General features: G+C 37.1%; 2 protein-coding genes across 4 annotated transcripts in view; one reads left to right on the top strand and one right to left on the bottom strand.

Annotated features, from left to right (window-relative positions):
- Positions 1 to 22,998, top strand: part of LOC140150648 (uncharacterized) — a 25,681-nt gene extending 2,683 nt beyond the window's left edge. For both annotated transcript variants that reach the window (XM_072172715.1, XM_072172716.1), the window contains 6 exons: positions 4,729 to 4,953; positions 8,370 to 8,521; positions 14,031 to 14,143; positions 15,207 to 15,419; positions 18,628 to 18,802; positions 21,206 to 22,998. In XM_072172715.1, the coding sequence (XP_072028816.1) occupies positions 4,778 to 4,953; positions 8,370 to 8,521; positions 14,031 to 14,143; positions 15,207 to 15,419; positions 18,628 to 18,802; positions 21,206 to 21,450 (1,074 nt within the window). In that variant the 5' untranslated portion in view covers positions 4,729 to 4,777 and the 3' untranslated portion in view covers positions 21,451 to 22,998. The remainder of the gene's footprint in view (positions 1 to 4,728; positions 4,954 to 8,369; positions 8,522 to 14,030; positions 14,144 to 15,206; positions 15,420 to 18,627; positions 18,803 to 21,205) is intronic.
- Positions 22,999 to 32,596: 9,598 nt separating this feature from the next.
- On the bottom strand, positions 32,597 to 122,396 carry LOC140150647 (galectin-3-binding protein B-like). Of its 2 annotated transcripts, XR_011858828.1 has the most exons (6): positions 122,254 to 122,396; positions 87,459 to 87,570; positions 84,548 to 84,676; positions 39,953 to 40,258; positions 33,020 to 34,051; positions 32,597 to 32,974 (listed from the first exon to the last, which is right to left on the bottom strand). XR_011858828.1 is itself a non-coding variant. In XM_072172714.1 (5 exons), exons 1-5 carry the CDS (start codon positions 122,254 to 122,256, stop codon positions 34,029 to 34,031), a joined length of 573 nt encoding a protein of 190 aa, XP_072028815.1. In that variant the 5' UTR covers positions 122,257 to 122,396; the 3' UTR covers positions 32,597 to 34,028. The 2 variants fall into 2 exon arrangements, 1 of the variants encoding a protein (XP_072028815.1); XM_072172714.1 differs by having other exon boundaries at positions 32,597 to 34,051.
- Between the last annotated feature and the right edge of the window lie 21,783 nt (positions 122,397 to 144,179).

Below are 144,179 nucleotides of genomic sequence, written 5' to 3'. Positions count from 1 at the left end.
AAAATAAACTGGAAAACGATTGAAGACAGTGTATTTAAAACTATCGGTTCTAGCATAAGAATGGGAGAACTTAAGAGAATTACTATGACGAGTATTGATGGAAATATACTCCAAAGGATCAATATCATGCTTGCAGTAAAAACACTTGGCAATAAAGGAAATAGCAAGATAATTGTATCTATTGCACACAGACATCAGACCTAGTTTTTCCAGGCGGACACCATACTCAAGCTCTCCCCTGGGTGCTGGAATACAGGCACGTGCCAGACGTCCCTGTATTTTTTCCAAGGATTTTAAGTGTCCACTTTGATGTGGAAGCCAGGCTGGGATACCATATTCAAGAATTGGACGGCAGAGGGAGGTATATAATTTGACCAAAATATCTGGATCATTACAGCGGACCAGTCGCCTAATAAATCCCAAAAGTCGCGAGGTTCTTGAAGTGACTGATTTAACATGGTCCCCCCCATTTCAGATTTGAAGAAATCATAATGCCGAGATATTTATAACTATGAACTACACCTAAGGGTTTGTTAAGTAAGGTGTACTATGGAGTGGATCTATTAACACCAACTCTCCTGGACAATCTCATAACCTTGCACTTGTCTGGATTTAAAGACATTTTGTTAATATTGCACCAGTTAACTATATTGTCAAGATCATTTTGGACAGTGTTGATGTCATCTTCCGCCTGGATGGGTCTGTACAGGAGCGTGTCATCAGCATATTGGGGGAGCGATGAGCTAACAAAATTTGGCAAGTCCAAAACAAAGAGATTAAACAACAGAGGCCCCAGGACAGAACCCTGAGGGACCCCGGACTCAACAGAAACCCAATTTGACGATGCCCCTCGGAATTTAACACACTGTACTGTGAGCGACCTAAAAGAAATGAGGAAATCCAGTGCCAGAGAGGACCACAAATACCATAACGATGAAGCTTGGCTAAGAGCAAAGAGTGGCTGACTTTATCAAAAGCCTTGCTCCAGTCCAGGAAGATGACATCAACATCTGGTGGAGATCTAAATAATCTCCCATAATCTAAACACCAACCAAAAAATAATAACAGCCTTAAGGGTATACGATGTATTGTTGGTCGAAGCAGCCAAAACAAAAAGTAGTTCGCAGCATCTTGCGAATGGTAGTGAGCTTTAGCAAAACTTGCATTGCTCAATTCGTAGCGAGCGTGTAGAAATTATCACAGATATACTTTTGTAGATCCCGTGGTTCTTGAGTTATGTTGTAAAGATGACTGAAACAACAACACTTTTGTAAAACATACGTAACTCATTAACAACAATAAATTAAGCAAGTTTTCAAAGTATATGATTTGTAGAATGAACTTTTGCAAAACACCAAAGTGTTATTTGTCAATAATATATTGATTCAGATAATGAAAATCGATTTTTTTTTTTGGCTGCTTCGACCAACAATACCTCGTATACCCTTGGCTTTCTGGCTCTCAAGCCGCGATTTAATTTTTCGTATTTGAATTACCCAAACGTAATGGACCGGACATCTTAACCCCTGTAACTTGGGATCTGTTTGTGACACCTCCACAAAAGATGACTTCTATCGGTATATCTGCAAAAACTGGAAATTTATTGATGATATTCCTCGGGAAAGTTCAAAAGTCAGTATATTATAAAATAAGTTCTGTTCACAGATTTAAGTTCTGTTAAAAGAATATAGTACTCACTCGATTTCAGCTCCTATCAGGAACCTTGTTTACATTCTTGCTCAGGAGCGTAGCAAGCGGATGGACACTGGACAGGGTGGACGAAGACCAGGGCCCCTATAGCAAAAGCGAAATAAAATAAGGGCTGATAATGGAGCTGTTAAAATGACCACGCACTGCTCCTTGTCATTGGGCCCCGAAGCTCTTGTTAACCGTATCACGTAATTAACTGGGACGAAACCAAAATCATTGCTCAAGAGGCGGACACAACCACACGTTGCCTCGTCCCAGTTAATTTATACATTGTTGCTAACCATGTAATTAACTGGGACGAGGTCAAAATCATTGCTCAAGAGGCGGACACAACCAAACGTTGCCTCGTCCCAGTTAATTTATACATTGTTGCTAACCATGTAATTAACTGGGACGAGGTCAAAATCATTGCTCAAGAGGCGGACACAACCACATTTGGCTAAAAGAAGCCACTGACTAATTTGGGTCAATCAGGAGCAAGGCAAAAACACTAAAAATAATGTCGAGGGGGGGTCTAGGGGGCATACAATTTGGACAGAATTTCCGACCAGATCATTTCAAAGCGGCAACCTACAAAAGTGGCAACGTCATCGAATCCCAGCCACCAATAATACAGTCATTACAGAGTGAACAAGGTTCCTGATAGGAACTGAAATATATTGAGTGAGTGTAATATTCTTCAGGCACGAGATTTTTTAGCTGATCAGCTGAATTCAGCTCTTTTGGGGTGATGTGACATTACGAGTTATAGCAACAAACATAGGATATATACTCCGCAAATTTAGATTCCATCGGGAATTTAGATTCCATCTTTAAATTTCAGGTGATCAGCTTTTCATATTTCGATGACATTTTAGATCTTCATGTCACTGCCCTCGGATAGGTGATTCCCAGGGAGGTGATCTCTTAGTAAAGTTGTAGTTTAGACTGAAGAGGGGAGGAATATCCTTTCATATAATAATGAAGGCACCAAATTAAAATATTGTCCAATCGGAAACTTTAATCAAGTGTGATTGGTACTAAATGTTCTTAACCAATCACAAGCTTCCAAGTAGGTTCAGATATATTAACTTTAGACCAATCACAGAACTGGTATGATTCAGATCAGCAATGAACTGGGCGGTGTACATTGAGCTCATCATTTATTAGTTTTTCAAACAAAACATCATGTACAACCCAATTTTAGGCTTAAACAGCTAAAAGCGATATCATGCTAATGTCTCCTCTTTTACAAAATTATTCACTTTATAGCCCTTTTTTAAAAGTTTTTCGGATATAAAATGTATTTATTTATGAGAAAATTGGTGGCGCTATTTAGTTACTGAACATTACTCTCTCAAGCTTTTAATACAACCAATTTCTTTCATTATTTGATGAAATATGTTTATAAAATTTCTTTGCTGCTTTTTTACCGTTTCCATCTGTTTAAAAGGCAGTATTGATCACCTACCCCTTGCAAATTAAGAAATAATATGATTTAGGATAAATAGCGCCATCATTATTAACATTTAGTTAATAATGAAGCCAATTCTTTATACATCAAACAAACAACCGTGCGAAAAGGGAAGGTTTGGCCACACACCACTCTTCGCCATACATACATTCTCCCAGCCACATTTCCCTAACATAATATGAAATTAAAAAAAAAAAAAAAAAATTTGCAGAGGCGCCGGCGGGGTTCGAACCCACGATGCACTGAGCAGTACTATACAGTATTGACATAATACCAGCGCCTTTGACCGCTCGTCCATAAAGGCTTGATGGTGTCATGATGAAAATTTCAAAATATAATCGCAACTTCATTACTTCAACATACCACGTGACAAGCAAAGACAGAAAACGTACCATATTTTGGAATTTTATTTGTTTAAAAACATTAATGTGTATTAATAGCGCTCAATTGTTGATAACTGCGTGTTCTATATACAATAAATGAGCCTACGCACAATAGTTTTTTCATACATTATATCGATTTTGACTCGCACGTGCTCGCCGTATCGGTGTGGCGTGGCCTACCATTTTTCTTGTAGCTTCTTGTATACACGTCGATGTTTTCATCATTTATACAATAAATCTACATTCGGCCCCTAATTTTATTTCAGGAAATAAAACATTAGATTACAATAAAAACGAAACAGTAATCATTGGTTGGGTCTAATGTCATTCTTACATGGAATTTTCAAGGTTTTTTCTATCGCCATTCTCGCTCAATTAAAAAATATTTTGGCGTATATAAAATTGAAATAAAATTCTCTGCCTCATAAACGACATCAAATGTGCCACAATTGGGTATCACGAATCGTTATATATGATGTGCAGTTAATATTCATATTTTCTTTTATACAGAGGATGCTTCAGTTTTGACAGGAAAAATATTTTCTTGAAAACCCTCTCACTCGGTTATTTCCAAACGGTAACCACGCTTCCCTAGAATGTGCAATAAATTAGCATTAAAATTTTTCTTATTCTAACAGCAAGCGTTACTAAAATGCAGTATGGCGAAATGTGGTGTAGTTTGGCCAATGTAGGAGAACTAATTAATGAAATATTCTGATATGTTTAATGTTTAATATTTCCTTGGTCAAACCACATTCAAATTGATTATTATTATTTAGTCAGTTAGCTGTAAATCATGTTCAAATTGACCATTTCACGTTTCACCACTACACTAGGTTTCATTTGGACTGGCAACCAATCACATCTGACTGTTTCCTTTTATAGGCGACAGGGACCGCCACAGAGGGCGTGACGAGTTGTTTAAGGGGGCACGTGCCCTGGGCGCCACTTGGGGGAGGGAGGCACCGAATTGACCAATTCTGTACTGATTCTGCGCCCCCTCCAAGATATACAAATACAAAGTTTCCGATATTCAACTTCATTATAACCAAAGGCCCTATTTATGCAAATTTTCGCGCCATTGTTTCAAGAATGGAGGGTCAATCCAAAGTGAGCCCAATGTTTACATTTTCAAACGCTTATTTCTCTGACTTGATGTGCATTCTGTTACTCTTTTTACAGAGAACAAAATTAACATAGGTAACACTGACATCAGCAGGATTGATACACAATGGCTACTGCACAGATGCCTATCGCAGACATGACATTACCACCAATAACCTTAACACCCCTGAGCGACTTTATGGTTAACCCACCGCGACAATTTTTTCGTCGCACCCAGCAGGGTTTAGTCCCTATAAACCAAGCACAGATGAATTTTTACTTCACCGATACTTCTGATGGAACGTAAGTGGAACAAAAACATTTAACATTGATATTGTGTGTCTCGCCCAAAGAAATGATAATATCCCTGGTCTCGTCTCAAAAAGGACTTTATCGGGACAATTGGCGCGCATTGCACGATAAGTTGAGATTTTAGACTTTAGGTCCATAATCAAGGTGAAATTTGGTGTTGTTAAAACTATGCCAACAAGAAAGATGTACCGGGTAAATGGGCAGTAGATTTAGTCGGCCTGCCGCATAAAAGTCGTCTGGGTAGGACACTCTGTCCACCTTTCCCATGCACCTAATACGGTTGATGATTTGGCATTTCCAAGATTTTGCTAAAAAAATAATATTGTTGAAAAAACTACAGTACAGTACAGTAAAAAGTAACAATTACAATTTCGCTTTTAGAAAACAATCAAAGAGAACATAATTCAACAATTTTATATGTAGTGGAACCAGTAACCTCTTGGCTAACAGAAAACCTTACTTGGTTTCGCCGCTAGAGTTCGGGCTCAAACGCTATGCTCAATTACCCCCAGTTGAAATAAGGCACATTTTACTCAAAAGTTTTGCTGGCATATCTCCATTTATTTGTAATCCACTGACTTGGATTTCACTTCAGCTTATCCAATAAAATACGGACCCAAAGGGTACCGTTCCAATTCATCAAACTTGGCTTAACTTTTCAAGAGAAAACTTCTCAAGAGAAGTTTACATACATTTATTGAGTCAATCCTTTAATATAAAATCCTTAGAAAAGTGCATATACATTAATCCTACTTTCCTGAAGCCGCACTATTGCATGCACTATTTTTCAAATTTATTATTAACAACTTATTACTATTTGCAAACACTTATGCTGGTGATCCAAATTACAATGGTGATCCAATTATTTTCACATAATTGGATTCAGGATTAAATTGTGGCCCTGTCCTTTTTTTTTTTACTCCGCCACCATTTTGACCTAGATAGTATTTACTTTCCCCGTAAATACTGAGATCTCTTCCCGAGCCTGTTCTCATCCTGCTCCAAATAAATGGAGATATGCCAGCAAATCTTTTGAGTAAAATGTGCCTTATTTCATCTGGGGTTATTGAACATAGCGTTTGAGCGTTTTGTTAGCCAAGAGGTTACTGATTCCACTACATATAAAATTGTTGAATTATGTTCTCTCCATAAGTGTGGCCCAACTTCTCTTCTTGCAGAGAAGTTAACCCAAATTAATTTCTTGTAAGATAGGGGTTCTCCAGGGAATTCTCAAGCCCTTTCCACACTCGCAAAGTGTGGCCCAACTTCTTAAAAAGAATGTATTAACCGGCAAGCTACAGAGCCCCTTTTAAAGGGATTTCCTGAACCCCCAGATCTGACCCAAATGCGGCCAAACCTCTCCAAGAGAAGTTAAAAATGTGAACTTATTGAATCCACTCCTTTGGTCAGCTACCGCCCTCTTCCTGGTAATTTGCCCATGCCGAAGCTACCATTAAAAACGCAGATTGCAATACCCTTTAGGTCTATGTTCATCTATACCCCATTACCCCGTACGATATGGAAGCCTTCTACTACTCCCAAATAACTGTCTACAAAGCTATTGCATATTGGGATATGACCTAGAATTTTGGGTGTGGTGGGTGGGAAAAAGTTTCTTCAAATTGGAGATCAACCTACTCCTTCCATGACAGATAGCAGATGTGCCTACTTCCTGACCAACTGGGCAGTGTCAGAATGTTATTGACCACTTCATATTGGCTACTGCTAACAATAGACCCTAAACCTCACTGGCCCTTGCATAAAGCCATAACTAGGCAACCAATCAATAAATCAATCATATTGATTAATTCAAGCACTGGCTTTGGACCAGTCTATTCCACAGGAGGTAAATCTGTTTATTGTATATAGATACAATAAACTAAATGTAAATCGTCCAGAAAACAAGTTTGGCCACTTTTGACATTTTCGCGCATATAAGCTTGCATAGCGTAAAATTGACTCTCATAATTAGCAATTGAATACATGAATTCAAAACCCACCCAAGTCCATGGGAAGTGATTTGGACAAAAAAAAACATGTGTATCATTTTAATTCCTTCAGTTAGATTTACCTGGTCAGTATGGTAAGTTTAACGTGCAAATGAGTGGGTTAAACTGTATTGGGTATGACGATTAGTATTTCAGGGACTTCGTGGGGTTCATTTTTAATACTGGACTTGGGTGTTTTTTTAATCATATACAAAGACAATAATGTTGGAATGAGATTACCACTAGTAAGATAATACAAAATAAAGGACACAGGTATGTATAATGTTGATAAGCATTCTGCCATGTAATATAAACCACACACTTTCCTTGATTAAACCCATTTTTCCCCCAAAGTCACTCTCCAGCAATGAATCTGTTACTCAAATCATGGACTTGGGTGGTTCTTTCATACATGCTATTTTTCACATGCTCAATAGACACAGAGGATGAATTTGAGTTGTTCTTTCATACATATGAAGGAGCCTATGTATAGCAACAATTTCCAATGCTTAACTCAATTTGGCCAAGGTATGGACTTGGGTGGGTTTTGTATTCATATATTCAATTGCATTTTCGTTTTTCAGAAAAAATAAAAAGGGTCATGGCGTAAATGTGATATGCAGAAGAATCAGTAATTGGCGACAAAAAAAAACCTAGTTCAGGTTCAAACGCAATGCCCGATTTTACTTCATCGCCCGAGTTGGGCTACTTTTTCATTTTTTCGCAAGTATCAAGTTTGTACCACGTAAAATGCATTTTCATGCTTATCGTCAAAGATATTAGAACAAAAGCAAAGGTTTTTAATGTTTTACTTCACTCAATTGACATTAGCAAAAAATGATATAATTTTTAAAAATTGCCCATGGGCACCGTCCAGATGGTTAAAGATTCAGTCACTTTTGCTACAAAAAGACACGAAAGTGGCCCGAGCTATTTTAGGACTACTATCCACTATTGGATATATCTTCGCTTGTAGACCACCGATTTATTGAAACGAAGCTTATGTAGTAGCCAAGAAATTACGTTAATGACCAAGTAAAATTCAATACAATCAGTAAAAGATATGTTTGCCTAATAGGCCAATGAAATTAAATAATCACCCATCACTAATTGTAACAGAAACCAATTAATCACCATTCATTTCAGAAAAGTGTATTAAAGAACATATTAAAAGTCCAAGTGGTGGAACAGTGCCTAATTTGCATAAATCCAAAATGGCTGCTTATGCAGGGGTGCAATTTCAAATTTTGTCAATTGTTATTAAAAACCATACCAATTCAGAAAAAGTATAGTTTGACCTATCTCCGATATACATTTCTTGAGTTATGTCGGAAAAGGTAATGTCAAAATTGGGATCTACAGGGTGACAAAAATTGAAAAATACTCTGAGTTGATATTATGATACTCTATATATTTCAGTGTACTGACAGTAAACAGCGAAGAAGAGTTGGAAGACCTTTGCAACACAATTCTCAACTATCCTATCCTGTTTAATGTCAATTTTAAGAAAGAAGGGAAGACGGTAATTCCTTGCCCGTATGTTACTTACGTACAAACACTTTTTGTTAGAGGTAAGTAGAGTACAACATAATACATAATAGCGGCTATTACATAGCATAGGGCTTTACAATTCGCTGTAGAAGTACTGGCGATGTAACAGGATTAATTACCATGGCTATAGGTGAAAAAAACTTTTGAATGTGACTGAAGAGGTTCATCAGTCTGTTGATTAAACAGCTAATAAAAGTTCTTTGGCAAGACGAAAGGAAAAACTTGCGTTTTTCTGCTAACAGTTTCGCCAGAAACCTCCTAGCTTTCTCAAAGCGATTGATGTTGTTATTGATCCATCTGCTTGGAGCAGGAATCAGTATGGATTCGCAAGAGAAGAGACAACACCATGAGGGGACATTCTTTCTAAGCCACCTCTTTGATCCTCTGCTCAAGACCAACGTTGGAGACAGGAGTACTTCCGGTAAAACAATAACATCTGGCCGGGATTTCCACTCCAAGCAGTTTTTCCTTTGGTCTTGGCAAAGAACTTTTATTAGCTGGCAATAATTGAATGTATTGCCCCGCACTAGACGTACACGGTAACTCTGTATCAATATCGCACAATCTGATTAACAAAGAAAAGGCATAAAAACCTGGATCGTAGTCTATGGACATTTCTCATCAATGTACATTTCTCGAGTCACACCTGTACGATTAGTGTCTTTGAACCGAGCGGCATTGCATTCAATCTATAATGAATGCACACATACACAGAACATGACAGGTAATTTTTACCGGCGGCGTGACCTCTGCTGTTACGTAACACAATGTTGAAAATCAGGTCGCAAATACGGTTTTTCAGAAAACATCAAAAAAATGGAATACACGAGTCGTTTCTCCCTTCATTTCCATATTGAGCCCATAGATAAGATATGAAACATGAGTATAAGGCAAAGAATAACGTGTTAAAGTTGAATTATTGTGGATGGAAAAAATGAATGCTTTTGGTGCGCGAAGTAGCCTAAAAAATGAGAGAAAATGCATGTCACGATCACTAAAATGGTTATATCTACAGCTTTGAGGAAACGCCGGTCTAATACTTTTCTGTTATAATAAACATTAATTAACCAGAGCTTGTATTAAATTTTCAGCGAAAATGAGCGGTGGAATAACCTAGTCGTAGGTTGAAAAGTTGCGTTCTTTGAGTCCCCGTGTCGTAAGCGCACGTTGCAAGTGTCACGATGCTTCACGAAATGTATCCCAGCCGGCGCTGTCTATTATACATGTTATATTGATCAATATAGCAATTAAAACGTCTATTGTTATATATTTTATTAATGCAAAATACTCTATTGTGTAACAAAATATTGTAGTCGTCAAAGAAGGTAGTATCATCTCATTAACTGAAGTACAAGCAGTTTTGAAAAGATTGTTGCTGAGTGAGATACTTGAACATGTTGAACGAGAAATAAGATAGCAAAATTATACCCTTCGCAAGAACAAGATGCGATGGCTTAGTGGACAGAGCGACGGTATGCAGTGCGAAAGGTTGAGAGTTCGATTCCCATGTTATTCTTAGAATTTTTTAGTTCGTTTTCTTTCTTTTTTTCTCTCCCTTTTGTCTTTAATAATATAAGCCTAATGAATGTCAGCTTGAAGGCCCACTTTTTCATGATTTATTTCTTGTTGCTAAGTATTTCATATTTAGGCCTAATCCTACATTCGATTTGATATCTTTTTTAAAAATTCCATTTAAGTTCAGTAGCTTTCAATATGAAATCATTTCAAATAAAGCATGTCAAACTTAAGTAATTTTTAAAAGTTCAAGATTATATATAGGCCTATCAAATAAAGGAACGTCAACACAGATTTTCACGATTTTTTAATTGGACTAGACCCCTCCCCTATCGGCAACATATTTTATGAGCTTTTATGCATACATATTAAATCACGAGATGCACGAATTTCAAACCTAATATTTTGGCATATTTGTCATTTTTACACAATGTCCAACTTACATCTCGGATTACACCTAAATTGGAATCAGCCAAGTTCGTTTTCTTGGTAGAGCAACTAACTTTGATGTCTTATTTAATCCCCCATTCAAGATATTAGGTGTTTTCTTTCATAATATCTCGCTACTTCTGCTTCAAATGTAATGTGAAAACCTTCCTGACAGTTATTTATTAATATTATTTTGTAAATTAAATCTAATACTGGAACTAATTTGCAACTCACTTTGCTACGTTGCGTCCGAAAACATCGGACTTCGTCAGGCATCTGATTGAAGATGTTGTGATGACGTCAGATATTGTGACGTCAGACGGCGAGGAATGTCTCGTAACGCCGGGTCCCATGCACGTGACAACTGGAAGCGGAGTCCCCCTTTTCTGTTAATGGCGGGCTCCTCCACTCTCTCCCATATGGATTCTCTGACTCCTCGCTCAAACCACTTCTCCTCCTTATCTAGAATAACCGCTTCCTCAGGGTAGAAGAAATGTTTAGTTTTCTTGTTGTAGTGGTTGTAAACCGCGGAGTTTTGGGCTTCGCTGGAGCTAGGGCGCCTGTGTTGGTTCAATCGCGCTCGTAGAGATTGTTTTGTCTCGCCTACATAGGAGTCACCACAGTCCGGGGCAGCACAGGTAATGCCATACACTAGATTGCACTGTTTATCTCTGGGGGGTTTGCCCTTAACATGCACGAGCTTCCCCCGTAGGATGTTGGTAGGTTTGAAGCACGTAGTAATGCCGAAGGACTTGAAAGAGTTCTTGAGCCTTTCAGATAATCCAGCGATGTATGGGATGGTTACCTGTGTGCGATTGTCATGGTTTACCTCTCCTGTGGTGGATTTAGTGGAGTCTTTTGTTTTGTTCGCTTTGGTAAACGCCCAACCGGGGTATCCACAATTTCCGAGGGCTTTCTGTAAGTGATCTTTCTCCTCCGGAATGTCCTCAGAATTGCTTATGACAGTGTCCGCACGGTATTGGAGGGTTCTGATCACGCCTAATTTGTGGATCAGCGGATGGTGTGAGTCAAATTGTATGCCAGGGCTTTCTATAAACCGTTGAGTTGAGGGTACCGTCACTGTTCAAATGAACCAAGCAGTCCAGAAAAGCTAACTTATTGTCCACACATTCCTCCTGTTAAAGAAGGACTCCGACTCGCTTTTGTCTATAATGATGAATGTGTCGTCAACAAAACGAAGCCACAATTTGGGCGGTTTACTACTCAGCACGTGTTGTTCAAATTTCTCCATGTAGAGATTAACCACAATTGGGGAAACGGCTGAGCCCATCGCGCACCCATATTGTTGGATGAAATACTTATTGTCATACGAGAAATAAGTTGTTTTGAGGCAGATGGTGACAAGTTCAACGATTTGTTCAACGGTTCAACGATTAATATTATAAATATTGTTATAATTTTTGGAATAACAAAAATTTGCCCGAAATCGTATATTATGGCTTTAATAAAAATATGAAAACTAGGATTTAAAAAAATGAGTTAAAATAAAATCAAAAATCAAAGAGAGGTGCTAGCGGGGTTCGTACCAAGACCGAACTTCCAAATATTAGGCCTAACCCCCGGTATTTACCACAAAGCCATACCAGTGAATTGATAGATCTATACGGTAATAATAGCAATGTTATTACCCACTCGTGTATTATATTTCTGGAATGAATTAACACCGTCCAAATAATGTAACACAAACCTTTATGCTGACTTTAAAATTGTTTGAACGTTGGGAGTATTATTTTCAAGGTAAATAACCAACAATGGACAATTGACAATGAAAGTTTCTTTCTCGGCCGTACAATATATCGCGTGACAGTAGTCACGCACAAAAATAAACATTTCAACATGTTCAATATACGACTAAGAATATACCCCAACCAAAATTCACGAAATTTTCAGGCAAGCTAACTTTAGTTATTCTATAACATGACACCCATTTTTGATTCCGGCGCTTTTTCTTGCTTGATGATATGAACATTTTTGGGTTCGTGACATGCAATTTTTCTCATTTTCCCAGCTACTTTGGACATGTTCAAGCTTCTTTATTTTCCATTTATTTCAACTTTTACAAGTTATTTGTTGCTTTACACAAATGTTTGATATCTTATCTGTGGTCAGGGTACATAAATGGAGCAATATACGACCCGTGTCTTCCATTTCTGGAGCTATTTTGATAAAACGTGTTTGCCGGCTAAAATTTCAACATTGTGTTACGTAACCCGTGTTCACCAACCCGTATAAATTTTCTGTCGAACAAAAGAGGTCACGAAGTTGCCGTCGAACTGAATATAGTGTGGGCAATACATAAATTGTTTTTACCTATTGCTATGGTAATTAATCCTGTTGCATTACTACTTCTACGGCGAATAGGCGCTGGAGAATTTGTTGAGATATCAACAAACTTACTCCCTCTGTAGATATCATCGTCGCTGTTCTGTCAAAACCTCGTAATTCCAGAAAACTAAATGTTGCAGGAGGAAGAAAAAACCCAAAATGAATACAAAGCTGGAGTTACGAAGTTTTGACAGAAGGTATGAATTGATAGTAAAGTTACATTGATAAAGAAATTGAATAAATACCATAGATTTCAATACCTATGAAATCGTGATGCACACTTGGCTGTGCACATGACACGTGGTCAACGTATGTTCAAAACCTCGTATATGTAGGTTTAAAAACAAACATACGAGGTTTTGTACTACATACTGCAGTTACTGTCCGTTTTCCTATACACAATACACAGTGCTCTTTCCCATTGACGCGTGACCTCTACAAATAGCCTACGTTAAAAGTATGGGGATATACCTAGTTAACGTCGCTGTGTGAAAAATAACCGGCCAATATTAAAAGTACTCTTCTAAAGTTCTAGAAAATATAGTTTTGTAACATGTCCTAAATTTTTAGCTAATAGATGTTTGGAAATATGCGTACTTTGGTGTTTTAGGAAGGATATGTAAACGACAGATAACACCAAAAAATATGAAGAAATTATTTCCAAACCGTGTTAAGTCTGCAAACCACCATGTTTCTTATTTTCAAGAACGCTGGTTAACAATAAGCATGTATTGTCTCATTTCGTAAACAAAGACCACACACAATTGTTCTCTAGCGCTCGCTTTATAATCGTTCACCCAACTGAAAGTATAATCCCAGCTCATTGCTCCATTGTACGTGTAAAGCAGACACATATGTTGTGTGTATTTAACCAGAGAAGATATGATTTAATCAGTTGAGCTGTTTTCAATGAGTGTTATCTTGGTTTAATAGCTTTTAAGGGGGTTTAAGTCCTGCAAAGGTCGAATTGAATTCTACTGTAGACATGACTGCATCATGAATAGCAAAAATTTCCTGCTTTCTGATTGGCTGATCCAAATAAAACATTAATATAATGTGCATATAATAACTGCAGCAACAAAAAAGTCATTTTCCAAAAAAAGTTGGCGTTACGAGGCTTTGACACAACAGCGTCGATATGAAATTATATTTTTCAGAAAAGAAGTGATGAAAAGAGTTAAACTGTATGTTCAAAATTTGAAAAAAAAACCCATATTTTAATGTTATTGTTTTTCACAGGAGAGTACGTTGTCACTGTATGGCCGCAACATCCAGTCATACAACCACAGCTTCTTGCTGCACTGAATACGGCTAGACAAGAAATGGCGGCCGGCAAAAGATTCGCCATCGATGTAAGATTTTATTATACATAGGCCTACATGTATGATATAGCGGGGGTATTGAAATGGGGTATTTGCACCCCGCAAACAGTTGGACATTTCTATCTAGCACATAATGTTCAATCAATCAATCAATCAATCAATCAATCAATCAATATTTATGTCATAACGCCAAATTAATTTCAAAATGTTCAACGGCGTTCCCCCGGGCGGCGTTCATTAAGTTCAAAAGCTACTGCTGATATGTATCCTGAAATAGGTGGCTCTTCAGGAGTTTCTTAAAAGTCTAACATCGTTGGCCAGGCCAACTGACCAGGTTTGTGCAGTAACCATGCTAACTAAATACCAGCACTTATTTAATGTTTATACTAGGATTTGGGCAGATAATCTTGTCCTTACATATTACAATGTTCTTTTGGACCTGTGCAAGTTGGACACATTTATTATCATCATGATCATGGATTATGTTTTGCCATAAAATGTTGAGCTTGTGTAACACTTTATGAATAAATCCAGATGGGTTGTTTAACTGTTCAAAAGTACAATTTTTGATTTGACCTGGAAATTTATTTCACAATCTTTTTATTTATTTCGACTTACAGTTAGTAGAATTCTTCTTTTTCAGCGATGTTGCAATACTTTTCCCTGGGGGGGGGGCACTCACATGTTAAGGTGGTACGGGTATGTGCGGCGGTCAAGGGTCCCTTTTTCAGGCTCTCCGGCAGTTCCTTAAGCCCCACATTTGAATCTAATCCAGTTCTTTGAGCCTCAAACTCTGACAATTGTAGCTCTTTAAGCTCAAATTTGGAAAAAATTTGGAAATTTTTAGCTCAACAGCCTATAATTTGGCCCAAATTTCAGTTCTTCAAGCCCCTATTTTGCCCAAAAATCAGTTCTCAGTTCCCAAAGTTCGGCGCTCCGCGCCGCACACCCCTACCAAAATTTAAGTTGAGTGCCCCCCCCGGGATACTTTTGTGTAGCGTGTGTATAAATAGTTTTTAATAAATAGTCAATTGATAGACTAATTCGTTTATTCATCCATACAGACCTAATTAAGTTGATTTCCTTTCAACAGTTGAGTTTCAGATCTGTTCTGAAAGACTGGTTTGAGAATGTCGTGGCCGATAAAGCAAATGGCTGTTGCACATGCCATTTCGGCAAAAAACTCCGCATATGCATCACAAACAAGAGTCAATACTTAAATATGTGTCGATGTGACTGCCCGGAAAACTGCGTGTGGTGGACGTTGTGCAGTCCATGTTGGCTAATTGGAAATCCGATATACACAGTAAGTTACGTATGACTAGCATATATCCCCACTTTCCACCCCACACCCACACAGTCACACCATGGAGGTATATAAATAAATGGAGAATGATCGCCATAATTCTAATCTCCTAAGTGGAGATTATCCCGTTACCTCTATTCAATGAGTCACCAAACTTGAATTGACCAGCCACTTCAGCCAAGCTATTGATCTCCACGATGGTTATGAGCCTCTACCATGGTTCATTGATTGTCACTCCCAAAATTTCCTCATAGGAATTGACCCTACATTGACCCGTACCGGAAGCCTTGTAAAAGAGACTGTATAATGACGTCAGCTAGTCAATCAGATGTTCAAAGTCACCAGTTTTGATAGCTTATAGTTTCAATGTATGATCGTGCGAAAACCCGAAGAAATTCGGATGTTCTGTTCTCAAGTTATGAAACTGTTTTCAACACTAATTGTGCCGTAACTTGACAAATATACTTAGTTTTCATGTTCATATATTAAGCTTTTAAGGGGGTCTGAGGGAGTTCAAATGTAGTGCAAATGAAAGCAAAACGTTTTTACCTTCCGATTGTGAAAAGATTATGTTGGGCCAATTTGGGCCATTTGAGTTACGAGCGAGCAAAATTTACCGGAAGTACTTCGGAATTCAAGCAAAAGTGATGATCAGACAATCTTTTCTAGAGAGAAATTGATATACGGAATTTATAGGCCCTACATACTTTGTTTAAACAGTTTCTCATAGTTTAGTGTATGATAACCGTGATTGTGGTTGAAGCTTCGGGTCAAATTGATTGAGTGCCATGACGGATATGTCATGTTATTGTTTTTAAACTTTTAATTCTGTATTGTCATGAAATCGTATAGGCCGCCTAAATCATCATCATTAAACTTCTCATTTTATAATAAATAATTATCAGTATTTAGGCCTAAATGATTATATTAAAATTATTAGGGGCTATCATTTTCTTTGGAGGAGGGGTTTCAAATATGGGGGGGGTCATAACTTTTTGGGGAAAAAAGTCATAATTCAATTTTTCATGACCAAAATGTAGGGAGTCACAAGATGACAACAGATAAGGTGTTTCTTTTTTTCAAAAAGACTGATTTCTTGATGCAATTTAACTGAGACTAGTATACCTAAACCTAGGTAGGCCTATAATAGTCTCAGAATTTAAGCACTCAATTTTTGGCGAAAATGAGATTTTGATATCAAAATTTTATGAAACATGAGCACTTTCCAATAAGTATAAACTTCATTTTACCCCATTGAAATCAATGGCCAGTGAAACAGACTTCACAATGTAATCAGCTTAGCATAATCAATATAAACCTGAAATTGCCTATTCAACAATAATTGGTCATAACCAACGTAGTACAAAAGAGGCTTGGCTGGATCATTCTCCATTTATTTATATACCTCCATGGTCACACTACTCGACCAACCACCGCACTCCACTAACCCCACATCGATCCAACCACAAACACAATACTGGCACAATACACAAACACAAACTCCCCCACCCTTAGTGTTTAGTTTTAGCTTAAAGGCCCTTTCAGTGATTTCACAGGAACATTAAAAAAAATGGAAATTTGTCAGAGTTGCTTAGAAATAAAGAATAAGTCTACAGAATTTCATTAAACCACTTTTTCCCTGAATACATCGACAAATTAGTCAAAAACAGAAGTTTTAGAAAGGTTTTCTACTTCAACTCAGATCGACTCGGGAAAATCGAGATTTTCGTACAGTGCGCCACCAATCGACTGGAAAAACTTCCTAGTCCAGTGTTTCTAACACGGGGAAGTAGAGTCTAAATTGATTTAAAACAGACGCTTAATTTTTGTAGTAGAAAACAAAATAAGCAATTAAACGTCACCGAGGCAAACTATGAAACTAACGGTCAATTCAAATATGAAAAACAGTTAAAATTGTGTATTTTGTTTAAAATAGTAGCTACTGATGTAATAAGTAGTAGAAACAATACGCAACGCGTGTTGGTATGGTGGAGAGTGAGCTTCTTTCGATCTCGAGTCGGACTTTTTGTACTGTCAGTATCAAAAGTCCAGATTCATGTAAATGCTTTATTTTGTTTAAAATACACGGCTTTCGACCGAACCACTAGCAGGCTATGTTAGCACATCTATGCCAATTACAAAGGTACCAAAATCTGAATTTTGATGATTTTTACGATCGTCCGGATGAGCAAATCACTGAATGGGCCTTTAATATCGGAATGGATATTTCAATCTATTCCGAAACATTTGCATATTTTACCATTGATTTGCATTTTCTAATCTGTGTTGTACTACCAGTGACAACGTTCTTTAGCATAATAAGGAGACTTGCCTGGCGTCTCATCTGCAACATCCCCGTTCCTAGGGATTTTGCCGCCCTAGGCAAAGCCTCTCCCTGCCGCCCCACCAAAGCATACCAAAAAAGTGTTAGGGGGGGTCACCCTATGAAAACTCATCAGTTTTGACTATTTGTATACTGCCCACGACCATTTTCATTCTTTATCCACCTTCATTTTTCTCCATTCCCGTTTTTTTTCTTTTTTCGCCCTTTTTTTCCGCCCCTCTGCGTTTGCCGCCCTAGGCTACCGCCTTACCTGGCCTAATGGTCGGAACGGCCCTGCATGTCCCATTGCAGATTTAGGAACATTATTGAGAGATACTGGTATTATACAGTATGGGCATGAGTTCCACAATCCCAGACTCTAATACAGCATTCTGGGTGTAGTCACACCAACGACTTATAGCAGGGGTATTGCACCCAGTACACGCAGTGAAGCTGTTGGTTCAGAATGGTGTGACTTATTTGAGTATCCCATTTCAGATCTTTGTTGTATTCTTTAGAGTGTTGCGTGTCTGTGAAGCATTTGTTACAGGTCGGACTGCATAGGCGTTCAACATCAGAGTTGTCGTGGACAGGACGATACATAACGCAATAAACGTGATGTCGTTTATACACGCTAAGAACAACAAACAGCGGACCGAAAACATTGCCTTGTGGAACGCAACGCTAGTGTTGGCCATTCATGACAACTCTCTCTTTAATAAAGGAAAAATTTAGAGACCCAAAACCAGTGACGCAAACGCTTGTGGGAATAGGCATACCCTAACAACTGCGCCACCACGCTCTCTCAGTGTCTGCAAAGTTTACATTCTAATTTCGTAGTATTCACTTTAAAAAATATAATACGTTAAATATATTACCTTTCAGATCAGCCGATATTGTGTATCAAAAGTGCTTGATTACGAGTTCGAAATAGAAGGCAGCGTTAAAACTTTGACACGAGTTCAAATCACGATTCGTGGTCAAAGGGAGACTATATACGTGATGAAAACAGAAGATGGTCGCCTTATTGAAGATATTCGATACAGGAACAGGCAACCAGGTAACACACGGAGTTATTAAAAATGCTTTCTGTCAGTGGGTGCACCAGATTTATTGCAGAGTGTGGGCAAAGTGAATTTCATGGGGGAAAATCAACAACTTTGGGCACAATTACCTCAAAAATGAAATGTAGCGCACAATTGCCACAAAAAGAGGTAATTGTACTCATTTTGTGTTTTTACTGAGGGGCAAGATTTTTGACTGAGGGATTCCCCCACCCTTTCGGTGGCTTTCTGTATGTTTTCAACTTTCTCAGATTATTAATGTTGCCTGACCTGGTATTGTAAAAGAAACCTTGTTGATGAGGTTCCCCTAAGCATACAGAGATAAAAAAGAATTATTGTTAATTTTGCACCTTCAAACATGCAAACCATCTCAAAAGTTAGGTCTTTATAGGGGGGAAACTTTCTTTTGTGAAGGCACCATGTCAGGAATGCCTAGAAAAGCTGCGTTTTGCCTCGTAAAAGTACGTACTTTTTCGCCATTTGCTGCTATTCCTTTTCTCCGATCAGCACCAGATAGATCGGTCTTCCTTGTACGCGCTATTAACCTGTGTTAACCAATCAAGGATCGTAATTGACTTAGGGATTCAATCATGTTTCACCGTTGTTCATCACCGTTTAACAACGATGTGGCCGCGTCGTCTGCGTGGTTTACTTCGCGAGGGCAGCTTTAGCTGCCCGAGCGAAGTAAACCACGCAGACGCGCCGGACGCGAGTTGTTAAACGGTGATGAACAACGGTGAAACATGATTGAATCCTTTCAACAACGAAAAGAAGCTAAAGATCGTATAATTCACATGATTATTTCATGAGGAATGTCAGTTAATCATTGCCACTCAGCCTTCCAAAAACTTCGACGATTTTTCTGCTAAAATCAGCAATACAACTGGGATAAAACTACAGAATAAAACTGCAATGTTTAGCCGCTGAAAAATACTGAATTTAATTAGTAAAGCTTGCATACGCACACAGGTTCCAAACATGACGAATTTTACGCGCTCTCGCGTAACGCGTAGTCTCGCTCGCATTCGCGTATACGCTATAGTAAAAGTATGGATTCATCACGGATTAACAACGGTTGGCTCCTGTACCAAGGTATAGGAGGAGTTGAAAGGGACATCAGACGCGATAAATTCTTTTTATCTCTGTCTTACAAGGGATTCCCAAATATGATTTTCACCAGAGACAAAATACAATATAGAAATAACAATTATGGTATTGATTCTTATAAGTCATTGAAGCAATTTCACATTGCGACCATACATTTTGGAGGCAACCAATAGAAATCGACGCGTTGTTCCAATAAACCGCGTTTTGCTTTGTAATGTCAGGAAATTATTTGGTGGTATGAGTAACCGCTGAAGTGGCGAGTAACGGCATGGAATGGCTAAAGGACCAAGCATGAAAGGATTATCTGTTCTTTCAACAACTCCTCCTATACCTTTGTACAGGAGCCAACCGTTGTTAATCCGTGATGAATCCACACTTTTACTATAGACCTTTTTCTGATGACGTCACCTAATCGATATTGGGGTCTGAGATGTAAACAAACAACACGTGCGTTTCTCATGTGTCCACGGTGTAAAAACACCAAATACTGCGTATTTTCTCCTCTGTTTTGTCATATTTCACTTTAGCTTCCATAAAACAATTGTTTAAACGGACTCTGTATACTATACCTTTGTTCCAGTTTGTTTTGATGCCATAAAATACAAAAGATACGGAAAAACCGCGATGCTATTTAAAATTCAATCTTTGTTTTTTGTTTACTTTTTACACCGTAGCGAACTAAACGCGTACTGCGAGCTGGCAATTCCGCGCAGGACGCCTAGCGTGGCGCAAAGTTGATCGCGTGCGCCGGCGCTGTATTTGTGTTTGGGTTTTGATGACTCGAATGCTGGACCCCAATATCGATTGATTGGTGACGTCTGAGAAAAAGGTCTATAGCGTATACGCGAACGCGAGCGAGACTACGCGTTACGCGAGAGCGCGTAAAATTCGTCATGTTTGGAACCTGTGTGCGTATTTTTTTTTTTTTATCGCAAAATCGGTGTAAAAAGATGGAAAAAGGAGGAGGCCCCTTTTTATTTGTTGTTCTGAGAGATAGGCCCCTCTAACTATCACAAAACCTTATAAAAGTGTGTCTCGTATATTAGCAAGGCTATAGAAAGCATCTCTACTTCCTAGACATATATTTTTTGAAAAGTTATAACTGAATTAAAAAAAATAAAAATAAAATTGAAGAAACCTCAAAAAAGGAAGCGGGAGGGGACGTGAAACATGTTTAGTTTTTTATTTGGCCTAATTATTTCAAAACTATAAATACTAATACGCATACTAATACTAATACTAATACTAATACTAATACTAATACTAATACTTGTTCCCACTTGCTCCTCTAGGTCGTGCCAATGTCACACAACAACCTAGGAGTACTCAGCCACCAAGAGCTACAGCACAGGGTGCTCCACAGGGTGCTGCAGCTGCCACGGATGGAAGCAGACCTGCTACAACTGCACCTCCTCCTGCAATCATGAATCCTTCCAGTACGGGTGCATATGATGTTGATCTGTATAGAGAAACCATGGAGGACAGCGCACCTCGAAGTGCTCGAACGACCTCGGACAAGGCCAATCTTGTTGTTTAAATCACAAAAAGTGATGGTGTATATTATACAGCGCGTTCCAAAAAACCCTGCAACATTTGGTTTACAGAGTTCGCAGATTGCATTTAAGACCAGGTTATTGCCGGGGGGGTCTAACTATGGTATTGGGCTATTCCAGTTGAAATCCACACCCCCCTGTGGAAGATTTTAGAAATATCTTCCACAGAGGGAGTATGTTTTTCAAATGTACTTGGTCAGAATTAATCATTTTGAAACCCATACTCCCACTGTATTATGGCTTTACCTATATCTTTCACAACTGGAGTGAGTATTTCAAATGGAAGCTACCCAATTGTCTATTCTATTCAAAACTCATACTCCCTCTGTGGAAGACTTTAGCTAAATCTTCCACAGGGGCAGTATGGATTTTAAATGGAATAGCCCATTGCGGCTGGGATTCCGAAATCAAACCCAGGGCCATCATACCAGGGACACTTCCCTGATCATACACAGCAAAGACAAAAGTTTCAGACATAATTCGCAACAGGGTAGAAAAGGTTGCCGGAAAACGTCTAAAATGTCATGTTACATAAAAGGTATAAAGGGTATGAAACATCTTCATATCATTCAAAAACATTTTTCAAAACTTAATGCAAAATATTTTAACATAATGTTATTTAAGTGTTGACAAAAAAATATGTTACTACAAAACGTTTTAAAACGTTTTAATGACCTTTATATAACCCGATATTTAATGTTATTAAAACTTTTTTACCAGAACCGTGATGGGACCAGGCTGAAACAAAATGTTCAAGCCAGTCTAAAAACCTATTTAAGCATACTGGCCTATATGGAAAGAGAAGTGAAAAACAGATTTGAAGACAAATGCTGGTTGCTGGGTAAAATAGAAAGAGCACAGTATCTTAAAATAGTCAATATCTACTCAGAATTGTTGTTTGGTGATATAAATCGGGACTTCAATATAAAATCGATACAGGTGTATGGCTGAGACATTTGTATATTATTACGGGTATTCAGTGAAAGAAAAAGTTCAACAATTTCTGGATAAGAGACGGCGTTTTGGACGCAAATTATAGACAACATTGGGCATGTTGGGTGATAGAACATGACTTTGAAAAAATAGGATATTTGGGTGAGACCGTGAGTGCCAAGAGCAATGTCAAGTATTCAAGTTTATTTATTAAAACCAACATATTGTGACCCGAAGGTCAAATTACATGTCAATGTACAGAATAAAAGCATTCATTAAAAATTGATATGAATACGAGTGAAAAAGTATAATATAAAATAACATAAATAGACCTGCCCTTTAAAGGACCAATGGTCCGAAACGTCTCTACAACTACAATACAGTACTACGCAGAACTTAAGATTTACTACTCTATGAATATTTTATTAAAGTCAATATTTAAGTGGAAGAGTTGAGCAACGTGATAGTGGACTTTAGAGATAGTTGAACCCGGGACCTCCGATTGCAGTCGGAAGTGTTTGTATTGATCGTCTAATTATCGTCTATACAAAAATGTCGGAGAAAGGGTAAAATACTTATTAAAATATCATGTACTTAAATGTGGCTTAAGCTTTTTATTATACCTAATACTCTTCATTTTTCTTGATCGACGTCAATAGTTGATATCATACACTGTAAAAAATAACAGTGAAATTTACAGTAAAATACTGTAAAAAAGGCTAATTATTTACAGTATTTGGCTGTAATTGATAAAAACAGGCAAATACTGTATTTTTTAGTTTAAATTATCTAGGCCTATCAAAGCTGAAATTAAAATTGGAGTTATAATTCAACGTTTAAGCAATATTAATATCATCACTACACTGTAAGAATGGTCACTTATACGATTAAGTACTAAATATCACGTGACTAAATTTTACAGTTAAAGTGTGTGCCAATCTGCCAACCAAAACCTGTAAAATTTACAGTATCCTGTAAAAAAGATGAATTTTACAGGTTTCAACTGTATTTTCTTGACAGGAAACTGTAAATTTTACAGTTAGGCGATGTAAAAAACCGTTCTATGGGAAGGGTGGACTTTTGAAGTCAGTCAGCATGTTTTATCCTAAACACATTCTCAAGCTCTAAAATAACTCGCCAAATATACCTATTTTACAGCATTTTGAGTGTGTTCATTTTTACAGGATACTGTAAATTTTACAGGGTTTTGTTGGCAGATTGGCTGCACACACTTTTACTGTAAAATTTACAAGATTTTTTTTACAGTGTAGGCACAATGACAATAGTGTCCGCGGCTATTCATCATATCACGAAGCTTTGGCTATTAGACTCGTTTCAGGACCAAATAGATCGAATTTGCAGAAACACCACGACTAGTTACGATGATGACGTAACTCCGAGAACTTTTCTAACTAGTCCACTGAGTCTTTGTACACGTCCGACACCGACACTATAGATTCTTTAAGGGGCACGTCAAGTCGCAGGAATGAATTACGTAAATATGTTATCTCTCAGGTACCATATCGAATGTGGCCCTATAGCGCTATCGGTACTCGGATAGGAACCGATGACTCTTTCTATCATACCCTGGTGATGTAATAATTTTATCATAATTATCATTTCCATTTTGTTAGCGTTTTCATTTGAATAAAAACGAAAGAACTATAGAGTACGGAAGTGATGACGTCACAGAAAACGTTTTTTTTTTTCATTTCAGCGTTTTGAATACCATGTATCGGTGGAGCATGATGAAAAAAATACACAGTCCAAATTTGGTGCGAATCGGATCATGAGGGCCTGAGATGAATACCTAATTAGCCCCACTGAAATCAGTGTAAATTGGCCTGGTTCCAAACAGTTATGAATCAGGCCAATTTACACTGATTTCAATGGGGCTAATTAGGTATTCATGCGGCCATATCTCGGGCCCTCATGATCCGATTGCCACCAAATTTGGACTGTGGATGTTTTTCATCATGTTCTACTGAAATATGGTCATGAAAATGCTGAAATGCAAAAAGAAAATTTTATGACGTCACACTTCGGTACTCTATTGAAATGTTCAGGGTACAACAGAAAGAGTCATCGGTACCTCTTCGGGCACCGATAGCGCTACCGGACCAAATAAAATGTGGTGCCTCAAAGGGGTAGGGGAAATCTCGGATGCACAAATTGGGCAGCCAGGTATTGGAAAAAATATTAGGTTTCTGATGTTACATGGTTAGGCCTATAACTGAGCATTCTGGTATGAAAAACCCAACAACATTAGTCTTTAAATTGGGCACCCGAGTATATTGGATATAGTTAACATTGACCTGAGGTTACACATCATTGGGCACTCGGGTATTGGATTTATAACATTAATCTCTGATGTTATGTTTCATTGATTGGGCACACATGTATCGTTAAGACAATATTAATCTCTGATGTTACGCATAATTGGGCACCCCGGTACTGGAAAGACAATATTGATCTTTCATTTTATATATAATTGGTAACCAGGTATTGGAAAGAAAATATTAATCTCTGGCATCGAGGTATTGGAAAGACAACTTTGCACATAGTTGCACATCCAGGTATTTAGTAAAACCAAAAAAAACCCCAAAAAAAACCCATTAATCTTTTATACGTATATAGTCAGTAATATTGTTTTTTATTGTATCTGTAAATGAAATGAGGAGGAGAATATAAGTGGACATTTTCAGAAAGAAAACGATGTAAGGAATCCAACTAGCATAACAGATTCTTGCAAAAATTAACAGTTTTTGAGAAAATCTCAAAATTTGATTTTACTTTACTGACTCAAGGAAGGTATACGGACTATACACGAATCCGACGGGAGCTATTTCTACTCCTCAACCGTGGGTGGCGCTGTTGCGCCATGCCGGCATAGACATACCACCTAGACCTATTACTGCCCATCCCTTACCACAGCGGGAGGTGAAGCCCCGTATCCAAGGTGATATTGACGGATTGACGGGGTTACTAGGCGCGGAGAAATATTGCGTACATTCTGACGCGCTCGTTTGCGTGGTTACTGCGCGGTTATCGCCCGCGTCAAATGCATCATGTTCCGTAGACGCGAACACGTCTGCTTATTTGCGTCTGGGTTGCGTCCTTGTCAAAATTGTTGCTATGTAGTGTTGACTTCACTACGCGAAGCAAAGTCATAGGTCTAGGTACTTGTTTGTCTGGGCATGCCGGGGGCCATTTCGCGCTTGATTCAAGTTCACGTGCACGCTGTATGTTCACCTTTCATCTGTTTTAAGCTATTTTAATCCCGATTTTAATCAGGTTAATACTACAATTTTTTCATGATTAGGTCTACCTTATTTTGAGGAGCTGTGGTCGGAACATTTTTGAGCATTTAGACCTACAATTATATTGATGCTCAACTTTAGGCCTGGTATGCTAGGCCTTGGGCCTGACTAGTCATTTATTTTTGGTTGGTAGGCCTACTCGGCATTGACACGGGTAGCCGACCCTAGCATAACTCGCCGGCTCTCACAACCGATATTGGCATGTTGGTAGTGTTATTTTAGACAATCCAAGGTTTAACTTCAAGTCAGGGATCGGGATCTAGAGGTGGGATTCATTCATGATTTATCAATAAACGATCGAAGCATATACTCGGGCCCATGGGCCTACAATAAAAAACGTAACACGTTTTGTGAGAGCAAAGCAGGGTTCGTATGGGTCATGGAATTTTGCTTTTTCATTTTCCAGACCTGCAAAGTCATGGAATTCAGAAAATCTCTTGAAAGTCATGGAAAGTCATGGAATTTCACAATTTGCTCCCACTAAAAAGTTTCTCTGATTAATAATATTATTTTAAACCATCAATGGTAATTAAATTAGCTTTTTCATTTAATACCCTTTTCCGATTTTTTAAAAATCCATTCCGATTGTTAGGCCTACTTTCTAAATCGGAAAGTAAAATCACGCATTTACCGGCCAGCACCTGCTGGATAAATTATGCACAGAAATTATGCCACTTGCCCACTATTCCGCCGTCTGAAGGTATATATTTAGTTAACTATTTAGCTATTTTGGTGCAAAATAATAGGCCTACAAGATGATTTCCGACATCGTTTTCGTTCCGACTTTCAGATCATGCATGAATGCACATTAATTTTTTTTATTTAATAGGCCTTATAGGCCCTACCTAAAAGATGATTTCCGAAATAATACTTCTGACTTGAGATGGTTCATGCACATTAATATTTTTTATTCAGTAGACCTATCTAGGGCCTAACTGCTATACACATGCTATGTCGTCTGAAGGTATATGGGCAATTCCGTATGAGAGAGAGCAAATTCCAATTGGTGAAAATAGTTAATATCTCCAAAAACACTGGTGCCACAATATTACAAATTTGGTATGAAATGAACAAGAACAATATCTTTAACTTGATGCGTATTGCAGTTATATTGAAATATGTTTACTACTCAGTACTGATTTTTTTCAAAAGACATGATTTTCTTCCCAAAATTTTGTTTTTGAAAATGTAAACATACATGTTACATTCCGTTACCGTGGAATTGCCCATTTAGTAAAACTAAATTTATTTAGCTCTATAATAGGCCTACAAGATGATATCCGACATCGTTTTCTTTCCGACTTTCGGATCATGCATGCACATTATTATTTTTTTTATTTAATAGACCTATAGAATGATCACCGATATAGTTAACGTCCGACTTTCAGATGGTTCATGCACATTCACATTAATATTTTATTAACTATCTAACTATTACACGTACATGCTTTGTTATCTGAAGGTATTTAGTTAACTATTTAGCTCTATTGGTGCAAAATAATAGGCCTAAGATGATTTCCGACATCGTTTTCGTTTCGACTTTCAGATCATGCACGCACTTTTTTTTATGTTTTTTTTATTTAACATGTATAGACCTACAAGATGATTTCCGAAATAATTTGTCACATGATCAAGGGGAATGAGTCGGATGTCGCTAATATGGTTTTTGAGATATTGGCAAAAACAATGTTCAAATTCTTTTGTTTTATCATTGTTTTTAGCCATTGATAAATTGCTCATAACTCGGTAACCAGACGTCCGATTTTGATGGAGTTTGCATCAAAATATAGTATTAATTTGTAAACAGCTAGAAAATGATGCAAAAACTTCTGATTGAAAATTGCCGACAAGTGACTCATCCCCCTGATGATGTCACATTTACTTCATCAGACTTTCAGATGGTTCATGCACATACTTTTTATTAATTATCTAACCCGGGCTATCTAACTGCTACACATGCTTTGTCGTCTGAAGGTATTTAGTTAGCTCTATATTGGTGCAAAGTAATAGGCCTACAAGATAATTTCCGACATTAATATTAACCATGCATAGACAACTGGTATACATGTACATATCCAGTAGAGTTTTCTAATTAACATTAGCACTAGGTTTTTTCTTTTTTTGTTGTTGAAAACATGCCCTAACAAAACCCGATGTTAGGCCTAAAGCTTCTGGTGGGTGGTCCACCTGAATCAATGAATTGTTAGTTTATGCATAGGTCATGTAGGCCTAATAAAGCCAGTGCAAAAGTTTTAAAAATGCTTCGTGCATAGTTGAATATGGGAACGTGGACATTTTAAAGTGTTGTAACTTGAAAATGGAGCTTCTTTGAAAATTGTTTTGAAAAAAATAAATGCCAATTGCTATTGTCATTTTTTCAAATGTGAAGGTGGTTGAATCAAAGCATATTTTGAAAGTAGAGTGCCCCTTAGCATGGTTAGGGTTTTGAAGTACACAAATAGTACAATTGTATGAAAATGGTTGGTGCATTATATACCAGAGAAAGTCATGGAATTCTTTAATTAAAGTCATGGGAAGTCATGGATGTTTTTGCTCATGAAGTGTAAGAACCCTGCAAAGATTTGTGCCGTCCGGACTTTTTCAAAAATCAGTGAGGGAGTCCCTTATTATTTGTTATTTATATGTTGTTTTTCTGTGTAAAATTGCACTTGCAAAGGCTTTGGCAACACATCATAAAAACGGGGAGGCCCCTAATATTTTTTGTTATTTCCCCAAAGCCCTAGGCCTACCCCTAGCTTGAAGAGAGTGTTTGCAATATACCGGTACATGTTTATAAATGGTAAGCAAGAACTTCTAAACATGTCTTTTCATTGCAACAATTTTAGAAACAAAGAAAGGGACCAAAGAAGAAAAATAACAAAAATATTTGAAAATCTTCAAAAATCGGGCGGGGACGTTATTTATTTTCAATTGGCCTCATCGGGAAGTAGGCCTATCGCATCGGACTTTCAATTCGTCGCCGAAGAAAATCGTCAGTCAAAGACCGATAATTTTCTTGTTCTTTTGTCGCTTCTTAATTAAAAGCATTCATCATTTGCATTTTTTTAAGTTTAAAACTCTACTTCTGATGAAAATTTTGCGATATTTTATACTACTTAAAAGTTAAAACTATTTTCAATACACCTGTAGGCCTATCCGGTTCTTTAAATCAGGGCTAAGCGACCGCTGCTTTTTAACACTTTTCATACGGATGAAATAAGCTTTTGTTTACAATATTTAGGCCTACGCTACGGCGAAAAAAGATGCATAAATTCACTTTTTTGACAAGTAAATTACCTTGAAATTCTTGTTTTGGCCAGTCTCGAACATCATCTGCCTAAGCAGCCATGGCAATTTGATGATGGTGACAGTGAAGTGAACTTAGAGAAGCATATCCAAAGTATTGTTGTTGTTTGCCTATGCTATGCTGCACAAATGGCCCCCGTAATGGCCCCCTGTAATGGCGGCGATGTAAGAGGGCGCCCTTTCGAGAGTGCGCCATAGACATACCAACCTAGACCTATGACTGCCCATCCCTGACCGTGGCAGTATAATTAAAGACAGAGATAAATGCAATTTATCGCGTCTGATGTCACTGTCAATTACGATCCTTGATTGGTTTACACAGGTTAATCAGCGCGTAAAAGGAAGGCCGATCTATCTGGTGCTGATCGGAGAAAAGGAATAGCAGCAAATGGCGAAAAATTTCGTACTTTTACAAGGCAAAAAGCAGCTTTTCTAGGCATTGTGGACATGGTGCATTCACCAAAGAAAGTTTCCTACTATAAAGACCTAACTTTTGAGATGGTTTGCATGTCGAAAGGTGCAAAATTAACAATATTATAAGCGTTCATGTCTGGAGAGAAAGACGCGCTCGTTTGCGTGATTGTTGCGCCATTATCGCTCGCGTCAAATGCAATATGTTCCATGGACGCGAACATATCTGCTTGCTTGCGTCCGGGTATGAGTCCTTGTCAAAGTCGTTGCTAAGCAGTGTCGGCTTCACTACGCGAACCAAAGTCATAGGTCTAGGTTCTTGTTTGTCTGGGGAGTGCGCGGTCGGATTCGTCTATAGTATGACTGGACACCCAGGTATTGGAAAGAAAACATTATTCTCTGATGCTACACATAATTGGGCAACCGGGTATTGGAAAAATAACATTAATCTCATGTTACAATTGCGCTCCGAGATTTCGGAAATACAACATTAATCTTTGATAGTATACATAATTGGGCACCCAGTTATTGGAATGTAGGGCCTAACACTAGACTCTTCTGTTATACATAAGGCTAATGAAAGTCAATTCCCAGTTTCCCGTTACATTATTTTTCATGACTGTGTAGGTGACCATTTCATTATTCATTATTCATTATTTTATACCATTTCATTATTGCATCTGTTACAGGTGTAAACCAATAACTACCCATGTATACATGTGATAAATCACAGTTTGTAGTTTACAGATGTAGTTTACAACCACATGAAGGTGATTGTACAACTATTATCAAAAGTTTCACAATATTTTTTACGGGATGAGATCAGAGCAGATCAAAAAGTGCAGGACAGAGAATTGAGTAGGTATTCATTAATAATTCATTATTAACCATATACCATGCTCCTATTGCAAAGAAAATCCCTGAAAATCAACAGAAAGAGATTTATGATATATTTAAAACCACAATTATTTATTTGTATGTTAAAGTTTGTTAGAAATCAACATTTTATTCAAAATAATGAATTATTTGGCCAGCAAATTGTTTTGAGCGGAGTAGGGTAACGGGAAACTGGGAATCAACTTTCATTAGCCTAATTGGGCACCCGGGTATTGGAAAGACAACATTAATCAACGATATTGGTATAAAATTGGATCGATTGAGCCCATATTTATTGGACGAACTATGAGTTTTAAAATATTTTAAAACTCATAGCGAGACCAATAAAAATTATCATTATTATGTTTTGGATCCAATATTTGGATCAATCAAAATATAACAATGCACATAATTGGGCAACCAGGTATTGTTACAATTGGGCACCCGGCTATTGGAAAGACACATGTCGCACATTATTGGCAAATGGGTATTTGCAAAATAACATTTATCTCTGATGTTCATGAAAGTTCATCTGTGTTGGTATAAATCATGATTTTGATTTAAACTTTTGATTAATTCCAGTTCAAACTCGCAGGAGTCTATGAGTCTGTTATCAGGTCAAAGGTCAAAAAGATCACGAACTGATATACAGTCACTCACTCGCTGATGAAAGATGGAGTTCCATCTGAAAATTCCGAGGTAGGAATTAATTCCTTGTGTTTGGATGAAAGGTTTATATCAAAATCATGATTTATCTCTGATGCTACACATAATCAGGAACCCAGGTATTGGAGAGACAACATTAATCTCTGATTTCATACATGATTGGGCATCCAGGTATTGGAAACACAACATTTGCCTCTGATATAACGCATAATTGGGCACCCGGCTGATGGAAAGACATAATTGGGCACCCGGGTATTGAAAAAACAACAATAATCTATTTTGTTACGTTTAATTGGGTGACCAGGTTTTGCAAAGTCAATATTTATCGTTGATGGTACGTTTAAGGGCTGGGGTATGAACGTTTGGACAGTATTTATTTTGGGACATTAGAGCACATCAGACATATCGAATTGCATTCTGAATACGAAGAATGTCATTCTGATATCAAATAATTTTGATTTTTGAAATTCGCAATTTAATACACATTTTATGGCAAATCATTAAAATTGATATTTTGATATTTAACAGTACTTGAGTAAACTTTAGAAATCTGATGATTTATACTTCAAGTGTATGTAGGTGGGATGAAAAGCCGACGATCAATTGAAAATTTTGACCTTTCGTATTGAAAATATGGATTTTTTTCCCAAAAAGACCAAAAAATTTTTTTGGTCTTTTTGGGAAAAAAATCCATATTTTCAATATGAAAGGTCAAAACTTTCAATTGACCGTCGGCTTTTCCTCCCTGCTACATACACTTTAAGAATATAACATTAGATTTATATAATTTACTTTGAGGACTGTTATATATCAAAATTTGAAAAATATCAAATTTTTATAATTTGTCATAAAATTTGTATTATATTGTGATTTTCAAAAATGAAAATTATTTGATATCAGAAAGACATGCTTCGTATTCAGAATGCAATTCGATAGGTCTGAGGTAGGCCTACTCTCATGTCCCACAAAAAATACTGTCGAAACGCAATAAACGCTCATTTTAGATCCCTATTGGGCACACACATTTGAAAAAACCCTCAATAAACAGTAGTCTCAGATGTCACACATTGTGCACCTACAATCTTGGAAAAAAGTACTTGGAACGCTTGGCACACTCTGCCGTAAATTCCGTCCAGAATTTCTTATGATCATGGAAATGACGTATATTGTGCTTGGGAACAAGCATGACTTCTACAACAATGATTTACCCTTCCCCTCCCCATCAATCAATGTTGGACACATTGGGAATCCGCTGAAGACATTGGCATTTCTCAACATTGCATGGGGGAAAGGGGGTAACAGTTTTCCGTTATTTACACGCAAGTGTTCTTTCCAAGATTGTAGGTATATGAGAAACACAACATTAGTCTCTGATGTTACAGAGAACTGGGCACCCGGGTGAGTGTCTGATGTTACACATAATGGGACACTCAGATATTGGAAAAACCAAATTTCCTGATGTTACACATAATTGGGGACTTGAGTGTTAAAAAAAAACATACGACATCTGTCTGTGATGTTACGTATAAATGGAATCAAGGTTTCATCAATCGTTTTGTCTGGTCCCTAAGAGCTGCAAACTGCACACAATTTAAATAAACAGGCTCCTGACGCATGATGGTTTCATATTCATAGTTTTAATTCTACAAGAATCTCTTATTTTTTCCAATGAATTTTAATGACTGAAACAGAGTGTAAGCTTTGTCTATTATTCATGAAGGGCTTAAACGCGTGACGAACAATCAAAGCCTTAATGTACGATCTTTTTTCAGAATATACCTTTATTTTTTTTCAAGACCGATTTTTTTGACATATTTGTAATACTTACACATGTTCCAACTTAAATCTATGAGCAAACTGTCAAATTCGCCCTATTTGTAGGAAAACGGGATGATTTTCTGTTGGTCCGACATATTATCATAATTTTTAGATTATGATAATATGTCGGAACGATCGTAAATCGTAGTCTCCTACGAAGCCAGTATGGTTACGCTCCCTCCACATGTGGAGGGAGCGTAACCAAACTGGCTGCGTTGGAGACTAACTATGAGGCCGCACTCGCCGTCCTAATCCAAATAGTGCGAGATATTTCGAGTGATAGAGGTGAATTTTATAATGTTTCTTTTCAAATTCCCAAAGTCCAAATGTATTGGGAACTTTCATAATGATTGCATTTCGGAAGAAAAAAAGAAAAATATAAAAATTTAAAAAGTTCGTACATTAAGGCTTTAAGTTGTGGTTTAATATGATTAGATTTCTGTCTGTATGCCCCGGTGTACGTGACCCTTAAATGGTCACATACAGGAATCGCACGTGTATGTATATAGTTCGGCTCTAAGAGGGTTTAAAGAATATACCATTCTGAAGTCATAAGCAAAAGGATCAGAGGTCAAACTTTTGGAGCATAGGGGTCAACAACTGAAAAAGTGTTCCGATTTCAACGAAACTGGTCTCAAATTGTTCGTCATATAAATATTATGTTAGAAAATGAATAGTTAGTACCGTCTGAAATATTACATTCACAAAGTAGGTCATGGTTGTATGGGGCTTGACCTATTTTGCCATATTTCCTCTGTAACGAAGTATTCTAGACAGTGCGAACTAATTTTGATCAAATTTTACATGGCGAACAATTTGAGATCAATTTGACTGAAATCGGCATTTTTTATTTTTTGACTCCTACAGGCCCTGGAATTTGATCTTTTTCTCATAACTTGAGAACGGTCGAACGTTGTAGACAGTTTAATCTATAATTTTTTTAATTCCTTAAGATCATGAGAGGAATACCTTGGTGTGGTTTTTAACCGAAATTTACCAACGTTGAAATTGGTTACCCTTTAAATCCAAAATCCGTCCAAAACACCCAAGACACCAGTTGTAAAACAAGCACCAACAATATTTGAAATCCTCATTTAATTTTGTTCAAGAAAAACCTTGGTGCCAATATTGCACCCAAAATTATAGTTCCAAGTGTACTAATAGGTTACTAAGAAAAACAGGTCCTACTCGTCGGACTAGTCCGTGGTTCTACCGTGACACGTCATTCCCCTCTACAGTATATGCTCCCCATCCTCTGCAATTTAAATATAATAGTAATATTGTATTATAATGAAAACTTATGAAGCGCCAATATCCACATTATAAAGATACTCATGGCGCTATAAAAATTAAGACGATCAATCAAAACATATTATATTGGATGGATAAAATATAACTATAAGGCCACACGTCACTGGGGAAAATGTCCAATGTTGGTAAAAACGGCAAAAGTTTGTTAACTTTTTATATATAAAGTAGGCCTAGTTGTTGAAAGATCGCTGCCTTAGGTTGTCAGGCACTATTATGCAAATCAAATTTCTGTATGTCAACTTTGTGGTCATAGCAAACATGGTGACGCTACACTGCAAAAAAAAAGTGTTCTGAATTAGAACACTAAAAATTGTAACACTTATTGAACATATAAAAGTGTACGGTACTGATTGTGAACACCAAGTGTTCCAGACTTTAACACAACAGTATAATTTGTGAACACGTGTGTTCACCTTTTGAACACTTGATGTTAACATATTGTCGTCATTTTGTGAACATGGTGTGTTCATGTTTTGAACACCTAATGTTAAAACTTTGAACACAAAGTGTTCCAAATCCTAACACATTTACATGTTCAATGCCATGTAACACTTTAAGAACACATTTACATGTTCAAAATCAAATGTGTTCAGCTTTAGAACACTTGTGATCTAATCATTTAGAACACTTGTGTTCTAATCTTTGAACACTGAGTTGTGTTCACAAATGTCATACACTTAGTGTTCAAGTCTGGAACATATGACACTTAGGCCTACATGTTCAATAAGTGTTACAAAAAGGGATGCAATACGCCTACACAAAGCAAAGTACAATGGGTCAATGTATAAATGTACACCTTTGTCCAAAATTTAATTGTAGGGTACCTGCAGGTAATATGGGACCATTAAGGACGTTTAGCTTATGTGCATAAAAACTACAGAAGATATGCCCAAAAGAGATTGTTATGATGAACAACCTGTCCTTTAAGATTAATAATACAGGCAATGTTATCTTGTTTTTATGTTTGTTTGGACGCTATGACGTCAAAATGACGTCATCGTCAAGTGTCCCATATTACCTGCATGTGCAGGTAATATAGGACACTGTGTTATCTCTATGGTGAAAATCAAAATGTTCAGAAAATCACTCTTTTGTTCTAAAAACATTTTTGTTACATGATTTTGAATGTTAAATTTTCTAAATAGTTTTGCTTTTCGCATTGACAATGCACACAATTTCCTATGTGTCCCATATTACCTGCACCCATTCAGTTGAAAATCAGAGAAAATAATCATTTATAAAAGGAAAGTGCCACTTTTCAGTGGAATTTTACCTGCTGATAAGCTTAACCCATCACCTAAAGATCATAAAAAGTGACAAATGCACCCTCAGTACCAGAGTATTTGGATACACGCTCATAAAATGTGGCGTCATTGATTTTATATCAGGCCAAAAAAACGACGTAAATTTTTGGGCAATTTCACTCTTTTTGGCATTGATTTCCAAGAGTTTGATACACAGACTCCAAAACTGCATTTCTAGAAGCACAATTGGTGTCTCTAAACACTTAACAAATCAACTTAAAGTGTGTACCTTCTCTAAGCTACTTTTGGTTAAAATGAAAACAGGTGTCCCATATTACCTGCTGTCCCATATTACCTGCAGCTACCCTAACAACAGACTCAGTAGTAAATTACAGCAAACCTAGGGCTAGGCCTATGCATGTTTGACTAGTGCAACATCGCAATTACATCTATTCCATCAGGCATGCCATGGCATGAAATCGACCCGCATACTGACACACTCGTCAGAGGTTTAGGCCTACAGTATAATTCACATTAGGCCTATATCAAATTGCAGATTTGCACACTGTCTGACCATGTGACTATTGCATGGTCATGATTGATAAGCTTACTGCGCATTCATTAAAATGCATATGCACTATATAAAACCACGCAATACAAAAACGATGAATTTACATGTTTAGTCTCGTTGTTCTATGATATGTGGAGAACACGTTCGATATATTTTTTTTTAAATAAAATGGTATTTTGTGGGTAAAATCTCACCTCCAAATCCCCGTCCAAATCGCGGTTTCTCACTCCGATGACATCGTCTGTTCTATTATACGGCGCAACGACGCATGCGTGGCCCAGCACGTGGTAAATATAGCCTACATGCATACAGTGTTCAAAACGAACACATTACATGTTCATTCAGTGTAAAAGTTGTGAACACCTTTATGGGCGTGCACCCAGAGTTATTTGGAGTGTACGGTATAGGCCTAAATTTCAATATTCGACGTAAGCCTACCCCTATAATAGGCCTATTTTCAGGTATTTTCTATAAACCGTAAAATGTTCAATGTTCTTTCATTCCGTGCAAGCTGCAGGCCTGTGTAAAATAAAATGAGAACAACTGATGATCTCCATGAATAATAGTAACCAATTATAAAAATGTTTTTACAATTAGGCGAGCATTTTATGCTATATGCCTATTAATAGTATTGTGAAAATTGTAGATTAAACATACAGTGTTCATTTTATGAACATTTAGTGAATGATCAAACACCATGTGTTTAAAAGTTTCCTCTGACGTTATGTTACGAACACTAAGCATTACAAAATTGAATGCAGTATGTCAAATAGGCCTATTTGTCGAATTTGAACAGGTGGTGTTCTAATGCTGAACATTTCAAACACTATGTGTTAAAAGTTTCCTCTGACATTATCTTACGAACACTAAGCATTCTAAAATTGAATACAGTATGTCAACATTTGAACAGGTGGTGTTCTAATGCTGAACACTTCAAACACTATGTGTTTAAAAGTTTCCTCTGACGTTATGTTACGAACACTAATAAGCATTATGGTTACGAACACCAAGCATTATGAAATTGAATACAGTGTGTCAAATTTTGCACAGGTGGTGTTCTACTGTTGAACACTTTTTTTTGCAGTGTACCTTTTGACGAATGGGAGTCATAGGACCAAAAAGGGTATGTATTTCCGTGAGACAGGCCCCAAACGAGGTCAAAATTTGAAGGAAAATAATGACATTTTGTGAATTTTAGAGAAATTTGTTCAAAATTATTGAAAAAGGTGAAGGGGTCTTTTGCTAACAGGAAAGCAAAAATGGGTGTCATTAGATGAGAGGGAGTTGAATGGAGGTAACGATCCGGCCAGCGGTGCTCGTTCTACTACTGCAGGCATGACACCGGCAGGAAGATCTACGCCGCAATCGTCCATCAAGCTCAAATTTGGAAAAATTTGAATATTTTTAGCTCCAAAGCCTATAATTTGGCTCAATTTTAGTTCACAGACCCCCAAAAATGTTTGAAATTTCAGTTCATCAAGCCCTATTTTGCCCCAAAATCAGTTCTTAGTTCTCAAAATTCGGCGCTTCGCGCCGCACACCCATATCAAAATTTAAGTTGAGTGCCCCCCCCGGGGGTGGAGACGGCGACGGAGGTGCACGAGAGCAAGTTGCCGGCACTAATTCATTCTCACCAAGCGAACAATACAATGCATCTGATATTTTCTGCTTTTTTGCATCATTTGGTCGACCAATATAAGTCCTGATGCTGGCTTCGTTTGTGTGTCCCGACACGTTGCAGATATCCCTTGCTGCGAACCCACATTCATCAAGCCTAGTGATGCAAGTCGCTCTTAAACTATGATTTGTGTAACGCCTCGAAAGACCTGCAGCTAATGAAATCTTAGACATGAAATTGCCTAGAGTTTTCTCACCTACTGGTGCATTTCTATACCATGGCTTTCCTCTACTTTCTGATCTAGACCGGACCGGTGCCTGGAATAATGTGTTGTTGTCTGGATGGAGCTGGATGCCACCGGACAACGTTCTGTTTTGGTTTCATACATTCTTCCACCATCAACGCGACTCTTCATGCTGTTACCTCGTATCTTTTAGTCATCTCATCCTTGCACTGATAGACGTAACGCTTGCCGTTGGCATCCGTAGCAATGGCAAAGTGGTCTTTTTCCAGCTTTCTCAGGTTCTCGCGTCCTCGGCGACAGATGAAAACATCAACTCAAACCATACTTTATTTTGCAACAATCCGGCGTGTCTATATCAAAACTCCCGATTCAGATTCATAAAGTTTTGTCATGTCATCTGCATCGATCGGTACGTAGTGTGTCGTGTCTCCTAGACCTTCCCTCTTCAACTTTGCTTGATTTGCCGCAAATGCCAGGTTTGCTTGAGCGAAAACTGGTTCAGATATAATATTAACTGCTAATCCTTTCATTTTGAGGTGTCGATTCAAGCCAGCTCGTATGTTTATCAAGCTCCCGGTTTTGTATTCCTTTCCATCAGCTCGCCGAACTTCGATATAAAACTTTCTCAATTGTATCTGCCAACTGCTGCTTGCTCCACTGCTCGAAATTCGTGTCGAGGTTTCTAGCCTGCAAATAATCCCTGAAAATGTTCACTTGACCAGCAGTGCTTCTCTGAGTGTTTTTGCTATCTTTCTGTTGGATTATATCGTTTAGTTCTTGGCTATTTACTTCAGGAAAGCGATCACACGCTTCGTCCTCCGTCGCCGCCTCCGCCATCTTTTTTTGCAGACGATTGATTGATCACAAATCTTTGCAAGTCGTCTCGATAAATTAGTCTCGTTTGCACAATTTATGGTCCCCATACGATCGGTTCTAAAAATACGTATATTGGCGCGAAATTTAAAATTTAAAACGTTCGCGCTAAAAAATTGGGTTTTTTTTTTTAAAGCGTCCAAGTGTGTGAAAAAATCGGACGCTTCAGCTCTGTACAAAGTATAGGGACTAAGATTCTGAAAACATAATAATGCAATATATTGGTCAAACTATATGTTTTTTTAGGAAATGCACCAAATTTAGCACAGATGTAGAACTTACAACGCTGAACAATTCTTAATTTGGGATTAAGTGAAAATTTTTCAATATGAGTTCAGATATTTTGGTTGAAAAATGTACTTTTATGTAATTGTTACCATAATTTTTACCCAAAAATTTCACTATACAGAGGATATAACTTGCTAAAAATGTCTTGTTTCCCCTAAATAGTGCTGCAGCTGTAGAACCGGGCTATCCTCATGCCCCAATATCTGGGTGGTCTTAGTTAACTTCAGTTTTGTACGTTGACTCTTCAGATCAACTGCAATGCATGTAGGGATAGCACTTATTGCTTGAGAGGATCGTTGCCAATATCTGCTCACAATTATATCCTACCCGGGATCCTACCTATTTAATTAGATACTGATAAAATAGGCGATTCTGATACTAGTACATTTTTGACAAAAAAATTCGACTTAGTGGCACCCCGAGGTCAGCTCATGCAGCGATACAGAACTTTATCAAAAATAATAATACCACTCTAAATATCTACCCAAATGAATACCAGTGGCGGAGATCTCTTTTTGACGGGGGGGGTATAGTGAATCCAGGATCTTTTAGCGACAGAAAAAATTATCAGTTTATGGTAAAAATATGGCAAACATAAAATAGTGAAATATAGTGCAAAAGTGGAACAAATTCGAGCGAAGAGCGCAAAAACGTGCACTTTTAAGGTTAATTTGGTCAGAAACCTATGGCGTCAACATTGGGAGGGGGATGATCGTATGGACCACCCTTATCAACATATGGGGGATTTATCCCCACCCATCTCGAGATTTACGCCTATAATGAATAGTCGTCTGAAGCTGAAGCTGAGTGACAGTTAATCAGATATTCATGCGCCTAAAAAGCACTGCGCTAGTCCGCATGTTTGACCCACTGTCCTAGTTTCATTTTCGGATTGACTCGCCTCTGAGTATAGGAATTTTGTGTTGTCGAGCTACCGGCATGATGGACTAGCAACTTGTCGGACTATCGGCGTGTCGGACTTAGCGGTGCAACCCGTTGGTACTTACCTAACCAGCATTTCACCCCTTGGTACTCCCTTGAAACGTAAGGACACTCATAACCAAGACTGCATTCATTTATTCCGCTTTCTGACCCTGCACATTTTAATGATACACTATCTAGCCAATTTTGTCTAGTTCCCTCGTCATAGAGAACCGTGACCTCACCATGAGGATATCCAAGTTGTTTGCAAATTACCGGTGCTGCATTATAGTCCAAATCGTGCGCGCACACCTTAACCCAAGTTCCATTGTGATATACTTCCACTCTGCCTTCATGTAAATAATATTTCAAATCGCTGACAAAGCGGACGGCTGAAAGAGTTCCAAAATAAGACTTGTAAGCATGGAAAGGAACTTAATTTAATAACTGTAAATGTGAGATGTTTGAGGAAAAAGAAGAAAAGATCCTCGGCATTTAAATGGTTAAAAACTCTGATATAGCTTTCATTTCAAAAGAGTGATACTAATAATTGGAAATGTGAATGGGGTGAGCAAATTTATATGGTGCATGATACAGTACATGTTAAGGGTCTATTGATTCTACTATCTCTAACTTTGAAGGTAAAGTTCTTGAGGTTATCAAAGGTGATAATAAAATATATATTTGTGTTAAAATTGAAGTTAATAATATGAAATATAATTTGTTGACTGAATAATAAAAATGAAAAGTTTGTTTTTTTTTTTTTTTATTCAAAATTTCAATGAACATGGCATAGAAGGTCCCAATATTCTTGGTGGAGATTTTAAAATAGATTTGGACGAAACATGTATTTCTAAGATAAGAGACTAGTTAAAGACATATCTCAGAAGTCATAATTTTAAAGATGCATGGCGTTTGAAAACCCCAAATGGCAAACTTTTACATGGCAATGACGTGATCCAATATGTAAATCAACCCGAAACTATTGGTTCGTACCAATCTTGTTAGTGTAATTGATAGTCAGATAATCACACCGCAAAGCACTGATCATCTGAGAAGTTAAGGATGAAATCAAAACTCGACCGCCGGTTGACTACTGGTTACCGGCGGTTGAACCGCGTTCCATTGTTTAGAACAATGGAAACCGGCTCCAACCGGACGGAACCGCCCGGAACCGGCGGTCAACTGCCGGTCGAGTTTTGATTTCATCCCTAAGTTTGAATTATGTATACATGTCATGTTTACACACGAACATTGTAAGGCAACATTTAGAGGTTATTTGGAGTGCATTGTGAAAAATCTAAACATTTTGCCTACGGCACCGAGGAATATCCAAAGCAAAATGTTTAGATTTTTCACAATGCCCGACATATTGTTATTCATTCATGAGGTTAATAACTGCATTGGTAATATGTCGAGCATTTTGAAAAAAACAAAAAACCATTTTGCTTTTGGACCTCGGAATATCCCTCGGGGCTACCGTACACCCCTCGAGATATTCCCCGGATCCATAATATGTTTAGATTTTTCACAATGCCCTCAAAATGACCGATGCGCAGTTACATTAACCTCTCAATATTGTCTTTCATCAGTGATGTGAACAAGTTTAACATATTGCATAAATAATTAAAGCTGTCAATCTTAAGTTTCTTATTATTCAACCACTATGCATCAATGTGAAGGCAAATCAAACGTTATATTCAAATTAAGATTTGATTTAAATCTGGTCAACCAGACATACCGTAAAATGGGGTAACTTTGGGCACTTTTCAGAGTTTTTAAACCACTGCTTCCAAACAAAACCAATTATATTTCTAATTAACTCTTTTTTGTGACATTAGGGTTCCTTCTACACCTTGAAGTTGAAAAAGATTTTTAACAATTTTGTAAGGGTGCCCTAGGGGTTCAAAATGACTTGACCCCGCCTTTTGGGCAACTTTGGTCACAGTATTACATTCCATGAAGGAAAAAAAATATAAAAAATTGATCTTCGCTGAATATGGGCAAGTTTTTTTTTTTTATGACATTTGACACCTTGCAAAATTAATCAAACACACATCCTTGCTAACAAATATCGATTTTATTTTTCTGAAAAATGTAAAAAATGCTGATTTTTGGTCAAAATCCGCTTTTTTCGTAAATTTCAAGGAAATTACACATGAGCGACTATTATTTCTTCCAAACATATTTCTTAACAAATTGACACCAAATATGACTAAAAACAATATTGCTGTACGAAAATATGACCATTAAAAAAAATATATTTGACCGACCAAAGTTACCCCGCTGACCGAAGTTACCCCATTTTACGGTACCTATTTTTGACGGACGAACTGACGTTGCGACTGAAACCTTCAGTCTTCAGCTGGGTTGTGATGCAAATGACCTTGAGTACCGGACACTTCCGGTATTGATGACAATCGACGAGGAATGTCCTTTATGATTCAGTCCCAGCCGTGTGACAGCTTGGCCCGGACGCCTCCTCCACGGTTGAGAGATGGTTGCTCCGCTCTCACCCAGATGGCCTCTTTCACACCCCACTCAAACCAACGCTGCTCACGGTCTAGAATACGGACATCCTTGGTGTCAAAATGGTGTCCGCTGGCTTTTAGATGTAGAAAACCCAGGGCTATGCTACTCAGCTCATTTGCATAGCAAAATGACCCGTCTCCTCTGCAGCCAATTTGGTTTCGCTCCATCGAAATCAAGCTGGTCACGGAGGAGACTACCCTCCTTTGTGTTTGTTCATTTGTGTATGGAGAGCCCTTCTTGGAGTCCGTTTGGACTTAGGCTACGCTCTCAGCTAGAGTCCGACGCTGCATTGCACTAGAAATACCTTTTCTGTGAAATCGCTATAGAGCCAACCGGGAAGCGTTATTTCTTTCTGCAACCATAATGGGCCGCAATGCGATAACACATAGTACATACATGTAATTATAGGCCTATGAGGCTAGATATAACACGAGTTTATTACCATTATTATTTCCTCTTACTTAATAAAATAAAAATCAATCGATAGAATTAAAATTCTACAACGGTTTACCTGGGGTTCGAACCCACAATCTATGTATCCATAGTCTAATGCCTACACGACTGTGCTATGATTCGTTGTGCCAGAAAGGTGTTTGTTTATGATACTTATTGATTACGGAATAAAGTGCATACACACTATATACTATTACTAGTATATTAGTACTAATAAATACGTATATAATCCTAACCCTAACCCTAACCCTAACCCTAAACCCTAACCCTAACCCTAAACCCTAACCCTAAACCCTAACCCTAACCCTAACCCTAACCCTAACCCTAACCCCTAACCCCTAACCCGTACCCTAACCCTAACCATAAGACCCTAACCCTGACAATAATGAACCTTGCCTCGGACTATGCGGTTAGTGATATATTGCGGCCCATTATGGTTGCAGAAAGAAATTAAGCAACCGGGAACACGTATTCGTTTTGAAAATATAGCATTAAAATTAGTATCACCATTGTGGCCCACGTGCAGTGGAAACCTTAATTCTTTCATTAAAAGAAAATGAAAAAAACCCAAAAAACACGGATCTCATTACTCGTTGATGGTCGATAAACGTCCCAATAAATCGGACTTAGTCACCGGTCAGTTCTACAGCATAGATATCCATAGCTAACGATGGTTAACTATGGAAACATGTTAAAGGACATCAAGAAAATTTGTTATTTATTTTGAGCTCTTTCGAGACGAGTAGGCCTAATGGATATATTCTGTAGATTTAGGTTTTGTCTGTGACTGCTAATGTGAGGCCGTCGTAGGTCGTACGGGGCTCAAACTCGGTGGGTGGGTGTAATTCTGTCCTGGCAAGAAGAAGTTTATGTTCGTTAAGTCATCCGACCCCGGGGCCCCCTCCCAGGGGTCATTTGAGGTAAAATGACTAAAAACTGTCATATGGGCATGAAACTAGGTCGTACGGGGCTCAAACTCGGTGGGTGGGTGTAGTTCTGTCCTGTCAAGAAGATGTTTATGTTCGTTTTAAAGTCATCTGACACCGGGGTCCACTCCCAGGGGTCATCTGAGGTCAAATTACTAAAAAGTGTCGTATGGGCATGAAACTTGGTAGGTACAGTCAACATTTAAAACAACATTTCTTGAAGGTCATTTTGGGGTCATCCAAGGTCACCACGGGTCATCTGAGGTCAAATTAGTAAAAACTCATATATGGGCATGAAACTTGGTGGGTACAGTCAACATTTAGAGTTATAAGTTTAGATCATTTTGGGGTCATCCAAGGTCACCCAGGGGTCATCTGAGGTCAAATTACTAAAAACTGTCGTATGGGCATGAAACTTGGTGGTACAGTCAACATTTAGAGCCAAATTTTTGGAAGGTCATTATGGGGTCGCCAGGGGTAATCTGAGGTCAAATTAGTAAAAACTGTCATATGGACATGTCACCATCAGCCTGGTAATCACGCCCAGCCGAGAACCGCCAAATATGGTAACCGCCTAGTCTATTTTAAAACTGATGCATCAATGACTATGTTCATCATGTCATTATTGTCATGATGCAGTCATGGTCCATGGCAAAGGCGATTCGACCTTTGTGGCATTAAACCCAGTTAACAGGAAATTAATCCAGTAAATCGATTCAGTAAAGCAAATAAGCTCATGCAATCGATCACTAACGGCAACCATGCAGCTTCGGTCGATTACCCCAGCTGCAGCGTGTGTAAACTCTAATTTGCATATAGGCTGTACGTGAAATTATTGATTGGCTCCAAACAAAGGATTTGAACCGGTGCACGTAATCATGGCGCAGTGCAGTCCATTCAATCAAATGTTATCATCAACCTATTTGATCGCAGTGCATTGTTATGTGTGTGAGACGAACTGTCGCGGTTGATTGCAATCAAACAAACGATGTCTTATGTATTACTTTGTTCCGTGATGAAAATCGTGATGTTTTATTTAATCACTCTCGAAAAATGTATTTCTTTTGTAGGCCTTTGTTTTGTGATGAAAATCGTGATGTTTTATTTCATCACGCTTTAAAACAAACGATTTCTCATGTATTACTTTGTTTCGTGATGACAATTTTGATGTTTTATTTCATCACTCACGAAAAATTGATTTCTTATGTATTACTTTGTTTCGGGATGAAAATCGTGATGTTTTATTTCATCATCACGCTCTAAAACAAACGATTTCTTATGCATTATATTTGTTTTGTGATGAAAATCGTGATGTTTTATTTCATCACGCTCTAAACAATAATTATAGTTACATGCATTTCAAGAAAAAATCTTATTAAAACGGTAGGCCCTATGTTGTTTAGAAAAAATGTAGAAAGTGATAGTGATGATGATGTCGATGATGATGATGATGATGATGATGATGATGATGATGATGATGTCTCCAAAAGTGTCCCGGTTTGTTTTTCTTGCCCTAAATCGTGCGTATCTATTAATAAGGCACTTCAATAATCAATAATCAGTCCCGTGACGGCCTCCACTAACTAGCTACTAACTTGGGTTTATGGGCGCTAATATTTCATGTTCACTGTCACTTATTTATCAGAAAAGTGCGACCCTTTGTCAATCACCTACAGTACCCAATTTCGGCATACTATATAAGAAACTCATCATGATGATTGCCAGAGAATAGTTAAGATGTAGCTTGTACCGTTTTTGTGGCATCCTTCAGAAGTGAGCGGTCCGATACCAATATTTTCGGTCAAATCTCCATTCAATTAACACGGGGAGTTGGCTAGCTATGCCTTGCCCTCACTCATATTTTTTACAAAAGTGCGACTATTTCTGAACATCTAACCTAGCTGTAATTTTAGGTCATGTTAGAGAAACATATTTGCTAGAAGTTTGGAGAATAGCTAACATATTGGCTGGTTATTTTTTCACACAGTGATGTTAACTAGGCAAGTGCCCATTCTTGCAACGTACATCATTTGTAGGGGTCACGCGTCAATGGTGAGAGCACTGTGTATTGTGTATAGGAAAACGGACAGTAACTGCAGTATGTATCATTCTCACATACATTAGGAAATGAATTTGGAGAATAGAGGCCTTGCATGTGACATATCATCCCGTAAATATGGCGGACTACTCAAATGCATTCAACAAAAGCATGATTGCAATCAAATAGGTTGATGACAACATTTGATTGAATGGACTGCACTCCGCCATAACTACGGTGAAGGACACCGGCTCAAATCCTTTGTTTGGAGCCAATCGATAATTTCTTGCAGGGCCTCTATACTTTCTGTTAATAAAATACTATGCTGACCTCACACTCCAGTAATTTCAGATCATTGAGCTCAGTAATACATCAAATAATGTCTTCCAATTCATGAAAACAAAGAGATAATCTGCATATCGGATTAAAAGCTTGAGGCATTTCAATTGCAAGGCCCATTACTTATACACCAACAACAACATAGGCCTACAAGTGTATATAATGTAGCATGTGCACACATTATCATGTTGTGGATGGTGAATCAAGCTGCAGTGCCTACCCATTCCCAAATAAATGCAGTGACCAACCGGTGTTCACTCATGATTGACGTACTGATCATTATGTATGATTTAAACTCATAGGTTTTGGCAATTTGGGAGGGGGTGGGTTCAAAATGACCCCATAGGATTATACGGGGGTAAACATTTCAAATTGCTCAAATACCCCTTTCAAATATATCAAATTATTTAAATAAATAAATGAATGAATGAATGAATGAATGAATGAATGAATGAATGAATGAATGAATAAATAAATAATTAAATGAAAAAAAATTTAACAAATTGTAGCGTAGCATTAAAATCATAATAACCATTGCTGGCAGGCGGATTCGAACCAACGATATTGACATTACCAGTCGGATGCTCTAACAGTGAGCTATGCCATCATCTAGTAATGAGGGTCGAGTTTTTAGCGTATACAGTGTTTGTCTGTGAAAATGCCGCCTTGTGAAATAAATAAATATAAAGTCTCAATTTTTAATTTAAATTTATTTGATAATTTTCTAACCTATATTTTCTTTAGAGCAGGGACAAATATTTCCCTTTTATCCAATTTGGCCGCTAAATAAGAATCTACTTCTTTTATTACTGATTTAATTCCGCGATTTGTTCCATTCAGCAATATCAAAGATTAATGTCAAGCATCTCACGACAGATATTTAGTTGGCTTAGTGGTTTTGCACAGTGCTTTTTAACCGGGAGGTACCGAGATCGATTCCCACCTCTGCCTGCAATTTTTTTTCAAGACTGGGAAATAATAACCTGACATTCGCCGCTGACATTCGTACTGCAGAAGCGGAGTTGTAACTTGTTAAACTTTGCTCCTTCCGTAAAAGGGTACATTATTTTGGCCCTACATTATTTCTTTTTTTTTTTTTTTTTGTAGGCCCCTATTAAATATCAATTGGTCATAATTGGCGGTCACTTCAAATCATCGCCAACTGAACGAGGATCAGGAATGTACTCTCATTGTTAATTGTTGGTTAATCCACCACTTGAACAGGACTTAACCAAAGCAAACAAAGACTTTTAAGTCTTTGTTTGCTTTGGTTAAGTTTTTTACGAATGCTATACATAAGTATAAGTCTTTGTTTGCTTTGGTTAAGCTTTTTTACGAATGCTATACATAAGTATAAGCTTATTATCCTCTTCAACAATAGGATTAAAGATTGGTGCTTGACTGGAATTACGTGCTAGTGTCATTGGTTATTGTTAAAAGGCAATAAGGTGTGTAATTGCAATATTTCCTCTGAATAGGAAAGACTCTCTACATCGAACCATGGATGCTGGTGGTTCGAATTAAGCCCGATCCTGACTCCACTTCGCAGCGGTATGCGATGCTGCGATGCTTTTCAAACATCTCAGCATCCAGCGATGAAATTAAAATGTACAGGTGGAGTCAGTATCGGGCTTTAGGAATAAAAACCCAATTCGAAATGATGCGCTTGAGAATTCAACAATATAAATAATGGTAGCTCTATTATAATACACATTAATGATAAAATTCCAAAATATAATACGTTTTCTGTCTTTGCTTGTCACGTGGTAGCGATTATATTTTTAAATAAGTTTCAAATGAATAACAACAAGACAAGTGGCCGAGTGGTCTAAGGCGCTAGGCTCATAGAGTACTAAGCGTTGCGCCGTGAGTTCGAACCCCGCCTCTGCCAAACTTTAAAAGAAGTAAATTAAAATTTGACTTTTTTTAATTTCATATTTGGGAAATGTGACTGGGAGAATTTATGTATGGTGTGGAGTGGTGTGATAGGGCATGTAGGCCTACTTTAACTGGCCGGCGCGGTCCGGTGACTAAGTCTTTATTGGGCGTTTTATCGGCAGTCAACGAGTAATGTACCTGTGCACCTATAAAATGGGCACAGCAATTTGTCTCAAATATGAATGAATTTTAAGAAACATACGGGATCATAGGGCCTGCACTTTGGCTCGTTTTTTGCAGGTTTACATGGTCCAATAATCACAAGATGACTGACATGTGGTAACAAAGGAAGCAGTCACTGCAATTTGATTATGTCCCATATGATTGGCCATTCAAGACACCCCTGTGAATATACTATAGCGGCCTTTTCAAAATATAATACCTGTTTGCTTGACTGCATTGACAATACCCGAGAACAATACACACAGTATGTGCATTGGACAAACTTTTTACAATAAGCATGATAAGTGATGATGTGACCTCCAGATTTATACATCGTTCGTCTCGCACACTGACGACATTTGATTGAATGGACTGCGCCGTGATTACGGTGAAGGACACCGGTTCAATCCTTTGTTTGGAGCCAATCGATAAAAGCATGCAGGGCCTCTATACCCTATACCCATGTACAGTTTATCCCTTACATAACCTATGTCTTGAATACGCTGGCAAAGTTAATCGGATTAATACTATATAGCAGTAGGTAAAAACAAGTTTTGAATAATCCGCGCTACAAAGTCCCATTCAGTGATCCCAGCGAAAGTGAAAAAAAATCAAATTGTTACGTGTATAAATTTTTAATGAAAACAAATGGCAAAAAAAACAAAACAGGAAAACGACAGTATTGACGAAGTTGAAGCCCCATTCAAATACATGTAGCTAATTTATATACTGTCAGTACCGGTGTCCTTGACAGGTTCGACTATGCTTCAGTGGTCATGAAATAATTCAAAAGATAACCTCTGCCCCAATAATCCCAGGCAATTATCTGAAACTGCTCCTCGGATCATAAGAACTCAGTCCTCAAATGATAGTCATAATAATGTCCAAAATATAAAAATTACTGACTATCATTGAAGACTGAGTTCCGCAGTCTAGTATCCAAAATCTGAATTTTGATGATTTTTACGATCGTCGGGATGAAAAAAAAATCAAAAAATCACTGAATGGGCCTTTAGTTCCCTACTCTCCTTACCCTGGCAATATAAATCAAAGAAAAATAAAGAAAAAAATAAATAAAACAAGAAAAGAAAAAAAAGACAAAGAAAACGCATTCTGAAAACGAAGAATGTCTTTCTGATATCAAATAAATTTCATTGTTTGGAATTCACGATATAATACAAATTTTATGACAAATTATTAAAATTTGATATTTTTCACATTTTTGATATATAACAGTCCTCGAAGTAAATATCATAAATCTAATGATATATTCTTAAACAGTCCATGGCATACCATACATGTATAGGCCTATGTATAGTACATTAGTCTGCTTTATCTGTTTTGTGCTGTTTAAGCAAATTTAAACATAATTTCCATAAATTGTAAGCTTTTACTGTCAGATATGTCCCTTTAATTTTGAGCAGAACAAGTGAGGTAAAGCAAAGAAAATTGGAATTTACTACTACTAGCGCCAATGAATGTTATACGATTGTAGAGGGGTAGTATCCTCTGGGGTGTGTGTGTGTGTGGGGGGGGGGGGTGCGTATGTGTGTCCTGCACGCGTATTTTTCTGCAACTATAACAGCTTATAACGGGACGCAATACGATACCGGTATGTTATAAGAACCAAACTTACAAGAAAGATGGCTCTTGTCAAATCCTACAATTCTGTCAGAGAAAATATGCATATTTGCATTAAATTTTTTATTAATTGACATAATTGATTAATTAATAAATATTTTATTTAATGATTTACCATAATTCCAAACATGTCAAACAATATGTCAAATTAAAGCTAATGAAATGCTTTATAAATTGGTAAGAGCACATTTTGCAGAATGCATTTAGTATTTTAGTTACATGATTCCAAACATTCTATTCCAATTTTTTTTTTGCTACACACGCATAGGAGCTGTACTTTTAGAATCCGCGCATAATCAATAATAATAGTCTTTCACTCCATTGTCAAAGTACTGTGCTCCCTGTAGCATTATAGTGACCAGGTCGCGATATTTTTTTCCTAGTCAACATTTGCATCACATAATACATTTACATGATATAGGCCTATATGAGGCTGGATTGAGCTGTGTTCAGTTTTATACGGCGGATTTATTGCCATAATTATTACCTCTTACTTAAGGGATCCAAAATGAGCGTTTATTGCGTTTCGACAGTATTTTTGGGACATGAGAGCACCTCAGACCTATCGAATTGCATTCTGAATACGAAGCATGTCTTTCTGATATCAAATAATTTTCATTTTTAAAAATCACAATATAATAAAATTTTATGACAAATTATAAAAATTTGATATTTTTCAAATTGTTGATATATAACAGTCCTCGAAGTAAATTATATAAATCTAATGATATATTCTTAAAGTGTATGTAGCAGGGATGAAAAGCCGACGGTCAATTGAAAATTTTGACCTTTCATATTGAAGATATGGATTTTTTCCCAAAAAGACCTATTTTTTTTGGTGTTTTGGGAAAAAAATCCATATCTTCAATACGAAAGGTCAAAATTTTCAATTGATCGTCGGCTTTTCATCCCACCTACATACACTTTAAGTATAAATCATCAGATTTATAAAGTTTACTTCAAGTACTGTTAAATATCAAAATATCAATTTTAATGATTTGCCATAAAATGTGCATTAAATTGCGAATTTCAAAAAATTAAAATTATTTCATATCAGAATGACATTCTTCGTATTCAGAATGCAATTCGATATGTCTGATGTGCTCTAATGTCCCAAAATAAATACTGTCCAAACGTTCATACCCCAGCCCCTAACAAAAGAAAAACAAATTTATTCCAATTAAAATTCTACCAGGGTTCGAACCCACAACCTTTTATTTAACAGTCGAGATCGAATACCACTACGCTGTGAGTGCTTCTGCCAGAAATGCGTTTGTTCATCATACTTATTGATTACGGAATAAATCGCAAACACACGATATATATATATTACTTGTCGATTAGTAATAAATACGTATATAATCTCCAATCAATAATGAACCTTGCCTCCGACTATGCGGTTCCTATGCAAATGTTGACTAGTAAATTAATATAGGCGACCAGGTCCTAGAGTGTTATGGTTTTGTAGCAGATGACAGTGCTCATTCAAGCCTGTCAAGGTCAGTTAGTAGCCACTTGCTGAATGGATGGCCATTATCAGCTATCAAAGAGATGCCTTGTGCAGCTGCCAATCACAGTAGAGGTTTGATAACATTTTGTTAAAAACCCAAATGTGATATAAGGACAAAGCTGTGCATGTTGGTACTTAATTGTTTGGATTCTTATGTTGAAATTCCCTTGTATTAGTATTTTTTATGTGTAGTGTATATTGTTCATAAATTATATAGCTTTTAAATTTTGGGCATTTTTGCTCTGTTGCACTGTACCATTATGGAATTTGAGCAAATCAATTACCGACACAAGCAGGTATACAGTGTATTATTTTATTTTTATTTCGTATCTCAGGAGCACAGCTCACTTGGTAAGGCGTCAGAATTTGTACACGAGCGCTTCGAACTTTAAATCGGAAGGTGGTGAGTTCGAGCCTCATCACGGTCACATTAATTTTATAAACCAAATATTGTTCGAACTTTTCATATTTGTTTTTCTTTTATTGTTTCTTTTTCTTTGTCTTTTTTTTCTTGTTTTATTTAATTTTTTCTTTATTTTTCTTTCATTCATATTGCCAGGGTAAGGAGTGGAGGAACTAACGGCCCATTCAGTGATTTTTTCATCTGGACGATCGTAAAAATCATCAAAATTCAGATTTTGTACAATGATATAGTCAGTAATAATCTTTTGATCATTATATGACTATCATCATCCGAAGAGCAGTTTCAGACAATTGCTGGGGATTGTTGGGGCAGAGGTTATCTTTTGAATTCTTTCATGACCGCTGAAGCAGAGTCAAACCTGTCAAGGACACTCGGCGTGAATTGAACTGATTTAATTTATATACTGACAGTATATATAAATTAGCTACATGTAGGCCTATTTGAATGGGGCTTCAACTTCGTCGATACTGCCGTTTTCTTGGGTTTTTTGCCATTTTTTTCATTAAAAAATTTATAAAAGTAACAATTTGATTTTTTTTTTTCACTTTTGCTGGGATCACTGAATGGGGCTTTGCAACGCGATATATTCAAAACTTGTATTCACCTACTGTTATAGCATTAATCCGATTATTACACAACTTCGCCAGCGTATTCAAGACATCCAATGCAAATAATCACCTAGATTATGACGTTCATACCGTAAATATGGCGGAGTACTCAAATTCATTCAACAAAAGCATGATTACAAGCTATTGCAATCTACCGCGACAGCTCGTCTCACACACATAACAAATGCACTATAGGATCAAATAGGTTGACGACAACGTTTGATTGAATGCACTGCATTGCGCCATGATTACGGTGAAGGACACCGGTTCAAATCCGTTGTATGGAGCTAATCAATAATTTCACGCACATCCTCTATTATTGCCCAATTATTGCCCGGGATGATTGCACACTGTGCTGTAAAAGAGCTATTGTTATAATGTTTGATGAAATTGTGTTTAACTATTTGCTTAAGAAAGGCACAATACAGATAAAGCAGACAGATTTACTACATGTGGTACATGTATATACATATAGGGAATGTGTTCGAGTATTACCTAATTATAATAGGGGCGTATCCAAAAATGAATTCACACCCCTTTCAAATGTCGAGCCAAAGTGCAGGCCCTATGTATGATGAACATTGACCTGACGCCATGATAGTAGGATCTATTAGTCGTTTTATATACAATGTATATACAATGTATATACCGTGTTGTCATAATACCAATATTTGTCATAATATATAACGAGTAATATTTAGTATTGTAAATATGCAGTTCATATGCATAAACGAACACTGATCTTTATGATATTCAGGTTGTTGTACATCTCATATAACATGTCATGTAGGAGGTCATATGTGTTGACCTTCTCCTATTGTATTTGTTCATCTGTGTATGGAGAGGATTAACGCCATTAAAACTCCATCAGTATTAGGGCGTAGTTCAGTGAACTCACCAGATTGCTGTTCCAAGTACTTTGATAATACAGATAATATGTATTAATGGGTCGAGGCGATTGCATTGAAAAACCTAATAAATTATTCATAACAGTTACGTAATCGATCGATAGTGCGGACACTTTTCATTTGTAAATTGACCAATCATGTTAGATCTTTTCATTACGCGGAGCCAGTGGATGCATCCTCGTTCCAGAGAGAGAAAACTCTTACCAAAATTAATGTTTACTATGGGGATTTTAAATGAATCGATTGTAAATAAACCACGACCAGTTGTACAGGATCAATACCATTGTTTGATTAGTGTATAGTCAATGTTACCTTGCATGCATATGTCATGTGTGTGGCGTGTTGTTTGTTTGTTTGTTTGTCTACTGTGTCAGGCCAGGATCACTGACACCCACGGTACTGATACTGTCATACTATCACGGTGATCATATTGTTGAATGTTGTTGACTTTAAAATAATCATGATGCAGTCATGTCTACAGTAGAATTCACCACGACCTTTGAAGGACTTAAACCCCATTAAAAGCTATTAAACCAAGATAACACTCAATGAAAACAGCTCAACTATGTTACATCAGATAATATACACTATTTGTAGAGGTCACCAGGAGGGTGAAAGTGCATAGGAACAATGCCGGAAACTACGTCACGCTATTGTTCGACCTAGGCTACATATTTTTTAACGCATGCGTGTTCGTCAATACAGCTTTAGTCTCCTCTAGTCTCCTCCGCAGCCAGTTTGGTTACGCTCCCTCCACACAAACAGTCTGCCAATGGCCACTTATAACGCCGTTTCTGATTGGCTACACGTTTGTAGCCGTAGAGCTGTACATACGGGAACTTGATTGACCTCAGTCTAGCTGGCGAGATGGCGGGTCAAACTTGCTCATGAATAATAAAGTAGCCGTCTAGCCGATCGACCAATTGAAAGCTTTGTTTGACGTCAAGCTGGATGACGTCGGCAGAAAACCGTTAGCGAATCAAAAAGGACCAGTTCGTGACCATTGGCAGACTGTTTGTGTGGAGGGAGCGGAACCAAACTGGCTGCTGTGGAGACTATAGTCTCCTCCACCTTCGCAACACGGTACGTGGAGTGTCTGGAATCACAATGACGGCGGAGGAGAATACTAGCTGGTCAAACAGATTAATTTTATCAAGCATATAATACCTGAACAATCACCGTCATTTGATCTATTTACTACAGAATATACTCAAAATATAATTTTAAAATAGTAAACCTGTTAACTTATATATTTGTGTACTAAAATATAAGGACACGTGAATAAAATCATGTCGAAGACAAAATGGCCGCTAATCCGCCTATTGTGAGACCTAGGATACATATTTCGAAAGAGGGCAGCAGACTAGGATGCCTATCCCTTTGTCTATTATTCCTGAGGTCACGCGTCAATGGTGAGCGCACTGAGTATTGTGTATAGGGTCACTCCATATGAAATCAAGGCGGCTCCCCACCTGACCCCCTCAGATTTGCTTTATATTTTAGTCATAGGTTGTACCTGTAAAAATATTAAAAACCTGCAAATTTGAGATCTGTAGCTCTTACGGATTTTCGGTGGCAGCCATTTAAAGTTGGAGTAGGAAGGTCTAAATTTGGACTAAAAAGTTGCCCTTTAAATAAATTTCATCTTTGAGAGTCTGTGCCTTCTTTTAAAAAAGAGAGAGGTCTGAAACCTTGTATACACACTAACTGCATGCCCAATTTGTCAAAAAATAAAAAAAATAAAAATTCTGTATTTGCGTGTTGTGTCACGGGGTCATTAAATATGCAAGAAAAAATGTAATGTTTTGTAAACTGGCAAGTTTAGCCCCCCTAAATTCACATTTTTTGTCAAATTAATTATTCTTTGTTGTCACTGATGCTATATATAGGATAAATACAATGCATATCCAAAAATTGAGGTCACAACTCATTTACATTTCGAACAGCGCCCTCACGAAGATGAAATTTATTGCAAATTCAACATTTTCAGGGGCCCAAAGTCGATGTGGTCCACCTTCAAAATTTATAAAACATCACTTTTATATGACTACTAGTCTTATATTACAACTTTGCTAAGTCCCAGTAATTGTCTAGGTTGACTTCATATAAAACGACAAGCCCAAAGTTGACCATTTTCTTATGATTGCATGTACTGCAAATGTGCCGAATTTGGAAGGCTTAAAAGTCAAATTGGCCACAATATTGAAAATAAATGATTAGATGAGTAGTTATTGGCCCTATTTACTTTTATTTCCATTTTATTTTCAATATACAGATTTTCTATGGCAGCCATTTAAAGTTGGAGTAGGGGGATCCAAAAGTTGCCCTTTGAATAAATTTCATCTTTGGGAGCCTGTACCTTCCTAATAAAGAGAGAGAGAGGTCTGAAACCTTGTATACACTCTAATTGCATGCCCAATTGATCAAAAAGTTGACTAGATGCGTAGTTATTGGCCCTATTTTACTTTTATTTCCATTTTATTTTCAATATTGGGGCCAATTTGACTTTTAAGCCTTCCGAATTCGGCACATTTGCAGTACACGCAATCATAAGAAAATGTCAACTTTGGGCTTGTCGTTTTATATGAAGTCAACCTAGACAATTACTGGGACTTAACAAAGTTGTAATTTAAGACTAGTAGTCATATAAAAGTGATGTTTTATAAATTTTGAAGGTGGACCACATCGACTTCGGGCCCCTGAAAATGTTGAATTTGCAATAAATTTCATCTTCGTGAGGGCGCTGTTCGAAATGTAAATGAAATGTGAGGTCATTTTTTTGGATATGCATTGTATTTAACCTATTTATAGCATCAGTGACAACAAAAAATAATTAATCTGACAAAAAATGTCAATTTAGAGGGTCTAAACTTGCCAGTTTACAAAACATTACATTTGTTCTTGCATATTTAATGACCCTGTGACACAACGCGCAATTACAGAATTTAAAAAAAAAAACTTTTTGACAAATTGGGCATGCAGTTAGTGTGTATACAAGGTTTCAGACCTCTCTCTCTTTTTATAAAGAAGGCACAGACTCCCAAAGATGAAATTTATTTAAAGGGCAACTTTTGGGTCCAAATTTAGACCTACCTACTCCAACTTTAAATGACTGCCACAGAAAATCCGTAAGAGCTACAGACCTCAAATTTGCAGGTTTTAATATTTTTACAGGTACAATTTATGACTAAAATATAAAGCAAATCTGAGGGGGTCAGGTGGGGAGTCTCCTTGATTTCATATGGAGTGACCCTATAGGAAAACGGACAGTAACTACAGTATGTATGGCCTACTACTAGTATATAAAGTAAATCCGAACTGGTTTGCAGTTTGCTGAAGGTCGAATTCCGCAGGCCACACCGCGCAAGTTATACAAATTAGCTCCCGGCGATACACTGCAGATCGCAGAACTGTGTGCATGGTTTACCACCACTCTGCCTAGCTATATAGTTATGTACTATACTGTATGAGTTTCTTATGAGTGCATGTCCATCTTAATAATAAGTCGGTTCGTACTTTTCATAAACTACTTTTTGAATCATAACTTTCGTGACCGAGGATATCTTGCAACTACGTGACGCTCGTCTGGCAAATTCTTAATGAATAAATTCGCTTCACGTAATGAGTAAGTCGTACTTGATTGGTCAGTGTTACCTCCGAGTAATGAAAAACTCTAACATGATTGGTCAATTTGGCTCCACGGAGCAAAAAGTCAGCTACGCGTAGCAGCTCCACGTTGTGGCGGTTGCGGCCTACCATATCAGTATCCCATATGATATTTCTATTTCAAGAACATTTTATTTGTTGTAAATCACAGGTTTTATCTTAAATACACTAACTGGAAATTAAATACACTAATTAGTGAGGACCGGTATTTTGCTGTGGATATGTTTAACTGCAATTTCGCGCTAAAAAATTGAAATCCTGGGTAAAAATTGTGATCATATTCAACTCTTTGAGAAAACATTTATATAAAGGAATGCATGTAAACCCAGGTGCAATACAATGTACATTATTGACACACTATCACTCTCTTTATCTACGTCAATAATAGAATATCGATTTCAATCGAATTGAATACATTGCTCCATTTTGAGTTTGTAGTTGACTACTAAGCGACCTAAGCGATCGATTGCTAGCCAATCAGATAGAACTCCTTTTCTTGCGTTCGGTGAAATACCATACGCCCGTCGCTCACCAACGGAGTATTAAATTTATATTTATCGTATAGGACGTCGACACTGTGTGGCGCATGCTACAACACCGCAGAGCCAGAGCGGTTTTTCTACATCTAAAAGCCAGCGGACACCATTTTGTCCGTATTCTAGACCGTGAGCAGCGTTGGTTTGAGCGGGGTGTGAAAGAGGCCATCTGGGTGAGAGCGGAGCAACCATCTCTCAACCGTGGAGGAGGCGTCCGGGCCAAGCTGTCACACGGCTGGGACCGAATCATAAAGGACATTCCTCGTCGATTGTCATCAATACCGGAAGTGTCCGGTACTCAAGGTCATTTGCATCACAACCCAGCTGAAGACTGAAGGTTTCAGTCGCAACGTCGGTTCGTCCGTCAAAAATAGGTATGTCTGGTTGACCAGATTTAAATCAAATCTTAATTTCAACATAGTCCGAATAATCAGACCCAGAACAAATTATTAATTTCTGACATTATCGTGTACTGGGTCTGAACTGTTTTCATTCGAAATCTTGATGGCAAATTGGACAATAGAAGCACATGGTGCTACTTCACAGTTTTTTAATCCCCTATTCATGTTGCGTGAATCACTGATTTAGTCTCTATTGTGGACCATCCTTTTGATACTTGAGTATTTGGACAAGCGGAACAGGTTTGACAGGCCCCTTTGTCTACCTCTCTGTTTGTAAACAAACGAGGAGGTCGAAATCGTCCTCCACGCCGAATACGAAAGTCAGCGTAATAGTACGGCACTGATTTCAACATACAGTTAGGACGCTGGACAACCGATTGTTATTGTTCTGCAAGGCTCACTCAGTCATTTAATAAGGCAATACAAACGATCGAATTTGGTATTCAAATGAACAAAATTTTGAGTTACACTTTTCAGTGTAAAATTTTTTTCTTGGCCAAATGAAAAGCAATAATTTTCATTTTTCAGTAAATGTCAGGAAAAACTGTAATGCTTGATACTGTATTTTTTCAAATCTTAGTGTTAAACTTAGTCGTGAAATTCAGTCATTTAGTGTAAGATTTTCGATTTTGATAGGCTTCAACTCTGCCCGCGAGCCTTTTTTTGGATCAACCTTTTAGCTTTTCAAAGTAATATAGTTCGCTAAAGAAGGATTTTTCCCAACTTTCTAACGCACATCACCGTTAGCGATATATCATAGTTTTGTCAGAATTTCCGTTTTGATTCCATAATTTTTGACTACCAGCTGAAAAATTTTCAAATCCACGCGTGAAATACTAGCATTGTGGATCGATATCTCTGGGTGCCCGGCCTGGATACAGTGTTGCCAGAACTTCAATATAGCAAAGAAATTACCTAGTGTTTCAATTGTCATGAAGGTGACTGGGTATAGTGCCTTTTGTTTGTGTTTGTTTGAAATTGCTTTTGGAAACCCACCGAAAGTCATAATGAAGCAGCCAAAACAATACAAGGTTAAACATGGAAGTTTATAACAACCTATTATAATGACCTAAAGGAAAAATGAGAAACAATGAGCCTTGCATTGTAAGTCATGGTTCAAATGTGTTGAGTACCCACCCCACCCCCATAGGCCTACATAATATTACATACCGGTACCCTATAATATTTATATAGCACGGCTATATACGCTGGCGAAGTTACGTAATTAATCGGATTAATTACCATAGCAATAGGTGAAAACAATTTTGAACATATCGCGCAGCACTATGAGCAGGTTAAACTCATCACCTGTGTATGTCTGCAATCATAGATTGATTACAATACTTGTCTTTTCAAAGATACTAATCTTACAGGTGCAAGTGATCAGCATGACATGGTTCAATGCAGAGGTACCGGTGAACGTACCAGTGCAGCGCGGTATATTCAAAATTTGTTTTCACCTATTGCTATGGTAGTTAATCCGATTATTACGTAACTTCGCCAGCGTATAGCTATACATTTAGAAAGTAGGTCCTATAGCGCTAAATTATGACAAATAGGCATACACAAACCCGAACGCAAGTCTGAAGGGTGTAATGAAAATGCCAACCCGCGATTCAAAATTCACCTGGAGATAGGAGGGACATAAAATTAAAATCCCCTCTAATAACACGCGAATTTTTCTAGGTTTGGATTTTCCCATGGACCTCATCCTAGGTAAATAAACAAACAAATAAACAAACAGACAAAATGGTTTTCATAATCATGGAATCCATAGCCCCTATAAATTGAAATTGCAGGCTATCACGGGAGCAAATTTCCAAAATTCACCTCATTTACCAGAATTGGGGATTTGGGCTACCAAATCGCTGGTCAGGCAATCCTGGTTTTCAATGGAAAAGGGACCTGGTTGACAACAATTGAAATATCGATTATTTCTGCTGGTTGCTCTCGAAATAGAGTACTGAGTTTGACATTTTCGGAGCATGAAGGGAAAAAGGGTAAAATAAAAACGGAAATTCTGACAAAACTATAATATATAGACAAACACGATGTGCTTTACAGAGGTGGGAAATATCTTTCTTTAGCAAACTATATTAGTTTGAGACGCTAAAAATGAATTCTGTAAAAAGCTCACGGGCGAACTAATGGCCTATAAAAATCAAAAATATCACACTAAAAGACACAATTTGATGCTTAATTTTAACACCAGGATTTTAAAAAAAATGTTCATCCAAGCACTATGTTTTTATTTGACATTACTGAAGAAAAAAAAAATTTGACCGAGAAAATAAATTTCATAGCAAAAAGGTGTATCTCGGAATTGTGCTGATTTTAACATGTATCGATCGACTTTTAGCGCGACTAAGCAGAACAAAAGAACGGTTGTCCTGCGTTTAGACTGATACCCAGATGAATGAGAGTCTAGACAGTTTATATTCAGGTTGTTCGCCTTCAGCGAAAGTATGAATAATATTGTATATAGATAAGAGGACTAACTAGAAGGCTATATATTTGTACATATACGGCTATACCCGCATGTTATCGGTATACCCAAACTTACAGTCCTTATTTGCTGAGGACTTAAAATAAAGAAATTGCAAACATTCGCCCAATTGAGCAGAAAATGTGTAAAAAGTGAAAGTCTAAGTCACAAGCTTTAATTGAAAACAAATTGGTTTCGAGCTAATAAGCTCTCGCTGAATGCGAGCAAAACAAACTATATGGTACTTGGAACTCAACACCAAACAAATAGACCATTTGAAGCACTAAATATTGAACTGGATGGAACAAGCTTAACAAGAGTAAATAAAACCAAATTTCTTGGAGTTCAAATTGATGAAAAACTTAACATGGAAGGACCAAATAGGGGAGTTTCAATGACAATATCCAGAAATATTGGAATTATTAATAAACTGAAACATTTTGTACCAAGACATGTATTGTATACCCTTTATTGTACACTTGTTCTACCATATGTAAACTATGGCATTATAGCGTGGGGAAACGCATGTAAAACACATTTGGAGCGAATTTTTAAACTTCAAAAACGTGCTGTTAGGAATATATGTAAAACTAGTTTTAGGCACCATAGCAGACCATTATTCATTGATCTAAATATATTGAATGTATATGAATCTTATAAATTGGAACTTGGTGTACTTATGTACAAACATATTAATGATGACTTGCCAAACATATTTAAGGAATACTTTTGTAAAAGACATGAAATTCATAGCCACAAAACTAGGAAAAACGATGATTATGATATTCAGAAAAGAAAAACAAACTTTGCGAGCAAAGATGTCAGGACATCAGGGCCTTCCCTTTGGAATGACCTTCCTCTCAAATTAAAAAATGCTATGAATGTTAAAACTTTCAGAAATCAATTAACAAAATATTTATTAAATCAAACTTGGTTGTAATTTCATGTACATGCTTCTTTAGAGCGATTAATGTCTTAATTTATCTACAAATTGTGTATGCTAATTCTATATTTATACATTAATCATGCTGATGCTTATGTCATTTCAATGATGTTATATTCACTGTGGTGACATAAACATTATTTAAATCATGTTTGTTTATATTATGTCTTAGGGATGATCACTTCTGGCCTTCATGGCCTTTTGATCATCTCCTCCATGTCATTTTACTCGTCTTTTTTTTGTCTTTTCGTGTTTTTTATAATTATATTCTTGCTTGTTGTTTAACGTTGTTGTCAATGTAGATGATGTGGAAAATAAATAAATACTAAACATAAGTTTGAAAAAAAAAAAAAAAAAGAAAGAAAAGAATGTAGGTTGCACTGTCGTAGCACTTAAAATAAAGAAATTGTAAAGAGTCTCCTCCCAGGGGAGTCGTCTCTCTTACTCTCCATAGGTTGCTGTTGTCAGTATCTCTTACTCACAGTGAGGCTATGCAATATGATTAGGGGGAAACTATTCCAGCGGGAGCATGTAAATTAAATGGAACAGCCATTTCAGAGGGAGTATGTAAATTATACGGAACAGCCTTTTTTGGGACCATTACAGAGGGAGTATGTAAATTAAATGGAACAGCCAATGGGTATGTAATTTAACTGGAACAGCCTTAACGCTTCACGCTGGTATTTCCAAGTATGATATAATACGATCTATCTGTTTAGTCCTACGTGTGTGGGGTGAATGGGTGTGTGGGTGTTAGTAACAATATAATTCTCAGGTGCTATCTGTGTACATATTCTGAGCCCGGACGCTGCTTTCTTTGATGAGAAACGGCCCGCCCTTTGTTTTAACATTTGGGGCCCTGGGGCCCATAATATTTGACTAATATGAGGCCCATGTACATAATTATGTTGAAGTATAATTCTCTAGTGCTATCAGTAGACTCAAGCTGGCCACTGTATCTACTTTATTTACTGAGTAACGGCCGGCCCTATGTTTTAGCGTTTCGGGCCCTGGGGCCAATATTATGTGATATATGGGGCTCATATGTACATATAACAACGTAATTCTCAGGTGCAATCTGTGTACAAACTCTGAGCCATAAAGCTGCTTTATATGATGAGAAACGGCCAGCCTTTGTTTTAACATTTGGGGCCCTGGGGCCCAATATATATGACTTATGGGGCTCATGTACATATGTTAAAGTATGATTCGCAAATGCTATCAGTAGACTCAAGCTGGGCATTGTAGCTGCTTTATTTACTGAGTAATGGCCGGCCCTATGTTTTAGCGTTTGGGACCCTGGCGCCCATATTATGTGACATATGGGGGTTATATATACATATGACAATATAATACTAAAAGACCTATCTGTGTACCAAATCTGAACCCTGTAGCTACTTTATTTGCTGAGAAACGGCCGGCCGTTTGTTTTAACATTAGGGCTCCTGGGGCCCCCAGCCTTGTACATCTGGGGCCAAAATGGGCAAAAGGCACATCTACAACTTAGGGCCCATACATATGCCACATATGAGCCCTAGTGCCCTTGTAGCTTTAGATCTAGCCTTGTCAATCTGTTGCCCTTATTTTTTAACATTTGGGGCCCTGGGGCCCATAAAATATAACATATGGGGCTCATGTATACTTGTTTTTATAGAGTACCCCTACGGCTATCAGTGTACCAACACACGGCCCTGAGGCTGCTTCATCTGATAAGAAACGGACTGGTTTGTGTTTTTACATTTGGGCCCCTGGGGCCCGTGACCTTTGACCTCTGGGGCCGAGATGGGCAAAAGGCACATCTACGGGGTAGGGCCCATAAGTGGACCACATATGGGCCATGGGGCCCTTGTAGTTTTAGCGCTAGCCTTGAAAGAATGATGTGTTTGAGAAGGAGGAGGAGGAGGAGAAGGAGAACTAGAAGGCTATATATTTGTACACAAATACGGCTATACCCGCATGTTATCGGTGTACCCAAACTTACAGTCCTTTTTTGCTGAGGACTTAAAATAAAGAAATTGTATGTGTAAAAAGTGAAAGTCCAAGTCACAAGCTTTAATTGAATGTAGGTTGCACTGTCGTAGCACTTAAAATAAAGAAATTGTAAAAAGTCCCTCCCAGGGAGTCGTCTCTCTTACTCTCCATAGGTTGCTGTTGTCAGTCTCTCTTACTCAGGTGGTATGTAAATTAAATGGAACAGCCATTTCAGAGGGAGTATGTAAATTAAACGGAACAGCCTTTTTGGGTTTGGGGGCCATTTCAGAGGGAGTATGTAAATTAAATGGAACAGCTTCACGCTGGTATTTCCAATTATGATATAATACGGTCTGTCTGCTTAGTCCTACGTGTGTGGGGTGGATGGGTGCGTGCGTGGGTGTTAGTAACAATATAATTCTCAGGTGCTATCTGTGTACAAATTGCTGAGGACTTAAAATATAGAAATTGTAAAAAGTCGCCCAATTGGGTGGAAAATGTGTAAAAATTGAAAGTCCAAGTCACAAGCTTTAATTTAATGCAGGTTGCACTCTCGTAGCACTTAAAATAAAGAACTTGTAAAAACAGGGGAGTTGTCTCTCCATAGATTGCTGTTGTCAGTCTCTCTTATTCACAGTGAGGCTATGCAATGTGATTAGGGGAAAACTATTCCAGAGGGAGTATGTAAATTAAATGGAAAAGCCATTTTAGAGGGAGTATGTAAATTAAACGGAACAGCCTATTTTGGGACCATTTCAGCGGGAGTATGTAAATTAAATAGAACAGCCAATGGGTATGTAATTTAACTGGAACAGCCTTAACGCTTCACGCTGGTATTTCCAATTATTATATTAATAATTATAATACGGATATGTCTGTTTAGTCCTACGTGTACAAATTCTGAGCCCGGAAGCTGCTTTATTTGATGAGAAACGGCCGGCCCTTTGGTTTGACATTTGGGGCCATGGGGCCCATAATATTTGACTTATGAGGCCCATGGACATATGTTGAAGTTTAATTCTCTAGTGCTATCAGTAGACTCAAGCTGGGCACTGTAGCTGCTTTATTTACTGAGTAACGGCCGGCCCTATGTTTTAGCGTTTGGGGCCCTGGGGCCCACATAATGTAATATATGGGGCTCATATGTACATATAACAATGTGATTTTCAGGTGCAATCTGTGTACTAACTCTGAGCCCTAAAGCTGCTTTATTTACAGAGTAACGGCCGGCCCTATGTTTTAGCGTTTGGGGCCCTGGGGCCCATATAATGTAATATATGGGGCTCACATGTACATATAGCAATGTGATTTTCAGGTTTGTGTTTTTACATTTGGGCCCCTGGGGCCCGTGACCTTTGACCTCTGGGGCCGAGATGGGCAAAATGCACATCTGCGGGGTAGGGCCCATAAGTGTACCACATATGGGCCCTGTGGCCCTAGTAGTTTTAGCGCTAGCCTTGTCAGAATGATGTGTTTGATGGAGGAGAACGAGGAGGAGGAGAAGAAGAACTAGAAGGCTATATATTTGTACACAAATACGGCTATACCCGCATGTTATCGGTGTACCTAAACTTACAGTCCTTATTTGCTGAGGACTTAAATAAAGAAATTGTAAAAAGTCGCCCAATTAGCAGAAAATGTGTAAAAAGTGAAAGTCCAAGTCACAAGCTTTAATTGAATGTAGGTTGCACTGTCGTAGCATTTAAATAAAGAAATTGTAAAAAGTCCCCTCCCAGGGGAGTCGTCTCTCTTACTCTCCATAGGTTGCTTTTGTCAGTATCTCTTACTCACAGTGAGGCTATGCAATATGATTAGGGGGGAACTATTCCAGAGGGAGTATGTAAATTAAATGGAACAGCCATTTCAGAGGGAGTATGTAAATTATACGGAACAGCCTTTTTGGGGCCATTTCAGAGGGAGTATGTAAATTAAATGGAACAGCCAATGGGTATGTAATTTAACTGGAACAGCCTTAACGCTTCACGCTGGTGGGGGCACACCACTAAATCAATGCGCCATTTGTGTAACCCTAATGAGTTCCGGTAAAAAACAGAAACTTTTTGAGGTAGTTTGGGCTGGTCTTTAGACTTATTAATCAGAAAGAGTGGCGAATTATAGCTTAAATTAAAGTGTAAAGCCTATACATAAATTTGAAACAGCAAAAAAAGTCGCATTTTTATAATTATTGAGAAAATAGGTCCGCGAATTAAAAAATGGCAGAATCGGGTTTGCAGTCTTGAGAGCATGTCAGAAACAGTGAGGGCGTTGTTCGCGGCCTCCTAGCGGGAAAACGAGATGGAAGAACCCCCATCCATTGAAACATATGTTAAACTTTCATCGATTTGCAATCGACTGGTCATCATAAAATATTTTAAAACGATCCCAAAAGGCCTCAAAATGAAAAAAAAAAACCGGTGTTTTTACACGCGTTTCAATGGGAAGATTATTTAGTGGTGTGCGCCCTTCGAAGGGCCTAGGCGTAAAATCGTGCTCCTGAGAGATTTAGCCAAAATTTAAGTTTTCTGTCGATTAAGTTGCGTTTTTTAAAAATTTTAATAGATAGTTTTTATGTTAGTGAATATATTTAATGCGTTTTAGATGCAAGTCGCGCTAAGTTTATTCTCTCAGAGGCCTTCAAAGTTAAAGAAACTGTAAAAAATTGTGAGAAAACTAAGATTTCTCAGATTTGAAGCAAAATTGTCTTAAGGTGACAAATCGGCACAAGTCTTTAAACCTCTCAAAATCTTAATTATTTTATAGGGGGGGGGGGGTGATTGTTGTAAAATCATTAATATATAGACCTTTGCCATTATGAAACCTAATTTCTTTTCATTTTAAAGCGGTTTTTAGCAGATAAACGGTCAAAAACTATATGTTGAGAATTGGTATTTAATGCAAATCTAGGTAAATAAGCACAAATGGTCAAAATGTTGAAAATGTGCACATTTTTGGAATGCACCATGCATCTTTGATAGGACATTTCTCTTGATGTGGATGTCACAGAGCACTCAAACCTTGAGTGTTTTACTCAAAACATGTTATATTTCAAGAAAAATATAACAAAATTCGATTTTATGAACATCATTTTTCCTTGAAGGGGGCACACCACTAAATCAATGCGCCATTTGTGTAACCCTAATGAGTTCCGGTAAAAAACAGAAACTTTTTGAGGTATTTTGGGCTGGTCTTTAGACTTATTAATCAGAAAGAGTGGCGAATTATAGCTTAAATTAAAGTGTAAAGCCTATACATAAATTTGAGTCGCCAAAAAAGTCGCATTTTTATAATTATAGCGGGAAAACGAGATGGAAGAACCCCCATACATTGAAACATATGTTAAACTTTCATCGATTTGCAATCGACTGGTCATCATAAAATATTTTAAAACGAGCCCAAAAGGCCTCAAAATGAGCAAAGAAAACCGGTGTTTTTACACGCGTTTCAATGGGAAGATTATTTAGTGGTGTGCGCCCTGGTATTTCCAATTATGATATAATACGATCTGTCTGTTTAGTCCTACGTGTGTGGGGTGTGGGGGGTGTGGGTGTTAGTAACAATATGATTCTCAGGTGCTATCTGTGTACAAATTCTGAGCCCGGGAGCTGCCTTATTTGATGAGAAACGGCCCGCCATTTGTTTTAACATTTGGGGCCCTGGGGGCCATAATATTTGACTTATGAGGCCCATGTATATAATTATGTTGAAGTATAATTCTCTAGAGCTATCAGTAGACTCAAGCTGGCCACTGTAGCTACTTTATTTACTGAGTAACGGCCGGCCCTATGTTTTAGCGTTTGGGGCCCTGGGGCTAATATTATGTGATATATGGGGCTCATATGTACATATAACAATGTAATTTTCAGGTGCAATCTGTGTAAAAACTCTGAGCCATAAAGCTGCTTTATATGATGAGAAACGGCCGGACCTTTGTTTTAACATTTGGGGCCCTGGGGCCCAATATATATGACTTATGGGGCTCATGTACATATGTTAAATTATGATTCTCAAGTGCTATCAGTAGACTCAAGCTGGGCATTGTAGCTGCTTTATTTACTGAGTAACGGCCGGCCCTATGTTTTAGCGTTTGGGGCCCTGGGGCCCATATTATGTGACATATGGGGGTTATATATACATGACAATATAATACTAAAAGACCTATCTGTGTACCAAATCTGAACCATGTAGCTACTTTATTTGCTGAGAAACGGCCGGCCCTTTGTTTTAACATGAGGGCCCCTGGGGCCCCCAGCCTGGTACATCTGGGGCCAAAATGGGCAAAAGGCACATCTACAACTTAGGGCCCATACATATGCCACATATGAGCCCTAGTGATCTTGTACTTTTAGAGCTAGGCTTGTCAATCTGTTGCACCATATTTTAACATTTGGGCCCCTGGGGCCCATAATATATAACATATGGGGCTCTTGTATATTTGTCAATATAGAGTACCCCTAGGGCTATCAGTGTACCAACTCATGGCCCTGAGGCTGCTTCATTTGATGAGAAATGGCGTGCTTTGTATTTTCACATTTGGGCCCCTGGGGTCCGTGACCTTTGACCTCTGGGGCCAAGATGGGCAAAAGGCACTTCTACGGGGTAGGGTCCATAAGTGTACCACATATGGGCCCTGGGGCCCTTGTAGTTTTAGCGCTAGCCTTGACAGAATGATGTGTTTGATGGAAAAGGAGAAGGAGGAGGAGGAGGAGGAGGAGGAGAAGAAGAAACCACAGGATGGCAATATACCCGTCCATGCTTCGCATGCGGGTATAAGAAGACTGGAAGGCTATATATTTGTACACAAATACGGCTATACCCGCATGTTATCGGTATACCCAAACTTACAGTCCTTATTTGCTGAGGACTTAAAATAAAGAAATTGTAAGTCGCGCAATTGGGCAGAAAATGTGTAAACAGTGAAAGTCCAAGTCACAAGGTTTAATTGAATGTAGGTTGCACTGTCGTAGCACTTAAAATAAAGAAATTGTAAAAAATCCTCCCAGGGGAGGCATCTCTTACTCTCCATAGGTTGCTGTTGTCAGTCTCTCTTATTCACAGTGAGGCTATGCAATATGATTAGGGGAAAACTATTCCAGAGGGAGTATGTAAATTAAATGGAACAGCCATTCCAGAGGGAGTATGTAAATTAAACGGAACAGCCTATTTTGGGCCATTTCAGAGGGAGTATGTAAATTAAATGGAACAGCCAGTGGATATGTAATTTAACTGGAACAGCCTTAACGCTTCACGCTGATATTTCCAATATTATTATTATATTATAATACGGATCTATCTGTTTAGTCCTATGTGTGTGGGGTGGGGGTGTGATTGTTAGTAACAATATATATAATTCTCATGTGCTATCTGTGTACAAATTCTGAGCCCGGAAGCTGCTTTATTTGATGAGAAACGGCCGGCCCTTTATTTTAACATTTGGGGCCCTGTGGCCCATTATATTTGAGGTATGAGGTCCATGTACATATGTTGAAGTATAATTCTCTAGTGATATCAATCGACTCAAGCTGGGCACTGTAGCTGCTTTATTTACCGAGTAATGGCCGGCCCTATGTTTTAGGGTTTGGGGCCCTGAGGCCCATATTGTGTGACACATGGGGCTCATATACACATATAACAATATAAAGCTGAAGACCGTTTAGTGTATCAAATCTGAACTCTGTAGCTGCTTTATTTACTGAGTAACGGCCGGCCCTATGATTTAGCGTTTGGGGCCCTGGGGCCCATATAATGTGATATATGGGGCTCACATGTACATATAACAATATAATTTTCAGGTGCAATCTATGTACAAACTCTGAGCCCTAAAGCTGCTTTATTTGATGAGAAACGGCCGGCCCTTTGTTTTAACATTTGGGGCCCTGGGGCCCATAATATTTGACTTATGAGACTCATGTACATATGTTGAAGTATGATTCTCTAGTTCTATCAGTAGACTCAAGCTGGGCATTGTAGCTGCTTTATTTACAGAGTAACGGCTGGCCCTATGTTTTAGCGTTTGGGGCCCTGGGGCCCAAATTATGTGACACATGGGGCTCATATATACATATAGTAGTATAATGCTTAAGACCTATCAGTGTACCAAATGTGAACCCTGTAACTATTTTATTTGCTGAGAAATGGCCGGCCCTTTGTTTTAACATTTGGGCCTCTGGGGCCCCTAGCCGTTAACATCTGGGCCCAAAATGGGCAAAAGGCACATTGAAAACTTAGCATATGAGGCATATGAGCCCTAGTGCCCTTATAGTTTTAGAGCTAGCCTTGTCAGTCTGTTGCCCCTTATTTTAACATTTGGGGCCCTGGGGCCCATAATATATGACATATGGGGCTCATGTAAACTTGTATATATAGAGTACCCCTGGGGCTATCAGTGTACCAACCCAGGGCTCTGAGGCTGTTTCATCTGATGAGAAACGGCATGGTTTGTGTTTTACATTTGGGCCCCTGGGGCCCGTGACCTTGACCTCTGGGGCCGAGATGGGCAAAAGGCACATCTGCGGGGTAGGGCCCATAAGTGTACTACATATGGGCTCTGGGGCCCTTGTAGTTTTAGCGCTAGCCTTGACAGAATGATGTGTTTGATAGGAGGAGAAGGAGATGGAGAAGGAGAAGGAGAAGGAGGAGATGGAGAAGAAACCATAGGATGGCAATATACCTGTCCATGTTTCGCATGCGGGTATAACCACAGAATGGGAAGATACCCTGCATGCGCTGCATGCGGGTATAATGAAACCACAGGATGGCAAGATACCCGTCCATAGGAGAAGGAGAAGGAGAAGGAGAAGAAGACTAGAAGGCTATATATTTGTACACAAATACGGCTATACCCGCATGTTATCGGTGTACCCAAACTTACAGTCCTTATTTGCTGAGGACTTAAAATAAAGAAATTGTAAAAAGTCGCCCAATTGGGCAGAAAATGTGTAAAAAGTGAAAGTCCAAGTCACAAGCTTTAATTGAATGTAGGTTGCACTGTCATAGCACTTGAAATAAAGAAATTGTAATAAACAGTCCCCTCCCAGGGGAGTCGTCTCTCTTACTCTCCATAGGTTGCTGTTGTCAGTCTCTCTTACAGTGAGGCTATGCAATATGATTAGGGGAAACTATTCCAGAGGGAGTATGTAAATTAAATGGAACAGCCATTTCAGAGGGAGTATGTAAATTAAACGGAACAGCCTTTTTTGGGCCATTTCAGAGGGAGTATGTGAATGTATGTATATGAAATATGGGGCTCATGTACATATGTTAAAGTATGATTCTCAAGTGCTATCAGTAGACTCAAGCTGGGCATTGTTGCTGCTTTATTTACTGAGTAACGGCCGGCCTTATGTTTTAGCGTTTGGGGTCCTGGGGCCCATATTATGTGACATATGGGGGTTATATATACATATGACAATATAATACTAAAAGACCTATCTGTGTATAAAGAAATAGTAAAAAGTGACCTCCCAGGGGAGTCGTCTCTCTTACTCTCCATAGGTTGCTGTTGTCAGTCTCTCTTACTCACAGCGAGGCTATACAATATGATTAGGGAAACTATTCCAGAGGGAGTATGTAAATTAAACGGAACAGCCAATTCAGAGGGAGTATGTAAATTAAACGGAACAGCCTTTTGGGGCCATTTCAGAGGGAGTATGTAAATTAAATGGAACAGCCAATGGGTATGTAATTTAACTGAACAGCCTTAACGCTTCACGCTGGTATTTCCAATTATGATATAATACGGTATGTCTGTTTAGTCCTACGTGTGTGGGGTGGATGGGTGCGTGCGTGGGTGTTAGTAACAATATAATTCTCAGGTGCTATCTGTGTACAAATTGCTGAGGACTTAAAATATAGAAATTGTAAAAAGTCGTAAAAAAGTGTAAAAATTGAAAGTCCAAGTCACAAGCTTTAATTTAATGCAGGTTGCACTCTCGTAGCACTTAAAATAAAGAACTTGTAAAAAGTCCCCTGCCAGGGGAGTTGTCTCTCCATAGATGGCTGTTGTCAGTCTCTCTTATGATTAGGGGAAACTATTCCAGAGGGAGTATGTAAATTAAACGGAACAGCCATTTCAGAGGGAGTATGTAAATTAAACGGAACAGCCTATTTTGGGACCATTTCAGAGGGAGTACGTAAATTAAATAGAACAGCCAATGGGTATGTAATTTAACTGGAACAGCCTTAACGCTTCACGCTGGTATTTCCAATTATTATATTAATAATTATAATACGGATATGTCTGTTTAGTCCTACATGTGTAGGGTGGGGGGGGGTATGTGGGTGTTAATAACAATATAATTCTCAGGTGCTACTGTGTACAAATTCTGAGCCCGGAAGCTGCTTTATTTGATGAGAAATGGCCGGCCCTTTGTTTTAACATTTGGGGCCATGGGGCCCATAATATTTGACTTATGAGGCCCATGGACATATGTTGAAGTTTAATTCTCTAGTGCTATCAGTAGACTCAAGCTGGGCACTGTAGCTGCTTTATTTACTGAGTAACAGCCGGCCCTATGTTTTAGCGTTTTGGGGCCCTGGGGCCCATATAATGTAATATATGGGGCTCACATGTACATATAACAATGTGATTTTCAGGTGCAATCTGTGTACTAACTCTGAGCCCTAAAGCTGCTTTATTTACAGAGTAACGGCCGGCCCTATGTGTTAGCGTTTGGGGCCCAGGGGCCCATATTATGTGACATATGGGGTACATATATACATATGACAATATAATACTGAAAACCTATCTGTGTACCAAATCTGAGCCCTGTAGCTACTTTATTTGCTGAGAAACGGCCGGCCCTTTGTTTTAACATTTGGGCCCCTGGGGTCTCTAGCCTTGTACATCTGGGGCCAAAATGGGCAAAAGGCACATCTACAATTTAGGGCTTATACATGTGCAACATATGAGCCCTAGTGCCCTTGTAGCTTTAGAGCTAGGCTTATCAATCTGTTGCCCCATATTTTTAACATTTGGGGCCCTGGGGCCCATAATATATAACATATGGGGCTCATGTATACTTGTATTTATAGAGTACCTTTGGGACTATCAGTGTACCTACTTATGGCCCTGAGGCTGCTTCATTTGATGAGAAACGGCGTGATTTGTATTTTCACATTTGGGCCCATGGGGCCCGTGACCTTTGACCTCTGGGGCCAAGATGGGCAAAAGGCACTTCTACGGGGTAAGGCCCGTAAGTGTACCACATATGGGCCCTAGGGCCTTTGTAGTTTTAGCGCTAGCCTTGACAGAATGATGTGTTTGATGGAGAAGGAGAAGGAGAAGGAGAAGGAGGAGAAGAAGAAGAAGGAGAACTAGAAGGCTATATATTTGTACACAAATACGGCTATACCCGCATGTTATCGGTGTAGCCAAACTTACAGTCCTTATTTGCTGAGGACTTAAAATAAAGAAATTGTAAATAGTCGTCCAATTGGGCAGAAAATGTGTAAAAGTGAAAGTCAAGTCACAAGCTTTAATTGAATGTAGGTTGCACTGTCGTAGCACTTAAAATAAAGAAATTGTAAAAAGTCCCCCCCCCCAGGGGAGTTGTCTCTCTTATTCTCCATAGGTTGCTGTTGTTAGTCTCTCTTACTCACAGTGAGGCTATGCAATATGATTAGGGGAAACTATTCCAGAGGGAGTATGTAAATTAAATGGAACAGCCATTTCAGAGGGAGTATGTAAATTAAACGGAACAGCCTTTTGGGGGGACATTTCAGAGGGATTGTGTAAATTAAATGGAACAGCCAATGGGTATGTAATTTAACTGGAACAGCCTTAACGCTTCACGCTGGTATTTCCAATTATGATATAATACGATCTGTCTGTTAAATCCTACGTGTGTGGGGTGGATGGGTGTGTGGGTGTTAGTAACAATATAATTCTCAGGTGCTATCTGTGTACAAATTCTGAGTCCGGAAGCTGCTTTCTTTGATGAGAAACGGCCCGCCCTTTGTTTTAACATTTGGGGCCCTGGGGCCCATAATATTTGACTTATGAGGCCCATGTACATAATTACGTTGAAGTATAATTCTCAAGTGCTATCAGTAGACTTAAGCTGGGCAGTGTAGCTGCTTTATTTACTGAGTAACGACCGGCCCTATTTTTTAGCGTTTGGGGCCCTGGGCCCATATTATGTGACATATGGGGCTCATATGTACATATAACTATATAATTCTCAGGTGCAATCTGTGTACAAACTCTGAGCCCTGAAGCTGCTTTATTTGATGAGAAACGGCTGGCCCTTTGTTTTAACATTTGGGGCCCTGGGGCCCATAACATTTGACTTATAGGGCTCATGTACATATGTTGAAGTATAATTCTTAAGTACTATCAGAAAACTCAAGCTGGGCACTGTAGCTGCTTTATTTACTGAGTAACGGCCGGCCCTATGTTTTAGGTTTTGGGGCCCTGGGGCCCATATTATGTGACATATGGGGGTTTTATATACATATGACAATATAATACTAAAGACCTATCTGTGTACCAAATCTGAACCCTGTAGCTACTTTATTTGCTGAGAAACGGCTGGCCCTTTGTTTTAACATTTAGGCCCCTGGGGCCCCTAGCCTTGTACATATGGGGCCAAAATGGGCAAAAGGCACATCTACAACTCAGGGCCCATACATATGCCACATATGAGCCCTAGTCATCTTATACTTATAGAGCTAGACTTGTCAATCTGTTGCACCATATTTTAACATTTGGGCCCCTGGGGCCAATAATATATAACATATGGGGCTCTTGTATATTTGTAAATATAGAGTACCCCTAGGGCTATCAGTGTACCAACTCAGGGCCCTGAGGCTGCTTCATTTGATGAGAAACGGCGTGCTTTGAATTTTCACATTTGGGCCCCTGGGGCCCGTGACCTTTGACCTCTGGGGCCAAGATGGGCAAAAGGCACTTCTACGGGGTAGGGCCCATAAGTGTACCACATATGGGACCTGGGGCCCTTGTAGTATTAGCGCTAGCCTTGACAGAATGATGTGTTTGATGGGAGGAAAAGGAGGAGGAGGAGGAGGAGAAGAAACCACAGGATGGGAAGATACCCTGCATGCTATTGCATGCGGGTATAAGAAACCACAGGATGGGAAGATACCCTGCATGCTATTGCATGCGGGTATAACTAGAAGGCTATATATTTGTACACAAATACGGCTATACCCGCATGTTATCGGTGTACCCAAACTTACACTCCTTATTTGCTCCACTCTCGTGCAAATAAAGAACTTGTAAAAAGTCCCCTCCCAGGGGAGTTGTCTCTTCATAGATTGCCGTTGTCAGTCTCTCTTATTCACAGTGATGCTATACAATATGATTAGGGGAAAACTNTTCCAGAGGGAGTANATTAAATGGAACAGCCATTTCAGAGGGAGTATGTAAATTAAACGGAACAGCCTATTTTGGGACCATTTCAGAGGGAGTATGTAAATTAAATGAAACAGCCAATGGGTATGTAATTTAACTGGAACAGCCTTAAGGCTTCACGCTGGTATTTCCAATTATTATATTAATAATTATAATACGGATATGTCTGTTTAGTCCTACGTGTGTGGGGAGGGGGGTATTGGGGTGTTAGTAACAATATAATTCTCAGGTGCTACTGTGTACAAATTCTGAGCCCGGAAGCTGCTTTATTTGATGAGAAACGGCCGGCCCTTTGTTTTAACATATGGGGCCCTGGGGCCCATAATATTTGACTTATGAGGTCCATGGAGATATGTTGAAGTTTAATTCTCTAGTGCTATCAGTAGACTCAAGCTGGGCACTGTAGCTGCTTTATTTACTGAGTAACGGCCGGCCCTATGTTTTAGCGTTTGGGGCCCTGGGGCCCATATAATGTAATATATGGGGCTCACATATACATATAACAATGTGATTTTAAGATGCAATATGTGTACTGACTCTGAGCCCTAAAGCTGCTTTATTTACAGAGTAGCGGCCGGCCCTATGTTTTAGCGTTTGGGGCCCAGGGGCCCATATTATGTGACATGTGGGGTTCATATACACATATGACAATATAATACTAAAGACCTATCTGTGTACCAAATCTGAGCCCTGTAGCTACTTTATTTGCTGAGAAACGGCCGGCCCTTTGTTTTAACCTTTGGGCCCCTAGGGCCTCTAGCCTTGTACATCTGGGGCCAAAATGGGCAAAAGGCACATCTACAATTTAGGGCTTATACATGTGCAACATATGAGCCCTAGTGCCCTTGTAGCTTTAGAGCTAGGCTTGTCAATCTGTTGCCCCTTATTTTTAACATTTGGCCCCCTGGGGCCCATAATATATAACATATGGGGCTCTTGTATACTTGTATTTATAGAGTACCCCTGGGGCTATCAGTGTACCAACTCACGGCCCTGAGGTTGCTCCATCTGATAAGAAACGGCATGGTTTGTGTTTTTACATTTGTACCCCTGGGGCCGTGACCTCTGACCTCTGGGGCCGGGATGGGCAAAAGGCACATCTACGGGGTAGGGCCCATAAGTGTACCACATATGGACCCTGGGGCCCTTGTAGTTTTAGCGCTAGCCTTGACAGAATGATGTGTTTGATAGGAGGAGATGGAGAAGAAGGAGATGGAGAAGAAACTAGAAGGCTATATATTTGTACACAAATACGGCTATACCCGCATGTTATCGGTGTACCCAAACTTACAGTCCTTATTTTGCTGAGGACTTAAAATAAAGAAATTGTAAAAAGTCGCCCAATTGGGCAGAAAATGTAAAAGTGAAAGTCCAAGTCACAAGCTTTAATTGAATGTAGGTTGCACTGTCGTAGCACTTAAAATAAAGAAATTGTAAAAAGTCCCCTCCCAGGGAGTCGTCTCTCTTACTCTCCATAGGTTGCTGTTGTCAGTATCTCTTACTCACAGTGAGGCTATGCCATATGATTAGGGGAAACTATTCCAGAGGGAGTATGTAAATTAAATGGAACAGCCATTTCAGAGGGAGTATGTAAATTATACGGAACAGCCTTTTTGGGGCCATTTCAGAGGGAGTATGTAAATTAAATGGAACAGCCAATGGGTATGTAATTTAACTGGAACAGCCTTAACGCTCCACGCTGGTATTTCCAATTATGATATAATACGATCTGTCTGTTTAGTCCTACGTGTGTGGGGTGGATGGGTGTGTGGGTGTTAGTAACAATACGGTATAATTCTCAGGTGCTATCTGTGTACATATTCTGAGCCCGGAAGCTGCTTTCTTTAATGAGAAATGGCCCGCTCTGTGTTTTAACATTTGGGGCCCTGGGGCCCATAATATTTGACTTATGAGGCCCATGTACATAATTATGTTGAAGTACAATTCTCTAGTGCTATCAGTAGACTCAAGATGGCCACTGTAACTACTTTATTTACTGAGTTTCGGCCGGCCCTATGTTTTAGCGTTTGGGGCCCTGGGGCCAATATTATGAGATATATGGGGCTCATATGTACATATAACAATGTAATTCTCAGGTGCAATCTGTGTACAAACTTTGAGCCATAAAGCTGCTTTATATGATGAGAAACGGACGGCCCTTTGTTTTAATATTTAGGGCCCTGGGGCCCAATATATATGACTTATTGGGTTCATGTGCATATGTTAAAGTATGATTCTCAATTGCTATCAGTAGACTCAAGTTGGGCATTGTAGCTGCTTTATTTACCGAGTAACGGCCGGCCCTATGTTTTAGCGTTTGGGGCCCTTGGGCCCATATTATGTGACATATGGGGGTTATATATACATATGACAATTTAATACTAAAAGACCTATCTGTGTACCAAATCTGAACCCTGTAGCTACTTTATTTGCCGAGAAACGGCCAGCCCTTTGTTTTAACATTTGGGCCCCTGGGGCCCCTAGCCTTGTACATCTGGGGCCAAAATGGGCAAAAGGCACATCTACAACTTAGGGCCCATACATATGCCACTTATGAGCCCTAGTGATCTTGTAGTTTTAGAGCTAGGCTTGTCAATCTGTTGCAGCATATTTTAACATTTGGGCCCTTGGGGCCCACAAAATATAACATGTGGGGCTCTTGTATATTTGTAAATATAGAGTACCCCTAGGGCTATCAGTGTACCAACTCAGGGCCCTGAGGCTGCTTCATTTGATGAGAAACGGCATGCTTTGTATTTTAACATTTGGGCCCTTGGGGCCCGTGACCTTTGACATCTGGGGCCAAGATGGGCAAAAGGCACTTCTACGGGGTAGGGCCCATAAGTGTACCACATATGGGCCCCAGGGCCTTTGTAGTTTTAGCGCTAGCCTTGACAGAATGATGTGTTTGATAGGAAAAGGAGGAGAAGAAACCACAGGATAACAATATACCCGTCCATGCTTCGCATGCGGGTATAACTAGAAGGCTATATATTTGTACACAAATACGGCTATACCCGCATTTTATCGGTGTACCCAAACTTACAGTCCTTATTTTGCTAAGGACGTATAAAAGAAATTGTAAAAAGTCGTCCAATTGGGCAGAAAATGTGTAAAGAGTGAAAGTCCAAGTCTCAAGCTTTAATTGAATGTAGGTTACACTGTCGTAGCACTTTAAAAAAAAGAAATTGTAAAAGGTCCCCTCCCAGGGGAGTCGTCTCTATTACTCTCCATAGACTGCTGTTGTCAGTCTCTCTTATTCACAGTGAGGCTATGCAATATGATTAGGGGGAAACTATTCCAGAGGGAGTATGTAAATTAAATGGAACAGCCATTTCAGAGGGAGTATGTAAATTAAACGGAACAGCCTTTTTGGAGGACATTTCAGAGGGAGTATGTAAATTAAATGGAACAGCCAATGGGTACGTAATTTAACTGGAACAGCCTTAACGCTTCACGCTGGTATTTCCAATTATGATATAATACGATCTGTCTGTTTAGTCCTACGTGTGTGGGGTGGATGGGTGTGTGGGTGTTAGTAACAATATATAATTCTCAGGTGCTATTTGTGTACAAATTCTGAGCCCGGAAGCTGCTTTCTTTGATGAGAAACGCCCTTTGTTTTAACATTTGGGGCCCTGGGGCCCATAATATTTGACTTATGAGGCCCATGTACATAATTATGTTGAAGTATAATTTTCTAGTGCTATCAGTAGACTCAAGCTGGCCACTGTAGCTACTTTATTTACTGAGTAACGGCCGGCCCTATGTTTTAGCGTTTTGGGGCCCTGGGGCCAATATTATGTAATATATGGGGCTCATATGTACATATAACAATGTAATTCTCAGGTGCAATCTGTGTACGAACTCTGAGCCATAAAGCTGCTTTATATGATGAAAAACGGCCGGCCCTTTGTTTTAACATTTGGGGCCCTGGGGCCCAATATATATGACTTATGGGGCTCATGTACATATGTTGAAGTATGATTCTCAAGTGCTATCAGTAGACTCAAGCTGGGCATTGTAGCTGCTTTATTTACTGAGTAACGACCGGCCCTATGTTTTAGCGTTTGGGGCCCTGGGGCCCATATTATGTGACATACGGGGATTATATATACATATGACAATATAATACTAAAGACCTATCTGTGTACCAAATCTGAACCCTGTAGCTACTTTATTTGTTGAGAAACGGCCGGCCCTTTGTTTTAAAAAATTGGGCCCCTGGGGCCCCAGCCTTGTACATCTGGGGCCAAAATGGGCAAAAGGCACATCTACAACTTAGGGCCCATACATATGCCACATATGAGCCCTAGTGATCTTGTACTTTTAGAGCTAGGCTTGTCAATCTGTTGCACCATATTTTAACGTTTGGGCCCCTGGGGCCCATAATATATAACATATGGGGCTCTTGTATATTTGTAAATATAGAGTACCCTAGGGCTATCAGTGTACCAACTCAGGGCCCTGAGGCTGCTTCATTTGATGAGAAATGGCGTGCTTTGTATTTTCACATTTGGGCCCCTGGGGCCCGTGACCTTTGACCTCTGGGGCCAAGATGGGCAAAAGGCACTTCTACGGGGTAAGGCCCATAAGTGTACCACATATGGGCCCCATGGCCTTTGTAGTTTTAGCGCTAGCCTTGACAGAATAATGTGTTTGATGGAGGAGGAAAAGGAGGAGGAGGAGGAGGAGGAGGAGGAGAAGAAACCACAGGATGGGAAGATACCCTGCATGCTATTGCATGCGGGTATAACTAGAAGGCTATATATTTGTACACAAATACGGCTATACCCGCATGTTATCGGTGTACCCAAACTTACAGTCCTTTTTTGCTGAGGACTTAAAATAAAGAAATTGTATAGGTAAAAAGTGAAAGTCACAAGCTTTAATTGAATGTAGGTTGCACTGTCGTAGCACTTTAAATAAAGAAATTGTAAAAGTCCCTCCCAGGGAGTTGTCTCTCTTACTCTCCATAGGTTGCTGTTGTCAGTCTCTCTTACTCAGGTAGTATGTAAATTAAATGGAACAGCCATTTCAGAGGGAGTATGTAAATTAAACGGAACAGCCTTTTTGGGGCCATTTCAGAGGGAGTATGTAAATTAAATGGAACAGCCAATGGGTATGTAATTTAATTGAACAGCCTTAACGCTTCACGCTGGTATTTCCAATTATGATATAATACGGTCTGTCTGTTTAGTCCTACGTGTGTGGGGTGGGGGTGCGTGCGTGGGTGTTAGTAACAAGATAATTCTCAGGTGCTATCTGTGTACAAATTGCTGAGGACTTAAAATATAGAAATTGTAAAAAGTCGCCCAATTGGGTGGAAAATGTGTAAAATTGAAAGTCCAAGTCACAAGCTTTAATTTAATGCAGGTTGCACTCTCGTAGCACTTTAAATAAAGAACTTGTAAAATGTCCCCTGCCAGGGGAGTTGTCTCTCCATAGATTGCTGTTGTCAGTCCCTCTTATTCACAGTGAGGCTATGCAATGTGATTAGGGGAAAACTGTTCCAGAGGGAGTATGTAAATTAAATGGAACAGCCATTTTAGAGGGAGTATGTAAATTAAACGGAACAGCCTATTTTGGGACCATTTCAGAGGGAGTATGTAAATTAAATAGAACAGCGAATGGGTATGTAATTTAGCTGGAACAGCCTTAATGCTTCATGCTGGTATTTCCAATTATTATATTAATAATTATAATACGGATATGTCTGTTTAGTCCTACGTGTGTAAGGTGGGGAGTGGGGGGGGGGTATGTGGGTGTTAATAACAATATAATTCTCAGGTGCTACTGTGTACACATTCTGAGCCTGGAAGCTGCTTTATTTGATGAGAAACGGCCGGCCCTTTGTTTTAACATTTGGGGACATGGGGCCCATAATATTTGACTTATGAGGCCCATGGACATATGTTGAAGTTTAATTCTCTAGTGCTATCAGTAGACTCAAGCTGGGCACTGTAGCTGCTTTATTTACTGGGTAACGGCCGGCCCTATGTTTTAGCGTTTGGGGCCCTGGGGCCCATATACTGTAATATATGGGGCTCACATGTACATATAACAATGTGATTTTCAGGTGCAATATGTGTACTAACTCTGAGCCCTAAAGCTGCTTTATTTACAGAGTAACGACCGGCCCTATGTTTTAGCGTTTGGGGCACATGGGCCCATATTATGTGACATATGGGGTACATATGTACATATGACAATATAATACTGAAAACCTATCTGTGTACCAAATCTGCGCCCTGTAGCTACTTTATTTGCTGAGAAACGGCCGGCCCTTTGTTTTAACATTTGGGCCCCTGGGGCCTCTAGCCTTGTACATCTGGGGCCAAAATGGGCAAAAGGCACATCTACAATTTAGGGCTTATACATGTGCAACATATGAGCCCTAGTGCCCTTTGTAGCTTTAGAGTTAGGCTTGTCAATCTGTTGCCCCATATTCTTAACATTTGGGGCCCTGGGGCCCATACTATATAACATATGGGGCTCATGTATACTTGTATTTATAGAGTACCCTTGGGACTATCAGTGAACCAACTTATGGCCCTGAGGCTACTTCATCTGAAGAGAATCGGCATGGTTTGTGTTTTTACATTTGGGCCCCTGGGGCCCGTGACCTTTGACCTCTGGGGCCGAGATGGGCAAAAGGCACATCTACGGGGTAGGGCCCATAAGTGTACCACATATGGGCCCTGGGCCCCTTGTAGTTTTAGCGCTAGCCGTGACAGAATGATGTGTTTGATAGGAGAAGAAGGAGGAGGAGGAGGAGGAGGAGGAGGAGAAGAAACCACAGGATGGGAAGATACCCTGCATGCGCTGCATGCGGGTATAAGGAGAAGGAGATGAAACCACAGAATGGCAATATACCCGTCCATGCTTCGCATGCGGGTATAACTAGAAGGCTATATATTTGTACACAAATACGGCTATACCCGCATGTTATCGGTGTACCCAAACTTACAGTCCTTATTTGCTGAGGACTTAAAATAAAGAAATTGTAAAAAGTCGCCCAATTGGGCGGAAAATGTGTAAAAAGTGAAAGTCCAAGTCCCAAGCTTTAATTGAATGTAGGTTGCACTGTCGTAGCACTTTAAATTAAGAAATTGTAAAAAGTCCCCTCGCAGGGGAGTCGTCTCTCTTACTCTCCATAGGTTGCTGTTGTCAGTCTCTCTTACTCACAGTGAGGCTATGCAATATGATTAGGGGAAACTATTCCAGAGGGAGTATGTAAATTAAATGGAACAGCCATTTCAGAGGGAGTATATAAATTAAACGGAACAGCCTTTTTGGGGCCATTTCAGAGGGAGTATGTAAATTAAATGGAACAGCCAATGGGTAATAGTCTCTCTTATTCACAGTGAGGCTATGCAATAAAAACTATTCCAGAGGGAGTATGTAAATTAAATGGAACAGCCATTTCAGAGGGAATATGTAAATTAAACGGAACAGCCTATTTGGGCCATTTCAGAGGGAGTATGTAAATTGAATGGAACAGCCAATGGGTATGTAATTTAACTGGAACAGCCTTAACGCTTCACGCTGGTATTTCCAATTATGATATAATACGATATGTCTGTTTAGTCCTACGTGTGTGGGGTGGATGTGTGGGTGTTAGTAACAATATAATTCTCAGGTGCTATCTATGTACAAATTCTGAGCCCAGAAGCTGCTTTCTTTGATGAGAAATGGCCCGCCCTTTGTTTTAACATTTGGAGCCCTGGGGCCCAATACATATGACTTATGTGGCTCATGTACATATGTTGGAGTATGATTCTCAAATGTTATCAGTAGACTCAAGCTGGGCATTGTAGCTGCTTTATTTACTGAGTAACGGCCGGCCCTATGTTTTAGCGTTTGGGGCCCTGGGGCCCATATTATGTCACATATGGGGGTTTTATATACATATGACAATATAATAGTAAAGACATATCTGTGTACCAAATCTGAACCCTGTAGTTACTTTATTTGCTGAGAAACGGCCGGCCCTTTGTTTTAACATTTGGGCCCCTGGGGCCCCCAGCCTTGTACATCTGTGGCCAAAATTGGCAAAAGGCACATCTACAACTTAGGGCCCATACATATGCCACATATGAGCCCTCTAGTGATCTTGTACTTTTAGAGCTAGGCTTGTCAATCTGTTGCACCATATTTTAACATTTGGGGCCCTGGGGCCCATAATATATAACATATGGGGCTCTTGTATATTTGTAAATATAGAGCACCCCTAGGGCTATCAGTGAACCAACTCAGGGCCCTGAGGCTGCTTCATGTGATGAGAAATGGCGTGCTTTATATTTTCACATTTGGGCCCCTGGGGCCCGTGACCTTTGACCTCTGGGGCCGAGATGGGCAAAGGCACTTCTGACGGGGTAGGGCCCATAAGTGTACCCACATATGGGCCCTGGGGCCCTTGTAGTTTTAGCGCTAGCCTTGACAGAATGATGTGTTTGATAGGAGGAGAAGGAGGAGGAGAAGGAGATGAAACCACAGGATGGCAATATACCCGTCCATGCTTCGCATGCGGGTATAAGGAGGAGATGGAGAAGAAACCATAGGATGGCAATATACCCGTCCATGTTTCGCATGCGGGTATAACCACAGAATGGGAAGATACCCTGCATGCGCTGCATGCGGGTATAATGAAACCACAGGATGGCAAGATACCCGTCCATGCTTCGCATGCGGGTATAATGAAACCCAAGGATAAGAAGATACCCTGCATGCTCTGCATACGGGTATAAGAAACCACAGGATGGCAAGATACCCTGCATGCGCTGCATGCGGGTATAATGAAACCACAGGATGGCAAGATACCCGTCCATGCTTCGCATGCGGGTATAATGAAACACAAGGATTAGATGATATCCTGCATGCTCTGCATACGGGTATAAGAAACCACAGGATGGCAATATACTAGTACCCGTCCATGCTTCCCATGCGGGTATAATGAGATACACAAACTATAGGAACGGGTGGGCGAATATTAAAACAGGCGCTTATTGATAAAAAACTTGCTAAGAATTGCATTGATGCGCGTATTATGTAATTGCTATTTCTTTGCAACCATTCAACCGAATCAATTAAAAATCTGCGTATTATGATTCACAATAAAATGAACTACGCGCTGCTTTTTATATTTTTTTGATTCCGATGCCTATTTCTCGACAAATTCATTCATTCGGTATTTTTTCTTGGGCACTCCATATTTAAATATAACTGTTATAATAATTCTTTAATAGAGAGATTGCGATGTTCCAAACGCAATACGGTGTTAAATATTGCTAGTCTCGGTTCCAAACTGGATTGTGCTCATTCGTCAAGAAGGAGAACAAGTCGGCTGGAATAAAGACTATAATATCTGATCTAATCTAATATAGGTCGATAGAGGGTATAGTGATTGAAAAGTTAGTTGATTTTCAACACATCGCTGTACCTTTATTATAATGATTTGTTACAAACAAAAAGGATCATAAAAGTAATTAGACTTTCCTTCGTATGTTCATTTGTGCATTTTCAACGATGTATCTACGTTTATTTCGCACGTGGAAAATCTTCAAAACTGGCTAAATACGTGACCTCGCTTCGATACAGGAGAGTGGCTTTGAATAGATCAATGTACGTTCGATACCTACGTTTGGAAATCGCAATCTCTCTTTATCTCAACCTTGTAGACGTATGGTTTCAAATAATAAAACAATTCTACATCTAATGAAATAAAGAATTGTGTTTTTTAAAAAGTTCCTTTTTAGCAGAGCTCATGTTTCCAAAGTGCAACAAAATTTGATGTAATATTCAGTGATATTTGCAATATATTACTCACCTCCCTCAGACAGGACCTGTTCACACGTTGTTCCATGGTAGCCTGCATCACATGTACAGATAAAATCATGTGTTCGAGTAGCACAAACGCCTCCATTTTGACATGGGTTGGGGTCGCAATAGTTGATTTCTGAAAATCAATTATAATTGATAAACGTACTATACATTACTTCAATTTATTGTGCATTTGTTTCACATAATCACACGTGTCTCCAGTGTAGCTATATATCTCATACTGCAGTTACTGTCCGTTTTCCTATACACAATACACAGTGCTCTCACCATTGACGCGCGACCTTTACAAATAGTGTATGTTAGAAGTATATTGAATTTGCTTAGTTAACATCACTGTGTGAAAAATAACCGGCCAATATTTAAACTATTCTCCAAACTTCTAGCAAATATATTTCTCTAACATGACCTAAAATTACAGCTAGGTTAGATGTTCCGAAATAGTCGCACTTTCGTAGAATATGAGTGAGGGCAAAGCATAGCTAGCTCATAGCTAGCCAACTCCCCGTGTTAATTGAATGGAGATTTGACCAAAAATATTGAGCTATATTGGTAACGGACCGCTCCGTTCTGAAGGATGCCACAAAAAAACGGTACAAGCTACATTTAAACTATTTTCTGAAATTCTAGAAAATATAGTTTTGTATAGTTTTAGCTAATTTAGGTGTTTGGAGAGGGTCGCACTTTTGTGTTTTAGGAAGGATATGTAAACGACAGATAACACCAAAAATATGAAGAAATTATTTCCAAACCGTGTTAAGTCAACAATCATTATGTTGCTCATTTTCAAGAATGCTGGTTAACAAAAAGCAGGCCATTGTCTCATTTCGTGAACAAAGGTCCACATACCATTGTTTCCTTGCGTTTCCTTTATAATCGGTTACCCAACGTCATGGTTATTTGTGCTCATTTGTCGACAGGCTTCATTGAACTATTGGGACGTCACTGCTCCAGACAATTTCGGCGCGGGAATTTTGAATATCGCGTGTTGAGAGATGGCTGTTTTTATTCGTTTTATGGTTAATATGAGTTTGTTTGAAATAAAACCATGTGATTCGTGCTTGATAATTATTTTTCTAACATATAAGGCTTAATGTTGTGATTACCGGACACTTCCTTTAAGAAACATAAAATGACAAAATATTGGACATTTGAGCCGATATTACGCATATCCTAATTTAGCAATGGATGCTACACTATCGTATGTGGCACATACGATAGTGTTGCACTCTGCACTCATTTCTATTTGAGTGCAACACTATTGTATGTGGCACTTACGGCATCTAAATGAGTAAATAATTGATTTATTAACTTTAACACCATTTATATAGTTTATATTATTAGAATCAAATTGCTTAACATTCCCATGTCATTTTATGGCTACTTGGAAACAAACGGCTATGCAAAACACAAATATGCTCTCCTGTAAAACTGTCCAAACTGCACTTACGATAGTGTAGCACTCTGTCGACGACGTATAGACTACAGTAGCATCAGGATATCAGACATCCCTGGTAGTAAATTTTATGTACAGTGAAATGTTTATTCTATTTGCACAAGCACCTCCATTTTAATTATAGGTTAATGAACGCGTATTACTTATTGGGAGAGAAATTAGACAAAATAATGCACGCGTGCTGATGTTGATGCGTCTAATGCACGAGCCCCCCTTCGGGGCTTAGACGCATCAACATCAGCACAAGTGCATTATTTTGTCTAATTTCTCGAGCAATAAGTAATACAAGTTTATTAATCTATTTCATACACGAGAAGAAAAAAACACGTAATTTTTACTTTTTTTATATAACAAATTATCACTAAAAATGTTGGAAAACAGAACCAAATCTAAATGCATCAACCCGCCCGAAAAATGAATCAATCCTACGCGACGCGAACGCGCGCGAAACACTGCGCGTAGTACGCGGAGTGCACAATATACACAATCAATGCATGTTTCGTACTTTTTTAACAGCTTTTCTGATTGGCTGCTTTGATATAAGAGTGTATGAACGCGTATTAGAGCGAGTTTGCGAGTTGGCGCAGCGGTAGTTCCCTTAGCCCTACCACAGGGCCTTTTTTTTATTACACATTATATACTATACACATATGCTATATACTGAGTACTGCTAAAAACCCAGTGACAGCTCACAACCCACTAACCGCTGTGGGGAATTAGCAGTCACTGACAGCAGCTCTGGACATAGCCAGGTACGTTTTATGATATAGCATGGTTTTGGATCACCACAGTCAAAAGGCCCTATACTAGTAGGGCTAAGTTCCCTCGCCTTGCACCACTGAGGTCCCGGGTTCAAGTCCCGGCCGTGTCCAATGACTGTATGTGCATTTGGTTTATCCCGATTCCATGCTCGCTGTCGCGGGTTTTCCCGGGATCTCCGGTTTCCTCCTGCATTCAAAAAAATCGGTGATTAGTTGTTTGGTTATCAAAACTTCCTTCACCCAATGGAATTTGGGGAGCTGCACAGATAATTGGTGGATGTTACAATTGAAGTGCGGATAGGTCTGCGCCAGGTTTGGCTGCAACTGACCTAGATGATGCGATCTGATTGTGATGATAAACCATAGCAGCGAAATTACAGCGCTTTGAATCCTTCAAGATCTAGATGGAAAAAGGCACTATATAAATCCGAAATTTATTTATTTATTTATTTATTTATTTATTTATTTATTTATTTATTTATTTATTTATTTATTTATTTATTTATTTATTTATTTATTTATTTATTTATTTATTTATTTATTAATTATTTATTTATTTATTTATTTATTTATTTATTTATTTAATTATTTATTATAATGGCAATCATGTAATTTTCAACCATCATTTGAGTTTTGGTGAAATGACACAGAAAAACACTAAGAAAGCCCTAGCTTAGTCTTACCTCGTTTTTGGTTTATATTCGTGTTTCCGACGCCTAGTCTATAACTGCTGACCTCACATATCAAAGTAAGGCAAATCAACACAGCAATAATACGCATGATTAAAATGTCCATCTATAAATTAATAGGAGTATAAAGAAAATTATTCTCATAAACACATAAAATCTTCAAGGGCTAACGGAATAAATTGGTAGCACCAAGGAGGGGGGGTCAAATTGAATTCACAGGATAAACATCTAACATTTAACTTACATAAATGTGACGTTTTTTGTCCCAATTATCATGTGGAGCTCCCAAGTTTAAGGTGGGATGTGGGTAACAAATTAATGCACTGCATGATTCTGATAAACTTAGTACTTTTGCAATCTGGTTGCTTTACATAATTTCAGTGGAAATTATTACCAGTAGGCATAACAAAATATATTGTTTATTGGCGCAACATGCCAAAAAACAAGTATTTTTAAGGATATGCCAAATACACACAATTTGGAATACCCACTCAAACCCTCAAAAAAGTACACACAAGAAAGAAATACACCGTCATCAATGCTGAATTGTCAAAATAATTAGAGAGTAAAGGTATTGTTTTTAGCCGCTGGAGTGCATCTATTGTCTCATATAACACGGGCGACATCATTATTTTTAATTTAACAACGAGGCGAAGTCGAGTTGTTTTACGCCAAAAAAAAGATAAAAAAAGATAAAAAGATGTCGCCCCTGTTATATGAGACGTCTACTGTCTGTCCAATTAACTTAGAGACCCGGTTTTTATGATTTATTTCGAAAAGTTTTCACTTTGGCAAAAGGCTGTAGATGAGCTAGGTGTCACTTGGAGCGTAAACTTATCCCATATGGTTTTTCTAGATCAGAATTTCATGAGGAATAAGAATATCTTGGGTAACAAGCCCCTATCCTGAACTGGCTCCCACAAAAGGGGGGTTCTAAGGTTTTTAGAATGAGCGACATAGACCTAACACCAGCACAGAAGACATCGCTGATAGGATTTCATGCCTTCACAGGCAATGACTACAACTCCTCCTTTTTTGTAAAGGTAAACAAACTTGTTGGAAGTTACTTGAATGCAAGCCTAAATTCCTGGATACCTTCTCCAATCTTGGGGTGTCTTCTGCTGAAACCCTGGAGGCAGACCTTGAAAAATATGTTGCCTTGCTGTATGGCATAAAGTGTAAAAGCGTCAACGAGGCCCGGTATATACTCTTTGATCGGAAATTTACCAAACAGAACAAGATCACTGATGTGTCATTGCTACCACCATGCCAGCATACACTGAGACCTCATATTTTGAGATCAAACTTTATCGCTAGAGAATGGCGCTCAGCAGTCCTTTGTAGTTATGATGCTGGAAACATTGCTGACAATGGATGGACAGAATCACTAGAACTGAGATGGTTCGAGAAGGTTATGCCTGATGATATGCAAGAACTGTTTATAGATCATGATTGTGAAGACTTTGTAGGCAACAGCGATGAAAGCGATACAGAGGATTAAGTAAGCATAATTGGTAGAACTTTAAAGCAAACTTTATAGTACAAACAAGTATTTGTGCCCTATTTGAACCAAAGGGTAACATAATGGTATGAAGTATTTTCCTACAAATTACGGACCCAAATGCTTGGAACCGTATAATATAAGATTCCCCTAAAGACTAAAAAGACCTCATCCCGTCTATTAAATATGGGGTCTTCAGAGACTTCCTCTTCCAGCCCCCCCCCCCCACACACACACACAGTATTGTTGCCATCGAGTTTTGGAATAACATATCAACATTAATTTTGATTTTAGGTTGTAAGATGTGTTGCATCATAATTATTTGAAATTACAGTATCATACATTATTACACATTATATTCTCAAAATGCTCATAACGCCTGAATGGCACCCCCTGTTTGGGGGGTGGGGTGGGGTGGGGAGTTGGTGGCTGGATGTTTGTATGAAGGAGTTTGACTTTCTTGGTCAAGATATACTTAATCTTCATAAAAATCTGGTCATACCAAACAAAGAATAAACTCATTACTCGTTGACTGCCGATAAAACGCCCAATAAAGACCGCGCCGGCCAGTTAAAGTACATGCCCTATCACACCACTCCACACCATACATAAATTCTCCCAGTCACATTTCCCAAATATGAAATTTAAAAAAGTCAAATTTTAATTTAGTTCTTTTAAAGTTTGGCAGAGGCGGGGTTCGAACTCACGGCGCAACGCTTAGTACTCTATGAGCCTAGCGCCTTAGACCACTCGACCACTTGTCTTGTTGTTATTCAGCTGAAACTTATTTAAAAATATAATCGCAACTTCAACATAGGCCTACCACGTGACAAGCAAAGGCAGAAAACGTATTATATTTTGGAATTTTATCTGCTTAAAACATTAATGTGTAATATAATAGAGCTACCGTTATTTATATTGTTGAATTCTCAAGCGCATCATTTCGAATTGGGTTTGGAAGATACATTCTCCTAAAGCCCGATACTGACTCCACCTGTACATTTTAATTTCATCGCGCGATGCTGAGATGTTTGAAAAGCATCGCAGCATCGCATACCGCTGCGAAGTGGAGTCAGGATCGGGCTTAATTCGAACCACCAACATCCATGGTTCGATGTAGAGAGTCTTTCCTATTCAGAGGAAATACACACCTTATTGCCTTTTAACAATAACCAATGACACTATCACGTAATTCCAGTCAAGCACCAATCTTTAATCCTATTGTTGAAGAGGATAATAAGCTTAAGTCGTGTTCACACAGTCGGACTTAAATCACTTATTACCGGTCTTAAATTACGTCGGTAATAGTATCCGACGTAATATAACTATATCCGACGTAATGTGCTTTAAATCCGACAATTTGTTCACACAGTCGGACTTAAATTACGTCGGTAATAGTATCGGATATAAGTGGCAGTGTGAATGAGCGTCGGATATAAAAAAAAAACTATATCCGACGTAATGTGCTTTAAATCCGAAAATTTAAGGCTGAAGATGACCAGGGTTAAGAGCTGTTAAGACCGATCGAAACGTTACGTCCGGTAATAGTAATTACGTGTGGACATGCAGCACTATTGGGCTGTCGGATATAACTGTGAGTATATCACTCGCGCAAAATTTTAAGCAGAGTCATAGGCGCGGCGTAGATCCCGGGGGATGGGGGATAAATCCCCCAATATTTTGCCAGGGGGATGGTCCATACAATCACCCCACCCCCCACCCCCCATGCTGACGCCTGATAATGGGTTTCTGACCAAATTAACCTCATATTTGCCCATATTATTTATATTTATTTATTTCACGAGGCGGCATCACAGACAAACACTGTATACGCTAAAAACTCGACCCTCATTACTAAATGATGGCATAGCTCAGTGTTAGAGCATCAGACTGATAATGTCAATATCGTTGGTTCGAATCCGCCCGTCAGCAATGGTTGTTATGATTTTAATGCTACGCTACAATTTGTTCAATTTTTTTTCGTTTATTTATTTATTTATTTATTTATTTATTTATTTAAATAATTTGATATATTTGAAAGGGGTATTTGAGCAATTTTTACCCCCGTATAATCATATGGGGTCATTTTGAACCCACCCCCTCCCAAATTGCCAAACTTAACGCACAACACCTATGAGTTTAAATCATACATAATGATCAGTACGTCCATCATGAATGAGTGGTCACTGCATTCATTTGGGAATGTGTAGGGACTGCAGCTTGATTCACCATCCACAACATGATAATGTGTGCACATGCTACATTATAAAATTCAGCATAGTATTTTATTAACAGAAAGTATAGAGGCCCTGCATGAAATTATCGATTGGCTCCAAACAAAGGATTTGAGCCGGTGTCCTTCACCGTAGTTATGGCGGAGTGCAGTCCATTCAATAAATGTTGTCATCAACCTATGAACATAGTCATTGATGCATCAGTTTTAAAATAGACTAGGCGGTTACCATATTTGGCGGTTCTCGGCTGATGTTGACATGCCCATACGACAGTTTTTACTAATTTGACCTCACATGACCCCTGGCGACCCCAAAATGACCCTCCAAAAATTTGGCTCTAAATGTTGACTGTACCCACCAAGTTTCATGCCCATACGACAGTTTTTAGTAATTTGACCTCAGATGACCCCTGGGTGACCTTGGATGACCCCAAAATGACCTAAACTTATAACTCTAAATGTTGACTGTACCCACCAAGTTTCATGTCCATATATGAGTTTTTACTAATTTGACCTCAGATGACCCGTGGTGACCTTGGATGACCCCAAAATGACCTTCAAAAAATGTTGTTTTAAATGTTGACTGTACCTACCAAGTTTCATGCCCATACGACACTTTTTAGTAATTTGACCTCAGATGACCCCAGGGAGGGGACCCCGGTGTCAGATGACTTTAAAACGAACATAAACATCTTCTTGCCAGGACAGAACTACACCACCCACCGAGTTTGAGCCTCGTACGACCTAGTTTCATGCCCATATGACAGTTTTTAGTCATTTGACCTCAAATGACCCCTGGGAGGGGGCCCCGGGGTCGGATGACTTAACGAACATGAACATCTTCTTGCCAGGACAGAACTACACCCACCCACCGAGTTTGAGCCTCGTACGACCTAGTTTCATGCCCATATGACAGTTTTTAGTCATTTGACCTCAAATGACCCCTGGGAGGGGCCGGGGTCGGATGACATAACGAACATGAACATCTTCTTGCCAGGACAGAACTACACCCACCCACCGAGTTTGAGCCCGCCCCGTAGGACCTAGTTTCATGCCCATATGACAATTTTTAGTCATTTGACATCAAATGACCCCTTGGAATGGGCCCCGGGGTCGGATGGCTTAACGAACATAAACTTCATAAACATAAACCCACACACCGAGTTTGAGCCCCGTACGACCTACGACGGCCTCACATTAGCAGTCACAGACAAAACCTAAATCTACAGAATATATCCATTACTCGTCGATACTCGAAAGAGCTCAAAATAAATAACTTAGAAAATTTTCTTGATGTCCTTTAACATGTTTCCATAGTTAACCATCGTTAGCCATGGATATCTATGCTGTAGAACTGACCGGTGACTAAGTCCGATTTATTGGGACGTCTATCGACCACTCGACGAGTAATGTTTAGGCAAATTTCACTGGTGTTGTTTTAAAATAGGGGGCCATTTAGAGACCCCCCTTCTACACCCCACCCCCCATATTGTTACCACATCAAATATAAAAAGCTTCAATCTTGGCATTAAAAAGAGTGTACTTTATACTATTTTGTGTTTAAGCGTAACTTAGGGTATGTTTTCCTTTAAAATGGACCCCCGGAAATAGGGGTCCTTTAGAGACCCCTACTACTCTTCCACCCTCCAGATTGTTACCACATCAAATATGTTGGGCTTAATTTACTAATTGGGTGTACATTATGAGATTTATAAGAGTTTGCTCTACACTATTGTGTTTAAACGTAACTTATGATATTTTATCCTTAAAAAATGGACCCCCCGGAAAGAACCCCCCTTTTGTGGGAGCCTGTTCAGGATAGGGGCTTGTTACCCAAGATATTCTTATTCCTCATGAAATTCTGATCTAGAAAAACCATATGGGATAAGTTTACGCTCCAAGTGACACCTAGCCGGGCACCTAGCTCATCTACAGCCTGGTCTAATGAAGGAAAAGTTGCTAAACACTGTCAGACCTAAAAGTAAAGCGATGAAAAAATATTTGTCCTTGTCTACTTTTATATTCAATTTTGACCAATTTACAGCAAGATATCTGGGACCAGGCGAATATTCCTAATGACTTGAAACTGTTGATGGGATAATCTATTTACAGTAAGGGGTGTTTGAACATTGTACTCATGCATATTGATCAGTGATACCGCCCTTTTTTCTTTGTTCCTTATTATCGATTCAATATAATAATAGATGCTTTTACTAATTCACAATAACTCAAAAAGATGTCACAGTTGGTGCATTATAACAAATGATAGGGCAAGTTACTATGCGTCTAGAGTACAGTGCGTCTAGAGTGTATTCAGTATCGAAGTTACGTAATGTTACTATGTCAACGGGATCACGCGCTAGAGTAATGAACCACGATCGAAATGATCACCACATAAAGTATATGGCACTCGAAGGCATACCAAAGTAGCGTGATCCGGTAACCAAGAGAATTACGTAACCACTTCGATGCTGAATTGTGGATTATACTCGCCCATAAAATCAGAACATTCATAGGGCATATAGTCCATACAGGACCAACGCAATATTTAGCACCATTAATCAACGCCGTCAGGCGTTGGTCCTTACACATTCGTTCGCTACCCCCAGCAGTGCACCCTCATTATAATAAACAGTGACCAAAACCAAACCAGTCGATGAGTTACGTCATGAATCCAAATATGGAAAATAGCCCCTCCCATCATTCAGGCCATCATTCAACCGCATCTATTACATAACTGGGACTCTCAAGTCATTTCAAGTACTTGGTATCGCAATCGATTGATTTTGATAATGCAATCAAAGCAATACAAACTTTTGAGGTCGCTTACCCACACAGTCGCTTACCAGTGCAAATCGGGCTATGAATTTAATGAAAGTTTTTTGTTGCTATATCAGTGCAGAGAAAATGTAGGCATAATCAGTGTTAACAAAAAGTCATTTGTATGAATCTAGGTTTTTTTTAATATTTATATTGTCACATTTGTCGACAGGCCTAACCGTGATACCATTAAAAAAGCTAAAAGAACATTAATTCTACACACCGTTTATTTGAACTTAACTTTGATTTATTAACACCTAACTGGAAATAACAGAGTGAGTAAAATAAGATAAAAGGCGATACAACTCGCAAATACTGATTATACTGTTGATATTACAAATGCATGTGAAAAAAAGGAACGGAAAATCGCAGTATATTTCTTTAATCACAAAGGCATGAAAGGGCCTGTGATTACTATTTGAATTTATGTTTTTGATTTAAACTATTTAAATATCAACTCTTTAAAAACTAACATGGTCTTCTCGTTTTAACCGAGGGGCATGGGATTCACCACTTTTTACTACGTCCAGTGGCGTACCGTGGCCGCCCCTTCCCCGGGGGGCTGAAGAAAATCCAATTTTGACGCCCCTTCCTCAACAGCCCGAAAAGGTTGCCCCAATTTTTTTTACGGTCGTTTGAAAAAGTGAAGAGCAAAAAAAAAAAAAAAAAAAAAAATAGGCGCTACCGCCTCAAAAGCAGCACATTTAGATGTATAGTACATTTTTTTCACATTTTCCGCCCTTTTTTCTTTACTAATTCTTTTTGCTCGTTTTTCAATTTTTGGCAGCCGTCTGTTTGTATGAGGCGAGGTCCAAAAGAGGAAAATCTAAATGTTTATAATTTGCCATACAGTAAGCCAATAAATTAAGGTACCAGTTATGTTCACCTGCTGTATATCGTAAATAAAGACAAATATATGTCATAATTGGAACCAGCAGCCAATAGCTGTATCCTTTAGCATGTTTAGCTCGAATTTAAGACCTCATTCGTTGAAATTGTTCAAGAAATAAAGACACGGCGATCCAGGGGCTATTTTAGAAGGAAAAAGTCACTACATGTTTATAGCAAATGTAAAATCTAAAAGGCCAGCTAGCGGAGACAAGCTTGAGGGGAAGGGGTTGCTGACAGAGGGTTGTCTCCCCTCGAGTTCTGTAAACATGGTAAACGTTTACAAATCACACGTTAAAATTACGCATTTTACTGACTCATTTGTGAGTTAGGGCTGCGAGCTGAGAGCACATCACTCAGACATACCACATTGCATTCTGAGTAGGCCTACCAGGAATAGCCTTAACTGATATCTGCAATATAATACAAATTGTATGACAAATTATTAAAAATGATATTTTTGACATTTAACAGTCCTCGAAGTAAAGTTTATCAATCTAATGATATGCACTTAAAGTTGATACACGTCTGGTTCACTATTAATGTATTTCAATAATTGATTAAATTGACTTGTCATTATTTTTAATTACCTACAGCTCCATGAAAGTACACACTAGGATCATTAATGCCATTAAGTTATGGTATTGATGGTATTGATATGCAAAAACGAATACAAACTCTGCAAAAATGCATAAAATGCACACAGGTGCTTACAATTGCACGAAATTAATAGCTGAAAATGAAATAATAATAATAAAAAAATCCTTTTGATTTAAATGTTGAAAGGAGACACTTTTGGGCAGGATCGTAAATGGAGAAATAGCCAAAAATCTGCCCGGGGTGATTTTTTCACAATTTTGGTTTGTTGCGAATTTGTGGTGTTATTTATGTTCAAAATATTGTCTGTGAGTTTCAGACCGGAATATAACTGGCATCTTGTATTGTTTAGACATTTTTCAAGGTAATTCCTACTCTTAAGGGTATTCTCATAATTCTGAAAACGAAGAATGGCCTTCTGATATCAAATAATTTTGATTTTTTTAAATTCGCAATTTAATACACATTTTATGGCAAATGATTAAAAATTGATATTTTTAATATTTAACAGCACTCGTAGTAAACTTTATAAATCTGATGATTTCTACCTAAAGTGTATGTAAGTGGGATGAAAAGCCGACGCGTCGACGATCAATTGAATATTTTGACCTTTCGTATTGAAGATTTTTTCCCCAAAACACACAAAAATTAGGTCTTTTTGGGAAAAAAATCCATATCTTCAATATGAAAGGTCAAAATTTTCAATTGATCGTCGGCTTTTCATCCCACTTACATACACTTTAAGACTATATCATTAAATTTATAAAATTTACTTCGAGGACTGTTATATCTCCAAAAGGTGAAAAATACAAATTTTAATAATTTGTCATAAAATTTATATTATATCGTGAATTTCATAAAATGAAAATTATTTGATATCAGAAAGACAATATTCGTATTCAGAATGCAATTCGATAGGTCTGAATGCTCTCATGTCCCACAAAAAATGCTGTCGAAAGGCTCAAAACGCTCATTCCAGTTCCCTTAACATTGTCAATAATATTTTTAAAGGCCGATATCTTAATTTCCAACTTTATAATACCATAACTTACTAACTCAATATTTTTGCTTATGAATGTCCGATTTCATTGTGGAGAACGGTGTTGTGGAATTATGTAAAAACCTCAAAATTGATAACCTGCCCATAAGTGTCTCCTTTTGACATGACACGTCACATATTATGAATCATCCAGTCGCAGAAACAGAAGGTGAATTATGAATAAAATACTGGAATAAAATTTTCATCCAATCTCATCTGGCAACTGCAAAGATGCTCCTGTATTTATATTTCATATCATATCATATCATATCATATCATATCATATCATATCATATCATATCATATCATATCATATCATATCATATCATACACAACCTAGAAAGATAAATCAATAAAATGGATCCACATTGGTTGGGCTAGCCTATTGGCTTAGGAAGCCTGACCACTAGCCAAGCTTCGAGAAATCGGACCTAAGTGTTTAGTTTAGCGTTGAAATTGTTCAAGTTAGTATTAACTTCTATACCTTTACTTTGTAAGCACCTCTAGAAGAGTTTAAACCGGCTGATTTCACATGCATTTAGCAAATGAAAAAAAGGACTTTCTCGTCCAGATGCTTTCCCCCACGAGTGACTGAAAAAGTGGGAGGAAAGGGCGTTACAAGAGGCGTTGTGAAGCAATATTTGCTTGATTTCCCCCGCCAATTGAATGTTTGACTGATCACCGCAAACTATAAAATATAGGATATAGGATTTCCCAACTAGATTAGTCTTACTTTGTGGAGGAACTTCTTTAATTTCTTAGTCATTTTCAGGCTGAAACTAGTATAGATATATTTTAAGCACGGAATTTTAATTCTCACTGCACGGATTTCTATTCTCACTGCACGAACGTGCCAGGAGGCATGTTAAAATAACCCCTGCCGGGCGATCCCAAAACGCAAGGAAGATTCCGATTTAAAAGTTGCAATTTGCTGCATTAAATGCCCTATTGATTTGTACACAAAACGTTCGTGAACAAGAGAACTACATGTAGCGCTGCGCTTCCCTTGATTAGCACGTTAAAATCAGCGTCGTGCTTTCATTGATTAGAACACAAAAGTGCAACTTTTGATTTCGCTTCTTCATTAGGTTTTTAGATCACCGTTTCTTTAATTCTCAACCAATTTCAACAAATAAGGTCTTAAATCAGAGCTAAAGAGTACCGGTAATGACTGTCTTTATTTAGGATATACAGGGGTGAACATAACTGGTACCTTAATTTTTTGGCTTACTGTATTTGGCAGAGATACAGTACTTAAAGAGGAAACGTATTTAAAAAGAGGAAAGGAACGTTCATAAATACTTGGGGCTGGAAAATTTTGATTTCAGTATGTCAAAACTTTTTTGACCCCCTGTCTGTATGTTAAACTTTTAGAACCACTTTTTTATGGATTCAAATAATATTGGAACCCCTTTTTTGTATACACCAACATTTTTTATACCCCACACGAAAATGACCAAAATCACTAAAAACACCCATTTTAGGCCTACTTATGAATTCCAAGGGGTCATATGTCAAAAACCATAGGTCGCAGAAAAATGTTGTGATTGACGTTTTTGATCCATAAATCCATCTTAGTAAAGTGATACACTTTGCAATATGTATATTATGTCAATTTTCAAAACTGAACAAAATCACCAAAAATGCCATTTTACCCATAAATTAAATGTATTGAATAAAGCGATGGTCTTGTTTTGCCTTATTCCAGGGTCCTAAAATAATGGATACAATTGGAACATCATTAAATGAAGAGTTTGGTTCCAAAAGACATTAAGTCCAAAGACTGTTTTGTGGGATTTTTATTTGAAAATATTGAGTAGCAGTAACCTTGCCACTCTAAATAACATTGGCGTAGTAGAATATATAGTTATAACAATTTTGGCAAATAATTGCAAATCTCTTAAACTTACTACGAAGAAAACAATAATATATTTTTTTGTTCCAAAAGGCATCAAGTCCAATGGCAGCCATTTTAAAACCTTAGATTGGACAATTTTAGGGGACAAATCTATTATTGAAAGAGAATAAGCCAGATTTGCAAACATATCCATTCCAATCGTTAAATGTCATTTAAACTTAAGAATGTAAAAATATTCCAGCGAAATGTTACACAAGGCAGCTATTGGACTAATGCATTTTGGAAACAAACTCTGAAAATATTGTGTTAGTAAAGAAAGTGAATAGGCCTACTTCACTTTAGAATAGGACTAAACTTGAACAAGTAAATGACTACAGTTTATGGCGATGTCGACATTTTACAAATTAACACAAATTGGCGCTGACTGGAAAATAAAGCTCTTCCCGTATCCTGTCGGAAAACCATGTCCCTGTAAAAAAACTTGTAACTCCCTTCGTCTGTTGGCGGGTAACTTCTTGAATTTCTAGTTTATTCGAAGCATGCAAAATAGCTACGTCATCCATTTATTATATTATTGTAAAACAAATAATAATAACTGAGGCCTAATGATAAAATGAAACGATGGCCAAAACAAAAAAGTCGCAGGGGCCAATGTTGAAAAGTCGCCCAATTTTTTTCTTAACCATTGGTTTCTATGGGACAGGAATTATCAAAAGTCCCGGGGAAAATCTTCAATAGTTGCCCAATTGCCTACCACCTCTCGGGTTTAGTAACCCTGTGAACAGTGGTGAAGAAGTAAAATCTGATCAATGCTCATTCAGTTAGCAGCCTGGACAACCGATTCTTTTGTTTAGCAAGGCTCACTCAGTCATTTAATGTGGCAATACAAACGATCGAATTTGGTGTTGAAACGAGCTAAATTTTGAGTTACACCTTTTCAATGTAAAATTAATTTTCTCGGCCAAATGAAATGCAATCATTTTCATTTTTTCAGTATAAATGTCAGGTCAAATTGTAGTGCTTGATACTTTTTTTTTTTTTCAAATCCTAGTGTTAAACTTAGGCGTGAAATTCAGTCATTTCGTGTAAGATTTTCGATTTTGATAGGCTTAAACTCTGCCCGCGAGCCTTTTCTTGGATCAACCTTTTAGCTTTTCAAAGTAATATAGTACGCTAATGAAGGATTTTTCCCAACTTTCTAACGCACATCACCGTGAGCGATATATCATAGTTTTGTCAGAATTTACGTTTTGATTTCACCATTTTTTTCACCGCGTGAACGCGTGAAATATAAGGCTAATAATACTAGCATTGTGGATCGATATCCCTGGGTTTAATAGGAATACCGGCATGATACAGTGTTGCCAGAACTTCAATATAGCAACGAAATTCCCAGGCCAAATAGCGTTCCTATAATACTGATCATGTTTATAGCACGATGAGGATATTTCATCATCACGTGAGTGATTCGGACCAATGTGTTGAAATTTGCTTCTCCTCAAAACAACTTTGCCCGAAGGCTTACATGCAATTGGGCAATATTTTAAACAAAACTTTCTTTTACAAAACATTATATGACGCTGTATGTTTTATGATCAAGCAAACTGTTTGGAACACACTTCCAAAGAAATAATCTTCGTAACGCCCCGGCGTAACGCCCCAGACTTTCGTTATTTAAACGCCAGAAATAGATTGTCCTTATAAGAACCATCAGAGATTGTGGCTTATAAGAACCGTTCATTATCATTGTTAACTTAAACAGGTTTTTGTTTTTAAACATCTTTATAAATTGATTGTTTTTATGTTTGTTTGTAAATTTCGTGCTTTACGCGCTTTGAGTTCCTCATCAGAGATTGTGCCTTATAAGAACCATTTCATATCATATCATATCATATCATATCATATCATATCATATCATATCATATCATATCATACACAACCTAGAAAGATAAATCAATAAAATGGATCCACATTGGTTGGGCTAGCCTATTGGCTTAGGAAGCCTGACCACTAGCCAAGCTTCGAGAAATCGGACCTAAGTGTTTAGTTTAGCGTTGAAATTGTTCAAGTTAGTATTAACTTCTATACCTTTACTTTGTAAGCACCTCTAGAAGAGTTTAAACCGGCTGATTTCACATGCATTTAGCAAATGAAAAAAGGACTTTCTCGTCCAGATGCTTTCCCCCACGAGTGACTGAAAAAGTGGGAGGAAAGGGCGTTACAAGAGGCGTTGTGAAGCAATATTTGCTTGATTTCCCCCGCCAATTGAATGTTTGACTGATCACCGCAAACTATAAAATATAGGATATAGGATTTCCCAACTAGATTAGTCTTACTTTGTGGAGGAACTTCTTTAATTTCTTAGTCATTTTTCAGGCTGAAACTAGTATAGATATATTTTAAGCACGGAATTTTAATTCTCACTGCACGGATTTCTATTCTCACTGCACGAACGTGCCAGGAGGCATGTTAAAATAACCCCTGCCGGGCGATCCCAAAACGCAAGGAAGATTCCGATTTAAAAGTTGCAATTTGCTGCATTAAATGCCCTATTGATTTGTACACAAAACGTTCGTGAACAAGAGAACTACATGTAGCGCTGCGCTTCCCTTGATTAGCACGTTAAAATCAGCGTCGTGCTTTCATTGATTAGAACACAAAAGTGCAACTTTTGATTTCGCTTCTTCATTAGGTTTTTAGATCACCGTTTCTTTAATTCTCAACCAATTTCAACAAATAAGGTCTTAAATCAGAGCTAAAGAGTACCGGTAATGACTGTCTTTATTTAGGATATACAGGGGTGAACATAACTGGTACCTTAATTTTTTGGCTTACTGTATTTGGCAGAGATACAGTACTTAAAGAGGAAACGTATTTAAAAAGAGGAAAGGGAACGTTCATAAATACTTGGGGGCTGGAAAATTTTGATTTCAGTATGTCAACATTTTTTTGACCCCCTGTCTGTATGTTAAACTTTTAGAACCACTTTTTTATGGATTCAAATAATATTGGAACCCCTTTTTTGTATACACCAACATTTTTATACCCCACACGAAAATGACCAAAATCACTAAAAACACCCATTTTAGGCCTACTTATGAATTCCAAGGGGTCATATGTCAAAAACCATAGGTCGCAGAAAAATGTTGTGATTGACGTTTTTGATCCATAAATCCATCTTAGTAAACTGATACACTTTGCAATATGTATATTATGTCAATTTTCAAAACTGAACAAAAATCACCAAAAAATGCCATTTTTACCCATAAATTAAATGTATTGAATAAAGCGATGGTCTTGTTTTGCCTTATTCCAGGGTCCTAAAATAATGGATACAATTGGAACATCATTAAATGAAGAGTTTGGTTCCAAAAGACATTAAGTCCAAAGACTGTTTTGTGGGATTTTTTATTTGAAAATATTGAGTAGCAGTAACCTTGCCACTCTAAATAACATTGGCGTAGTAGAATATATAGTTATAACAATTTTGGCAAATAATTGCAAATCTCTTAAACTTACGACGAAGAAAACAATAATATATTTTTTTTGTTCCAAAAGGCATCAAGTCCAATGGCAGCCATTTTAAAACCTTAGATTGGACAATTTTAGGGGACAAATCTATTATTGAAAGAGAATAAGCCAGATTTGCAAACATATCCATTCCAATCGTTAAATGTCATTTAAACTTAAGAATGTAAAAATATTCCAGCGAAATGTTACACAAGGCAGCTATTGGACTAATGCATTTTGGAAACAAACTCTGAAAATATTGTGTTAGTAAAGAAAGTGAATAGGCTTACTTCACTTTAGAATAGGACTAAACTTGAACAAGTAAATGTCTACAGTTTATGGCGATGTCGATATTTTACAAATTAACACAAATTGGCGCTGACTGGAAAATAAAGCTCTTCCCGTATCCTGTCGGAAAACCATGTCCCTGTAAAAAAACTTGTAACTCCCTTCGTCTGTTGGCGGGTAACTTCTTGAATTTCTAGTTTATTCGAAGCATGCAAAATAGCTACGTCATCCATTTATTATATTATTGTAAAACAAATAATAATAACTGAGGCCTAATGATAAAATGAAACGATGACCAAACCAAAAAAGTCGCAGGGGCCAATGTTGAAAAGTCGCCCAATTTTTTCTTAACCATTGGTTTCTATGGGACAGGAATTATCAAAAGTCCTGGGGAAAATCTTCAATAGTTGCCCAATTGCCTACCACCTCTCGGGTTTAGTAACCCTGTGAACAGTGGTGAAGAAGTAAAATCTGATCAATGCTCATTCAGTTAGCAGCCTGGACAACCGATTCTTTTGTTTAGCAAGGCTCACTCAGTCATTTAATGTGGCAATACAAACGATCGAATTTGGTGTTGAAACGAGCTAAATTTTGAGTTACACCTTTTCAATGTAAAATTAATTTTCTCGGCCAAATGAAATGCAATCATTTTCATTTTTTCAGTATAAATAGGGATGACCAATGAACCATCAACTTGATTAGAACACTCCCATAGACATGCAGGGAGCTCAACTGTGCACTGCTTGCACAGACATTTCTAAATTGATCTCATTCTTTTATTTTTCAATATTTTTCTGTAAAAATTGGGGAAGTTATTGCCAATTATATTTTGTAACTATCTTGAAAATTACAGCAACATAACTTATTTAATTTTCCTGTAAGTGCGAATCAAAATTGGTCCATCACCACAGTGCGCTTAATTGCCAGTGGCTGAGTTCAGCACTGCTCAAGAATGGCACAAAATAATCATGTCAATAATTTCAGGTGAAAAACGTGGCCTACTGAGCTGAAATTTGGCAGAGTTGCCACTAATACCTCTATCATACCCTCTGTACAAAGGTTAAAATATTGAACAAGTAGATCTTGAGTTAAAATTAAATCACCAGCTTCCCTTTGGAATTTCCATATTCCTTTCGAATCATGCTAAGAAGACACCTTTCTGAACATAAATGTGAAGTTTCGTGCTCATTTGATGTATTTTTCACCTGATTTCAACCCTAAAAATTTTCTTATATTTATACCATCTGCACTGACTTGCTGCTATACACGCACAGGAGCTGTACTTTTAAAATACGCGCCTAATCAATAATGAGTCTTTCACTCCATTGTTAAAGTATTGTGCTCCCTGTAGCATATGGAATGACCAGGCCCTGGAGTGTGATGGTTTTGTAGCACATGACAGTATTCATTCAAGCCTATCAAGGTCAGTTATTAGCCACTTGCTGAATGGCTGGGCATTATCAGCTATCAAAGAGATACCTTATGCTGCTGCCAATCACAATAGAGGTTAAACATTTTGTTAAAACCCCAGAAGTGATATCAGGACAAAGCTGTGCATGTTGGTACTTGATTGTTTGTATTCCTATGTTGAAAATCCCTTGTAGTACATTAGTATTTTTCTTATGTGTAGTGTATATTGTTGTGGAAAAAAGTTCACCTGGACTTTTGATTTTGTGCCACTTTGGCCATTATGGATGATTTTTGGCAAATGTTTTCTAAAAGCATGATTTCAGTGCCTCGGTTTGAAGAAATACTTAATGCTATTGACTAGTAAAGTGCCATTTCATAAGAAACCGCTTTGATACTTTCACAATATGCTTGTTTCATGTTTGCATATATATTAAAATAAAGAAATATAAAAAGGTAAATATATGCTTATACCAATTTTGCTCACATTGCTATATTTAGACTTTGTCAATTTATTTCGTTCCAATGACCGGTCAGAATGGGAAACTTTGAAAATTCATAATTCGAAAAGTTTTTGACCGATTTTGACCATTTAACCACCAACATACTTCTGTTGATGAGTTCTTTCCAGAAAACAATCTTTTGTAGCAATAGGGGCAACATGAAATTATGATGGTCATCCCTAGTATAAATGTCAGGTCAAATTGTAGTGCTTGATACTCTTTTTTTTCAAATCCCAGTGTTAAACTTAGGCGTGAAATTCAGTCATTTCGTGTAAGATTTTCGATTTTGATAGGCTTAAACTCTGCCCGCGAGCCTTTTCTTGGATCAACCTTTTAGCTTTTCAAAGTAATATAGTACGCTAATGAAGGATTTTTCCCAACTTTCTAACGCACATCACCGTGAGCGATATATCATAGTTTTGTCAGAATTTACGTTTTGATTTCACCATTTTTTCACCGCGTGAACGCGTGAAATATAAGGCTAATAATACTAGCATTGTGGATCGATATCCCTGGGTTTAATAGGAATACCGGCATGATACAGTGTTGCCAGAACTTCAATATAGCAACGAAATTCCCAGGCCAAATAGCGTTCCTATAATACTGATCATGTTTATAGCACGATGAGGATATTTCATCATCACGTGAGTGATTCGGACCAATGTGTTGAAATTTGCTTCTCCTCAAAACAACTTTGCCCGAAGGCTTACATGCAATTGGGCAATATTTTAAACAAAACTTTCTTTTACAAAACATTATATTACGCTGTATGTTTTATGATCAAGCAAACTGTTTGGAACACACTTCCAAAGAAATAACCTTCGTAACGCCCCGGCGTAACGCCCCAGACTTTCGTTATTTAAACGCCAGAAATAGATTGTCCTTATAAGAACCATCAGAGATTGTGGCTTATAAGAACCGTTCATTATCATTGTTAACTTAAACAGGTTTTTGTTTTTAAACATCTTTATAAATTGATTGTTTTTATGTTTGTTTGTAAATTTCGTGCTTTACGCGCTTTGAGTTCCTCATCAGAGATTGTGCCTTATAAGAACCATTCATTTTCATTGTTAACTTAAACAGGTTTTTGTTTTTAAACAAAAACCTGTTCAAGCAATTATTTAAAATTGCTTGCCTAAAAACAGAATAACTTGGATGTTAATACTTGACGTAGTGTTTCAATTGTCATGAAGGTGACTGGGTATGGTGCCTTTTGTTTGTGTTTGTTTGAAACTGCTTTTGGAAACCCACCGAAAGTCATAGGCCCTAATGAAGCAGCCAAAACAATACCAGGTTAAACATGGAAGTTTATAAAAAACTTATTAAATAACCGTAAGGAAAAAAACCATTTGTGGCAACAATAAGCCTTGCATTGAAAGTCATGGTTAAAGTGTGTTGATTACCACACCAAAGTTTCCCTACATACACCCCCACTACCCACCTTACACACCTCTGCACCCACCCCACCCTATAGGCCAACATGTACATGATATTACATAATAATATATAGCATAGCTATACATTTAGGTATAGCGCTTAATTATGACAAATATGGTTAGGCCTATATATAGGCCTACATGTCAAATTAAAAACAAACCCGAACACTGATGAATCTCTACAGAAACCCGAACACAAGTCTGAAGGGTGTAATGAAAATGGCAACCCGCGATGGGGGGGGGGGTAGGTCATACAAAATTCACATGGAGATAGGAGGGACAGAAGATTAAAATCCCCTATAATAACACGCTAATTTTTCTAGGTTTGGACCGTGGATTTTCATGAACCTCAAGCGTGCGTCTCTTAATACGGACTAACCTACAATGCTGGCCATAAGTGTTGGGACGGTTTGATAGGGTAATGTAAATAAGCCCCCCACTCCCCCGATCAATGTTGAATTCGACTTTTTGGTCACACGAGCCTTGTGGCACCCAACATTGATTGGTGGGGAAGGGGAGGGTTTGAGTGTTAGGAAAGTGTTTAGGATTGACACCAAAGAAACCTCCACTTTATCACGTTAATAATAACGGAAATAAGGTCATACTATAGTGTACGTTTTCCATAAGTGTCCCAACACATTTTGGCCATGGTTGTATTTGAAAAGTTGAAAAAAAATCATCTAATTTCAGTTTTTTGCTTATAACTCAAAAAGTAAATATGATATTGACACCAAATTTGGAGCAGTTAGAGATCTTATCATGTGGCTTTATCAAAAAAAATTTGGATGGCTACATTTGAAATTTAGGGACTGGTCACTTAAATTGTCTTAAAACGATATTTTGGCCCTGTCTAAGTTCACTATTCGTCACTTTAACTGTCAACAACTTGGGTTTTAAAATGGAAAATTATTGTTTCCACCAATTAAAATGTCACATTACAGCTATAGAAGAAAATAAAAGTTATCACAACATCTCGTGATCAAAAAACAAATAAAGGAATAAAAGTTTGCTATCTTCTGAAGATGATGAAATTCTAATTTAGAAATTATGTGTAATATTATGATAATTACTTTTTTTATGTGCTATGTTATTTTTTATATTAATAGAACGACGAATATAATATGATGAAGGATATTGTAAAATAATAACAAAAAGAAAAAAAAAGATATATAAATAAATTCAGGGCTCGAACCCGTGTCCACTGTGCCTGTGGCAGATGCCGTATCCATTGGACCACAGAGCTGTATTACTTTAACAGGCTTAAACTGTAATATAATGCTATTCAAGATGCATGTATATAAATATACGCTCTACGGACGATAAACAGTCAAACAAATCACACTTTTACGGCATTTGTTTCATTAACTGAATATTTATCATATAGCAGGTGTTGGCTGACATTTGTGCTCCACATATATTTCAGTTTTGGGCCGGGGTAAAATGATTTTGGGACAAAAACGAACGATATACACGTTTGTAAAAAGAAAAAGAAAGTAATATTATATTAAAATTCTTTACTCTTTAAAGACGTGTATACCGTCCGATTTTGTCCGTAGTCATTTATCCCGGACAAAACTGAACTAAATGTGGAGCACAATGTCAGCCAACACCTGCTATATGATAAATATTCAGTTAATGAAACAAATGCCGTAAAATGTATTTTTTGGACTGTATATCGTGTGTAGAGCGTATATTTATATACATGCATGTTGAATAGCATTATATTATAGTTTAAGCCTGTTGAAGTTACACAGCTCTGTTGCGCAATGGATACGGCATCTGCCACAGGCGCAGTGGACACGGGTTCGAGCCCCTGAATTTATTTAGATTTCTTTTTTTTTTTTTTTTTTTTATTATTTTACAATATCCTTCATCATATTATATTCGTCGTTCTATTAATTTTTTCCAATGTCCGTCCTTCTTTTTTTCTGTATGTCTACCTATATTTTACTTTCTATACTTACTATAAGTTTCTTTGAAAGCGCTTTAATAAATTTCAGTCATAAAATGTAATTTAAGCCTACTCCTGCCGACTATGATTATATTTACACGATATACTCGTTGCAAATACCACATACATTTTTGATGCAAACGATGAAAATGATTAAGGTTTGGGTTTTTTTTTGTCTAAAAATTAGCTTTTTTTTAAATTTTAAGTATTTTTTTCCCAAAATCACTCTTTTAAAAGACTTCAATCAATTCCTGTCAACAAATATCATGTATTTCTGGCGATTAAATCACTACTCTTTCAAAATAAAACGTCATTTTACGCAAAATACGTAGTTGGCATAGGCTAATAATGTTCAGAACGCACTGTAAAATACATGATATTGCGTATAAAACGTGACCGTATCCCTAAATCACATGAGGAAAATGCAATAATTTTTATATAAGTGAAAAGATAAATAGTTTCTCCGTTTTCATGTAAAATTTGAGGAAAATCCAAGCTATGGTTGAGGAGATATGGGCCAAAACACACATTTTAAAATTTGATTTTTTGTACCTTAGAGACAATGCTGGCCATAAGTGTTGGGACGGTTTGATAGGGTAATGTAAATAAGCCCCCACTCCCCGATCAATGTTGAATTCGACTTTTTTGGTCACACGAGCCTTGTGGCACCCAACATTGATTAGTGGGGAAGGGGGAGGGTTTGGGTGTTAGGAAAGTGTTTAGGCTTGACACCAAAGAAACCTCCACTTTATCACGTTAATAATAACGGAAATAAGGTCATACTATAGTGTACGTTTTCCATAAGTGTCCCAACACATTTTGGCCATGGTTGTATTTGAAAAGTTGAAAAAAGATCATCTAATTTCAGTTTTTTGCTTATAACTCAAAAAGTAAATATGATATTGACACCAAATTTGGAGCAGTTAGAGATCTTATCATGTGGCTTTATCAAAAAAAATTTGGATGGCTACATTTGAAATTTAGGGACTGGTCACTTAAATTGTCTTAAAACGATATTTTGGCCCTGTCTAAGTTCACTATTCGTCACTTTAACTGTCAACAACTTGGGTTTTAAAATGGAAAATTATTGTTTCCACCAATTAAAATGTCACATTACAGCTATAGAAGAAAATAAAAGTTATCACAACATCTCGTGATCAAAAAACAAATAAAGGAATAAAAGTTTGCTATCTTCTGAAGATGATGAAATTCTAATTTAGAAATTATGTGTAATATTATGATAATTACTTTTTTATGTGCTATGTTATTTTTTATATTAATAGAACGACGAATATAATATGATGAAGGATATTGTAAAATAATAACAAAAAAGAAAAGAAAAAGATATATAAATAAATTCAGGGGCTCGAACCCGTGTCCACTGTGCCTGTGGCAGATGCCGTATCCATTGGACCACAGAGCTGTATTACTTTAACAGGCTTAAACTGTAATATAATGCTATTCAAGATGCATGTATATAAATATACGCTCTACGGACGATAAACAGTCAAACAAATCACACTTTTACGGCATTTGTTTCATTAACTGAATATTTATCATATAGCAGGTGTTGGCTGACATTTGTGCTCCACTTATATTTCAGTTTTGGGCCGGGGTAAAATGATTTTGGGACAAAAACGAACGATATACACGTTTGTCAAAAGCTAAAAGAAAATAATATTATAAAAAATTCTTTACTCTTTAAAGACGTATATACCGTGTAGAGCGTTTGTCCCGTACATGTCATGTTCCCGGAATAGCATTATATTATAGTTTAAGCCTGTTGAAGTTAACAGCTCTGTTGCGCAATGGATACGGCATCTGTTATTACAGGCGCAGTGGACACGGGTTCGAGCCCTGAATTTATTTAGATTTTTTTTTTTTTTTTTTTTTTTATTTTACAATATCCTTCATCATATTATATTCGTCGTTCTATTAATTTTTGCCAATGTCCGTCCTTCTTTTTTTCTGTATGTCTACCTATATTTTACTTTCTATACTTACTATAAGTTTCTTTGAAAGCGCTTTAATAAATTTCAGTCATAAAATGTAATTTAAGCCTACTCCTGCCGACTATGATTATATTTACACGATATACTCGTTGCAAATACCACATACATTTTTGATGCAAACGATGAAAATGATTAAGGTTTGGGGTTTTTTTTGTCTAAAAATTAGCTTTTTTTTAAATTTTAAGTATTTTTTTCCCAAAATCACTCTTTTAAAAGACTTCAATCAATTCCTGTCAACAAATATCATGTATTTCTGGCGATTAAATCACTACTCTTTCAAAATAAAACGTCATTTTACGCAAAATACGTAGTTGGCATAGGCTAATAATGTTCAGAACGCACTGTAAAATACATGATATTGCGTATAAAACGTGACCGTATCCCTAAATCACATGAGGAAAATGCAATAATTTTTATATAAGTGAAAAGATAAATAGTTTCTCCGTTTTCATGTAAAATTTGAGGAAAATCCAAGCTATGGTTGAGGAGATATGGGCCAAAACACACATTTTAAAATTTGATTTTTGTACCTTAGAGACAATGCTGGCCATAAGTGTTGGGACGGTTTGATAGGGTAATGTAAATAAGCCCCCCACTCCACCGAACAATGTTAAATTCGACTTTTTTGGTCACACGAGCCTTGTGGCACCCAACATTGATTGGTGGGGAAGGGGAGGGTTGGGTGTTAGGAAAGTGTTTAGGCTTGACACCAAAGAAACCTCCACTTTATCACGTTAATAATAACGGAAATAAGGTCATACTATAGTGTACGTTTTCCATAAGTGTCCCAACACATGTTGGCTATTTGAAAAGTTGAAAAAAAATCATCTAATTTCAGTTTTTTGCTTATAACTCAAAAAGTAAATATGATATTGACACCAAATTTGGAGCAGTTAGAGATCTTATCATGTGGCTTTATCAAAAAAAATTTGGATGGCTACATTTGAAATTTAGGGACTGGTCACTTAAATTGTCTTAAAACGATATTTTGGCCCTGTCTAAGTTCACTATTCGTCACTTTAACTGTCAAAAACTTGGGTTTTAAAATGGAAAATTATTGTTTCCACCAATTAAAATGTCACATTACAGCTATAGAAGAAAATAAAAGTTATCACAACATCTCGTGATCAAAAAACAAATAAAGGAATAAAAGTTTGCTATCTTCTGAAGATGATGAAATTCTAATTTAGAAATTATGTGTAATATTATGATAATTACTTTTTTATGTGCTATGTTATTTTTTATATTAATAGAACGACGAATATAATATGATGAAGGATATTGTAAAATAATAACAAAAAAGAAAAAGAGAAAAGATATATAAATAAATTCAGGGGCTCGAACCCGTGTCCACTGTGCCTGTGGCAGATGCCGTATCCATTGGACCACAGAGCTGTATTACTTTAACAGGCTTAAACTGTAATATACTGCTATTCAAGATGCATGTATATAAATATACGCTCTACGGACGATAAACAGTCAAACAAATCACACTTTTACGGCATTTGTTTCATTAACTGAATATTTATCATATAGCAGGTGTTGGCTGACATTTTTGCTCCACATATATTTCCGTTTTGGGCCGGGTAAAGTCATTTATCCCGGACAAAACTGAACGATAAATGTGGAAAAAAGAAACAATGTCAAACACTCTGCTATATGATAAATATTCAGTTAATGAAACAAATGCCGTAAAATGTATTTTTTTGGACTGTATATCGTGTAGAGCGTATATTTATATACATGCATGTTGAATAGCATTATATTATAGTTTAAGCCTGTTGAAGTTACAGCTCTGTTGCGCAATGGATACGGCATATGCCACAGGCGCAGTGGACACGGGTTCGAGCCCTGAATTTATTTAGATTTCTTTTTTTTTTTTTTTTTTTTATTATTTTACAATATCCTTCATCATATTATATTCGTCGTTCTATTAATTTTTGCCAATGTCCGTCCTTCTTTTTTTCTGTATGTCTACCTATATTTTACTTTCTATACTTACTATAAGTTTCTTTGAAAGCGCTTTAATAAATTTCAGTCATAAAATGTAATTTAAGCCTACTCCTGCCGACTATGATTATATTTACACGATATACTCGTTGCAAATACCACATACATTTTTGATGCAAACGATGAAAATGATTAAGGTTTGGGTTTTTTTTTGTCTAAAAATTAGCTTTTTTTTAAATTTTAAGTATTTTTTTCCCAAAATCACTCTTTTAAAAGACTTCAATCAATTCCTGTCAACAAATATCATGTATTTCTGGCGATTAAATCACTACTCTTTCAAAATAAAACGTCATTTTACGCAAAATACGTAGTTGGCATAGGCTAATAATGTTCAGAACGCACTGTAAAATACATGATATTGCGTATAAAACGTGACCGTATCCCTAAATCACATGAGGAAAATGCAATAATTTTTATATAAGTGAAAAGATAAATAGTTTCTCCGTTTTCATGTAAAATTTGAGGAAAATCCAAGCTATGGTTGAGGAGATATGGGCCAAAACACACATTTTAAAATTTGATTTTTTGTACCTTAGAGACAATGCTGGCCATAAGTGTTGGGACGTTTTGATAGGGTAATGTAAATAAGCCCCCCACTCCCCGATCAATGTTGTATTCGACTTTTTTGGTCACACGAGCCTTGTGGCACCCAACATTGATTGGTGGGGAAGGGGAGGTTGGGGTGTTAGGAAAGTGTTTAGGCTTGACACCAAAGAAACCTCCACTTTATCACGTTAATAATAACGGAAATAAGGTCATACTATAGTGTACGTTTTCCATAAGTGTCCCAACACATGTTGGCTATTTGAAAAGTTGAAAAAAATCATCTAATTTCAGTTTTTTGCTTATAACTCAAAAAGTAAATATGATATTGACACCAAATTTGGAGCAGTTAGAGATCTTATCATGTGGCCTTACCAAAAAAAATTTGGATGGCTACATTTGAAATTTAGGGACTGGTCACTTAAATTGTCTTAAAACGATATTTTGGCCCTGTCTAAGTTCACTATTCGTCACTTTAACTGTCAAAAACTTGGGTTTTAAAATGGAAAATTATTGTTTCCACCAATTAAAATGTCACATTACAGCTATAGAAGAAAATAAAAGTTATCACAACATCTCGTGATCAAAAAACAAATAAAGGAATAAAAGTTTGCTATCTTCTGAAGATGATGAAATTCTAATTTAGAAATTATGTGTAATATTATGATAATTACTTTTTTTATGTGCTATGTTATTTTTTATATTAATAGAACGACGAATATAATATGATGAAGGATATTGTAAAATAATAAAAAAAAAGAAAAGAAAAAGATATATAAATAAATTCAGGGGCTCGAACCCGTGTCCACTGTGCCTGTGGCAGATGCCGTATCCATTGGACCACAGAGCTGTATTACTTTAACAGGCTTAAACTGTAATATAATGCTATTCAAGATGCATGTATATAAATATACGCTCTACGGACGATAAACAGTCAAACAAATCACACTTTTACGGCATTTGTTTCATTAACTGAATATTTATCATATAGCAGGTGTTGGCTGACATTTGTGCTCCACATATATTTCAGTTTTGGGCCGGGGTAAAATGATTTTGGGACAAAAACGAACGATATACACGTTTGTAAAAAAGAAAAAGAAAGTAATATTATATTAAAATTCTTTACTCTTTAAAGACGTGTATACCGTCCGATTTTGTCCCGTAGTCATTTATCCCGGACAAAAACTGAACTAAATGTGGAGCACAATGTCAGCCAACACCTGCTATATGATAAATATTCAGTTAATGAAACAAATGCCGTAAAATGTATTTTTTGGACTGTATATCGTGTGTAGAGCGTATATTTATATACATGCATGTTGAATAGCATTATATTATAGTTTAAGCCTGTTGAAGTTACACAGCTCTGTTGCGCAATGGATACGGCATATGCCACAGGCGCAGTGGACACGGGTTCGAGCCCTGAATTTATTTAGATTTTTTTTTTTTTTTTTTTTTTTTATTATTTTACAATATCCTTCATCATTTCATATTCGTCGTTCTATTAATTTTTGCCAATGTCCGGCCTTCTTTTTTTCTGCATGTCTACCTATATTTTACTTTCTATACTTACTATAAGTTTCTTTGAAAGCGCTTTAATAAATTTCAGTCATAAAATGTAATTTAAGCCTACTCCTGCCGACTATGATTATATTTACACGATATACTCGTTGCAAATACCACATACATTTTGATGCAAACGATGAAAATGATTAAGGTTTGGGTTTTTTTGTCTAAAAATTAGCTTTTTTTAAATTTTAAGTATTTTTTTCCCAAAATCACTCTTTTAAAAGACTTCAATCAATTCCTGTCAACAAATATCATGTATTTCTGGCGATTAAATCACTACTCTTTCAAAATAAAACGTCATTTTACGCAAAATACGTAGTTGGCATAGGCTAATAATGTTCAGAACGCACTGTAAAATACATGATATTGCGTATAAAACGTGACCGTATCCCTAAATCACATGAGGAAAATGCAATAATTTTTATATAAGTGAAAAGATAAATAGTTTCTCCGTTTTCATGTAAAATTTGAGGAAAATCCAAGCTATGGTTGAGGAGATATGGGCCAAAACACACATTTTAAAATTTGATTTTTTGTACCTTAGAGACAATGCTGGCCATAAGTGTTGGGACGGTTTGATAGGGTAATGTAAATAAGCCCCCCACTCCCCCGATCAATGTTGAATTCGACTTTTTTGGTCACACGAGCCTTGTGGCACCCAACATTGATTGGTGGGGAAGGGGAGGTTGGGGTGTTAGGAAAGTGTTTAGGCTTGACACCAAAGAAACCTCCACTTTATCACGTTAATAATAACGGAAATAAGGTCATACTATAGTGTACGTTTTCCATAAGTGTCCCAACACATTTTGGCCATGGTTGTAGGTAAACAAACACACAGACAGACAAAATGGTTTTCATAATCATGGAATGCATATAAATTGAAATTGCAGGCTATCACGGGAGCAAATTTTTAAAATTCACCTCATTTTCCAATTGTGGATTTGGGCTACCAAATCGCTAGTCGGGCAATCTTCATGATCTTTGCTTTTCAATGGAAAATTGCCCTGGATGACAACAATGAAAATATCGACTATTTCTGCTGGTTGCGCACGAGATAAAGGCACCGAGTTTGACATTTTCAGAGCATGAAGGGAAAAAGGGTAAAATAAAAACGGAAATTCTGACAAAACTATAATATATAGACCCACACGATGTGCGTTACAGAGGTGGGAAATATCTTTCTTTAGCAAACTATATTAGTTTGAGACGCTAAAAACCAATTCCGTAAAAAGCTCGCAGGCGAACTCAAGCCCTATAAAAATCAAAAATATCACACTAAAAGACACAATTTGATGCTTAATTTTAATACCAGGATTAAAAAAAAAATATATATCCAAGCACCAAGTTTTTAACTGACATTACAAAAAAAAAAAAATATATTGCTTTATATTTGACCGAGAAAATTAATTTCATAGCAAAAAGGTGTATCTCTGAATTGTGCTGATTTTAACATGTATCGATCGACTTTTAGCGCGACTAAGCATTTCTAAAGAATCGGTTGTGCAGGCGGCTGACTGAACAGCCGAGATAACGGATAAGTCACATTCCATCCTAATCCCATATGCGTATAAGGATACCGTATAAATACCGTACACCACTATAAACACGCTCATAGATAAATTGAATGAATGAATGGACATGATTATCGATATTGTTACGCAATAGTGGTGTTAGATCCAAAGCTGGAAGCTAGTGGTTGGCAGGTGGAAGGCAATCTAATCTGATTGGCTAAATATCGTCAGTAGCTGTCAGTAGGCGTGGTTAGTCAGTTTGACATTTCCCTTGACTTTCCAAGGGAGGATATGTCGAATCTACAAGGACCAACGCCTGACGGCGTTGATTATAATACTGAATATTGCGTTGGTCCTGTATGGACTAATAGGGCATACAATTTGTACTTATTATAGAATTGGGCCAAGCCAAAAGCATGCACAGAAGAAGATTCAAATACCTTCGAATTGTTGTAATTGGCTGAGGGCAGCTGGGATGACTGAGTTAATACATTAAGAATAAATGCGAATAAGAAACACTGTCTGCATTTTATGAACTGAATTATATTGAACAAATGTTTTTGGTGAGGAGTATATAATTAATTTACTATTCATCTATTCACTATCCAAAATCAATATACCTACAAATCCGTATAATGAGACCTTCCAAAATAATGGTACCCAACCTCTACCGGATTATTTTCAAAGTGTTGAGAAAAACCTTCCAATTTCAATAGAATTTCAGGTAAACCCTCACTCATGCTTTGGAAACACAAAAATCCCGTTAGGTGTCAGTAAATGTTAACACCTTTCTTTCATGACTTTTTTGAAAGTGGATATTTTTTCAAATAAGTAACAAAAACTGGGTATCTAAGTTAATTGGACAGACAGTAATCAAAACCAGATCTGTAATTTCATCGAGTTGTCAAAACGATAATTTAAATGGATTGCATTGAAAACTTATCCTTCTTAGCAACTTCAAACATTTTTTATTATTACATTCTACAGTGCAACAGAGCATAAATGCCCAAAACTGCAATTTTGGACAGATTGACACATAATTTAAAATCTAGATTAAAGTGAAAGATGTCACTTGCAACATTTATTGATCAACCTCTGATCTTTAATAAGGTTGCAAACTTTGACACGTTTTCGTACATTTTCATATAATTAGCATAACAAAAAGAAATGTATGAAAAAAAAAAAAGAATTTATTTTTTTATCGTCAAAAATAAATATGTTATAAGAATTAAATTTACAAGATATATTGACTCTTGTCAAATCCTACCATTCTGTCAGAGAATATCTGCATATTTGTATTAATTTTTTAAATTATTGGACATAATTGATTAATTAATAAATATATTTTTAATGATTTACCATAATTCCAAACATGTCAAGCAATATGTCAAATTAAAGCTAAAGAAATACTTTATAAATTGGTCAGAGCACATTTTGCAAAATGCTTTTAGTATTTTAGTTTCAAAATTCCAAACATTCTATTCCAAATTTTTGCTATACACGCACAGGAGCTGTACTTTTAAAATCCGCGCCTAATCAATAATGGGTCTTTCACTCCATTGTTAAAGTACCGTGCTCCCTCTAGCATTATGGAGTGACCAGGTCCTAGAGTGTGATGGTGTTGTAGCAGATGACAGTACTCATTCAAGACTATCAAGGTCAGTTATTAGCCACTTGCTGAATGGCTGGATATTATCAGCTAACAAAGAAATGCCTTGTGCAGCTGCCAATCGCAGTAGAGGTTTGATAACATTTTGTTAAAACCCAAAAGTGATATAAGGACAAAACTATGCATGTTGGTACTTGATTGTTTGGATTCCTATATGTTAAAAATCCCTTGTAGGAGTATTGTTTATGTGTAGTGTATATTGTTCATAAATTATATAGCTTTCAAATTTTGGGCATTTATGCTCTGTTGCACTGTACAGAATTTAATTTCGTGCAATTATAAGCACCTGTGTGCATTTTATGCATTTTTGCAGAGTTTGTATTCGTTTTTGCATTCTGATATAACACATATCAATTTGTAAGCGCTCTTTAGCAAAGTCATAGTTCATTGAATTTACAACCGTATGACAAAACAGTCGAAAATATTAACTTTTTGCACAAGATTTGCAATTTAAAGAGAATTGGCCACGGCTCATTCTAGTGACGCTAGTATATGGGCAATATAAGTGAGCTTTTTCATTTAATGACATAAAATTTGAAAAATATTGTAAGGAACACTTGAGGTTTTAATTTTTAAAACCTACATTTTGGTCAAAAATGTGCTTGGATAGGTAGTTTTCAACAGATTTTCCACATTTGCCTTGCTATAACATTGAATTGCGTTATCTGTTAACCTAGTGAGTTTTAAGGGGAAGTGTTAGCTTTCGTTTGATATAAAAAATCTGATTGGATGAAGGGAACACTCGAGGTTTCGACAAAACCAATCTAAGAGGCCCATTTTTCAGCTAGAAGGTCCATAGCTCTTACATTGCTATGCACTCAACCGTGTAGTGTAATCAAAGACTGTGCGGAGACAATCACTGTTTACTGAATTGAGTGCTCTTGGACGAAAATATGTGCTCAGGTGTATCGAAGTGGAAACTGTGCTCATGATGGTTTATAAGAGAATCGTTTTTGTATAGAAGCCTTTCCATATGTTGTTTTAACATAATACCATAAACTTAATGACATTAGTGAACCTGGAGCGTACTTTCATGGATCTGTAGGTAATTAGAAATAATGACAAGTCAATAAAATAAATTTACATTTTACCCTTCTACGTGTACTTTCATCAAGTGATTGACATTTTATCATGAAACCTACCAAGAAACCGACAACAAGTTGTCCTTACGATGATAGTACGTCAACATTAGGAAAAATTGTAAATGAATTATGTTATTAAATTTAAGATTTTAAAATATAAGTTGAGGTGTACCACAAGGGTAAATTCTTGGACCCATATCATTTATATTATATATAAACGAAAATAAATACATCAAAGAAGTTCCCATTAAATTATCTCTGCTGATTACACAACAAATTATATTATATTAAATTTTGACACAAGTCTCCACATACATAATGACAGCCGGTGAGAAAATTTCACTGACCATCCAGGATTTGAACCAGGGACCTTCGGATCACCGGACCCATGCTCTACCAACTGACATGACTGAGCTAATGAGTCAGATGGAAAAGAACAGTGATGTTATTATCTATTATACAAAGGATGTTATGAATGGCATTCACGGTTGTATGGAATCAACAAATTGTCAACAGCAACGCGTTAGCGTTACTAACCTACTGTAACAATCATACTGTGGAAAGAAGGGAAGATGCGTTCATTTTTTTGCCCATTTTAAAATTAGAATGTTAATTTTTCTCGCGCTTCGTGCGCATTTGTCTCAGTAAAGACATTTTGATAGTAGGTCAGCGAGACGTTGCAATTTTGATCCCTTTGGAAATTCATTGCTCAATTTCTTCAAAAATCAGAGATTTGATTCCATCTAAGTTATAAATCATGAACATGAGTGCTGGGGAAAATAAATGCCTACAAGCATGAAAATAAAACAAAAATTTTTGTGTATTCATTCGTAACAACTAACAGTAAACTTTATTGAATATGTCTATAACCATGATAACAACATATACTGCGAAATATTTAATTATAGAAAGTGACACAAATAGACCTATATACCTGGCAGCCACTCCACGTTGTTACGGGTAATTCATTTAAATAAAGGCGCCTAAAATAAGGTGGGTGTTAATAATTGTACATCGACAGTTAAGTGTGCTTTTGTGTGCTGGCGAACACTCAGTTAAACCCGTTATGAGAACAAAAGCTACCTGTCGCTTAAGTGGGCGCTTTCATCTGACATTATTTTGATCACTTATTGACAGTAGCCATTACAATAAACCCTTTTGTTAACACTGTCAGGTCAGTTACCGATTTTATGGCGGAACCCTTTTGTTCTGAACAAAAGGTACCTCTCGATGAATAGCCTGTCGGCAAATCAAATCGGCACAAAGGAACAATGCGTATAACGCATATCTATTGCCCCTCCACGGATATAATAGCTCCATGCTCTCAGGTCCCATACAATTACTGTGCAAACGTCGCGACGCGCCGCTATCCGAGCCCTTAACGTCAAAAATGAGTCAATAAAATGTTTTTTAAAAATTAACAAAACTCGAGGGAGACAACCCTCCCTCCAGCAACCCCTTCCCCACAACCTCGTCTCCGCTGGCTGATCTTTTAGATTTTACGTTTGCTTACGTGCTGTGATTTTTTCTCCTAAAATAGCCCCTGATTTCCTGATTAGTTTCCTATTTTAGCTTCTTTCTTCCTTACATTTCGTGATTAGTTTCTTTCTTTCCTTCTTTAGCCTATTTTTATTCCCGTTTTCATTTTCTTACTGATAACTAACTATAACCCACATACCTGTACCTCATTTTCTTTTATTTGTTTTATTTATAGTACCGCTTCATGTTGTTTATACTTTTTAACAAACACGTGTGTGTGGACATGGGCGTAGCCAGCCCTCTCTGCCAGGGTGGGCAAGGCTCCAAAATCCCCCCAAGTTGATTAAGAAGTAGATCAAAGCGAGCGAGCGTAGCGAGCGGAACCTTTACTGGTGTGGGGTCCAGGGGCCCGCATTAGGGCCTTGGAGGGGTCTTGGGGCGAAGCTCACGGAAGCTGATGGGTTTTCGTCATTTTTATACCACGAGGAGAAACCTCCTTGCATACATTTGTAACGTTTTTATGTGAACATTTTACTATGTAAAAAATGTAAGGTTTCTCGAATTTCCCCCTTTCTCTCATTCCTTCTCTCTTCCATTAAGGGGACTCGATCTTTTGTGCGTAATTATAGAGGGCCAGGGGATTCACTCTATCATTAAAACAATTATTTGAAGAAGTCAAAGAGCCCTAGGAATAAAAACTGTAGTGTAATTCACGCCAGATACAATTTCTTTGTACGACAAAAATTAATTTTTGTAATCGATCAAAACACAAACGTTTTATATCAATTTTAAATTTCACATACATGTACAAAACATTCTAGAGAAAGAATGAGGACATATAGTGTTGAAATATCTTTTGTTCATTTCGAATGATAATGTCATGAAGTCGTAAATTTTAAGGTCAAATTCCTAAAACCAAAACAAAACATTGCGACGCAGATAATTCCCGACTTACGCAATTTCATCATCACATCAGTGTCTTTATTATTTGTTTGAAACCTTTCCCAAACGTTCGTGCTATTTATGCATAAAACGGTTCATCTATCTTTACAAAACGCGTCTTTTTTAGTAAACAAAAGGCTAAAGATGGCATTATGAGATTTATCTTTTATCATTACACTCATCCGCTCAACTGCCAAGGTGGCCGAGCGGTAAAGCGCTAGACGCGTAATCGAAGGAAGTTTAGAATCGCTGGTTCGAGTCCCAACGAAGCCTGTGGAAACTTTTTTTCTTCAAAATTCATGATCGCATTCTGAAATGAGTCACTTGTCGGTAAATCATGTATCGTATCCTTAAATTACCCCCCGAAATTACTTCCCCTTCTCTTACTTAAGTTCCCCCTAAGGGAATTATTTATTATAATTACATTTATTATCTTTTATTATTATTATTCATATGTATTATTATCGTTATAAATAGTTATGATAATGATGGTCTGTTAATTGTAATACTGATAAGTGCAACCATGTGTAACATTTATTTCATGAATATTTTGTATGTGGAGATGTGTATTTATATGAAAATATAACAATCTGAATCTGAATCTGTCCATAATGGCACCGGGCTTCTTTGCTGACAGGACCCGTTTCCTTAAATCCACCTCTGCATGTTAGATCTCTGGGAATAAGTCAATAGCATAAATCAAATAGGATACCTCAACATGAATGACAGAATGTCAAAATGATCACAAGCATTTAAGAGTTTGAAGGGAATGAAATGCATTTTGACAGGCGTTACATAATCATTAATTTATTTGTAACCACTGTTTACACGGTGTAGGAAATAGACTGTGCTACATGTTTCTTGTTATATTGTGTGAACTCAGTCAGTAGTTTTGCATTTATAACAAAAAAACAAACAAAAACTTAACACTTATCTTAATGTCAAAAATTGTTTGCCCGAAATGCCCATTTGTAACTTGCGGATCTTATTTATGTCTTGAATGAGTCACATAAATGCACTTCTTTTGCTCAATCAAACTCCAGCTCACTGGGCAACCAAATGGTAAATCATAAAGGACTCAAAACAGAAAAAGGTCTCAAAAACAGATAAATATTAAAAAAATAAAAGCAAAGGTCTCAAGAATAGCGTCAGCGTGTTTAAAAAAGCAGAAAAAGGTTTAAAAACCAAGAAAGGTCTCAAAACCGAGCAAGATCTAACAAATAGAAAAGGTTTCACACATAGAGGAAGGTCTCTAAACCAAATTTATGGACACAATTGCCTGTTAAAAAGTGGTCCAAAATGACCCCTTGGCCGCAAAGCATGAAATTGTAAAAGTGGGTATAGCACAAAAAATTTTCCCACAAACAGGTGCTCCCTTACCAAAAATCACCAAGTCATCCTTCTAGTATGTGAGTGAAGGTAAAGTCCCTATCCACAAGGTCCAGACCCGGACTACAAGTTTCATAGAGGCAATGGTACGTCAGGCAAAGAATTCATTTCAACTCAAAATCGCAGTTATCATGGTTAGGCTAAAAAATGTTATGTCTCAAAGCCCACGCGCGCGTTGGTTTTTCAGCGTTCATGTCAGCTGAAATGGCAAATTCATTTTTATTTCCCCTTTTTATAGTTTGCGTAAAATGAAATTCTGAGACAAATTTGGAAGAAAGTTACTTGATTCGAAACTCGCATTGTTTAGGTATAAAACAATTGATATTTGTACTTCAATTGTGTAACTCAACCACAATTTTATGCTGTGTGCTATTGAACACTCGAAAATGACATCATAATTCAAAACTTAAAAGTTAAAATCTTAAAACGAAATAAAAATGTTAAAAAACAATCTCATTCTGCATTCGTTTTTGAAACTGCCATGGGCTTTGAGACATAACAAATTTGTTTAGCCTTATAGGATAAAGAAATCAAATAGCTTGTTGCACTTACCATAATACGCTCTCACTTCAATGTCGACAGGAATGCGAAAAGTTTGTATTAGCCGTTCTGCAGGCAAATACTTCAGTAGAGCTGCTTGGTGAGATGTTGTTTTTAGGACCGTATGGACAGGATTTGTTACACATGGAGTAATTATTCAGCCAATCACTTACTGACACGCTTTTACGACATAGGCGCTGTAAAAATGTTACATGTTTCCGAGTGGGATCTCGTGACTGCAAACTCTGAGCTTACGTCACGAGCGTTCCCAAGGTTAAAGACGATTGATTTGGGTGCTTTTTAAGAGAATTAAAAAAATACAAAAATGTATTGATTTTTTTTTAATTTTTCAGCTTTACTGGCCATCAAAAATTCGAAAAAAAAAAGGTTTTAGTATCCTAACATCATAAGCTTTCCATTGATATATTACTTTATTTTCAATGAGGTTCACCTTTAATTAAGTATACCTCTGCCATAAAAGTAATCTCTTGTGTTGTGAATTGCCTTATCTTGACACCTTGCAAACCTATTTAGAAATAAGCCACGCAGTCACAAAATGCACGAAGACCTATTTATAATTCAAAAATTGCGCCAGATAAAACCTTTGTAATTGTGTAATTTTTATGCTAATTGTTGGTCAAGGACAGGAGTGAAGTTCGAGTACATGACAAGTAAATGGGGATTAAAATCGATTGTATTTCTTTCATGCATGTAAAACAATCATCACTTTTCAAAGACAAGCCAAACGTGTTTACCAATTACATGTGTGCCTAACGCATATGTATGCCGTACTCTTAGCTATTGGACACATACCATTGAATTACGTGTGGACAAAGTGATTTTTGACCCTCGGATGTAAAACTAGCACCATTTTGTTAATTTAGCTTCTTTTTGCTTTCATTGCTTCATCACATACTTTTATAAATATATACATTTAGAATATGTAACAATATTATGAATAGCTCTTCTACAATTCGAGCAACCACCCTCTGAAATTGGGTAAAGTTGATTTTGGCCCACACTGTACGAGGGCTGGTCAATAAGTTCCCGCAACTATGGTGTATCTCCGCTCATGCATGACTTGGATGGCTGTTACTTACGCTAAATTCACTTTTGTCTTTCAAAACGAATATGTATTAGCGATGCTGAATGCTTGATTACGTAATGACATTAGCATAAACACAATAGCGTATGGGCACTGCCTGATTTATGGTGAAAAGTAGTCAAGAAAATCTCGCGCCAAATTGAGGTATTGTTACATAATTCCAAATATCTCGAGAATAAAAGTATAGAATCTGGCACGGTTTTTCAGCTTTGTAGACCGATAACATAGGCATGCTGCTGGAATCTTTTTAGACATATACCATTTTTATTAAAGAAAAGAAATCGTGTTGAATATCTCCAATTTTGAGTAGGCTTTATCACCCATTGTTCTTTACATAATAAGAGATAGAAAGATTAATCGATGACAAAATTTAACCAATGGTACCTGGTTTGATTGGGTATCTACTGATTATAAAAAAGGGAGGTCCCAGTGGTGAAACCATAAACATTTCTTTCTTAATGAACCATTAATTTCAAAAGGTCTTGTTTTTGTAATTAAAGTAGCACACCATAGAGAGGATCCGGATTGAATAAGAAATTTGAATTTCGAAAGGTGTGTCTAATTTTAGCACAAGACTTGGTATAGCAATTCACCCACACAGCTACTGTTCCGCAAACCTTGTATTAGTCACATTTTAAGCGTGTTTTTGATGAATTTTTACTTTTTTCATACATTTTTGGTACTTTCAATCATGCATACCATCAACGCATGCGCATATTTCTATTTTTGTTGCAACAAATTCTATTGTCCTGACTATGATCTCTAATACCATACCAATAACCATATTTGGTTTTGTTTTATTTTGGAGATAATTTGGATTATTTCTTCTGCCGTGTGGGTTCTTTTTCGCGATTTTCACACCATTTTTGCTTGTTGTTATAGGCCTATTTTTGGTGAAGTTCAAAGACGGTCCCTTTCCTCATCTGTTGACGTATACATTTCTTCTTTCACAATTATCAATTGAATATACTCAGATTATCTCATACCAAAAATAAGGCTTGTAAACTGCTTTGGTCCTTACTTCTGCTTCTTTTTATTACACGTTCCTCAAAGCCAATTCAAATTTCTCGCCAATGTTGACAATTGGCAGTGTACATACAGCAATGACTTTATGCAAATGAGATTACGTAATTAAAGGTACTCTGATACTAATTGTTGTGCGTTTTGAAAGACAAAGGTACAAACTTTATTGATCGTAAGTAACAGTCATCTAAGTCATGCATGAGCGGAGATAAATAATGGTTGCGGGATATTATTGACCAACCCTCGTATGTTACCCTGCACAGTTCTGTTCAGATCCTGATGCAAGTCGTGGAAAATTTAATATACTAAATGCCAATATCAGAAGCGTGTCAAAAACTTCGAAAAACTAAAAATTGTTTAAATACATTGGACCAAAATTTCAGTGTAATTGGTATTTCCGAGACTCATTTGAAAGATAAACCTCATGATTATTTTAATATTCCTGGATACAATTTGGAATATATGAACAGGACTGGTCGGGAAAAAGGTGGTGTCTGCATGTATGTTTCTGATAAAGTAAAGTATAAACTCAGAAAAGATCTTTGTCATGCCAATTCAAATTTTGAATCTTGTTTTATTGAAATTGAATGTAAATCTAATCAGAATGTTATAGTGAGAGTATTATACAGAGCACACACTTCATTCGAGGATTTCATTACAGACATTGACCCTATTTTTAACTTCGGATAAAAAACATATTTATATTATGGGTGATTTCAACATCGATTTACTTAAAGTAGAAAGCGACAGACCTACTCATGATTACCTTGAACTTGAACTCCTATTCATTAATACCTACTATTTATAAACCAACTAGAATCACAGAATCAACTGCTACAATTATTGATAATATCCTTACAAATAATGACAATATTATCAAATCAACAATTATGATTTCTGACATAAGTGACCACTTTCCTACTACTTTATCGACCAACCTCGAAGTAGAAAATCAAAAGTGTAAAGCGATAGACGTTATATATAAAAGAAATCATAATAAGGGTGGAGGCCATGCCAATATTGGTAATCTAATTATTAAAAAAGTGTGCAATGTAATTGCTAAACCTCTTAATATGATATTTAATTTGTCTATATATACTGGGATTGTTCCTGATAACTTAAAAATATCAAAGATCATACCATTATACAAAAAAGAAGATGCTGAGGTATTCTCAAACTATCGTCCAGTTTCTCTCCTACCGTGCTTTTCAAAAATTCTTGAAAGATTAATCTTTAACAGATGTACGGATTACATTGAAAATAAGCAAATCCTTAACACCAATCAATTTGGCTTTCGGTCAAACTTTATGGCTATAGAACAAATGGTAGACAAAGTTACTGCAGCAGTTGAAAGAAACGAAACGACTATTGGAATATTTCTGGACTTGTCAAAAGCCTTTGATACAATCGATCATAACTCATACTCTTACATAAATTAGAACACTATGGCTTTCGTGGTATTGTGTTAGAATGGTTCAGAAACTATTTAAGGTTGGTCTGAACCCTGGAATTATGAAAACTTTTGGGCCTCATAACTGCTAAATTATTAGTCTAAACAATATAAAAGTATACATTTTTAGAATGGAAATGACTTGCTGAATTCATCTGTGAGGTCCAATTTGGGCCAAAATGCTCATTTTGAGAAAATCCCAAAAACGGGTTTTTGGCCCAAATTTTTCGTGCAACGTAACAAAAAAATTGTTTGGCCAAAATTTTTTTTTTATTAATTTTTAAAAACTAGATAAAAATATCTAGGGACAGTTTTTTCATTTTTTTAAATTTTTACCAACTTCACCAAAAACATTAGAAATTTGGGCCAAAATCAGGCTTTTTATGATTTTTTGAAAATTTTGCATTTTTGACCATTTTTGGTGCAAATTTCTCAAAGTTGGTCAAAATTCAAAAAAAAAAAAACGGTCTCTAGATATTTTTATCTAGTTTTTAAAAATTAATAAGAAATTGTTTTTGGCCAAACAATTTTTTTGTTACGTTGCACGAAAAAATTTGGGCCAAGAAACCTTTTTTTTGAGATTTTTTCCAAAAATGAGCATTTTGGTCCAAATTGGACCTCACAGATGAATTCAGCAAGTCATTTCCAGTCTAAAAATGTATACTTTTATATTCTTTAGACTAATAATTTAGCAGTTATGAAGCCCGAAAGTTTCCATAATTCCAGGGTTAAGACCACCCTTAAGCAACAGAAAACAATATGTTTATTATAATTCTTATAAATCGGAATCACGCGATATTATAGGTGGTGTTCCGCAAGGATCAATCATGGGTTCACTTCTATTTTTACTCTACGTCAATGGTATAACTAATGCATCCAAAGTACTCGAATTCGTCCTTTTTGCAGATGATACCACTATTTTGTACTCCCATAAAAACGTAGAACGCCAGATAAACATTGTTAATGAAGAATTAAAGGAAGTAAGCAATTGGTTTAAAGCTAATAAATTGTCAATAAATGCCACCAAAACAAATTACATGATACTTGGCACACCCAAAATGACATCGTTGAATCAAGACCTGCAAATCACACTTGATCATACGACTTTAGAAAGAGTGCATCAAACAAAATTCCTTGGTGTACTAATAGACGAGTCACCAGCCCTATGTTCATAATAATTGCCTCTTTGCTGCTTTTCAGAAACACCAGAATATGATTTTAGATCATACAACGATGACATTCTGATTACAATATCTTCGTCAAAATGGATAACTTGTGGTTGGTCCTACCATGAAGGATGGTTGATCCAAGCATGAAGAAAAGGTTGGTCGAAGTGTGAAGACTGCTTGGTCCAAGTGTGAAGGCATATCCTTCATGGTAGTGTCAAGCACTACGATGAAGCGTGTGATTGGCTGCTAGGGCTTGGCTGAAGTAAATCTTGGCTGTGATTGGCTAAGCACTGCTTGCTCCTACCATGAAGGATGGTTGGTCCTACCATGAAGGCTTCATGCTTGGACCAAGGGATTTGTCGTTTTGGCCAGCGATAAAACCTGCCAAGATGAAATGAAAGTGCCAAAATTATAGTGTACTGTCAATACTGTGTCTTGACAGGCATGCTTAAAAAAATTATATTCTATTTGTAACCGTGAGCGTAATACCTTAGTAACATTAGGCAAAAGTTTTTCACTAATCTAGTAATAGGCGAACCTATATTGTTTGTATATTTAAGAACTGCACTGTTATACATGCATACACAGAGGCATGTTGTTAGTGCGCCTCTAGATAATATAAATATGGTAATCGTCTTTCCGTCTGTACTACTACCTCGATGTCACTATTGCTCATGACATCATAGGCAACTGAATTTAGAAAGTCATCGTAAAACTCCTCTTCTTCGCAGAATCCTTCATCCTTAATGTCCCTGGGGCAAACGTGGTTTGCCTTTGGGTAGGGTAAGTCTGCATTGCATGTGTCGCACTGGTAGATAACCCTAATTTGGGATGTTTTCATGAAATAGAGTGTTGGGGTTAACGAGCCAGCAAGTGAGAGCAAGTAATGGTAGAATTGGTGAAGATAATTTGGGGATTCCACATATCCCAGGTCATCGTGTCGGCACCCGTGGGCAGAACCTGGATATGGCAGGGTGCGTCCGCATTCAGGGCAGCTAAAAACCACTAAGCAATCTGTGATGTTCGCCATGTTGTTGCATCTGAAAAATTAATGTGAAATAGTGACACCAGTGTTGTTATGTTTCATTGGGTGTTGTGTGATGATGTGTAGGTAGGAAAATGCTAAGTTGAATTTACCAGGTATAGTAATGTCTGACTACTATAAATAGCCTATTTTCGAGCGCTCTTGCTACATTATTGTAGTCCGTTTATTGACCAGACGACTACGCATATGACTGTTTTGAATGTAATACACATTTTATGGCAAATGATTAAAAATTGATATTTTTGATATTTAACAATACCCGAAGTAAACTTTATAAATCTGATGATATGTATTTAAAGTGTATGTAGGTGGGATGAAAAGCCGACGATTAGTTGAAAATTGTGACCTTTCGTATTGAAGATATGGATTTTTTCCCAAAACACCCAGAAAAATGATATTTTGGGGGAAAAATCCATATCTTAAATATGAAAGGACAAAATTTTCAATTGATCGTCGGCTTTTCCTCCCAGCCACATACACTTTAAGAATATATCATTAGATTTGTACATTTTACTTCGAGGACTGTTATATATCAAATATGTGAAAAACATCAAATTTTAATAATTTGTCATACAATTTGTATTGTATCGTGAATTTCAAAAAATTAAAATTATTTGATATCGGAAAGACATTCTTCGTATTCAGAATGCAATTCGATATGTCTGATGTGCTCTCATGTCCCAAAAATACTGTCGAAACGCTCAAAACAACGCAATCTTAACTTCTGAAATAAGAGTGTTACCGTTAGCTTTGGATATTTAATGATTTTCTTTATTTTTCACCCAGCTTACCCAAGTGAAAAATCAATAAAATAATTAAATGTCCAAAGCTAACGTTAAATACAACGCCTCTGCCTAATGCTTTTTGTATGACCCTAGTATGAACCTGTTACGATGTTTAATAAAGAAACTGCAGTTTTCTTAAACACAATAAACAAAATGCAAAGTTTGACCAATTTACTGTGACTGGAATAGAAAACTGTACATATTTGCACGATTCGCGCGAAATAAACCAAATGTGTGTCTATTTATACTTCAAATAGTATGACTATAAAACTATTGCTCTATAACTATTGCTCACTGGACAATTTTTTCTTGCCCCCTCCCCCGACAAAAAGTCCCGGCACGCCACTGATTCGAACTCCTTACCATTGGACCACAAGGCTATTTTGCTGAGAGGGCCCCTTTCCTTAAGGGTACAAGCAATTAAGTAGGCACTCTCCGAAAAGTTTTTCTATAAATTCATTAATTTCTCAAAAAGTAAAAATCTCAGTTTATTAGCCATTAGCCAAAAGCCATTATTGGGGCCTAATTATCGTATTATAATAATTCTGGCACCAACAAGTATTTGTTTCGGTGTCCCAAGTTCATAGTCAAATACTCTCACGCTGTTTTTTACAAATCGCCTGAAATTGCATATTTAGGTTTCAGCGATTGCTGAAAAAAGAGTGGTATGTTTCTGAAAAGCGTTTCCGCTTGGAATGTAGATGCCTATTGTGGAGCTTAATGTCCGTGATTTTAATTTATAAGCTCTTTCATCGACAATTTGCAACGTCTTTTGCACACCATACGGGTGAATCCCGATATTTTAAAAATTATCGGTTTTTTAACCAAACAACCAGCCACATTATTCCTCTAAACTGTACTGCAACCGCAGATAACATTAGATTGGTTGTGCTATCGGTAGAATTTAAACGAGAACCAAAAGTGTTCGCCAAAGTCATGTAAATATGGACTATCGCAGAATATAGCGTTCTTGTAAGAAGTTGCATTTTTTTATTTTTTTCTATGTTCTTGCTATGAAGAACTTACCTCAAACGTCTTATGTAGTTTGCCTATCTATAATAATATAATAATTTCCGGTTCGGCTATGTATATATATATATATATATATATATAAATCCTTGATCTTCGTTATTGGCAAATATTTCAGCATATTTCTCCTCTATAAAATGACGAAAATATTCCAAAACAGAACACCACCCCAAGTCACTTTAAAATACCACAGCACATGCCATAGCGTGCGTTTTCAGCTCTGGCAGAATACAAGCCACTATATCTTGAGCGCATTGGAATCCCAATAGAGGTTATCCACTTAACTCATGTGTGACTTCTAATAAAAGGCACCGGTTCCCGTAGTATTCCTCATTCAAACCAATTCAATGCACCTCGGAGTTACCTGCATGACTTTGGCGGGCTATTTTGAAACAGTCATGGTTGCACATGCAGGTACTTCTTTTGAAAGTCCTAAACAAAGTATAGCAGTCGTTGATAGGATATACCAAAGAGCTTTCAATAGAAATAGAGTCGCAATAGATTATATAATGTTTTGTTCGTTTGATGCCGATTAGAAGTTGCGACAGGCTATTCATAAAAGTGGTACCATTGTTTCGAACAAAGGGGTTCCGCCATTAAATTGGTCACTGATCCGGCATCATATTAACGCTCTACACAACAGGCGAGTATCAATAAGTGTCCACACTACAGTCATGCGTAAGGGCAGTCATGTGTAAAGTGGTACCATTGTACTCACGTATCCCAAATGTGTGCTTGTGTGGGTCTGAAGTCTATAAAGGAGGCTTTAGTTGTCGATGCAATCATCGTTACCACCCACCTGACGTTAGGCGTTTCATTTAAATAAATTGAATGCTCTTGCTGATCGATTACACATTAGAATGTATGAAAGCTGCCATGTCCAGTCCATATATGTGACCCCTCGGCACAACTGAGCCCGGATGTCGCCAGTGCCACTATTGAGATATGCTCCATCGAACTTAACATAAACAATAGGAAACAAAGGATTTATTGACTGTTTTATTGATTTTTCACTACTTAAATGTCAAGTACTATAGACATGATATACATCATTTTAAAGCTAATTTCAAGCAGAATATTTTGGTTGAATATCTCAAAAATGATGATTGGCGACTTCAGGGCTCAGTTGTGCCGAGGGGTCACATATCTATATTACACTATAATGGTAATCGCTATACGTATACATGTAAGTATAAGTATAGGCCTATAAAGGTTGTTTTAAGAAATTTCCATTTAATTTTATTTTAAGAAGGAGATTGGTATAGAAATAGTGGCGTACCCAAAGAGGGAGGGGTTTGGGGAGGGGCAGATTCACCTCTGTGAGAAGTCTTGGGAGGGAGGAGGGAGGAAGAGGGAAGAGGGATATGGAGAATGAAAGAGGGCTGGAGGAAGGGAGAAATAAAAAGATATAATAAAGACAAGTAGATAAATAAAAATATAAGGACAATTATGGGAATGAGAGAGGGAGGGTGAAAGGGGACAATGAGAGGGAGGGAGTGATAAAGTGTAGGCCTAGGAAAGAATAAGTACAGAGAAGGGAAAAGAAAGGAATGATGAATACATTTATAATAATTATTAGGCCTATATAATAACTAAACATATAACAGCAATGGGCAGCCATTCGATGATGTCAATGCCTTTATTCGTTACGTAATTAAAACGCCCAGTCAGATGTATTTCACTCCTACCAAACACAAGTCACCCAATTTCGAAAACTGGACGTTGAATGTACACTCTCATGAATATTGATTGGCAACATTTTCCGATATGTCAGCGCTCTAATCGGAAACAATAGAACAATAGACCCTGCAGAGCGTTGGCATATACAGCTTATAGAACACGGATAACCTCTATTCTTTCTCATATTGATTGATTTCAAACAATTGATTCGAACCAACGCCCTTGATCCTAATGTAATGTGTTCAGAAGTTTTGAATCTTACCTAGTAGGGTGCAAGCTTTGTTGTGTGTGGAATAAACAAACATGATGCAGTCATGTCTAGAGTAGAATTCATCTCGACCTTTGCAGGACTTAAACCCCATTAAAAGCTATTAAACCAAGATAACACTCATTGAAACAGCTCAACTGATTAAATCGGATCTTCTCTGGTTGTGCACATGTGTCTGTTTTACATGTGCGATATCGCAATAAAGCTGGTATTATAGCTTCAGTTGGGTAACCGATTATAAAGGAAACGCAAGGAAACAAATATGGTATGTGGACCTTTGTTCACGAAATGAGACAATGGCCTGCTTTTTGTTAACCAGCATTCTTGAAAATGAGCAACATAATGATTGTTGACTTAACACGGTTTGGAAATAATTTCTTCATATTTTTGGTGTTATCTGTCGTTTACATATCCTTCCTAAAACACAAAAGTGCGACCCTCTCCAAACACCTAAATTAGCTAAAATTTAGGACATGTTACAAAACTATATTTTCTAGAATTTCATAGAATAGTTTAAATGTAGCTTGTACCGTTTTTTGTGGCATCCTTCAGAACGGAGCGGTCCGTTACCAATATAGCTCAATATTTTCGGTCAAATCTCCATTCAATTAACACGGGGAGTTGGCTAGCTATGAGCTAGCTATGCTTTGCCCTCACTCATATTCTACGAAAGTGCGACCCCTTCTGAACATCTAACCTAGCTGTAATTTTAGGTCATGTTAGAGAAATATATTTGCTAGAAGTTTGGAGAATAGTTTAAATATTGGCCGGTTATTTTTCACACAGTGATGTTAACTAGGCAAATGCAATATACTTCTAACATACACTATTTGTAAAGGTCGCGCGTCAATGGTGGGAGCACTGTGTATTGTGTATAGGAAAACGGACAGTAACTGCAGTATGAGAACTTTCAATAGAATAGAGTGGCAATAGATTATGTAATGCTTTGTTCGTTTGATGCTGAAAAATGTTTGCTTTCTATTATTTTTTATTTTTGAACTTAAATGGCTAGATCTAAATGTCAGTATAGAACCTTGTAATTTTGAGCCTATGGTGTGATTGCAATGCAACGATTCTTCAAGGTTCAGCTTTCATTTTAGACTTTATTGAATACTGCATGGAAAGTTTTGTCAAATTCAACGAGGCATTTGACTGCAATAAATCTTATAATGTAAACTTTTGATACATAGTTATTGTACTTTTTATAAAATAAAATATCAATTTTGAAAGTTTGTAAAAAGTCAGTGTTCTCTTCTACCTTTTACCGTTGGCGTATTGCAAACGGCATTGGCTGTGAGAATGCGAAGTGTCGCTATAGTGCAGATGATTCAACTGCAAATCTTTTCATTCTTTTTAAAAGAAGTTGAGAAAGATTGTCTGCATGAACATGATGAAAATGAAAAATTTTATCGCGTGCGTTGTTTCTAAACTTGGAACAAAGACACTTCATAACAAATCTACCGTTACAAAGAGCGAGGAGTACAAGTTATTTTTACATACATTTCTTTCAGCTCTTTTTAAACAGATGGAGTTCGGAGTAGTGGTGCGTTCAGAAATTGGAGTTATAAAAAGTAACAAATTTGATCGTGTGTGGTTATAAATTTAGCAAAAGTACTTGAAACAAAAGTACAGCGGAAAGCGAGAGAATGAACCAGAGAGGTTAGCATGATGGCAGGCGTTTAGGAAGTTGAAGGTTAGAGTTAGGGTTAGGGCTACGTTTTTGGTAAGGGTTGGTTTCTGGCTAAAACATGATAAAAAGCACATAAACCGGGACTGCCACACAATTTCGTCAAAGAGCTTCCAAGCAAGCAGTGAATTGTCTCGACACAGTCTGTGTAAGCGACCTATCCCAGCACAATTGTTGACCAAAATGTAGGTTTTAAAAGTCAAAACCTCAAGTGTTCCTAACAATGTTTTTGCAATTTTTTGTCATTAAATGAAAGAGCTCAATTTAATTGTCCATAATACTAGCTTCATTTTAATGAGCAATGGCTAATTCTCTTTAAATTGCCAATCTTGTGCAAAAAAAGTTTCGCCTGTTTTGTTATATGGTTGTAAATTCAATGAACTATGACAATGCTTGAGCGCTTACAAATTGATATGTAAGGAAAAGTAAACAAAAACATATACAGCGTCCGGCCTTTGTGAAAAGGCAACGCAACGCTCTATCGCTCTAACAATTGACCCTCATGAATATGCGAGAATTCACAGCATACAATGCACGGGGACTTAGATTGTTGATACATGGTCTGTAGTAATCTGTGGTGATTCCATTCAATGTATAGAAATTATTCAAGTATTTAGTTGTGTAACTTGGAATAGGCGCGGCTCTTGTAAAATCCTTTAAAATGCTTTAAATATTAGACAGAAGCAAACCAGTATAATAACTTCTAAGAAAATAAAGATAATTTCAGAAAAACAAAACAAAACACGGCGCGATTGAACAATTGACCCTCATGAATATGCGCGAATTCACAGCATACAATGCACGGGGACTTAGGTTGTTAATACATGGTCTGTAGTAGTCTGTGGTGATTCCATGAAATCAAAACCGGACCGCCGGTTACCGGCGGTTAAACCGCGTTCCATTGTTTCGAACAATAGAAACTCCAACCGGACTGAACCGCCCGGAATCGGCGGTCGAGTTTTCATTTCATGGTTTCTCAATGGCAACATTTCAACATTATTAAGGTAAGCGTATGTCAACATTTGAAATATATTTATAGTCATGCGTTAATTTATAAAGTCAAGCGGCCCCTCGGGCATAAACAACCGTTTAGTCATGAAAATATATGAATGAACCCCTAATTCATACGCAAATGTTGGAGAATATATACATGGCCTATAATAGAATTATGTTTCTTCCTTCTGATGTATTTAATGGTTTGTATCACTTACAATGGTTAGACCTTTCTCATAATAAGATTCAATCTGTTGACCATGAGCAATTTCATGATCTAAGACATTTGAAAACCCTGGACCTTTCCTACAATAGTATAACCCATTTGCCGACTGAGGTGTTCAAAGAATTGTCTGCATTGCTTAAGTTATCTTTGACGGGGAATAAAATCATGTTGCCTTTTCATTTTGAGATCGTACAAAGGCTTATGAAATTACAAGATTGGAACTTAGAAAACAATAAAATTGCATCGTTTTGTACAGGTAAATACGGGTTTCCCAATGTGCAAGTGATTAATTTACGGAATAACAGTGTGTCGTTATTGGGTGAGAATTGTTTTTATAATATGACAAACTTGTTATCATTGGATATTTCCTTCAATAAGGTGCAATGGCTATCCCCTGATGTTTTCGTCGATTTAGTTTCACTAGAGACCTTGCAATTACAAAGCAATCGTCTTGTCTCATTGCCGGGCGGTATATTGTCAAGATGTGTCTTACTTTCCTTTCTACAGCTTTCTAAGAATAAACTTTCGTCACTCAATCATAATATATTTGATGGTCCTCGGAGGCTATTCACAATTAGGCTAGGTGGAAACGACTTAACGTCATTCCCTGTCAATCTTTTTAACAACTCTAAGGTGCAGCAACTATTCCTTGATAATAATAAGATGACACATTTAGCAGAAAATGTATTCTTCCATACGCCTTTTCTCGCCTTCCTTCGGTTAAATAACAATTCATTTTCGACCTTACCAGATGACATATTTGTTTCGGTTCAAAAACTAATGCAACTTCTATTGCAAAATAACCAATTGTCCTCTTTACCAAGAAGTATTGGACAATTGAAAAGTCTTAGAGAACTGTATTTAAATGATAACAACTTGACTAGTTTGTCCAGAGGTTTGTTTAACAATACTGTAGACCTGGCTTACCTAACTTTTGCTCAAAACAGTTTGAAAAGAATATCAGACAGCGTTTTTAAAGCGCTTGGAAATTTAGTCTATCTGAATGCTTCTAATAACCAACTACTGACTCTGCCTAATTTGGATTTCGTTCCTAACTTGTATTCTCTAGATTTTGGAATAAATATTTTGAAATCAAGCATTACATTTCCAACCCCGCTTTTACGTATTCTTAAATTAGATCATAACGACTTAATTGAGATACCTGATGACATGCTATATGACTTACAAGAATTGGTACTTCTTGATATCAGCTTTAATTATCTTACTGAAATAAAGTCTAATATTTTTATCAAACAAGTAAAGCTTATTTCATTGCGAATATCAAATAATCGTCTGGTACGATTATTTTCTGCGTCATTTACGGGTTTACAGAAGCTGGCAAGCCTTTGGTTACAAAACAACCGATTGTCAAACTTGCAGAAAGGAGTATTTAATAATTTAACATCACTGAGCTTTTTCACACAACGTAATTGACAAAATTGGTATTGACACATTTAGCAAAAATATTAAGATTATCGATTTAAGATCCAATTCCCTTTTACATATCGCTAAAGTAAGTTACGAAGGGTTGAATAACACAAATGTTATTGTTGATAATAGTGCAACATGTTGCTTTATTGGCTCAAATACAATTTGCGTTCCTCAATTGCCTCGACCAGTATATCTTACATGTCAGAGGATGCTAGATGATATTTCATTACGTATATCAATGTGGGTTGTTGGTTTATTTGCCATTGTATGTAATGGTGTTGTTTTCTATCTTCGTTACTTTGATACCAAATCAAACAAAGTCCAAAGACTGTTAATATTGCATCTTTCTTTCTCTGATTTTTTAATGGGCGTCAATATGATTATATTGGCAGTGGCCGACGTGTTCTATGGAGAATATTTTCCATCTTACTCAGAACTATGGAGAAAAGGTCCAGTTTGTAAATTAGCAAGTATACTATCCGTGTTATCAAGTGAGGTTTCTGTATTTATTATTGTCTTAATCAGTTTCGATAGATTCCAAGGAGTAAAGTATGTATTTAGTGTAAAGCGTCTGGAATCTACTTCTACAAAATTTAGTTTGATTGTTATATGGCTTGTCGGGCTCATAATAAGTATCATCCCAGTGGTGTTGTCGGATAGGTTTTCTGAAATATACGAAGTTTCAGAGGTTTGTGTAGGATTGCCGATTGTACGAAGACCAGTACCTTTGTCTCGAGTCACCGTTTTTAATTTCGAGGTAGAGGATGTTCTTACTGTGAATGCAATTACACGCGGTAGAGACGGATATGGGTGGATACAGGGAAGTGTTTTTCATACCAAGGTAATACCTGGATCTATACCTCTGTCATCCCTATATGTGACCATCCATCTCAAACCGCTCGTAAAGTCGGCAAATTGTATTTCGAGTTACAGTCCAAAATTTGCATAAAGCTTGTATTCATAATGTACCTAATAATTGTCCTACAAGTGCCTCATTTCAGTCCAGTAAATACCAATCTTTAATCCTATTGTTGAAGAGGATAATAAGCTTATACTTATAGTAAATTGCTTTAGTCTTTGTTTGCTTTGGCTAAATCCTGTTCAAGTGGTGAGTTAACCAACAATTAACAATGAGAGGACATTCCTGAACCTCGTTGACTTGGGAATGATTTGAAGTGACCGCCAATTATGACCATTTGATATCTAATACCAGCAATGTAGAAAAAGAGATATATTGTAGCACCAAAATAATGTACCTTTTTACTGAAGTAGCAAAGTTTAACAAGCCATAACCCCGCTTCTGGATATTGTTTGAAGTCAAATGATATATCATTGTAAAGCTTATGATATATATTTACTAAATACGCAAGAAAACAAAATTGACCAGGGGCCGACTTTACGAGCGTTTCGATGTGGATGGTCACATATGCGAGTTTACAAATTGTAAACTATCAATTGGCAACATATTTCTCTATTGTTATTTTCATTTGCGTCAATTTAATATGCTTTATTCTTATTGCCGTCATGTACGTCCTCATCTTTAAGACTGTACGAGATACCTCTAGACGCGCCGACCGAGATATTGATGCAACGCGTGAAATACGAATGGCTATGAAGATGTCGGTGATTGTTCTGACTGACTTCTGCACGTGGTTGCCCCTCATAGGTCTCTCTATATATGCGCAATCTAACGTAGTCGTAGTTAGCCCGGTTTATTACGCGTGGGCTGTTGCCCTTATCTTACCTATTAATTCGGCCCTGAATCCGTTTCTCTACACTATTTTGCAACTTATCGAAGCCCGAAAAAAAAAACCCGGCAAATTAACCAGGCGTAATAGTATGTGTTTACTATCGAGCGCTTTTCACTTCCATTATTGACTTTGATCAAGTAAGATATAATATATGTTTGTTTAAAAGTGATTGCATCGTTGGAAATCAAGACAGCATCTACTGTTTTGTAATTAAATTGAATACTGGTGTAAGACCTAACCATTCAAAATAAATTGTATGTATTGCTGTACTTCATATGTGAGCACAGTATTCCATAGTGTTATTTTAGAAACGAAATTGTACTTTATAGCACTTTTATCACAAAAGTTTACTCACCGAAACGAATGAAATGTATAAAAAACGTAAATACTTGTTGACATGTTGTCTAAAATCAAGTTGTTTTCTGCATCTACTGTTTTGTAATTAAATTGAATACTGGTGTAAGACCTAACCATTCAAAATAAATTGTATGGATTGCTGTAATTCATCTGTGAGGATAATATTTCATAGTGTTATTTTAGAAACGAAATTGTACTTTATAGCACTAAAGGTTTACTCACCAAAAGGAATAAAACGTATAAAAGACGTAAATACTTGTTGACATGTTGTCTAAAATCAAGTTTTTAGAGCAATTAAATACTCTAGTAAGAAAATTCTTTTTGTAATTAATTTGGATACTGGTGTAAGACCTAACCATTTAAAATAAAATTACATGTATTGCTGTAGTTCATCTGTGGGGATAGTATTCCATAATGTTATTTTAGAAACGACATTGTACTTTATAGCACTATTATCACAAAAGTTTACTCACCAAAACGAATAAAACGTATAAAAACTTAAATACTTGTTGACATGTTGTCTAAAATCAAGTTTTCTGAACAATTATTTAAATAATCTAGTAAGAAAATTCTTGGTGCGTCAAATATCAGACATGTTAGACATTATTCTTGCATGTTTTGTACACAATAAACTACATAATTATGTTCATTTACAGTATATTTTCGCATCAAGTTAATGCATACAAAATCCTGTTTACGCTCATCTTTTTTTTCCTTTTTACACTCTTAAAATATTTTACTCAACTTGAGTAAAAAGGGCACAACTCAACAAAAATTACTCAAATTGAGTAAATAATACCCAACATTGAGCTCATATCTATATAATAATACGCAATATATATAACAATACCCAATGTCTGTCCATCTGTCTATCCATCTGTCTGTGTGTCTATCTGATTTTCTCGGAGACTAGGGGTCGCACCTTTCCTCAAACTTGGTGGGTGGGCGCATCTTGACCCAAGACTGAACAAGTTTGTATTGGTAAGTGGGTCAAGGTCAACAGAGGTCATCCACGGTTCATCTGATGTCAAATTAGTAAAAACTGTTGCATGGGTATGAAACTTGGTGGGTACAGTCAAAATAAGTCAGGTAATCCCAACAGCCGAGAACCGCTAAGTACGGGTGACCGCCTAGTTGATAATTAATTAAATGTTGGGTTCTATTTATCAGTATGAGCTCTGTGTTGGGTATTATTTACTCAATTTGAGTAATTATTTACTCATTTCGTTAACTTGTGACCTTTTTACTCAAGTGGAGTAAAATATTTTTAAGAGTGTATCAAATATTTGCCTCAAAAATCATGGCGTGCGATTGCTTTTGTTTTATTATTTGACTTGTTCGGGGCAACGACTAACTGTGAAACTTGCTGCTGGGATTTCGTAAAAGCCAAGGGCGTAAATCGGGTTTGGACAATGTAACACGCATCCCAACACACTTCACTTTTCAAAGTGGGGGGAAAGACACAATATTGTTGAACCGCGCCTCATAATTATACATGGCCATGTGTCTTGAACTCGCCCCATTTTTCGTCACGCAGCCTTTTGGAGCATATTTACATCTTTCGAGTTTGAAATCAACATAACATTTTACATACGCACCTCACTCCATCAAAAGTATACATGTACATTTATGTGAAAGGATATTACATGAGGAATTTTCATTTATTATCTTTCAAGCCATATTTTTTAAACCTCTACCCCTACTTTTGATTTCTCATCACATTGTAACTCCCCCATGAAATTTCCCTTCAGACATCATAGGCTTAGGAACCGGGGGGCTTGGGGCTCAGCCCCTATCAAAATATTTCCGCCCCCTCCCCAAAAATCCCAGGTGAAGTTAAAAGATTGTGATAAAATTGGGAAAATGGGTGTTTGTAATACAATGAAAAACAAAAGAAATAGATTTTCAAACCCTAATAAAATAAAGACAAACATAAGAATAACTTTTTCAATTCTCATAATTTTCCTCATAATACAATGAAAAACAAAAGAAATAGATTTTCAAACTCTACTATAACAAAGTCGAACATAAGAATAACTTTTTAGATGCTTATTTTCAATTCTCATAATTTTCCTCATAGTACAATGAAAAACAAAAGAAATATATTTTCAAACCCTAATAAAACAAAGTCAAACATAAGAATACCTTTTTTCTTGATGCTTATTTTCACTTCTCATAATTTTCCTCATAATACAATGAAAAACAAAAGAAATAGATCTTCAAACCCTAATAAAACAAATTCAAACATAAGAATTTTTTTTTCCAGATGCTTATTTTCAATTCCCCCAATTTTCCTCATAATACCATGAGAAACAAAAGCAATAGATTTTCAAACCCTAATATAACAAAGTCAAACATAAGAATAACTTTTTAGATGCTTTATATTTTCAATTCTCATAATTTTCCTCATAGTACAATGAAAAACAAAAGAAATATATTTTCAAACCCTAATAAAACAAAGTCAAACATAAGAATACCTTTTTTCTTGATGCTTATTTTCACTTCTCATAATTTTCCTCATAATACAATGAAAAACAAAAGAAATAGATCTTCAAACCCTAATAAAACAAAGTCAAACATAAGAATATTTTTTCTAGATGCTTATTTTCAATTCCCCTAATTTTCCTCATAATACAATGACAAACAAAAGCAATAGATTTTCAAACCCTAATATAACAAAGTCAAACATAAGAATAACTTTTTAGATGCTTTATATTTTCAATTCTCATAATTTTCCTCATAATACAATGAAAAACAAAAGAAATAGATTTACATATCCTAATTAAAACAAAGTCAAACATAAGAATAACTTTCTTTCTAGATGCTTATTTTCAATTCTCATAATTTTCCTCATAATACAATAAAAAACAAAAGCTATAGATTTTCAAACCCTAATATAACAAAGTCAAACATAAAAGAATAACTTTTTAGATGCTTTATATTTTCAATTCTCATAATTTTCCTCATAGTACAATGAAAAATAAAAGAAATATATTTTCAAACCCTAATAAAACAAAGTCAAACATAAGAATACCTTTTTTCTTGATGCTTATTTTCACTTCTCATAATTTTCCTCATAATACAATGAAAAACAAAAGAAATAGATCTTCAAACCCTAATAAAACAAATTCAAACATAAGAATTTTTTTTTTCCAGATGCTTATTTTCAATTCCCCTAATTTTCCTCATAATACCATGAGAAACAAAAGCAATAGATTTTCAAACCCTAATATAACAAAGTCAAACATAAGAATAACTTTTTAGATGCTTTATATTTTCAATTCTCATAATTTCCCTCATAGTACAATGAAAAACAAAAGAAATATATTTTCAAACCCTAATAAAACAAAGTCAAACATAAGAATACCTTTTTTCTTGATGCTTATTTTCACTTCTCATAATTTTCCTCATAATACAATGAAAAACAAAAGAAATAGATCTTCAAACCCTAATAAAACAAAGTCAAACATAAGAATATTTTTTCTAGATGCTTATTTTCAATTCCCCTAATTTTCCTCATAATACAATGACAAACAAAAGCAATAGATTTTCAAACCCTAATATAACAAAGTCAAACATAAAAGAATAACTTTTTAGATGCTTTATATTTTCAATTCTCATAATTTTCCTCATAGTACAATGAAAAATAAAAGAAATATATTTTCAAACCCTAATAAAACAAAGTCAAACATAAGAATACCTTTTTTCGTGATGCTTATTTTCACTTCTCATAATTTTCCTCATAATACAATGAAAAACAAAAGAAATAGATCTTCAAACCCAAATAAAACAAAGTCAAACATAAGAATTTTTCTCTAGATGCTTATTTTCAATTCCCCTAATTTTCCTCATAATACAATGACAAACAAAAGCAATAGATTTTCAAACCCTAATATAACAAAGTCAAACATAAGAATAACTTTTTAGATGCTTTATATTTTCAATTACCCTCAGACCGAGAAAGCCAAAAAGGACAAGGACACAAAGATTTTGCTAATCATGGATGACACTCCATCAAGTTGCCTTTTATTGAGCGTTTGAATTTGTTTCAGAATTAACACCAATTACCTTTGATCTCAGCCGAAATAAAATTAACAAAATATATTCTTATAGAGAAAATGTTATTGGACACATTTGGAACGCGACAGCCGCCATCGAATTCCCCTTACCCCAGTGACCCCGACTGGAGTAAAGTGTTACACTTTGTACTACTGAAATCAGATCAAAACCTATCCTAGGGTAGACCCACCCCCGTAGGATTAAATTCCCGAGTGTACAACTCTGAAACCGTTGATTAACATAACATATCATGGCTGAGACCCACACAAGGTATATATACTACTGGTGCATACAATTCATCTCCGAGGGTGACTGTGCCCTGGGATCCCACCAACAGGTGTGTAATTGACCTGGAGGTTACAATGGATAAAAGGATTATTGTGACTTACTCGTCTACCTGTGCATGTGTATCATTATAATTTACGAAAAGAATATCTAAAATCCCAATCTTCAACAATGTACTATACTCGAGCAACAACCAAATTTTTGCACATATAACTCTTTTAACATGTATTGATTATTGACAGCTCTCCATTTTCTAGAACTGATATATATGGAACAATATTATATTGTGACCATTATCTTTGAAGATCTTGTGCATATTTGAAGATCTCTGAAATCCTTTCTCACAATTACCTATGGCATCTGTGATAAACACATTTGGAACTTACAGGCTGGTTAATTTAAAATAACATTCTGAAAATTTGTACCATTTTGCTTGTACTCCTGATCTATTGAGACTTTCTGCTTATCCAGTATTTCTCTATATTGCAATAACGTAATTTATATAACATTTAACGATAATGTCCTCACTACTTTACTTGCAGCTATTTCTGTAAAGGATTCCCTCTTCGCATGTGCTGATTTAAGCCCTTAAATCACCTAAGGACAATTATAAATAACCATGCTAATGCAACATAATTGACATACCATAATACATTTCCTTTGTTTTTGTTTGTTATTGAGCTGTTAACTTCTCTCTATTCCCTTTACTTAGTGAGTGAATTATCGCTCTTAATTATGTGTTCACTAATATATACTTTTCATTGCCCCCATACACTTATTGGGAGTGGTGGGTGGGGAAATTTCTTCCCGATGTTAACTTGATGGAATGGCATTCATAAATGACCAACAGACTCAATCACACACTACATGTAGATGTTTACAAAATCGATGTCCCTATTGATCCCCATGCCAACACCACAACACGCACAGCAGGGAGCTAGCATGACCGTACCCGGATCGACAAACAATTGGGATCGTCCATTTCTCGCCATGGGTAAATTTGTTTTCCTTTCGCTTTGCCCGTAAAACATTATTCTCATAATTTTCCTCACAATACAATGAAAAACAAAAGAAATAGATTTTCAAACCCTAATGAAATAAAGTAAAACATAAGAATAACTTTTTTCTAGATGCTTATTTTCAATTCCCCTAATTTTCCTCATAATAAAATGAAAAACAGAAGAAATAGATTTTCAAACCCTACTATAACAAAGTCAAACATAAGAATAACTTTTTAGATGCTTATTTTCTATTCTCATAATTTTCCTCATAATACAATGAAAAACAAAAGAAATAGATTTCCAAACTCTAATAAAATAAAGTCAAACATAAGAAAAACTTTTGTAGATGCTTCTTTTCAATTCTCATAAATCCCTCACAATAGAATGAAAAACAAAAGAAATAGAGTTTTATTCTTTTTAAATTATTCTTATGTTTGGCTTTGTTTTATTAGGGGTTGTAAATCTATTGCTTTTGTTTTTCATTGTATTATGAGGAAAATTGTGAGAATTGAAAATAAGCATCTAGAAAGAAGATATTTTTATGTTTGACTTTGTTTTAGTAGGGGTTATAAATCTAAATTCTTATAATTTTTC

This window comes from Amphiura filiformis, chromosome 4, assembly GCF_039555335.1.
Source record: "Amphiura filiformis chromosome 4, Afil_fr2py, whole genome shotgun sequence".
In the NCBI taxonomy this organism is placed as follows: Eukaryota; Metazoa; Echinodermata; class Ophiuroidea; order Amphilepidida; family Amphiuridae; genus Amphiura; species Amphiura filiformis.
The sequence above is the reverse complement of the archived record's forward strand: the minus strand, read 5'-3'. Positions and strand labels throughout refer to the sequence as shown.

What these genes read in the sequence shown, in the direction of transcription:
- LOC140150647 (XM_072172714.1), bottom strand. An exon ending in GAATATAAACCAAAAACGAG is followed by an intron (nt 84,677 to 87,458) that starts GTAAGACTAAGC and finishes ATTGATTTTCAG; the next exon opens with AAATCAACTATTGCGACCCC. An exon ending in AGGGGTGAAATGCTGGTTAG is followed by an intron (nt 34,052 to 39,952) that starts GTAAGTACCAAC and finishes TTTAAATTGCAG; the next exon opens with AGGATGGGGAGCATATACTG.